At 38.2% G+C, this 144,179-nt stretch overlaps 8 protein-coding genes and 1 pseudogene across 18 annotated transcripts in view; 5 read left to right on the top strand and 4 right to left on the bottom strand.

Annotated features, from left to right (window-relative positions):
- The window catches only part of emc1 (ER membrane protein complex subunit 1), a 10,281-nt gene extending 9,913 nt beyond the window's left edge, over nucleotides 1-368 (bottom strand). The window contains exon 1 of the mRNA XM_079239403.1: nucleotides 253-368. Within this exon, the coding sequence (XP_079095529.1) occupies nucleotides 253-344 (92 nt within the window). The 5' untranslated portion in view covers nucleotides 345-368. The remainder of the gene's footprint in view (nucleotides 1-252) is intronic.
- A 1,662-nt stretch (nucleotides 369-2,030) lies between these two features.
- On the top strand, nucleotides 2,031-55,599 carry ubr4 (ubiquitin protein ligase E3 component n-recognin 4; the record flags this gene model as incomplete). 9 transcript variants are annotated; one of them, XM_079238690.1, is made up of 106 exons in its annotated part: nucleotides 2,031-2,155; nucleotides 5,037-5,134; nucleotides 5,260-5,363; nucleotides 5,559-5,688; nucleotides 7,487-7,632; nucleotides 7,830-7,929; nucleotides 8,379-8,520; nucleotides 8,791-8,915; nucleotides 9,354-9,478; nucleotides 9,735-9,794; nucleotides 9,971-10,161; nucleotides 10,499-10,598; nucleotides 11,241-11,378; nucleotides 11,651-11,768; nucleotides 12,408-12,449; nucleotides 16,839-17,026; nucleotides 17,169-17,325; nucleotides 17,471-17,556; nucleotides 17,672-17,841; nucleotides 18,066-18,345; nucleotides 18,778-18,910; nucleotides 19,049-19,128; nucleotides 19,276-19,404; nucleotides 19,979-20,161; nucleotides 20,437-20,559; nucleotides 20,654-20,883; nucleotides 21,352-21,470; nucleotides 21,573-21,670; nucleotides 21,927-22,084; nucleotides 22,194-22,400; nucleotides 22,601-22,702; nucleotides 22,782-22,882; nucleotides 23,688-24,075; nucleotides 24,286-24,349; nucleotides 24,478-24,669; nucleotides 25,233-25,303; nucleotides 27,290-27,437; nucleotides 28,309-28,542; nucleotides 28,673-28,843; nucleotides 28,943-29,125; nucleotides 29,433-29,591; nucleotides 29,743-29,895; nucleotides 30,093-30,320; nucleotides 30,556-30,713; nucleotides 30,814-30,988; nucleotides 31,110-31,311; nucleotides 31,655-31,818; nucleotides 32,123-32,339; nucleotides 32,550-32,766; nucleotides 33,416-33,448; nucleotides 33,694-33,757; nucleotides 33,886-34,020; nucleotides 34,302-34,476; nucleotides 34,677-34,808; nucleotides 34,985-35,106; nucleotides 35,226-35,337; nucleotides 35,497-35,627; nucleotides 36,024-36,201; nucleotides 37,321-37,425; nucleotides 37,847-37,984; nucleotides 38,369-38,537; nucleotides 38,741-38,945; nucleotides 39,018-39,131; nucleotides 39,405-39,614; nucleotides 39,700-39,849; nucleotides 39,948-40,175; nucleotides 40,312-40,390; nucleotides 40,501-40,743; nucleotides 40,928-41,096; nucleotides 41,200-41,344; nucleotides 41,597-41,682; nucleotides 41,770-41,857; nucleotides 42,136-42,329; nucleotides 42,520-42,759; nucleotides 42,856-42,994; nucleotides 43,117-43,242; nucleotides 43,455-43,583; nucleotides 43,667-44,016; nucleotides 44,243-44,333; nucleotides 44,427-44,511; nucleotides 44,865-44,992; nucleotides 45,886-46,015; nucleotides 46,114-46,274; nucleotides 46,349-46,458; nucleotides 46,994-47,135; nucleotides 47,356-47,437; nucleotides 47,643-47,816; nucleotides 47,973-48,094; nucleotides 48,194-48,391; nucleotides 48,510-48,590; nucleotides 48,722-48,809; nucleotides 48,952-49,079; nucleotides 49,253-49,360; nucleotides 49,482-49,598; nucleotides 49,724-49,914; nucleotides 50,063-50,236; nucleotides 50,328-50,427; nucleotides 50,591-50,809; nucleotides 50,922-51,035; nucleotides 51,569-51,711; nucleotides 51,827-51,952; nucleotides 52,303-52,497; nucleotides 52,594-52,818; nucleotides 53,063-53,153; nucleotides 53,328-53,490; nucleotides 53,715-55,599. In XM_079238690.1, the coding sequence occupies 106 exons, from the start codon at nucleotides 2,031-2,033 to the stop codon at nucleotides 53,777-53,779; spliced, it is 15,552 nt and encodes a 5,183-aa protein (XP_079094816.1). In that variant the 3' UTR covers nucleotides 53,780-55,599. The 9 variants fall into 9 exon arrangements, with proteins under 9 accessions (XP_079094816.1, XP_079094814.1, XP_079094811.1 ...); XM_079238688.1 differs by having other exon boundaries at nucleotides 37,829-37,984; XM_079238685.1 differs by having other exon boundaries at nucleotides 27,290-27,482.
- A 3,751-nt stretch (nucleotides 55,600-59,350) lies between these two features.
- On the top strand, nucleotides 59,351-60,057 carry LOC306755407 (transcription factor HES-5-like; annotated as a pseudogene). Its single transcript has 2 exons — nucleotides 59,351-59,509; nucleotides 59,617-60,057. The product of its transcript is annotated as a transcription factor HES-5-like (transcript).
- Nucleotides 60,058-64,215: 4,158 nt separating this feature from the next.
- Nucleotides 64,216-64,792, top strand: her12 (hairy-related 12; the record flags this gene model as incomplete). The annotated part of the gene is made up of 2 exons (XM_079238841.1): nucleotides 64,216-64,284; nucleotides 64,382-64,792. The coding sequence occupies 2 exons, from the start codon at nucleotides 64,216-64,218 to the stop codon at nucleotides 64,790-64,792; spliced, it is 480 nt and encodes a 159-aa protein (XP_079094967.1).
- A 6,586-nt stretch (nucleotides 64,793-71,378) lies between these two features.
- tas1r1 (taste receptor, type 1, member 1) lies at nucleotides 71,379-80,503 on the bottom strand (the record flags this gene model as incomplete). Its single annotated transcript, XM_079238464.1, has 7 exons — nucleotides 71,379-72,301; nucleotides 73,092-73,212; nucleotides 73,893-74,111; nucleotides 74,195-74,959; nucleotides 75,075-75,402; nucleotides 75,514-75,669; nucleotides 80,496-80,503. The coding sequence occupies 7 exons, from the start codon at nucleotides 80,501-80,503 to the stop codon at nucleotides 71,379-71,381; spliced, it is 2,520 nt and encodes an 839-aa protein (XP_079094590.1).
- On the top strand, nucleotides 80,058-88,455 carry rprd1b (regulation of nuclear pre-mRNA domain containing 1B). Of its 2 annotated transcripts, none has more exons than XM_079239424.1 (7): nucleotides 80,058-80,652; nucleotides 81,604-81,733; nucleotides 82,124-82,257; nucleotides 82,412-82,533; nucleotides 83,489-83,615; nucleotides 84,193-84,368; nucleotides 87,194-88,455. In XM_079239424.1, exons 1-7 carry the CDS (start codon nucleotides 80,502-80,504, stop codon nucleotides 87,341-87,343), a joined length of 990 nt encoding a protein of 329 aa, XP_079095550.1. In that variant the 5' UTR covers nucleotides 80,058-80,501; the 3' UTR covers nucleotides 87,344-88,455. The 2 variants fall into 2 exon arrangements, with proteins under 2 accessions (XP_079095550.1, XP_079095549.1); XM_079239423.1 differs by having other exon boundaries at nucleotides 82,121-82,257.
- A 3,688-nt stretch (nucleotides 88,456-92,143) lies between these two features.
- LOC306754773 (DELTA-stichotoxin-Hmg2b-like) lies at nucleotides 92,144-93,513 on the top strand (the record flags this gene model as incomplete). The annotated part of the gene is made up of 2 exons (XM_079238854.1): nucleotides 92,144-92,211; nucleotides 93,087-93,513. 2 exons carry the CDS (start codon nucleotides 92,144-92,146, stop codon nucleotides 93,511-93,513), a joined length of 495 nt encoding a protein of 164 aa, XP_079094980.1.
- A 2,529-nt stretch (nucleotides 93,514-96,042) lies between these two features.
- LOC306754739 (protein-glutamine gamma-glutamyltransferase 2-like) lies at nucleotides 96,043-110,792 on the bottom strand. The gene is made up of 15 exons (XM_079238813.1): nucleotides 110,604-110,792; nucleotides 110,023-110,208; nucleotides 109,553-109,786; nucleotides 109,251-109,369; nucleotides 109,036-109,164; nucleotides 101,191-101,359; nucleotides 100,616-100,748; nucleotides 100,345-100,448; nucleotides 99,836-99,924; nucleotides 99,423-99,576; nucleotides 99,095-99,183; nucleotides 98,309-98,492; nucleotides 97,906-98,066; nucleotides 97,088-97,224; nucleotides 96,043-96,798 (listed from the first exon to the last, which is right to left on the bottom strand). Exons 1-15 carry the CDS (start codon nucleotides 110,611-110,613, stop codon nucleotides 96,654-96,656), a joined length of 2,043 nt encoding a protein of 680 aa, XP_079094939.1. The 5' UTR covers nucleotides 110,614-110,792; the 3' UTR covers nucleotides 96,043-96,653.
- Nucleotides 110,793-111,691: 899 nt separating this feature from the next.
- On the bottom strand, nucleotides 111,692-140,897 carry LOC306755074 (pleckstrin homology domain-containing family G member 4B-like). Its single transcript, XM_079239321.1, has 25 exons — nucleotides 140,621-140,897; nucleotides 130,324-130,521; nucleotides 128,032-130,183; nucleotides 127,748-127,939; nucleotides 127,458-127,578; nucleotides 126,908-127,001; nucleotides 126,334-126,420; nucleotides 125,998-126,114; nucleotides 125,790-125,888; nucleotides 125,431-125,582; nucleotides 125,117-125,255; nucleotides 124,355-124,477; nucleotides 124,083-124,280; nucleotides 123,242-123,954; nucleotides 122,504-122,950; nucleotides 118,876-119,125; nucleotides 118,694-118,783; nucleotides 118,144-118,464; nucleotides 117,883-118,053; nucleotides 117,368-117,545; nucleotides 117,141-117,257; nucleotides 116,100-116,384; nucleotides 114,376-114,608; nucleotides 114,111-114,169; nucleotides 111,692-113,754 (listed from the first exon to the last, which is right to left on the bottom strand). Exons 1-24 carry the CDS (start codon nucleotides 140,621-140,623, stop codon nucleotides 114,131-114,133), a joined length of 6,519 nt encoding a protein of 2,172 aa, XP_079095447.1. The 5' UTR covers nucleotides 140,624-140,897; the 3' UTR covers nucleotides 111,692-113,754; nucleotides 114,111-114,130.
- Between the last annotated feature and the right edge of the window lie 3,282 nt (nucleotides 140,898-144,179).

Raw genomic sequence — 144,179 nt, 5'->3', positions numbered from 1 at the left:
TGAGTAAGTTTATGGGCCCAGATGTTTGACAGGTCGTTCACCAGGAATAGACATTAAACCTGTATCTGAAATAAGATATAAAAAATGTAATATATGTATTTAAATAATTTTTTCGATAATTTCCTTAAAAGCCAATTGTTAACAGACGGACTCGCAGCTATTTGCTGTGACAGGTGTTAGCATTAGCATTTCCACCTTATAAAATTAGAAAATTAATACATATATTTCAGTAGCTCACTACATTATTCTTACCAGTCAAATTTCCCTACTTGATCCTCAAACACGGCTTTGACGGTGCTAAATGAAATAATACATTTTAGCAACAACAAAATCAGATTTGCCATTGCAGCTGTAGCTCGTTCTTCAACAGGAGGCGGAAGGCGGAAGTTGACCGACTTCCGCCGAGTTCCATGAAAACGAAGTGCTGCCACCTACAGGTTGAAAAGGTACATAGCGTGAATACAAGAAAGTGTTCGTGCAAAAAGTAACAGTATGTTAGCCGTGATTGAAAAAACAAACAAACATATGCACAATTGCAATTCAATACGAAAGATTGCCAAGCTCTTAGATGAGCCGGAGAGGGCTTTTTGACACTGGTACTAATATTTCTTTGAGTAAATAGGCCCTATTGTTATTGTAGACATGGGATATGGGATGGTACTTTTGGTTCCTTAAATTTGAAGTTAAGTCATATTGTGAAATATTTTTGGATGCAAAGATAAAATGACAACAAAAAGATGTACAAGGAAAATGGCACATAAAATATGACACAACATATAAGCAAAATTATCATAAAAAGATATGAAATGTCCTGAAACAAACAAACAAAAGCCCCCTGTGGTTTTTTTTTTCCTTGTTGAAATGGAACTTACAGATGCAGAAATTTTACCCTGTTCAGGTATTCAGGTAATTTGACCTATAAAGGTTTATTTTGACAGCAGGAAAAGTTTAACATTATTTTCCGTTTTGACCTCAACAGTTAAAGAAAAACTTTTGTGGTACAGTCTTTCTATGTTAGGAAGTACATTGATTTCTTTTTCTAGTTTGTTTCAGTTCTGACTATGATTTCCATTGTGTGTGTTTATTTCAATTCAGAAAATCTTCTCTGGTTACTGGAATTAGAGGCAGGTGCATTAGTACATTTTCTTTAGGTCCTGTCTGGCACTCGAAAAAACCTGCCTCAGTGTTTAATGAGATTAAATATGATTATTTTTTGTCTGTAATCTGTTTCATGCGATGTCAGTGCCATGAGCTACAGGCTCAAAACTAGCTCATATGTCCCAGATTCATATGGTATAAGCAGGGGCGCTGCCAGGAATTTTGGGCCCTATGAAAGACAATAGCATAGACCCCACCACTGGATTGCAAATTTTAGATTTTTGTTTTTGCTTCAATTGGTTCAAGCAGACAAAAAAAAAACCTTCATGGGAATAATAAAGACCCAGGGCTGCGTTTAGCCCTTTATGTGGCAAGTGACAATTTTTGATCACTTTGTTTTCTTTCATATTCAGCATGAAACTTTTTTTTTGTTAATGTAACAACAGAATGGAAGTCTTGGTTCATACCATAAGGACAATTTTAGGTTAAAATTTTCTAATTTGAAGGTATTTCATTGAGTGCCCTACAAAAAGGGTTAAATCACAGTGCATACTAGGTTATTTTCAGATAAATGGTTTATCAGTTTACATTACTGCTATATTTTATCACAAACTTAAAAAAAAAAAAAAAGTATTTATGATTTTTAATGAAGGTTTAATGATTTTCTTATATAGTTTGTACATCTCTTTGGGCCCCTATCAAGTTGTGGGGCCCTTATTTTCTTCCTAAACCCCCCCCCCCATATGGCGCCACTGGGTATAGGCCACAACTATGCTATATTCTTCTTTCATTCAGTATAAAGGAAAGAAAGGTTGAAAATATATTATTTGCCCTGACAAGTTTGGTATCAGACTTTGAGCGCCCCCTGTGATTAACTTTCACATCTTCTTCCTCCAGTAGCTAGGTTTTTTTTTTCTCTATGGGATTTCAAGATGGCGTCTAGCGGAGGAGATGGGGAACACGAATGGACAGCGGCTGTGCGACCGCTTTTATCAGCTTCGTACACCGCTTTTGAAACGAAGGAGCTACCTCAGCTTATCGGCTCTATAATTAACAGGTAACTAGTTACTTGTCAGTAAATTACAGGCCTTTATTTGCTCAAAACTGTTGGTGTCCACCCCGGACATAGCTGGCTGGCTAACTTGTTACCATAGCTTCATTAGTGCAGTTCTACGGGAAACTAAACCCACTCGGCTAGCGTTAGCAGCTAACAGGCTACTTGTGCTAAACTTGTATTGGTATCCAGTTAGTTTGTGGCTGTAGCCAATATGCTAACGCCAGCCAACTTATTCAAAATCCCTTTATCGTTAGCTGCCTGGTATCTTAAAAACCCACTGAAGCTAAGAACTATTTATGTTCGTGGAGCCTATTTTTAAAGAGTTTTTTGCTGGACAAACATTAAACTATGTCATAGTTTTAAGTTTCGCAAATTTGCTTCATCATTAGCTAGCTAATGCAAACAGTAGCCTGCCAGCTAACCAAGGGCCTGCAGCCAGGCACAGAAACGCAATGCTGAAATGGTCCGAACCGAGTGATATTTCATTACGTCAGATGACTCAGCTGAACTAAAGTAAATTGGGCTTTTGTATTAAACTTATGAGATGTAATATTATCTAAGAGTGTCAGGTATCGATTTAAGCATTAACCGGCTGGGAAGGTTGCTAGTCCCTTTAGCTTAATCCGGTGTGTGGCTATGTTTGGGCTGAAAGTAGGCGGGGACCATATTTCTTGACAGGGGTTTCATCAGGTGATTTTGGGGTCGCTGTAAATAGGTTTTATGTAAAATATTAACTTAAAGATTTAGCTTTACAACCAGCTAAGCGGGGACCGATATTGATTGACAAATCAACATATACACTCAGCAGGTTGTTACTTGACACCCCAGTAGTGTTGTGACCTGCCTCGAGTCCTCGTTGACATCAGCTATGCTTATAGGTTTCATTTTCCAAAGAAACACGCTGCTAATAAGCAAAAGCAACAATACGATCTGAGCCGATAGTTTCCGAATCAAAATTTAATTTATCCTCTGTTCGCCTCATAGGAAGATTTTATGTCACTTTGTAAGTCTGTTTAGTCAAAATGTTTCAGATGTTTGCTTTTTTTCTTACTTGAGTAAAGCTTACCAGCCAGTTTATCTCAAGGCCACATGTGATAATGCAGAAACTTTAAATGAACTACATCAGAGTTTGAAGACAACAAATGTAGTAACAATCATAGTTCATTTGAATATTTTTGTATTGTGTTGCCCTCAACTACAAATATGGTATTGGAAATACCCTATAGATAGATACTTTATTAATTTCCAAACAGAAATTCAATATAGCTTATTTTAGCTTTATAAACCTTGATTTTTTTTTTTTTTATTTAACTTTTTGAGATCATCATTTTTTTAATTGGTCTATATTTTTTGTCAGTTGTTGACAACAAATATCTTTATCAAAAAATTTTTTTCATTTGGTGTCTTCGAATAAAAATTGAAGGGCTTTCTGCTAAGTTCTGTAAAAATGGATTGAATGTACATCAAAGTGTTTCAACAGAGTATTTTATATAGAACTATTTCTGGAACTTGTGCCTGCTATATTACTTAGTTATATTTTACTGGACTGGAATACTGACCAGGGCACTCTACTGCTGCTACAATTTTTCCATATTTTGATTATGATTTTAGACTGCATGGTTTAACTTGTTTGAGTGTAAAAGCAAAAATCTTTGTGTGCTTCTCAACAAGTTGTGTAATGGCTGGATGGAAGATCTGTTTGTTAACAACACAATTTGAACTATTTCATGCTGGTTTTTCAAGTGGAACAAGAGACCTGATTATACACGTGCTTTCTGCAGCATGTCTCAAAAAGAAAAGAAAATTTTAAAAAAACCCCAAAAAAACAAAGGTAACTAAATTCTTGAAAACAAAAGACAGCCTCAGAGTAAGTGGAAATCTTAAAACATTAAAACATGCTTTGTATAGTAAAGTACAGTAGACTTTGCAGTTCAACTCTGTTTCTTAATCCAGGTTCTTGGCACCCACTGCCCTGCATGTTTTAGATTTTTTTTTTCCTGGCATAACACACCTCGCCAAAAGTAATGACTTGTTTACAGCTGGTGCGTAAATGGTTAAGCATCTGGTGTTTTTTTTTTAAGTCCCTAAATCTTCTAAAATGGCTAGTTGAGTCAAATTGAATTTTGCTTTTTATATACAAAATTTAGTAAAATGTTTGGTGATACTATAATCAATAAATTTGGAAATAAGGATATGAATAAGAAAAAAGTCATTCATACAGTTTATATGTTAGTACATTAGATAAAAGCTGTGTAGAAGTGGAATGGTAGAAGAAAAATTTAATGACTTTGCTTATGAGTTCTTTATTAGCTAAAAGCATGTCTAATTTGGCATTAAACCTTTACCTTTCATAATTTTTTCAAAAGTGTAATCGCAGTTCAGAATGTCCAAACCATAACGATTGACATTATTTGTGCTTTCAGGGACATCAGTGTCCAAATAATGTTTCGGGTTCTGATAATGGGTTGTAAAATTTATTGAAATATTTTAAATCGGTCTTTATTACTTCCTCACACATTCCCTCTTCTTTTAAGTCTTAACACTCATTCAGTGACATGAGATTGTTTTTTTCCATCTTTTTTATTGGAGTAATCTTTTAGTTCACTTGCTTTATAATCAATACTTCATTTTTCATGTTTGGTTATATTGCTTTAAGATGTCACCAGAGGTAGTAAGGTTTTCTGAAAATGTTCCTTGATAAGTCTCACCAATCGCTGGGGTTGCATTTATGATGCTGTATAAATGTGTTTTGTTGTTTTTTGTTGCATTTTGTTGTGTACCAAGTTTCCTCTTCATTAACAAAATTTTAAAAAGCTGTTAAAATGTTGTTTAAAATATTATTTGTTGACATGCAGCTTGAAGTTCTGTGTTTTACTTGCAGTGAATCAGACATTCTTCACCACGACAAACAGTATGAGCCTTTCTACTCATCTTTCGTGGCTCTTTCTGCACATTACATCACCACAGTATGTGGACAAAGTATGTGTCTTTAATGTTTTGTATAAGAGCAGAAGCTATTACTGACATTCAGCAAAAATGTTTTAAATGGAAGGGGTTGTGTTTCTCCCTACCAGCTCTTTATTTTTTCGGTTCTGTTTTTCCAGTACCAAGAAATCAGTTGCTGTCCGTTGGGGCAGCATGCAAAGTATTGATCGAATTCTCATTGCTGCGCTTGGAGAACCCAGATGAGGCATGTGCAGTATCACAGGTGAGATAGATAAACGAATGACGGAAAAATTGTAGTAATGTGGGGTTAAACTCAATGTAATATCTTTTTCTTTACCTTTTTAGAAGAATTAAATCCACATTATCTTGCTTTTGTATTCATGTGTGTTTGTAAGCTTTTTCTTTTTTTTTTAAAATTTGTCACTAAAATAAGTGATACTGTTATTTATTTCTTCAGAAACACCTGATTCTTCTAATAAAAGGACTTTGCACTGGCTGCAGCAGACTGGATCGCACAGAGATCATTACTTTCACTGCTATGATGAAGTCTGCCAAGTTGCCTCAAACCATCAAGACCCTGTCAGATGGTGAGTGTCTTCAAATTAACAGGCTAAAATTAAATTCAACTGAGGTGATAGTATTATAAGACCTCAGGAAATCTACTGGATAGAATTTTGATGAATTTACAAGCTGACAAGTTGACTGCTGTTATGACTGTGGTGATGCTATTTATCTATACTTTGAAATTTGCAATGTAAGATTTTTTTTAACCTGATGTAACTAAGAAAGTTATTGGGAGGTTTCAAGATATGTGGAAAATTTGCAATATTTTTCTCAAATGTTTGACTTGCAATACACAGAAATTTTCTATATAGTTTACGCTCTGGTAAAATTAATAGTAGGGCTCTAACGATTACTCGGGTAACTCGAGTAACTTGAGTACAAAAATTGATCGAGGCAAATTATTTGCCTCAAGGCTCCGTTTAATTGATATCACACTGTGATATATTTTAATTTATGCATCATCGCAGCATTCTCAGACCACTGCGCTGTTCGTAGGGACCTCATCACTGTTTCAGTAAACAAATAAAATATTTAAACATTTATAAAATATATAAAAACAGATTCTGTCGCCTATGGTATGTCTGTACAGTATAACTGTTTCACCCAGACTGATGATGGACATTTCAAACAGCAGCGGCGAGCGGTTTGCTTTCTGTCTGAAGATTCTCGTTGCTTTGGTCTCTAATGGCAGAGAATGAAGAAGAGGGGAGGAAAAAACCGAAAAAGTCGCAAGTGTGGCATCATTTCACACTCTAAAGGGCAGAAAACGTAGTGCAGTGTGTGTGTGCTGTAAAGCAGGTCTCAATGTTGCTACACCTGAAATGCCCCCACACACCCTCACTTCACCGCTCCAGGCGGAGATTCAGCTTCGCGATTTAAATCCACAACAGCAGCACCTGCTAAATGCACAGTGTTATAACCTGTGATATTAGTCAGCAGTGACGAGGCATGGCAAGATGTAAGCTGCTAACGCACGTTAGCAGTCTTGTTACCCATCCCTCTTCTGTCTCTCCCGCACACACGCAGAGTCAAAGCGCATGTTTTAGGCAGTGTGTGACGGCAGGCGTAGCCACTGTTGCTGCAGCAAACTTTTATTCCGTATTAAACAGACACACTTTTAACCGGCATGTCGTCCACGAAGACATAGACTAGTTCTTAGATATTTTGGACATGTTTACAAGTCAGTCCTTCTTTCTACGTGAATTCTTCTTTTAAATCTTTTAAAAGGCAGGAATTTGGGATTAGTTGAGAATTTTTTCTCCACACACTGAGCGCTTGCATAAACACGTTGGCATGTTTTAAAATATGATACTTTTAAAACATTTTAAAAGTGTATTTTAAAACATTTTCCTCATGCATTAGGTAGTAAGAACACATGCAACAGCTTCACAAATATACATTTATAGATTTACTTTGGTTGAGTTTCTCATATTTGTTTTACAAATTATAATGAAAAAAAAAATCATTAGAGTATTCGATTCCTCAAAGAAATAATCGACAGAGTACCCGATTCCAAAAGTACACAATAGTGGCAGCTCTAATTAATAGCTACATTTTCATTGCTTTATCTGTGCATGCTGGGTAGTTGTAGAACAGACACAAACAGATGTCCTCTAACTAGAATTTGGCCCTCATTAACTGGAATACAGTCCTCGTCCCATATTTTTAAGTAAAAAAAAAAAAAGGGTTTATAGTCTGTCTTCTATTGCATTCATAAGCAGATGTTAATAATATTGATATTGGGCATGTTGCTATCACATTGACATGAATTTTTTTTATATTTTGTCCAGCCCTAATAGCATTCTTTTTCCTTTTTAATAGTGGAAGATCAGAAGGAGGTGCCCAGTATTGTGAACCCAGAGCTTCGTCAAAAAGAAGTACAAATGAACTTTTTTAATCAGCTGACTTCAGTTTTTAACCCTGATCTCACCACCATCTTGACCTCCCCATCAGCAGCACACATGCAGGCAAGTGCTGTACACCCTATGGGCTCAGTTTATTGTCAGAAAATAACAGCTGAAGTAAACCAACTTTTTCAAGTCAAATCCTTTTTTTTGCAGAAGATAAACATTTCAACCTGCAGTTTTGCTGGCTGAACTGAATGCAGCTGTTGTGTCACAGTTTTGTTAGGAAACATTCATAACTTTTAATATTTCCTTCGTAGGCTGAGAGTGATGGCGATGACCAAACTTCAGATCAAGCTGTTCAGGCTAAAATGAAAAATGCCTTTGTGTCTCAGAATGTGTCAAGCTTACAGGAACTCGGTAAGCATCCGTTTCCTCGTAGCAAGCGGCTGTTAAACACATTGGTTACTTAGTTGGAACTGTTTATGTTGTGGCAGCTTTTGGTGTTGAAACAGTGTTTTTAATCAACTATTTTATTTAGGCCTGAACTATGTTGAAAAATGTAGTTCTTTGGTATTAATCATTCTAATTTCTTCACTTTTTGTATTGTTAAGGATCTCGGCACAAATCATTTGCTTATATTGCAGCTGAGTACATAAAATGCAATAGCACTACTTTTTTTTTTTTAAATCACTTTTCTATGATATCTGTCACCTTTTTAAATTGGATTTCCGTAATGGAATTGTTGCACTGTTGAACCTTTTTCTTTTTTTATTTAAGAGCTTTATAATCTTTGGTCAGTTTTATGTTTGTCTTTATATTCCTTCTTAATCTGCAATACCATTTTCTCCATCATAATTTCATTCCAGGTGGGTCTGAGAAGTTGCTACGAGTGTGCCTCAACCTGCCCTACTTTCTACGTTACATTAACCGCTTCCAGGATGCTGTGTCCGCCAACTCTTTTTTCATCATGCCTGCAACAGTGGCTGATGCCACTGCTGTCCGCAACGGGTACTTTTCTTTAATATGTTAAATTTAGTTTATTACTTTTATTTGTTTTGATTATCACTGTAGCTTGCTTGTGTTTCTGAATGTTTTTTTTTTTTTTTTTTTTAATTTTTTTATTGGGTTTCAATAAACCAATTAATCATTCAACCAATGAAGATATAGAGTGTTTAAAGAAAAGAAAAAAGTTTCTGAATATTTTATTAGGGATCCATAAATAGACATTTACCCTTTTACCAAATACTTTAAAATTATGCTGTATATTTTGTTTTTTAGATTTCATTCACTGGTGATAGATGTGACAATGGCTCTTGACACACTTTCCCTGCCTGTATTGGAACCCCTGACACCAGGGAGACTACTGGATATGACTGTTCTGGCTTTGAGCTGTCTGTATGCTGGTAGGTCTTTAATTTCTCTTGGCAAGATTAAATCATTCATTCATTCATTCATTCATTCATTCATTCATTCATTATTCTAACCGCTTAGTCCGATTAAGGGTCGCAGGGAAGCTGGAGCCTATCCCAGCAGTCTTTGGGTGAAAGGCAGGGTACACCCTGGATAGCTCCCAAGTCCATCACAGAAAAAAATGAATTAGTCCTCCAATAATAATTAAGTGGTGTAAATCCATCAACTAAACAATTAAGAATTTAAGAGAGAATGACTCAATAGATTATAAAGCAGTGCAGCCACAGAACAGGAGTTGAAAATGTTTTACTGACATCTGGAATAAAAATATTTCTGTCATATATTTTTTTTAAAAAAAGACAGTTTAATTATTATTGGTTACATTATCTTGATATTGAATTGTTGAGTCTAAGTGTATGTTTGCATGTTAGGTGTGAGTGTCGCCACTTGCATGGCCATTCTTCAGGTAGGTAGTGGCTTGCAGCTTCGCTCTGCCTCCACTGGGACTAAAGAAGAAGACTATGAAAATGATGCTGCCACAATCGTCCAGAAATGTGTGAGTGCCTTCAGTACAATGTTTTGCATATATGTGCACATATCACTATGCACCCCTTCTAAACCCTCTGAAGTACCACATTTTTATCTATTTGTTTAATCAGAAGTATTAAATTAGGTTGAACCACACATTGCCTTTCAAAATGGCAATAATATCTCTAGATTTAGAGTTTTATGAAATTCTGATGACTTTCTATCATGTGTGCCCCATTAAGAGTACAACTAAATGACAAAAACAATATTCATGTCTCAAACAGCTGGAAATCTATGAAATGATTGGGCAAGCAATCAGTAACTCTCGCAGAGCTGGAGGAGAGGTGAGTACTTGAGCGCCAAATAGTCTATCCCATTTTTCTAGACTGCTGTAGTTCAGATAGGCTGTGAGTGCCTTTTGATTTTTAAAAGATACCAAGATGTGTGTGTTTTTTTTTTTTTTCTAAAAAAAAATGTTATTTATTCATTTATTTGTTTTTTATGGCTTTATGTATTTCAGCATTATCAGAACTTCCAGCTACTTGGAGCCTGGTGCCTCTTAAACAGCCTGTACCTGATTCTAAACCTGAGCCCAACTGCCCTGGCCGATAAAGGGAAAGAGAAGGATCCACTTGCTGCCTTGCGTGTTCGAGATATTGCCGCTCGAACCAAGGATGGTGCAGGATCGCCTAAACTCGGTCCCGGCAAAGGGTAAAAGTTTTTGCAGTGTTTGATGCATCACATGGTCCATTAATCATATATTACGTTTTTTTGTTTGATTTTAAATGTACAGTGTGGTTACTGCACTGAAAGCTAGGAAAGTCACCGATGAAGTGTCTCCTTTTTAAATTACAAGGAGGCTTCTGTTAAGTTAAATGGTCTAGATATACAGCAAACAAATTATTTCAAAAGACAAACTGCCTATTTATAACAGTATTTATTTCATTGTTTTTTTTAATGATGGTGACATCTGTTAAAAGTTTATTTACTTTATTTATTTATTTTTTTTTAACTTACTAATTTACTTTTTTATTTTTTGTGCTTAAAGACACCAAGGGTTTGGAGTCTTGTCAGTGATTCTGGCCAATCATGCCATCAAGCTTTTGACCTCGCTTTTCCAGGATCTGCAAGTAGAAGCTCTGCACCGAGTAAGTCAAGCAATGCACAAAAATGTTAAGTAGATCATATATCCATTTAGTTTGCGTAGGCTGGAGTTGTTTTATTTTGAGTCAGGCCCCCCCCCTTTGTGGTGATCAAAATGCCCCAAAAATTACATGAAAAGCTCAATAGTTTCTTTGTCCAGAAATAATGATTCTGTTGTACAAGAAAACGCATAAAATGTAACGTGACCAGTTTGATTGACAAACTACTTCCTCTTTGTATCAAAGGGAAACGAGTCTATCAGCAACTTTTGACAATTAACTAATGCTTATAATAGCATGATATGTAAATGTTGCTTCCATTGTTGAAGCTGTACTTGTGGCCACTATTTATAGTGGCATACATCACGTACCACCAAACATGTCTTTAGCTGGACCATCTATGGAAACATTGGTCATTACAACCTCCTCATGTTCAAGGAAACTTAAACTTCATCTTTTGTTCTGTGCACATGACTTGTAGTTTTTTCTGTATCGAGCTCTGTGTTTCACTGCTAAAAAAAACCCCAAAAAAACCAAACCACAGTTTTCATAAACCAGTGAGACATGTTTTAAAAATTCCTATCTTGATCAGTCACTTTTCAAGTGATGGGAAGTTGTTTATTCCAGTCCCTTTCTTTGTGTTTGCAGGGTTGGGCTAGTGATGGGCCACCAGCTGAACTCAACATCATGGCACAAAGCACTTCAATCCAGAGGGTTCAAAGACTCATAGACTCTGTGCCTCTTACCAATCTACTCTTCACTCTTCTCTCCACATCCTACAAAAAGGTGCATATATTCATATAAATTTAATTGGAAAAGTTGCAAGTTTATTATCATTGATCATTTCTCTGTGTAGTTTGACATGAGTTAAAAGTGGTATCAATTTGAAACATGGATTTGCAACAGGTTCATGTTATACAAATGATATATTTTGTCTGCAATATTTATATGTTTATTTATACATGAGTACCTACAATTATTTAAAGAAGGGTAGCACTTCATACTTGTATTTTAACTTTCTGAAGACCTTAAGTCTGTTCTTGTTTTGCTTCCATCAGGCTTGTGTTCTCCAGCGCCAGAGGAAGGGCTCAGTAAGCAGTGATGCCAGTGCTTCTACAGATTCAAACACCTACTATGAGGATGACTTCAGTAGTACAGAGGAGGACAGCAGCCAAGGTACTTTGTCTTTCTGGCTCCTTTGATCCCCATTCTAGAATATGTAACCACATAGACGCCCAAGTTTGCAAAAATGTAGGAACTGAATACCTCTAGAAGCAATTTGTATATTGTTTTTTATTTAAAATAGAAAAATAAAACAATTTGCAAAAACTATGAAGAGAAGAAGAAAGTCAGGACTTTCAAGGAGATGACTTTGATTGGAGAAAAAGCTGCTTGGTAATCAATACATTGGGCTAATTAAATTATGTAGATGTACAATTTCATTTATAAAATGCATTGCAGAAAAAAGTCTTCCTAAACTGTTATTTTTGGTGGATTACAGAGGGATGCTCTGGTCAGTAGATGCAGTGGACATGTCCCTATTACAGACATGAATGAACTGACCCAGCTTCATAATTCAGCTTCATATTACATACCTTGAATGTAGCTCCAGCTGTTAAACGTAGTGAACTTTTATTTATTTATTTTTTTAATACCTGATAGTATCAGGACAAAGATATAATTATCAGGATCTGTGGGTCAGATATTTATTAAGTGAGAAGGGTAATTGCACACAAACTCACACAGTGATGAATTCCTTTTTTTTGTCCCTTCATCACATAATGACAGTGTAGTTGACAGTGTTTACTATTTCAGCAGAGAGAAGACAGGAGAAGACAAGTGCAGCTTGTGTCTCAGGTCAGCAGTTTTCTGTCCTCAGGTCAAAGACTTTGTGTCCACATCACTGTCCTAGAGTCATTTTTGTTATTGTATGTCACACAGTTTAGGCTCTGAGCTCTTGTTATTATTTTTATTTAATAACATCCAAAATGATCAAGCCAGAGATGAACATCCCCCACAAATTAAAGCAACTATTTTATTATTTATATGAAATTTAAGTATGCGCTAAAGGTTCATCTTTGTCTCTTGGTGTTTCAAAGGATAATACCAGTGATATTGAACTGTGGGTGCTCATTATTTTTGATATTGAAACATTAGATTAAAGCTCATTGATACAATTGACAATCATACATCTGCTTGCTTTACAAGGTTTGCTCTGGAACTTTTTCTTATGAGCATATCATTCAGGTCTGATAGATTTTTAGTCCATGTTGTTTTTCGCCATTGTTTAATCAATAATATTAAACAAAGAGCCTTTGACAAACAGGCTGCTTAGTTAATGGGTCAGTTTAAAACACACTTTTTACTGAGGCGAGATGATGTACTAAGGCAATGTTTTCAATCTGGTCTAACACAACTTGAAACTATTGTCATACGGTTCAGGGTTTGATCTTACATCTTGTTTGGGGGGGAAATGATCTTAAAATGTTCTTATCACCCATCCCCATTTTCTGTACAGATCGTATAATCTATACTTGAAGTTGTTTAAGTTTTCTAATAATCATTAAAGTTGAAGCCTTTTCTATTGGCAGTTTGGTTGTATTATCATGTAGTAGCACCTTTAATGTTTCCTGGAAGGCCCTCTCAGATTTGCATTTAGACAAATATACATTTTTTAAAACACTAAAAAATAGAAAAAAAGGACAACGATTCAATGTGAAAAGACCCACATCAAAATATTGGTATCATTCTTAAAATGTAATAGCTTCAGGTTGTGCTTAAAAGGGCTTAAACACACAATGCTTTGTCTTGCTGTCACCTGGAAAGTTTTTATTTTTATTTAAATATTTTTGTATGTTGCATGCAGATGTGAATATCAAATTTGTGATATTCTTTTACAACCTAAAGGTTGTCTTGTTGCTTTATTTGAAATTTATGACTGCGGCCAGGTTATATCATCCACTGGAAAATTGTGAATGTTTTGTGTTGTGAGTCAGCTGAAGGACACAGATCAGGGAATAGTTTTTTCAGGCAAAAGCAGCTGGGATAGGCCAGAGCTTTTGTGTTAGACTTAAATGAATCGGATTTTAAATCCACACCATGTTAGCTTTTAACCTAAAAACTGTGCTTTTCTTACTCATTTGATGGCACAGTAATACATGTTATGTACATTTCTGAAGCCAAAGTTGCCCAACCATACTGAGAAACTGAAATGCTGAATTAGCTGTCAGTAGGGGGCAAGTCACTGACCCTTGGGATCCACTGAACACGGAAGTGCCATGGTGCGGCTGTGCCGCGGCTTCACAGCTGATCACGGCAACGCCAGTAAAAGGACTGGTTTTACCAGGTGCGCTGTGGTACGTTTCTGAAGTGTCCCAGAAGTGCCGCCGCTTTGAAACCTCACCAATCTGTAGCGGATCATTCAGGCCGGAAATCTGTAGCGGATCATTCAGGCCGGAAATCTGTAGCGGATCATTCAGGCCGGAAATCTGGAGCGAATCATTCAGGCCGGAAATCTGGAGCGAATCATTCAGGCCGGAAATCTGGAGCGAATCATTCAGGCCGGAAATCTGGAGCGAATCATTCAGGCCGGAAATCTGGAGCGAATCATTCAGGCCGGAAATCTGGAGCGGATCATTCAGGCATGAAATCTGGAGCGAATCATTCAGGCCGGAAATCTGGAGCGAATCATTCAGGCATGAAATCTGGAGCGAATCATTCAGGCCGGAAATCTGGAGCGGATCATTCAGGCCGGAAATCTGGAGCGAATCATTCAGGCCGGAAATCTGGAGCGAATCATTCAGGCCGGGAATCTGGAGCGGATCATTCAGGCATGAAATCAGTCATTGCAAATCAAAGGTGGATTTTGCCAGTAAAAGACCAATGTCCACTTTTAATGTATTTTACTCTGAAACATCAACATTTCTTCATTTTCACTGCACCAAGCCGTTAAAGTGCGAGACAGTTTTACTTAATAAATGACAGTGTGGAAAACGTGCATTTATCTTGGAGGAGGAACGCAGCGCCGTTTTGTAACCCGTTGCTTTGACAGCACACATTATCACTATAAAGAAATAAAGAGCAGCAGGTGGAATGCGGTCAAACTGTGCCTACTTTTGTATTTGCTGTTTTATTGTTCACTTTAAAGCAGTTTTATAAAGCATTTTAAGTGGGCCTACACCAGCTATGATGCACAATTACCCAATCCTCATGTGTACCGCGACATAGAGGTTACGCCCTAAAACTGCTGGTGAAATAGGGTGCTAGGCAGAAAGTTTGGTGCACCCGCTCTGCAATGCTTCCGCAACACTTCCGCGTTCAGTGGATCCCGGGGTGAGAAGATCTGCCAAAGTTCCATCATGCGTCTTTAACAGACTCCATCTCTACATGGCAAGCCAAACCAGAAACCAAAACTTATTGTGGTTTTGTGTTATATTATTTGTCCTAGTTGCTCTTTGTGGGAGGTGTGGTGTATATTTATATATTTGTAGGTTGATGTGGAAAACCTGAAAGCTGTTGTTTTTTTTGTTTTTTTTAAATTTAAGTCTTAACTACTGTTTCCCGAAGAAGAGGACTTTTGGCATACATTGTACATGTCTTGCCACTTTCCATTCTGCCCTAGATTGAACTATTAAATGCACATGTAAGACATCAGAGAACATGTAGATTAACTGGAAACACAGACATACCTGATAGGAACCTGAGTGTAACACTTGTCTGAATTGTTTTTGTCAAGCAGTGTTTATGTATAACAGGGGTGTCCAAAGTCTGACCTTGAGGGCCGTTGTCTTGTAGGTTTACCTTCTTAAACACATCTGACTCAAATTAAGTGGAACTAACAGCCTATGAAGTTCTGCACAATGGGTTATTGATTTGAATTGGATGTGTCAGACCAGGGAAACATTGAAAACTTGCAGGATTGTGGCCTTCAGGAAACAGAGCTGGACACTCCATATCTAGAAAGTAATGGCAATGTATGTTGCAGTGTGTCTTTGAAAGCTTCTCATTTTCATTTGCAACTACAAAAAGGTATTTCATTTTCATTTGCTTAACTACATATGTGTTTAAAATGTCATTGCATATTACTTAATGCGAATGGAGTAAGCATTCATTAAGCAGAGTAAGTCAGAAGAAAAAAAAAAAATCTAACTTTAAATGTATAAAGTGAATTTGGTGGTCTTACGCAAAATGAATTCCCCTAAATATGCCTACATCCCATAACCAAATGTCTATCATATATCCTGTAGTATATTTAGTTGCTGGTGTGTTGTAGGTGCATAAAAGTCCAGTTCCCTGACAAATTAATTATAGCATAACTGTGTCATGTCTACTATATTATAACAGCAGCAATGATACATTATCAGTTTGGTGAGACATACACTCGTGGACATGCTTTTCCATGAGATGAAATGCGAAAGTGTGTCCAAGTCTTACCTAGTATTGTAGAAATGCATTGGACAATAACAAGATGTATATGTGTCATCGCGTCTGAATCTGATATGAGCATTTCATTGTTGCCTGTATCACAAAAGCATGTATAAGAACGTGCACACTCAAAGGCAGCTATATATTTTATGTTGCATGCCAAACTTCTTACATTTTTTTTATCAAATTTATGAACAGATCAAGGATTGAACAATTCTTTTATTAATGTAAAAAAATTCCCAAATGATTAAGGCGGCCTAAAGAGTGTTTAGGTCAATATATTTGTTTTAATCTGATGTTACATAATTTATTACAGTATAATCTTGTGCACATAATGGTATAAGATTATTTTTTATAAAAGATATTGAATCTAATAATATGTACTGTCGGAGTATATTTTTACTTAACTGCCGTAACAGAAAAACATGACAGCCATATATTTTAGTTTTTACTATTTCACTGAACTTCTATGTATCTTAAAGAACAAGATGAATAGAATAGATAATAAATCTGCTTTGATGTTCATTTTGCATGTCATTTGGGAAAATCTTTTTTAAAGAAATATTCTGCCTTATTCTTGATTCCTCGGTCAAACACACAAAGTACATTTAATCACTTTTTACTGTAGTTCTTTGCTCTTGTCCACTGCCTGCACTGTGTTGTAGGTGTCATACAGCAGTGTGTAGCTTGTTGTGTTCTTTCTTTCTTTTTTTTTTTTTTTTGACAAACACTACAACTCCACCAATACTTAATAGTTTATGGAAGATTTCTTACTTTAACTGTTAACAAATCTGTGTTTAAATCATCCTACTCTCTTGACAGATGATGACAGTGAGCCCATCTTGGGACTGTGGTTTGAGGAGACCATTTCTCCAACTAAAGATAAAGTGGCTCCCCCACCACCTCCACCACCCCCACCCCTCGAGACCTCTCCCAGATTGAAGAGCCCCAGCAAACAGAATCCAAGTGAGAATGGCAACATTTTAGCGGGCCGTAAGGATCCAGAACTGGTAAATACTAATTTTAATGTTACGTCTGACTGCAAATTTACGCAACCATTGTCAGCAGTACTTGTATCTTTTTAAAAAACAACTTTTCCAACTTTTTTTTTTTAAACAATATTTTTCAATTTGTATCTATTTGTCCATTTAGTTCCTCGGCTTGGCCTCTAGTATTCTGAACTTCATCACCACATCTATGCTGAAATCCAGAAATAACTTCATCCGCAACTACTTGAGTGTCTCTCTAACAGAGCAACACATGGCTACGCTCGCCAGCATCATCAAAGATGTGGACAAAGATGTGAAAGGTATGCTAATCTCTTTAAAAAAAAAAAAAAAAAAAAAAAAAAAAAGATTAACATGATTCATTTATTTTGTTTTGCTGGTTTACAAACAATAATTATGGGGTTAATGTTTTTTTTGTTTTTTTTTTTTTTTTTCTTCTTCTTTTAGGTTCCTCAGATGAAGTGTTTTCTTTAGCTCTCTACCACTTCAACCACACACTAGTAACCTCAGATCTTCCATCCCCGGCCTTGCAGGTAAATAGAAGTTTTTTATGTTAGCTCGTTAGCTCTTGGATGAATAAATACCGACAGTGAATTTAAGAGTTGGCTCTTTAGTGTTAATCATTTTTGTATGCTTTGTCATTTGCAGAACACCCTTCTTCAGCAGTTAGGGGTTGCTCCCTTTTCAGAGGGTCCCTGGCCTTTGTACATTCACCCTCAATCATTGTCGGTCCTCTCCAGACTTCTCCTCATATGGCAGCACAAAGCTACAGTGCAGGGAGAACCAGATGTGCTTGAATGCATGAAAGTCTGGGAAAGGTATGATCATCACAATTGACTCATCAGGTTGTCTGACTCACTGATTTAACATCTTTATTGTCTCACTGACCCATGGTATCAGAACATTGGTCAGGTACTATTTTAAATGTTAAGCAAAATAATCTAGGACAATTTGAAAATGGCAAAAAACAAACAAAACTAAACAAACATTGAACACACAAAAGTGAACAGTTTGTCAAATCACACACTTGTCCTATTCTCAGATTTTTAGGAACCTTGAAGCAACACACCATGCAGGGCTCCATTCATGGAGAAGATGACCTTAATGTTGAACACCTCCAGCTGCTATTGCTCCTTTTCCACAATTTGTCCGAACGTGGTCGTCGATCAGTCCTCACCATGGTCACACAGGCCATTTCTGAAGTTGCACAGAGCAGAGACTCCCAGCTCAAGACTGTTCCTCTCAACTTGGCCCGCCTGTTGCTGGTGTTTGACTACCTGCTGCGCCACTACTCCAAGGCTCCATTATACCTTTTTGAACAGGTTAATGTTTAAATTATAACAGTTGTTTATTTGTTTATTTTGGTCTATTTATTTAGTAATTTTTTCCCTGTTAACTGAATTTCTATGGTGCAATCACATTGCTTCATGATTACAATTTCCTTCCTGGGATAAATGAACGATTTTTTTTATTTAATTTGAATAGATTTGATGACAGACGAAGTCAGAAGAACTTTGAAGATGCCATACTATATTTAACACAGTCTTACTTAGATTAAGTTTTATCAGTGAAGTGCGAATTTTTGTGAGATGTTTACTTGATTTTTGATTACCTGTGTGAAAGACAGCTACAGGAGAAGTAATGTCACTTATTGACATAAGTCATTATTTAAATGAATAATCAATCCATAAATGCATGTATTCGGGGATGTGATATTAATTAAACATCCCTACTCCTTAAAAAAATAATCATAGGTGCAGTACAATCTCCTTACCCCACCATCCACTGGGCCAGCTTCTATTCAGGAAGGTGGCAAACGGAGCAGTCTCCCTCTTTATTATGGATTTAAAGAGGTGGAGGAGAACTGGGCTAAGCACTGTTCAGCAGGTAAAGGAAACTAACCATTTTTTAGCATGTACACAACTTTGTTTTAATTTTAAATATGCAAGCTTATGATACGATGGAGCTGTTTTGTTTAGAGTAAATAAGAAATATTTGTTTAAAGTTGATTTTTGTCTTTATCAGATTCAAATGGTCAGCCCAAATTCTACTGCGTTCTGTCTCCTGAGGCATCAGAGGATGACATCAGCAGACTAGACAGCAAGGTTGGATCCTGTTTTGTTAATTTATTATTGTGTTGTGTGTATGTGTGTGTGTGTGTGTGGGGGGGGGGGGGGGTTGTTTTTTTTCTTTTTTTTCCTTTTTGTTGATACTGTCCCACTATTGTCAAATATTTTATTCGTCTTTCGCAGGTTTTTACAAAGCTATTCAATGGGGCTGTTAAATACGATGAGCTATATGCTTGGCTAGTATCACTATTGGCAGCTGGCTCTCAGTTTGACACAGCAAGAAGACAAGAGAACAAACCCATCACTCCTCTGGTAAGAATGCATAACACAAGGAGACCTTAAGTTGTGCTGAAAAACCCATGAATCAGGGGGTTTTGCATGTTTCCCTGTATTATATTAAGCATCCATCACTTTTATTTTATGATTGGCCAAGAGTAGAGTTGTGAAAGTAATGACATGCTCTCAGTGTTGACAGATCTACCTGCCACAGTTCCTATGTTCATGTTGGCGATAACAGCTATGATTTGTATCCTTGTCTGATAACATCACACTGTAAACTATGCCAGACTACTGCTTATTTCAATAAGTTCTGGATAGTTTTAGAAACAACCTAAATTTAAGGAAAAGTTTTGTTTTTTTTATTTTTTGTAAACAAGAAGAGATTGCATGATTACTCAGGCAGTCTTTGACTCCTGTAAAGCTTCTTAACACACAAGATAATTGCAAATACAGAAACAACTATCAATTCATCTGTATTCCTGCAGCTGTACTGCTTTATGGATAATTCTTAGGAAAATAAAAACAAACTTGAGGTTCGATACAGTATTTTTTTTTAAAAATTTTTTTTTTAACCATTTTTGTAAAAAATTTGTTCATGAAAATACAGGAGGCCTGCTCCCTTCAGTACTACTTTCTGGTACTATGGAGAATCCTGGGAGTTTTACCACCCTCCAAAGCCTTCATGGAGCAGTTGAAGACTGGTTGCAGTGACCCCAGTGAAAGTGACATCCTGCACACTCTGCGATGGTCCTCACGTCTGCGGGTCTCTACTTACGTGAACTGGATCAAGGTTTGTATTACGGAATCCATGGTTAACATGACAGGTGTTTGGGATATATTTCAGTGCAACAAATCATTTCACATTTTACTGTGATTTAACTATTTTATGTTATATGTCTTTTTAATGTAGCTGTAAAAAAATGTTAGAAATTTACTGGTCAAGAAAGTCACTGACATCTCAATTGCTATGTAACTTAACCCTGTTTTAATCCTTTCATTTTGTTTTTGTTTTTTTATATTACATGGTTTATTTGTATGTATGACTGTGAATGTCATCGTTGACAGGAACACTTGGGAAAGCAAGGAATGAAAGCAGACCAAGCAGCCTCTCTTGTTGAGATGACAGTTGCTAAGTGCAGCACAGTTAAATATGATGTTGAGCTAGCAGAAGAGTACATTGCCAGACAGGTAAATATTACAACATATTTGTCAGTGGTTTGAGTTGCTGTTTTTGCGGACTACATTGTTTTAATTCCACTGAACTACTTCTCTACTGTTTCAGATTTCCACCTTCTCAGGTGTAGACACAAATGTTGTCCTTCCACTTCATCAGTTGCCCTCTCTACAAGCCATCTATACCTTGGATGCAGTCATCTCTAAAGTACAGGTTTCCTTAGATGAGCATCTGTCCAAGGTTGCGATTGAGGCAGACACTCAAAAATCGTCTGATATCACAAAAAACCTGCTGCCTGCTACTCTACAGCTCACAGAGATTTATACTGCCTTCACAAGGTGAGAAAGAGGAATGGTAGTGGCCTTTTGTCATGTGGCTGGCTGAATACAAATTTAGAATGCACAATAGTGGATTCTTTCTTATTAGATTTCAACTTTAAATCATATACAAAATTACTTTTGTCATATATGTTTTGACCCAAGTTACATTGGAGTTAATTTTTTCATATCTTTAATTTATATAATTGCTGTTTTAATTCACTTTGTTGTGTGTTTTTATTTTAATCCTACTTTGAGTTTTCAGGTAAATCATTTTAATCAAAGACTTCTAAAATTAACATTTATTTTAAAAGGGAGAAAAAATGTAAGAAAAGGAGAGTTTTATTACTTTTATCATATTTTCTCTGTAGCTGTTGCATTTTGTGAAGAATGTGTAGAACGTGTACTGGATAGAATCATCCAGTTTTATCAGTGTTACTTTCATCATGTTCCCTGATTTTAACAAATAACCAAAATGGTCTTGACCAGATCTTACCTGCTCATGAACATCCCAGAAGAAGGGGAAAACAAGCTGACAGATGCCAAGCTCCAAGGTTATGCTGCAGTTATGTGCATTGGCTCCACCAGGTGCAAGGCTAACATGCTGGGTATGTTAAAGAATTCAAGAATATTGTTTTGTAACACAGTTGTTATGATTACTTAGACAGCTTTTCTGCTAATCACTGTTGTAATCTTTTAAATCTTCACAGGTCATAGTATAATGCAAAACTTGCCGTCCGTTGTACAGACGACATGTGAGACTTGGAACAGCGTCCACACCAATGAGTTCCCCAACATTGGCTCATGGGTATGGGACCTTTAATTAAGATACTAGCATTAAGATTGCTAGTATTTTCTTTCCAGATGGTTATTTTTTTCGTTTTTTTGCCAAAATAAATTCTGACCATTGTTGAAAATGTCTGTGGATAAAATTAACATTTTGAACATATGATATATTTACAAACATTCCAGTTAACACAATAAGTTTTCACACGTTAATTAACCAACTAATGTCATTGGTGCATTTTTTATGAGATAAGACTGAAACAATCATTCTTTTTCAGCGAAACGCATTTGCCAATGACACCATTCCCTCAGAGAGCTACATCAGTGCCATACAAGCAGCTCATCTTGGGACATTGAGTTGTCAGTCTTTGCCTCTGGCCTCTTCTCTGAAGCACATCCTTCTATCCTTGGTTCGCCTCACTGGTGACCTTATTGTGTAAGTGTTAGTTTATTTCTGCTTAAAATACAAACTTACCAACATCTAAGATGTTTGGTGTGGATACTTTTTCATAAAAAAAAACCCTTCCGACTATTTGTCTTTTCAGAACAGAGGAGTTGAATACCACACAGGTTGTAAGCACTCTGCTGCCCCTCCTCCTGGAAAGCAGCACAGAGAGTGTTGCAGAGATCAGCAGCACTTCATTGGAGCGCATCCTTGGCCCATCAGAGTCAGATGCCTTCCTAGCTCACATCTATGAGCGTTTGGTCACTGGGTGTTACAACATTATTGCCAATCACTCGGACCCCAACAGGTGAGATAGTATTTTATTAAACACAGGTGGAACTCAGAATAAAAATATTTTTACTGTGAGATTATTGTTGAATTTAGGAAAATGTTACTTTTTCAGTTTTTTTCCTTTTTTTTAAAAAAAATATATATATTTTGTGAACTAGATGGTGTGCTTCTTTTAGGTGGTACTGGTTATTTTTACATTGCTTTGTTACATTTTAGTGGTTTGGATGAGTCTGTCCTAGAGGAATGCCTGCAGTACCTTGAAAAACAGCTCGAGAGCACTCAAGTTCGAAAAGCAATGGAAGAATTCTTTTCTTTCAGGTAAGTACAGAAAAATAATATGTTTAGCATGATTTGAGATTTTGACCCCAATCTCACATATTTTATCATTTTTTTCCAGTGGTGAGCTTGTCCAGATTATGATGTCAACAGCCAATGAAAACCTGTCAGCGAAGTTCTGTAACAGGGTGCTGAAATTCTTCACCAAGCTTTTCCAGCTTAGTAAGTTGTAAAGTTGCACTACAGATGAAAAAAAAATCTGAATTAAAATGAGCGCCAGTCAACTATTTAAATTATAGCGCCCCATCTCCCAAAATATTGATATACACAACATTTAACACCATAAAAGGATAAAGACACACTGAGACATTCAGGTCAATAAAACAGCATATAAAAAATATCCAATCTATGATTAAACAGCAACATTGTTAATTATTATCCTTTTGTTATATTTTCTTTGAACCTCCTTTGTTGAGACTTTGACTGCTGTTAAGTTTCTGTTCCCTAAATGATCATTTAGAAACATTGGAATATTGGTGGGAATATTAACCAATATTATTATTTTGATAAAAGACACACAGAAGGAACTTCAGTTGCAGCTTCAATTCTTTCAAACCTTTTTCCAGTTTATTATACTAAAAGAAAAAATATAGTGGATGCTTCAAAATTTTATTTAGGTCAGTCTTGTTTGTGCAACACTGTTATAACACAGTCGTTAAATTACTGCTAAACAGCTCATCTGAAGCCTTTGTGTGGACATGGTTTGCAACTTGTCTATATGTATAAATGGCTGCTAAAATTCTGACTAGTGATAGCATATGTTGCTAATCAGATTGTCAAATGAAAATGTAATTGAGTACACTGTTTTCTCGCCAATTAGTGGAAACTACTACATATCTGCAATGTGTAATACTTGGAAGTGTAAAATCTTGATCCCTAAAATTTGTTATTTATATATTCATTAGACAATTTAGCAAGTTGCCTGTCATGTGATTTTTTTTTTCTCTTCTCCCCCCCCCCCCCCAAGCGGAAAAAAGTCCAAACCCAAGCCTGTTATGTCTGTGTGGGTCTCTGGCCCGGCTGGCATGTGTGGAGCCCTCCCGCCTGCAGTCGTGGCTGACACGTATGACCGCCACCCCACCAAAGGACTCAGAGCAACTGGACATAGTGCAAGAAAACCGACAGCTTTTGCAGCTCCTCACTACTTACATCGTGCGTGACAATAGTCAAGTGGGCGAAGGAGTGTGCACTGTCCTTCTCAGCACTCTTATTCCCATGGCAACAGAAATGCTGGCAAGTGGTGATGGAACAGGTTTTCCTGAGCTTATGATAATCATGGCCACACTTGCCAGTGCAGGACAGGGGGCTGGCCACCTGCAGCTTCACAGGGCAGCTATTGATTGGCTGACCAGATGGTAAGAGACCACTTTATTAGACACTAAATTCCACGCTTCATTTCAGTATTTATCATTAAATTTTCGTTGTAGAACTGCATGCTTTGTTGTGTATTCAGGCCGTTATTCCTCTATGAAAAATATGGCTGATACTTTTAAGGATCAATATCATTACTGTTATCAAAGATTTGTATTTCTGAATTTTTATTAAAATCTTCTCATTTTCTCCAGTAAAAAGTATCTAACACAGAAAAATGTGGTGGAGAAAGTGAGCACCAACTTGTCTCATGGAAAGGTAGGATTTTTCTGTTATGTAAATATCCGACAGTGCTAGTTTACTGAAAGAAGCTACATTTATTTCACCCAAGTGTAACTTTATTGATATACCTTTTTTTTTTTTTTTCTTTAAAAAAAAAACTTTAGCATGCCAGTATGCTGGAATGCTCTTGCCACATCATATCCTATCTTGCTGATGTGATGAATGCTTTGAGGCAAAGCAGCGGTCAGGGTACCTCTGCATTGGTCATGGAGGGAGATGAGAAGGCAATGGAAGTTGATTCAGACTGGGTTGAAGAACTTGCAGTAGAGGAGGATGATTCGCAGGCAGAGGACTCTGTAAGACACCATCCTTAATTCCTTTGTTGCTACCTTATGCAAATTTACAATATATTGAACTTCTCATTTTACATTGTCTGGTGTATTTGTATAAAGTTTTTTTGTGTCAAGAAAACCAATCTTGTCTTGCAGCTAAACCAATGGACTAATATCTAGCAATAAATACAGAGCCATAGTTGTGTTGGGGTTTATAGGATGTCTTATCTCCTTGTTCAGATCATGCTACTTTTTAATCATTCAAAAAAGCTCAATATAACATATGTCTTGTAATAATTTTTATCTTGAACATGGGAAAACATTTTTTGAGATAACAGGAATTCAGCTTGAGACTTCTCAACTTGGTTGTAACAGTGGTAAAAAAATTTTTTTTAAAAAGTTGGCGCTTTAACAAAAAAAGATAATAATGGCATTGTGAGTTATTTTATGTTTAGTGATGTACTGCATTTGTTTTCAGTTCTTAATATGTCAAAAATTGAGCTCCCTTCTTTTTTTTTTTCCCCCTTCATCAGTGTCTACACTGACATGTTCATATTCACTTGTTAACTCATGTTGCTGTGTGACAGGATGAAGACTCACTTTGCAACAAACTCTGCACCTTCACCATTACCCAGAAGGAGTTCATGAACCAGCACTGGTAAAGATTAGTTTATTTCTGGTGGCTCCGGTTTTCATCGTGATTGGCATCAGTTTTTTTTTTTCTTTTTTTTTTTTTCTTTTATTGGGATTTATTCAACCACGCAAACAAACCAGGGTACATTTCAAATCTGAAAACTGAGTTTCACCACACAAAAAGTTGCCAAGTAATAAGAGGAACAGAAGACATTCTTGGGCTACAAAAAATCCTCATGCCTTAAGTTCTGCTACCTTGCAGGGTTATTTCATAGTAATGCAGCAGCAGATCGTTTGTGAGCTTCACTCCAATATGCCTAAAGGCATTTATACAGATGTACTTTAATATTAAATACTTCCAAACTTCAACACTCCAGGGCTTTTTTTTTTTTTTTTAAGCGCTAAAAATTTTTTTTCAGCCTTGGGTATTTTCTTTGCATTGAAATTTGAGATGTAAGGTATAGTGGGTAAATAAGTTTCAAGTGTGAAAAATCTCTGCTGGAATCTGAGCAGCTTGAAGACCTTTACACAACTCCATGGTTGTTTCCATGAGCTTGCATTGCAACATAAGCAAAGTGCAAATTTATTAGCAGTATTTTTTTTTTTTTTTTAAATCATTGACATGTTTCTGTACTTTTTAAGTTCTGAACTTGCTCCACCCTAGTAGTTTGTTTGCTGTGTGTCTCCATAGCTTGTGACAGCAGTTTGATTATAAAATATAAAGAGCAACAGCTATGTCTGTGGTCCAACTTGAAATCAATTTTTTTTTTTTTTTTTTTTTTTACTTTAGTTTTTCATTTTTTACAGTGAACATACTTACATTATACATTATAATCATGCCCCACTTGGCATTACATACGAGAGTAACAAAATGAAACATAAATATCAGGGGTATGAAAAATCTGATACTGTTTTTTGTCTTGCTTTAATAACAAAAATAATTTTCATATACAGTAAAAAAAAAAAAACTAAAAAAAAAACATTTTTTTTTAAAAAAGAGAAGAAAAAAAATAAAACCTTATCAGTAGCACCTACCAACTTAATTCACATAGTTGATGTTCTGGTCTCATCAAGTAAAGCTTAAAAAAGGCATCTACACCTTCTGATAGTAGTTTTCTTTATGTTACCTGCCAAAACTAATCTGTTCCATCCTGGAGACCGATACCATTTCATTCAGCCATCTCTTAAAACATGGGGGTGATGGAGACTTCCAGTTCAATGGTATCAGTTTTTTAGCGGTCACCATGCCTATTTGAAGAGCCTGCTTATCATAAGGAGGGATAGTTAACTTTTCAGAAGAGCCAAATAAAGCCAATTTGCAGTCCATTTGAATATTTATTTTGTATTGCTTAGAGAAACACATAAATATGTCATACCAAAAACAATTGAGTACAATGCCAAAACAAGCGTGAGAGAGAGAGTTCAGCTATGCCACATCTATCACATGCAGAGAACACAGACTCAAAAATTCTGCTGAGCTTAGTTTCAGAATAATGTAGTCTGTGCATAACTTCCAATTGAATTAATTGACGTCTGGAGTTAACAGAGCACCTATATATACCGGACAGGCTTTCTTCCCACAATTCCTCTTATATTGGAACACCCAGTTCCTCTGCCCATGCGTCCCTAAGGTGATTGGTACTCGATGACTTCTCGAAAACGGCAACAAAGTGGGAAATCAAATGTTTAGACTTTAAAGTAAGTCATAGAAATTATGGCTCTCAGGCCGTATTGGAAAAATGTTCTACAAATTATGCTGGAAATCAAAGTGATATGTTTGTGGCAGAAAGTCATATATAAGATCCAGAGAATCATTAACCAGACATGTTTAGTGCTGCAAACATGACTATATTTTGTTAAAAAATATTCTACATCAATAGGAGGGCCATTTTTGGGGTCAAATATCTTTCCTGAAACTCCTGGTTTCCACTGTGGAAATTGAGGACAATATAAATATTTTATCATTGCCCTGGTTTACTATATAGTCTTATCTTTTCCCTGTCATTTTTAGGTACCACTGTCACACCTGTAAAATGGTGGATGGGGTAGGTGTGTGCACTGTGTGCGCCAAGGTCTGTCACAAAGACCATGAGATCTCCTATGCCAAATATGGCTCTTTCTTCTGTGACTGCGGTGCCAAAGAGGATGGCAGCTGCCAGGTGAGACCGAATACTTCAGGTCATCATGGGAAGAGAACAACAGCGGTAACTTTGGCTTGCAAGTCATTCCCCCATTGACCTCCATCCAGTCATTTCATTTGATCAGGATTATAGCTAGTCTATGCATATGGCCAGAATATGAGAGAAAATGTATTATAAGTGCCTGCTTTAGTTTTTTTTATGTATTGAATAAGGCCAGTTTCTCTAGTTAATGTTGGATCTTAATGTGCATGTGAATTACAACCCATCAACTACATTTTTTCTGTTTTGATAAGTACCATAAACCTTCAGCCTTCTTTCTTTGTGCTTGTGACTGCATTTATTTTTTCCTGTCATTTAAGATGACTGTAAGGAGTGATGAGTTTTGTGCACTTGTGTCATGCATTATTTACACTTTTTCAATTGTATACATCATAAAGCTAGGTTTACTGTCCAATAAGAGCATAACTGTATTAATCTTATTGGCTTGAATCAAATTAATGTAATTAACAAAGTTTAATTTCCCAGCTATAATAATTTCTAACAATTTAAAAAAAAATTTTGGCTTTTGAGACTATTTAGAAGGAATATTTCTACATAAAAATCAACTGTGATTATGCTTTTACGATATACTCTGCTGTGTGTAGAAGCTAGCAAAGGAAAAGTAAGCTATTAAACTAAGAATAACTTAGTCTTAACTGAGAATAAAGTTAGTTGATGTTAACTTAAGTTGTGTTCAGTTCCACAATGAGATACACATACACTACCATTCTGAAGTTTGGACACCTTTAACCATTTATTACATATTTATAAGTATGTTAAGTTTTTTTGCTTGTACTGTACATGATAGTTTTAGATTCCACTAATTGACTGCATGCCACATCTTCCACAGGCCCTGGTGAAACGCAGCCCCAGCAGCGGCATGGGCTCCACTCTCAAAGAATCTTCAGCATTTCAAAGTGAACTGCGGATGCCTGAAAGTGCAATTCGCCATCAGAATGCTTCACCCTCTGACAAGGGCAAGGTCACCATCTGTGATGGCAAATCTGGTGATGAAGACAGGCCTAAGAAAAGCAGCGTGTGCAAGAGCATTGAGGGCTGCCAGGAGGAGTTGATAACACAAGTGGTGAGAGAGAAAACATCTTTTCTGAAATAATTACTCTGCATGTCTCTTGCTCAGACTTTTTAAGCTTATTTATTTGCCGTCACTGCTTGTTACATTTAATGAACTGTGATTTTGGCTCTTTCCATGGCAGATGGGGTCCTGCACTGCTGCTGTCATACTTGAAATGCTCATGTTTCTTATGGAAGCTATCCAGACCAACTTCCAGCAGGCATCTGCAGTTGGAAGCAGCAGCCGTGCTCAGCAAGCTCTCAATGAACTGCATACTCAGGATAAAAATGTGGAAATGACAGACCAGCTAATGGTAATAATATCATAAATGAGTTGGTGTGAAGAGGAAGTTCATTGGTAATTTATAGAGGCCTAAATGGAATCTGCATTAAATTAAGTCGTGTTTTGTCAGGTGCCGACCCTTGGGTCTCAGGAAGGAGCTTTTGAGAATGTGAGGATGAACTACAGTGGAGACCAGGGACAAACCATACGCCAGCTTATCAGTGCACATGTCCTGCGCCGTGTTGCTATGTGTGTCCTGTCGTCACCCCATGGCCGCCGTCAGCATCTTGCAGTTAGTCATGAAAAGGGGAAGGTAAATATGAATCTGTAAACACTGGTTTGACACAGCCAGCTTAGGAGAGTTGTTTTTGAACAAGAATTGATATATATGCAGGGTTTATTAATGAGCTAAAAATGACATGGAGCATTACAACAAGCACTGCTGTATGAAAAATAGTTACGTCTGTTTGTGTAAGTTTAATTTTCATATTTATTTAGATCTTCCAAAGTAAAAGTTTATTTGTCTTGTATCATTTTAATAGTTGCGCAAAGTTTAATTTATCAAGTTGCTTGTAGGATCTATGCTGTTGGTAAATACACTTTTTTCTCTTACCTGACAGATAACAGTCCTGCAACTGTCCACTCTACTAAAACAAGCTGATTCAAGCAAGAGGAAACTAACACTGACCCGTCTGGCTTCTGCCCCAGTTCCTTTCACTGTCCTCAGTCTCACAGGAAACCCGTGCAACGAAGATTACCTGGCTGTGTGTGGCCTTAAGGTCAGAGAACAAGACTCTTTTACCCTAAGATTGATTTTCTTTCTTATGCATGGAGTAAGAAAACCTTTAGGAGAGTAATGCATTTTTGTGCATCTGCCTTTAAAAAAAAAAAAAAACTTAAATCAAATTTATATACATTTTTCTCTCCCAGGACTGTCATGTGCTAACTTTCAGCAGCACAGGCTCTGTGTCAGACCATTTGGTTTTACACCCACAACTGGCTACAGGCAACTTCATCATCAAAGCAATCTGGTTACCAGGTTCTCAGACTGAACTTGCCATCATCACTGCTGACTTTGTCAAGGTAAATAGTAATATAATGGCTAGACTTTACTACATTGAGTAAATTAGGAGTATTGACATGTTATTTTTAAAATTATTTAAAGCCTTTGTTAACTTCAGAAGAAAGTTAAAGGTCTTTTGCATGTAACTATCTTTTAAAATGTGTTTTATATTTTGGAGATGAAGTAATACTCTTCTTTTTGTCTTTCTTTCCAACAGGTCTATGACTTGTCAGTGGATGCTCTGAGTCCCATGTACTACTTTCTGCTACCAAGCTCCAAGATCCGGGATGCTACGTTCCTGTTCAATGAAGAGGGAAAAAACATCATTGTAATCATGTCCTCAGCAGGGTACATGTACACTCAGATCATGGATGAGTCGAGTAGCGCCCAACACGGCCCCTTCTACGTCACAAATGTATTGGAAATAACGCATGAGGATTTGAAGGTAACTTCAGTTTATATTTAAATACCAAATACATTTACCTTCAAAATATGACTTGGCTGTTGTGCCAGATGTCATCTCATTTGATGGAAAAGTGAGATTTTTTTTAAAAATTTTTTTTTTTTTACTGCTACCTTTTTCACAATTCATTTCATTTAATGTTTTCTTTAAAATACATGATTATTCAAAAAATTATCAACATCATGAAGACGAGGGTGTTCTTTCTTTTTAATCACAGGACAATAATGGACAGGTGGCTGGTGGTGGTGTATCTGTTTATTACTCCCACGTCCTTCAGATGCTTTTCTTCAGCTACAGCCAAGGAAAGTCTTTTGCCGCCACAGTGAGCCGCAGCACAACTGATGTGCAGAGGCTCTTTCCCATCAACATCAAAGGGTAACGCACCCTTCACATCATATGTGGTTTCTGAATTTCCCTGCAACAGAGATGCATCTGGAAATAATAACAAACACACCTTTTCTCTTGTTGTATTTAGCTCTAATGGTGGCAGCAGCAAAATGTCGCCTGCTCTGTGTCAGTGGTCAGAGGTCATGAACCATCCAGGTCTGGTGTGTTGTGTCCAACAAACAACAGGCATACCGCTGGTAATCATGGTCAAACCCGACACCTTGCTCATCCAGGAGATTAAAACGCTGCCAGCTAAAGCTAAGGTAGGGTTGAAATCCTTTAACTCTTTCATTAATGAACGTAAGAAATTAATTAAAGAACAGTGTTGAAAATAGGATTTAATTGCACAACAATTTTAAATCAATTAATTTATCTTTTCCCCAGATTCAAGATATGGTAGCTATCCGACACACTGCTAGCAACGAGCAGCAGCGCACCACCATGATTCTTCTCTGTGAGGATGGAAGCCTACGAATCTACATGGCAAATGTAGACAACACCTCTTATTGGCTCCAGCCCTCGCTGCAGCCCAGCTGTGGCATCAGTATCATGAAGCCTGTCCGCAAGCGCAAAGCTGCCGCTGCAAGTAAGCTTAAGAACAGACAATGATAGTTTTTAATCTGTTTGCTATTACTTGCACAACAGTAAATTATTTGCACAGGACAAAAACAAGGCAAAAAGCCCCCTCTACAAAAAAAAAAAAAAGATGAACAGAAAATTACAATTTTCCTCTGATTTACCTCTGGGAGTAATAAAGTGTTACATTTAAAGTGATATGTATGAACGGAAAAGCATTTATAAAAAAAATGCAAGCGACTTTGTGCGAATTATTTTTTATTTTTTTTAGCATCGTACCTTATGCTGATTGAAAAAAAAAAAAAAAAAAAAGTTCTCATGTCTGTGTTATGATTTTTTTTTTTTACTTTAAGCCACTCGGACTTCCAGTCAGGTGACATTCCCTGTGGACTTCTTTGAGCACAACCAGCAACTAACAGAGGTGGAGTTTGGGGGAAATGACTTGCTACAGGTCTACAATGGTCAGCAGATCAAACACAGGCTCAACTCCACAGGGATGTATGTGGCCAACACCAAGGTAGAGACGTATTCACTTTGTCAGTGTCAGGACAAATGCTCAACATTGCTACGCTTTCCCATAAATGTAATGAGTTGATGCTGCATCAGTTTACAACCTAAATCCTAATAAGTTCAATCTATAAATGTGCATCTAAACAATAAAATTACCTTTTTTTTTTCTTTTTTTTAAAAAAACATTTGGGACAAAAAATGTCATTTTTGAGTTGCATATAGTTGTGCAAACAGATAAAAATGCAGAACTCATAACCAAATTTTGCCATTCTTCTTATTTTCCTTTTTTTTTTTTTTTTTTTTTGCTTTAGCCTGGTGGGTTCACTGTGGAAGTGGTGAATAACAACAGTTCAATGGTGATGACAGGCATGCGGGTGCAGGTGGGCACCCAAGCCATTGAGAGAGCTCCTTCCTATGTGGAGGTCTTTGGCCGCACCATGCAGATCAACTTGACAAGAGCTCGCTGGTTTGATTTCCCCTTCACCAGGGAGGAGGCCTTGCAGGCTGACAAGAAGCTCTCCATATTCAGTAAAAGTGCCCTACTTATTTTTCTCCACCTTGAAGACTTTTCCTAATGAAACTCGTGCATTTTATGTAGTTTCCAAATACCTTTTAAGTTTGAGTTTTATATCTATGTGAGCTAATTTATGGTGTTTCTACAAAATGATCAGATTAAATTAGTTTAATTTTACCTAAATGCATCCTCTGATGTTATTGTTGTACTCTGTTGTTTTAAAGTTGGTGCATCAGTCGATCCAGCTGGAGTCACAATGCTTGATTCAATCAAAATCTACGGCAAAACAAAGGAGCAGTTTGGCTGGCCTGAGGATCCACCAGAGGACTTTTCCTCTGCATCAGTCAACAATGTCTGCAGTCCCAGCCTCAACCAGAGCAACGGCACTTCTGATGGAGACATTGCCACCCCAACAACAACAAGTGGCAGTGTACTAGAGAGGTATGGATTTCACCATTTATGAGTTTCGTGTAGTTTTGTGTGAGTTTTGTGTCTCAGCACATCTTATGTCCTGAGACAGCTGAGACATTAACTTTCTAATCTCGTTTCTCACTTTCAAATTACCTTTTTGACAATGGGGATTTAAATGCCATTCAGACGGTTGCAACCATCCTTTCAGTGCTTACATGACACTAATAAGTTAGCTTGTATTACAGTTTTATCTGGTTTTATCATTACAGGATTTTTGTCTTTCGTGTAATGAGTTGACTTGACTTAACAATTTATTTGCTGGATTAGTCAAACATATACTTGTAGGTTTAACTTTTTGTTCCTTTTTTTTCTGTAATAGCCCATTTTCCAACAAATGATAAAAACAAATCACATTGCACATACAGTTGCATCTTTTCCTATTTCTTGCCCTAACTCATTACCCACTTTTAGTGTATTCTCCGGAGTTATGTAGCAGGAGGTGTCTAGTTTAGAGAGGCAGTTGGTTCTCTTTAAAGTTGGTGCATGGCTCTTGTGATCATCTTTTCTTGCATGCCTCTCTTTTGTTCAACTGAATCATTTAATTTTCACTTGTTTCTTTCTGTGATCCTCACACTTATTTTTGTTCTTTTTCTTTTGCTCCCAAAAATACAATAAAAAGTTGTGAAACTGAGTCCTTGTCAACATTGGACCGGTTAGTAACTGCCCTTTCTCTGCTTGTTTGTATAGTTTTGTGCATGTGTGCCACTTTGTGTGTCCATGCCTTAGATTCTGAACATGTCATTCACATTTATTCTTGCATTCAGTATTGTGTTGCATATAGATTAGCACAGACTGCAACAAAGTGAGAATGCTTTTTGGCTTCTATTTTTGGGTTAAGACTTGTTTTCTCGCAGGATCTTTGGGAGAAGCAGAATTAATTCTCTCTCCCCATTTCAGGTTGGTGGTCAGCTCCCTTGAAGCTTTGGAAAGTTGCTTTGCTGTAGGTTCTTCTGGTGAAAAGGTAAACCCACAGAGATTCACTGTTTTTGTTGCCCTTGACGAAGTGGTTAAGACTAAAACACTTAGTCTGTGTAATTATTTCTGTGTTCTACTGTCAAGCATTGTTAAATCATATTTTAAACTCTACAGGAGAAAAACAAGCCTGCTGCACTAGAGTTGGCCACTCTACTCCTGTCCATGCCAACTCCTACAGGTGTGCAGCAGCAGACAAAGGGACTTCTTGCTAGCCTGCACACCAGTCGCACTGCCTACCACAACCACAAGGTAAAATGAAAGCCCATTTGTGATATTAGACCAAATGCGATAGCGTCTTGTTCTGAGGAGCCCAGCTTTTGCATTCTTTGTCAAATTTTTCTTATCAGTTAAATTTACAGCATAAAGATTAAAAAAAAAAAAAAAAAATCCAACATCAGTTCTTGCTATTCTTTATTGCAAAAAATTTCCTTGGATTTGAAGTGTTCTGGGTTTGTAGGTGTGAAATATTTGGTTCTGATTGTATGACTCCTTGAGAACTAATGCAACTTTTATTTCCCTGCTCTCATCAGGACCAGTCCTTGCTGAGTAATGCGGTGCAGTGTCTGAATAATTGCAGTCGTGAGGGGAGGGAGCTTGACCCTGACGTCTTCCAGAGGCTTGTGATCACTGCCCGTTCCATTGCAATCATGAGGCCCAACAACTTGGTTCACTATACAGAAAACAAATTATTGCACAATGACACTGGTAAGAGGCCATTCTGTTGGTGACAGATGTTTGCCACAACTGAGGAATTGCAGTTTGTCATGTATGATCACACAAGTAGATAAATTTCATTTCACGAGTGATTAAGGACAACAGCTGCTCTGTTTATTAAAATGACTTTTTTATGGCAACAAAGTAGCATAAAAATTCTACACATGCAAACTTTTTGCTCCTAAATTTAGAAATGGCAGAGGATGGGCAAAAACGTTTGGATGGAGAAAGCTGTAATTTCATTGCACAACTGATGAATAACTTCTGGAAGCTTCATGCCTTGAAACCCAAGAATGCATTTCTTGCTCCTGCTTGTCTGCCTGGTAAGTGTAAATATTTGGATTTAAATGCACATTTATTTACAACATTTACATGAATTTACATGCACACTCTCCTCCAAATGTTTTGCAAAAGTGAGACCATGAGCAAAATGACCAACTATGGCTTTAAAACTAATACTTTTTGGATATCAATGTGCACTTCTTTTACTGTATCAAAGGTCTAACACATGTGGAAGCAACAGTTAATGCCTTGGTGGACATCATACACGCATACTGCACATGTGAACTGGATTACATCAATGTAGCTTCCAAAATATACATGCAAATGTTGCTGTGCCCTGTAAGTAAAATTATTTTATCTAGCCACACAGGATTTTGGTTATTTTTCAGTTTACTGTACTCAGTGTCCGTATAGAGTTGTGGAGTAATCTTTTTGTATTTGAAAAAAAAAAAAATCAGGATACAGCTGTGAGCTTTGCATGCAAGCAGGCTCTGATCAGAGTGCTACGACCAAGAAACAAACGACGTCATGTGACACTTCCATCTCCCCCACGCTCCAACACACCTATAGGTAAGTTTTTTTTTCCAAGTATTACACAAAGTACTGTGGTTTAGATGTTATGTTGCTAAGTGTGCATGTAAAGTTTAGGCCAAATTGTTGTATTGAGTGTCCTAATATTTAAATTAGTTTTCAGTCTTCAAAAGGTTTGTGGTTAATTTCCCTTATCAGGAGACAAGGATGATGATGATGACGATGATGCAGATGACAAAATGCAATCATCTGTGATAACTGGAGGCGAAGAGTCTCGGCAGGAGAGCCAAGAGCAGAATGAAGTGGACCATAGCGACTTTGAAATGGTGGTGAGGCAAAAAATAAACTAAAGCAAATGCAAGTCTAATCAGTTTTAAATGTTGTGTTTGAACTGTTCGGACTAAGAGAATAAACTGTGTTGAAAAAGTCCATTTGCCACTCTCTTGTAAATACATTACCAATCAAATGGTTGTTTATCTGTTGGTAATGCCTGTATTATGATTAAATACGTTTTGCATTTTCACTATGTACAGAAGTGAAAATTATAGTGTACAGATGAGTCCTGATGTACATTCCGGTCTTTTTATATTGGAATAATTTTATTCTCCAGTGTTGAAGACAATCAATACTGGAGAAACTAGAGATGAGCTTATTCCTGAACCCATATAAAGCTAGGAAGAAGAATGTTGAAGTAATTGGAATAACAATCTTAACATTTTTCCCAGTCTGAATCCATGGTCCTGGAGACGTCAGAGAATGTCAACAATGGAAATCCATCTCCTTTAGAGGCTTTGTTGGCTGGAGCCGAAGGTTTCCCCCCTATGCTTGACATCCCTCCTGATGCCGATGATGAAACCATGGTAGAGCTGGCCATTGCTCTCAGTCTTCAGCAAGATCAACAAGGTAAGTAGTAGTAAATAAAAAAATGAGGAAAACATGGAGTGGTGAATGAAATGTCCTCGTCTGACTTAACTATGATGTTAAAGATATTAGGGACGTAAAAAGTCTATTTTTTTTCTTTTTTTTTGTGGCGCCTTCACACCAGGATAATCCAGGGACTGTTTTGGGGAGGGAGTTCAGAAACTTTGGCCACTTTTTTATTTTATTTTATTTATTTATTTTTTGCTTTCACAATGCTCCCACAAACCAAACTGCCTGAACCAGGTCAAGCAGTTATGACAGCTTTCTAATGATGAAGATGTATTCCCAGAAATGACTACTGAACAATAAAGAAAAAAAATCTGTCTTAGGTTTGTCCAGGGCCAAAAAATAGCTCATTCACTGTAGTGACTCCGCACACAAGCAGCAGAGGGACAATAAAATGTAGGGAGTCATGAGGTACTCATTCACAGCACTTATTTCAGTGTCTCACTTTGGGATACACCTCCTCATGCCACACTGATATTTCATGATGCTGCATCATAGCGCAGGCTACTTAAAAGATAGGGTGATGTGTCACAATCGCCAGCCAGCCTGGCTTGGCATGATGAGATAAGTGCGTCTGAGGAATGTGTAGAGGGGACGTTTTCCATACAAAAATAGCTTTTACCAGAATCTGTTTACCATGTGCAGCCAGTGAGGCATCGGGTCATCCAACCTGTAGTTAGTATGCTGGAAGATACTTCCCAGTTTTGATCTGCTGGATGGTCTGACGCTTTCCCGCTGTCAGGGTGTTGGATTAGATTGAATTTGTAAGCGGACCAAGCTCTCTGGTTTTCAAGCGGACTAGAGTTTGCTATTTTGTTCCCCACCAGTCTAAAAAAACCAGTTCTCTTTGCTCCAAGTGGAGCAGAATATTTGTGGAAGCAGACCAGGATTTGTTTAAAATGGATGAAAGAGCGCCAGTGTGAATGGACACTTACACAAACTACAAACAGATTCAGACATTGGTAATGTAAAACTCAAAACAATGACATACTTAGTATATACCACATACAAGGGATTGTCTTTAAGTATATTTTTTCTTCACAGAATAACCATTCTTCTCTTTAGCTGTAATTTATATTTCTTGGATCTTTTTAGGCAGCAGCAGCAGTGCTCTTGGTCTTCAGAGCCTTGGCCTGTCAGGTCAAGCCCCAAGCTCCTCTTCGCTTGATGCTGGCACCCTCTCAGACACAACAGCATCAGGTAATAAGACAATCTCCAACACAAAATGAAATAATTGTTTTTATATATAGGGTACATAAGTACACAATTGAAAGTAATTTGGAACTTTTTTGATTGGAGAAAAAATATGGCATGCATCCATTTGATGTCCAGTCATGACATATAATTTCATCAAGAGTATATCTTGTTGTTTTCAATTATGTATATTTTTTAAAAAGTACTTTTTCATTGTTTTAGTTTATCACAAGTATGCATCAATGTAACATATTTATGATTTTATGTCACACTGTTCGAAAAAGAAAACCAATCATAGCAGGTTAAAACATTTTGATTTTGAGTGTTGTTTTTTTGCATTGTCAGTGAACAAGTATAAACTAAGATCATGTATCCTGGCCAGATGACCGTGGTGTATTTACTGTTACAGCTATTGCTATGATTTCAGCCCCGGCATCAGATGATGAGGGCAGCACAGCTGCTACTGATGGCTCGACATTGCGGACCTCCCCAGCTGAGCATGGAGGCAGTGTGGGCTCAGAGAGTGGGGGTTCTGCTATCGACTCTGTAGCAGGGGAGCACAGTGGTGGGTTATTTCAATAAAAGAGGCCAGTCTATGTTAGAAAACAACAAATATGCATGTTTGATAGATTGTATGACTATTTCAAAGTTATAGTTCAGAATTGGTATAGTCAGCACATGTAAGACCTGAAGCTGTCCCTCTTTTCGTGGATCTCTTTTTTTAATTTCTAATAATATTTCACAAAGTTTCCAATCCTTTCATTCCTTTTCCCATAAAACAGTTAAAGGTCAGGGTATCACATAATCCATTATGCTATACGTTAAAGTCCTTTGGGGCACACATTTTGAAGAAAGACAACCACTACTTCCTTAATGATATATTTCATTTTCTGGTGTGTTTCCAGCTGGCATGGTTATATATTGTTTCTTTTTGCATGCTTGCATTCAGTGTCAGGACGAAGCAGTGCATATGGGGACACAACAGTTGAAGGCCACCCCGCTGGTCCAGGAAGTGTGAGTTCCAGTACTGGAGCCATTAGTACCACAACAGCACAGCAGGAAGGTGAAGGCTCAGAAGGAGAAGGAGAGACAGAGGGAGACATCCACACAAGCAACAGGTTAGACTCTTGAATGTATTAATAAATTATGAACATTATAATGAATATTTAAAAAACACATTCAATTTACCAATTTAAAAAGAAAAAAAAAACTAGCTTTTTGTGGTGAGTTGCAATGAGACACATTTCTCAATTAACTAAATATTGTCTGTTTAGTTGTGGCTATTAAACTCTAAACTGTACTATTTTCTGTTTCTTATTAGGTTGCACATGGTCCGTCTTATGCTCCTGGAGCGTTTGCTGCAGCATCTTTCTCAGCTTCATAATGTTGGTGGAGTTCAAGCCATCCCTTACATGCAAGTTGTCCTTATGCTGACATCTGACCTCGATGGTGAGGATGAAAAGGATAAGGGGGCCTTGGATGACCTGCTGTCACAACTCATTGCCGAGCTTGGTCTGCACAAGAAGGTAGGCACTGTCTTTATGATGGTTTGGACTCCAATGTCTTCATTATACTCAATCAATATCTTGGCTCTGCAGGATGTGTCCAAAAAGAATGAGCGAAGCTCCATAAACGAAGTTCACTTGGTCATCATGAGGCTGCTAAGTGTCTTTATGTCTCGTACAAAGTCTGGTTCAAAATCTTCTTCTGAGGTAAAGTCAATTAATTATTATCAAAAGAGAGTCATAATAATCATGAACCTGGTTGTGTATTCCAGTATAAACCAGTGAAAGCTCAGTATCAATATAAAAATACCTGGATCAAGGTTGAGTTAACTCAAGAATTTTTTTATAAATGGAGGAAAAAGAAAGACTGCTTGCCACTGTATAGAAATTGAGCATCATGCATGCATGGTTAAATAAGAGCAATAAAACACAGTTTAATGGATTTTTATAGCTATTTCTTTCCCTCTTTTTATCTTTTAGTCATCATCTCTGATATCCAATGCCACTGCAACTGCTTTGCTCAGCCAGGGTGCCATTGACTATTGCCTCCACGTTCTAAAGTCACTCTTGGAGTTTTGGAAGAGTCAACAGGGTGAAGAGGAACCCGTGACAACCAGCCAGCTTCTCCGCACTCACACAGCTTCCTCTCCCCCTGACATGAGCCCTTTCTTCCTGCGTCAATATGTCAAGGTAACAAGAGGGGACATAATATATATTGGGAAAAAAAATTTTTTCAAGAAAATTTGATAACTAACTATATTCCTTCTGCAATCAGGGACATGCTGCAGATGTCTTTGAGGCCTACTCCCAGTTGTTGACTGAAATGGTCCTCCGGTTGCCATATCAGATAAAGAAGATTGCTGAGACAAACCCACGTATCCCACCTCCTGTGTTTGACCATTCCTGGTTTTACTATTTATCTGAAGTAAGTTACTTGATATATTTGCCAATTCATTAATTTTCCCTGTTTATTGCCTATTTCATGCCATTCACAAAATCCTCTCACACCTTGTGTCTTTTCAGTATCTGATGATCCAACAGACACCATTTGTTAGGAGACAAGTCAGAAAGTTGTTACTGTTTATCTGCGGCTCAAAGGAAAAATACCGCCAGCTGCGAGATCTACACACTCTTGACTCGCATGTCCGCAGCATCAAGAAGCTACTGGAAGAACAGGGCATCTTCCTCAGAGCTGGTGTGGTCACCGCCACATCAGGTTCAGCGCTGCAATATGATACACTCATAAGTCTGGTGAGTATTGTTTTAAAGAGAAAATAAGTAGGTAAAATTGATTTGTCAGGTTTTTTCGGTTGTCTCCACAGCTACACTTAATTAGCTGGCTGATTTTTGTTTTGCACTAAAGAGGAAATTACTTTTCTTTTTGCAGATGGAACATCTAAAGGCATGTGCTGAAATTGCAACACAGAGGACAATCAACTGGCAGAAATTCTGCATGAAAGATGACTGTAAGTTGTTCGAAAGCACTTCCTATAAGTGGAAACAAACTTTTTTGGCCAGTGTTGTTCATATTGACTGTATATCCTTATGTTTATCCTTTTCACTCTTTGTTGTCCAGCCGTGTTGTACTTCTTGCTTCAAGTCAGCTTCCTAGTTGATGAGGGTGTTTCTCCAGTTCTGCTTCAACTCCTCTCCTGTGCCCTGTGTGGCAGCAAGGTGCTGGCCAGCTCCTCCTCTACTGCTTCTTCATTCTCTGGAGGAGGCTCTGGTAGTGCTGGACAGGCAGGTGCTCCTCAGTCCTCTCAGAGTAAATCCTCCAGTAAAAAGAGCAAAAAAGAAGACAAAGAAAAAGACAAAGAGGGTGAGAAAATGTAACACATGTTCTGACACAATCTAATAATTCTTCTATTAATAATATGACTGTATATGGCTGTGATTTAACCTTCAGCTTGATCATAACCCTAAAAGGGTTATTTTTTGGAATAGCAGAGAAAGATAGATACTTTTTTTCCTGACTGGATTATATCTCTGTGAATTGATCACAGGTGATGGTGTCAGCAGCCAAGAGGACCAGCTTTGCATGGCTCTGGTCAGTCAGCTCAACAAGTTTGCAGACAAGGAGACACTCATCCAGTTCTTGCGCTGTTTCCTGCTAGAGTCAAACTCATCTGCAGTGCGCTGGCAAGCACACTGCCTGGCGCTTCATATTTACAGGTACTGTTAAAATACTGACACAGTAACAGTGTTTTAATCCCCAATATTCAGGTAATTGAGATGTCAGAGCCGGTGCTGTTGGCTAATGTGAGTCATTTTCCAGGAACTCCAGCAAATCTCAGCAGGAGCTGCTGCTTGAGCTCACTTGGGCCATTTGGCCAGAACTCCCTGCATATGGCCGCAAAGCTGCTCAGTTTGTTGATTTACTTGGATACTTCTCACTCAAAACCCCTCAAACAGAGAAAAAGGTTTGATTTATTTTTAATCCTTCAATGGCTGCATTTTTTTTCCTATTTCTACTGTATTTATTTATTCAAATATGACATGACAGGTGATTGATCAAATGATAGTTGAGTCATTAAAAGAGAAAGGCATTTGAAAAGTTTTTTTTTTTAATCAGTAAAATGTGAAATGAAATGTACGCATTGTATGAAGCATTTTCATCACAGAGCAAAGAACTCAAAACGATAATATACAATTCTTTTGTGTTCCTACTGCAGCTGAAGGAATATTCACAGAAAGCTGTGGAAATCCTGAGGGCACAGAATCATATTCTGACAAATCACCCCAACTCCAACATCTACAAGTATAATTCCAAAAACATTCTTTCTCGCAAGAAATATACTGTTAGATACAATGAAACAATAAGATAAACTGTGGCTTTGTCTTGCAGCACTCTCTCCGGTTTAGTGGAGTTTGATGGATTTTATCTTGAGAGTGACCCCTGCTTAGTCTGCAACAATCCAGAAGTTCCTTTCTCAGTAAGTGCAGCACAACCTCAAAGAGTTCAAATAAAGACTCTTAAAAGGAAATAATTCTAGTGTCTTCAGACTTATGCATATGTTAAAGCTCTCTGCTTTGCTTAGTTAGTATTTGAACAACCAGATGCTCAAGTTGCAAAAGCCTTCGCCTCCTTATCTGCACTAATAAAATCAGACATGAGTGAATTATGATTTGTGTAGAGCAAAGAGCAAAATACAATAAAAATGCTATAAAAATGTTGGTTTTTTTTGAGAATTTTGTTTGTTTTTTCCTACAGAATATTAAGCTATCATCTATCAAAGTGGACACCCGTTACACCACCACACAACAAGTTGTCAAGCTGATTGGCAGCCACACCATCAGCAAGGTCACAGTGAAAATTGGCGACCTCAAACGCACTAAGATGGTCCGCACCATTAATCTCTACTACAACAACAGGACTGTGCAAGCCATTGTGGAGCTTAAGAATAAGTATGTTTCAGCAGAAAACTGTTGATCTTTGTTTTGTACCTGTTATTTATTTATTTATTTTTTAAAATAATTTTGTTTTAAGCAGTGCGACTTGTTTTAGTTACCAAGTTTGATAGGTGGCCACTTTCTTGCTTCTTCACATACACTTTCACGTATTAAGTTAAATCTCTTATGTTGGACCTTTTTTCAGGCCTGCTCGTTGGCACAAAGCCAAAAAAGTACAGCTGACTCCAGGGCAAACGGAGGTGAAGATCGACCTTCCTTTACCTATCGTCGCATCCAACCTGATGATCGAGTTTTCAGATTTCTATGAGAACTACCAGGCATCCACTGAGACCCTGCAGTGTCCACGCTGCAGTGCTTCTGTCCCTGCTAACCCTGGCGTGTGTGGCAACTGTGGTGAGAATGTGTATCAGTGCCACAAGTGCAGGTAAGCAGTTGTTTCCCTATGCTAGTTATATCTTAAAAAGATACTTAGGAATATGAGAGATGCTTATTATTATTATTATTTTTACTCATCTTTCAGGTCCATCAACTATGATGAAAAAGACCCCTTCCTTTGCAACGCCTGTGGTTTCTGCAAATATGCCCGATTTGACTTCATGCTGTATGCCAGGCCATGTTGTGCAGTGGATCCTATTGAGAATGAAGAAGACAGGAAAAAGGTAAGATACTCTTGTAGGACTAACCGAGTAAACTCAACCATATTGTCACTTTTTGCAGAAAAAGTATATACATTACTTTTGAAGTCTGCCTGTTATAGTCTTGAATGTATTAATTCTTTCAGGCTGTGACCAACATCAACACCTTGCTGGACAAAGCTGACCGGGTTTATCACCAGCTAATGGGCCACAGGCCCCAGTTGGAGAGCCTGTTGTCTAAAGTTAATGAGGCAGCACCAGAGAAACCCCAGGTTAGTCACAGGGGGAGCTGAAACATTGCTTTTAAAATCTGAATGATGAAATGCACAAATAATGTCAAGCATGTTTGCCTTTAATTAAAATGTAAATGCACTATGCACAATTTCGGCTGATATGTAGACATTATACTGGAGGGATTTCAAAGAGTAGTTGTTTTTTTTCTAACCGTAGTATTGTTTCATGGTATTCTCTTTGTTTCTTTCAGGATGACCCTGGAGCAGGTGCAGGACTTGGTGCATCCTCTGCTAATGTGAACAGATATATTCAGCAGCTGGCTCAAGAGTACAGTGGAGACTGCAAGACATCATTTGATGAGCTTTCAAAGATTATACAGGTCAAACAGAATGAAATGTCTTTTGTGGCAGAAAAAAAAGAAAATACACTTACATAATAGTATCTGTATTCTTTTGTTTATAGAAAGTGCTTGCATCCCGCAAAGAGCTCTTGGAGTATGATCTACAGCAGAGAGAGGCTGCCACCAAGTCATCCCGGAGCAGTAGTACCCACCAGCCCACATTCACTGCCAGTCAGTACCGTGCCCTGTCTGTGCTGGGCTGTGGCCACACCTCCTCAACTAAGTGTTACGGCTGTGCCTCAGCTGTCACAGGTCACTGTATTACACTGCTCCGTGCTTTGGCCACTAACCCAGCCCTTCGACAGATCCTGGTCCTTCAGGGTCTCATTCGTGAGCTGTTTGAATATAACCTGCGGCGGGGTACAGCAGCCATGAGAGAGGAGGTGCGCCAACTGGTCTGTCTCCTCACCAGGTATGTTCCACCTTCCCATGCCCTCTACTACTCTCTGAATTAAATAGTGACTTATAGTTCTTCAGACATTCAGTTGACTACATTGTGGTACTTGAAAACCCATGACAATATTTGCAAAAAAAGTGAATCTATACTTTTTATGTATTTATCCTTTGTGCGTATGCAGTGTTTGAGACAGTTCTAAATTATCTTGTTCTCTGTTGTCTTTTATATTTTCCTCATTTAGAGATCACCCTGAAGCCACTCAGCAGATGAATGACCTAATCATTGCCAAGGTGTCTGCTGCCCTCAAAGGTCACTGGGCTAATCCAGACTTGGTAAGTTTTTCTAATGTAATACTGCAACATTAATTGTATTTTAAAGATCAAAGCTCAGTTTTTCTCTTAATGTACTTCTTGTTGTTTTATCAGGTTAGTAATTTGCAGTATGAAATGCTACTGCTGACTGACTCCATTTCCAAAGAGGGAGGATGTTGGGAGCTAAGGTTGCGTTGTGGTAAGCTTAATTTGTCATCATCAAATTGTAAAAAAATGTCTTAATTAACTTCATCTGGAGCTGTGACTTAAAAGAAGAGCACATTATGTCTATGACTGATTGTTTCAGATTTCATGTTTTTACACCTAATTAGGGAAGGGGCGTGTTACATCCGGTACATCAGCCCTGCTTTAGTTTACATCTGTGTAATACTCAGAAAAAGTAATTATCCTGCAACACCCTAACATTAATATTTTGTAAATTTAAAAAGAGAAAGAGAGGAAATTACAGTTGTTTCTTATTGTGCTTATTAGGTTGTTGACTGATTTGCACGTCTTAACACCTTTTTAAAATTTTTCCTCCTTCTTTGGTAGCTCTCAGTTTGTTCCTCATGTCTGTGAATATAAAGACACCTGTAGTGGTGGAGAACATCACTCTCATGTGCCTGAGAATCCTGCAAAAGCTGATAAAACCCCCTGCACCAACTAGCAAGAAGAACAAGGTACATAACTGAGTGTAATTCAGATTTCTTCATTGTTGGCATCTACTTTGTGCAGTTCACATATAAAACTGTGAATGAATGAAAACAATAAACATTTAGGTCCAGCCAGCCATTTTAGACTACGCATATAAATGTCATAGCACAATTTAAAAGCTGGGATATTTAAGATTCATCCCTTTAAAGCATTTTTCGCTCCACACCATAATTTCTTTTGGTGCCTGGAGTCTTTTTTTTCAAGGTTCCATGTTATACAAAATTAACTTTCTAATGGTTTTTCTCAGCCATGTGTGTCCACATAGCCTGTGTATGAGGTCAAAAATGACAATTATGTCACATCTCTTGCGTTTTGCTCCACTTTTTATTGAATATGTATTCAGATAGGTCAGTCTGACGTTCTTTTTGTGACTTCAAGAAGAGAAATAACCACTCCCCCTAGTAGTGGATATTGCTATTGGCCTGACCCTGAGTAGCTGCACCAGTCCTCAAAGATCACTCAAATCCACATCCTCTTCACAAGAGCGGCGTGTACAGGACTCATGAACATCTAGTTTCAGATACAGAAACAGCCCGTTCTCAGTAGAACCCACTAGAAGCAGTTTTAGAAAAAAAGGACCATGGCTGAATTTAGGTTAAAACACTTTGAAAACAATGTTGTTGGATCTCTGACACCCACGTAAAGTTGTTGAAAAAAAGTTTTTTGTGGGACCTTAAAAATGTAAAGAACTTGTCTTTAAAGCTGTGGCTAATTCTATGAAAGAAAAAAATGGCCTTTGAAACTGCAACTATGGCATTTAGTGCTTTCCTGAGATGCATAAACCCAGCAAATTAGCCTGTGTAATGCAAGTCAACTTTTCTTTACTTAGCTTTGTATGTGTGTTTGCTCATGTTTCAAGGATGCTGCTATTGAGTCCCTGACCACAGTAAGGCCCTACAGCAATGAAATTCATGCCCAGGCTCAGCTCTGGCTAAAGAAGGATCCCAAAGCATCATATGATGCCTGGAAAAAGTGCCTCCCAGCAAGATGTAAGTACTTTGTCTGAGAAAATATTTCGTATTTACAAGATAGTTTGTTGTCTTGTTGAACACCGGAAGTAATCACTTTTCTGTGAATCCAACGACAGGTCAAGAAACTGTGTCAAAGCCTCAGGGAAAGACCGAGTTGCGAAAACAGTATTTGCTTGAAAAATATGTTTGGAAGTGGAAGCAGTTCATGAGGACCAGGAAGGGTGAAGGCCTATTCCCCCGCCTGCTGAAACTGAGCCATAACAACTGGTTGCGGCAGGTAATCAAACGTTTTAGTCACAATGGGGAACTTTTGGTGTACTTAAAACTGAGAAACTGATTTTTGTGTTGCAGGTTCTGTTCACACCTGCCACACAGGCTGCAAGACAGGCAGCTTGCACTATTGTGGAGGCCCTTACCACAATCCCTAGCCGCAAGCAACAGGTCTTGGACCTGCTTACCAGGTATGAGGCTTTAAAGATAAACATGCAACTTTGGCAATTATCATAGACTGTATTATAGATGTACTATACATAAATCAGATTTATGTTGTTTTTTACATTACAGAAAAAATATTCAGTAAACCTAGGCTAAAGCAACCATATTGAATAATATAATGTATAAGTTCAGAATCAGGTATTTTTCTCTTGTGCCCTTATTTTTAATTGTAACATAAATTATTATTTGCCACTATAACAGTAACTTGCTGTAAATAGGGATTTAAAAATCTGTCTTATCAGTGACACAAATGCTGTCAGTGTGGCTTAAAGATGGAAGGAAAGGCTGATTTTCACTAGTTGTTTATTTATTGGCAAAATATTCTGCTCTTATCAAGAGGAAAGCAGTTAAACTTACTGTGTGTGTGTGTGTGTGTGTGTGTGTGTGTGTGTGTGTGTGTGTGTGTGTGTGTGTGTGTGTGTGTGTGTGTGTGTGTGTGTCTGTGTGTGTCTGTGTGTGTCTGTGTGTCTGTGTCTGTGTGTGTGTGTGTCTGTGTGTCAGTTACCTCGATGAGCTGAGTGTAGCTGGAGAGTGTGCTGTGGAGTACTTGGGTCTGTACCAGAAGCTGATCAAGCCAACACACTGGAAGGTTTACCTGGCTGCCCGTGGCGTTCTGCCCTACATTGGAAACCTGATCACCAAGGTAATGCTTAAGTAGAGTTGTTGCATTTTAGCAGAATTTCAGTTTTTTAATCTAAATAAAAGTTTAATTGGCTTGGGTACAATTAAGATAAATCTAAGCCTTGACTTTAAAAAGACAGTTTTCTCTGACCTATGTCTGTTCTTTGTGTATGAGTTGATCTAATATAATAGAAATAGTCTCCGTGCATGTAATTGATCTGTGATATTTTTTTTCTGTTTAGGAAATAGCCAATCTTTTGGCGCTGGAAGAGGCTACTCTCAGCACAGACTTGCAGCAGGGCTACGCCCTCAAGAGCTTGACTGGTACATTTGCTTCCATTTTGTTCATGTAAACATTAAATCCTCCAAGCTTGTGAAGAGTGGGTTGAAAATGAGACTTCAGATCACCAGAACAAATCTAACAATTTGTAAAAAATGAGTGCCAGAGCAGGCATTCAGGTGATAATTTTGTGAACGTTATTGTCATGCCTTTCCTGAATATTAAACTATTGTTTTTGGGTGCATTTAGGATTGCTGTCCTCTTTTGTGGAGGTGGAGTCGATTAAGCGTCATTTCAAAAGTAGGTTGGTCGGCACGGTGCTGAATGGTTACCTGTGTCTGAGGAAATTGGTGGTTCAGCGTACGAAGCTCATCGATGAAACTCAAGACATGCTGCTTGAGATGCTGGAAGACATGACAACAGGTCAGCATTGTCTCCGTCTCAACTAACAGACTGTCTTTGCTGTTGGGATGATCCTTCATGTATTATAAGCACATCTTTAATTTTACCCAGAGACTTGAGTAAAATGTGAATCATAAATCTACTTGTGCTTTTAACTGGATCTTGTTATGTTTGTAGGTACTGAGTCTGAAACCAAAGCCTTCATGGCTGTGTGCATTGAGACTGCAAAGAGGTACAGCCTGGATGACTACAGGACTCCTGTGTTCATTTTTGAGAGACTTTGCAGCATAATCTACCCTGTAAGTTTCTTTAACCCTGGTCAGAGCAGCAACAATTGTTTATATTAAAAACCCCACTACAACAACATTATTATTAATTATTTTTTTTCCTCTCTGTAGGAGGAGAATGAGGTGACAGAGTTCTTTGTCACCCTTGAAAAAGATCCTCAGCAGGAAGACTTTTTGCAGGGTCGCATGCCTGGAAACCCCTACAGCAGCAACGAGCCTGGAATTGGCCCTTTAATGAGGGACATCAAGAACAAGATCTGTCAGGACTGTGACCTGGTGGCACTTCTGGAGGATGACAGTGGCATGGAGGTAAAATTGTGTGTCTTGTTTTTGATTTCCTCTTATCAAATGTCTGTTGCTTATGAGGCTGTTATTTTTTTTTGGCATATTTCAAGAAACAAATCAGATAATCCTCTATTTCCCTCAGCTTCTGGTAAACAACAAAATCATCAGTTTGGATCTGTCAGTGGCAGAAGTGTACAAGAAAGTGTGGTGCCCAACAAATGAGGTAAGTCTCATCCATCTGTCAGTAAATAAATTACACTTTGTCATGGTTTTATTCAGGTTAACATGAAAGTATTTAACTAATGGAAAACGGAAGGTATCAGTCACTGAGTTTATTTGCCTTTTTTCATGAAGGGTGAGCCCATGAGGATCATCTATCGAATGAGAGGTCTACTTGGCGATGCCACTGAGGAATTCATAGAGTCACTTGACTCAACCACAGGTTTGATTTCCTGATCATTTTCTTTTTCATTTGTAGTCAAGTAAACCAAGTCCACAGTTTCCTAAATGGATTTTGATCCATTGGTGCATTTTTTGGCATTAGAATGTATTTTTAAAAAATTGTACTATGTTTTTTATTTCAGATGAGGAGGAAGATGAGGAGGAAGTGTACAAAATGGCTGGAGTCATGGCGCAGTGTGGAGGACTGGAGTGCATGCTCAACCGGCTGTCAGGAATCAAAGACTTCAAACAAGGAAGACATCTGCTGACTGTAAGCCACATGTGTTTACTTTTATATATCTCACCTAAACAAATCTGAAATATTTTTCACCCTAAAGAAAACTTTATTCAAAGAAATATGTTATGATCTTCATCTACAACGAAACTTGTTAGTAAATGCTGTTATGCAGAATATGCTAAAGATTGTGTTTCTGTCTCACTCAGGTTTTGTTGAAGTTGTTCAGCTATTGTGTAAAAGTGAAGATCAATCGGCAGCAGCTTGTCAAACCAGAGATGAACACGCTCAACGTCATGCTGGGAACTCTAAATCTGGTGAGTTTTACAGTGAATATAATGAGATGATGGTGAACAGTTCATTAGAACTTGGATGCAAGCTTTTCAGAAATGATTATCAGCAAGAATCTGGGTTTGAAGGATTTTTCTGTCTGGTCAGGCTTTAGTGGCTGAACAAGAGAGTAAAGACAGCGGTGGAGCCTCAATCGCAGAGCAAGTTCTGAGCATAATGGAGATCATTCTGGATGAAGCCAATGCTGAGATTTCAGAGGACAAGGCAAGAACAAAAAGCAGATTCCGGCCTGTAATTTTAAAAAAAAAAAAGTGTATCCAGACTTTGGACTCTATATTTAAAATTGCTTGATTTTATTTTAATGGAGATGTTTTTTTTTCTTTTTGCAGGGAAACCTGCTGCTCACAGGAGACAAAGATCAGCTTGTCATGTTGTTAGATCAGATCAATACTCCTTTTGTGCGCTCAAACCCCAGTGTGCTGCAGGGTTTGCTGCGAATCATTCCATACCTGTCTTTTGGGGAACTGGAGAAGATGAAGATTTTGGTTGAACGCTTCAAACCATGCTGCAGCTTTGACAAGTGAGCATCACTTCGCATTAAACAAATATATAAATCCCTTGACTGTTTTTAGAGATTATAAGCAGAATTAAGCTTGTTTGACACATTTCTTCACTGTCAAGTATTGATTTTAAGTTAGTAAAACTGACTTTTGCATTTGTTCTCAAAGGTACGACGAGGAGCACAGTGCGGATGACAAAGTCTTTTTGGATTGCTTCTGTAAAATTGCTGCTGGAATAAAGAATAACAGCAATGGTCATCAGCTAAAAGATCTCATTCTCCAGAAAGGAATCACACAGAGTGCATTGGACTACATGAAGAAACATATCCCAAATGCCAAAAAGTAGGTCTCCCTTGGCCTTTAATTCCCCCCAAAATATCCCTAGTATATTAGATGCTAAACTTATTGAACAATTTTCCGGGTTTTCCAACAGTCTGGATGCTGATGTCTGGAAGAAGTTCCTCTCTAGACCAGCTCTACCCTTCATTCTCAGACTTCTCCGTGGTTTGGCTACTCAGCATCCACCCACGCAGGTAAAAAATATTCTGAATCTTCAGTGGAAAGTTTTAATGGCCAATACGACGACTTCTATAGTTCTCCTCTCTATATGAGTCGTTAAAACATGACTTAAATACACTTGATCCAGCATCAGCAACACATCATGATTGGATGTCTTTCTCTCTTTTTTTTCCCCAGGTGCTGATAGGCACAGATTCAATAACCAACTTGCACAAGCTGGAGCAGGTATCCAGTGACGAAGGCATCGGAACTTTGGCAGAAAACCTCCTGGAGGCGTTGAGGGAGCACAGTGACGTCAACTTGAAGATTGAAGCCGCCCGCAGAGAGACCAGAGCAGAGAAGAAACGTATGGCAATGGCCATGAGACAGAAAGCCCTGGGAACCCTGGGCATGACGGTACTATTTTTATTTTATGAACTATTAATTTATTTGTCCAGTTGTTTTCAGACTGTTGCAGTGTTAGTCAGTAGATTTTTGTTTAATGATAAATAATGCGTTTGCTTTTCAGACTAATGAGAAGGGACAGGTCGTTACAAAGACTTCGCTTTTGAAACAAATGGAGGAGCTGATAGAAGAGCCTGGTTTGACTTGTTGTATCTGCAGAGAGGGTTACAAGTTTCAGGTACATCAACATCTTTAAGATCATATTTGCACTGATTTTAAAAGTTCTTATAAAAAGATAAAATGAAAGAAAAAAAAAAAAAAGATTCACACAGATTCATTCAAATCTTATGCAGTTCCCAAAAAATAGGTCTGACCTTTCAAATCATGTAGTTACAGGTCAGGGCATCAGTGAGCTGGGCTTTTTCTAGCACCCAAAATGCTTTGCAAATGGGTGTTGATTACTGTCTTCTTTCATTGTGGAACCTTGCATTTAAATGAGATACTAGTTTTTTACAGCACCTTTTAGTTGCATCGTTGCAGGTTTTGTAGTATACAAAAATATACATACTGTTTTTGTCTAAATCTTCAACTTGTGAACAACACTATCACCTGCTAAAGATGCTTATTGTAAAAAAAGAAAAATTAATTGTATATGGGCTACTTATTTGAAATACTATGTACAAATAACTTGACATCTAATGTTATGTTGAAACGTGTTTTAAATTGACATCTCCCTTTTTTTTTTTTTTTTTCCTCCTTCTTTTCTCCCAGCCAACCAAAGTCCTGGGTATTTACACTTTTACAAAGCGTGTGGCTTTGGAAGATTTTGAAAACAAGCCTCGTAAGCTGCAGGGCTACAGCACTGTGTCGCACTTTAACATAGTCCACTATGACTGCCATCTGGCAGCTGTCAGGTAGCTAAAAGCACCACCCTCTTTTCTCACGCTGATGATTAGACTGCCATTGGCCTCTGTTCTTATAGCCCGTTTCATTTTTCTAACATGTCTGGTATCTTTGCCCTTAAATCAGGCTGGCTCGTGGGAGAGAGGAGTGGGATAGTGCAGCTCTCCAGAATGCAAACACAAAGTGCAATGGACTGCTTCCTGTGTGGGGGCCGCATGTACCAGAATCAGCCTTTGCTACATGCCTAGCAAGGTAAAAACATACATCAGCACATTTACACACAACTGCAACTCCACTTCAATTATATAGGCTCTTTAAAATCAACACAGTTGACCAAGTTTACATCAAAATAAATGGAATGAAAACAGTTTTTTTAAAGAAAGGATAAGAAAACATGTTGACCAATAAACAAAACCTCCATTAAACTAAGTATATAAAGGAAGAGAACCATAAAAACAATTGAACTAGTTTTAAAAGTCACAGAAACAAAATGTTTTATGCCATGATTTAAAAAGAAGTGGACAGGCCTTCCTAATATGAAAACAAACATTTTCTCTGTGCAACACAAATGATTCCTGACTGGATATCCTTCTGCCACACAGGCACAACACATATCTTCAGGAGTGCACAGGCCAGCGGGAGCCCACGTACCAACTCAACATCCATGACACCAAACTGCTCTTCCTCCGTTTTGCAACTGAGCAGTCGTTCAGCGTGGACACAGGAGGTGGAGGCCGAGAAAGCAACATTCACCTAATTCCTTACATCATCCACACTGTGCTCTACGTCCTCAACACGTATGTTTTTTTTTTTATGTGGATAAATATTCCTGCCTTTGTGTTTTATGTTTCCAACTCTCACTCAATTTTATTTAACAAATCCTCTCAACGTAGAACAAGGGCTACGTCCCGCGAGGAAAAGAACCTGCAAAGTTTCCAGGAGCAGCCATGTGAGAAATGGGTGGAAAACTCTTATGAGGTTGAAGGACCACACTATTTCACCATCCTGACAATGCACATCCTACCGCCCGAACGATGGAGGAGTTGTCGTTTAAACTTCCTTCGAAGACTCCTGGTCACTGCACACGCTCGCAAGATCTCTGCAGTCTCCACAAACAAGTAAGACACTTTACCCTCTACTGAAAGGTTTGTTGTTCTTTTTGCGGCTGATTAAGGGTTAATGCACCTTTAATTAGTAGTATTCGGTGTCGAAGAATTTAGCTTTGGAGCATTTTATTCCAGCGTTTGCTCATCGGACATTGGCTTAGTAAAGTTCGGTATAGTGTACAAATGGTTTCTATTAACCAAACATTTTTAACTTTAAACAAGTGCCTGTTTTTTAATCCTCTTGTTCTGTTATCAGACTTGCAGATAAAACACCAAAGGAATATGCAGTCTACCGCTCACCTCTTCTCTTCTGGGGCCTGGTGGATCTTGTCTATGACATGTTCAGGGTAAATATTTCTGGTGCCAAATTAAGCTACATCTTGTCCTAAATCATTGATTTAGATTTGTGGGGGTTTTTTGGACTGTGTTGTTACCTACAGGTGAAAGTCAAACATGATTCAGAATAATGTTACTGCAGCTGCAGTCATTTGACCACAATGCTCTTTGTTTTACATCTATAGAAAGTACCCACCAGCAACACAGAGGGGGGCTGGTCCTTCTCACTGGCAGAATATGTTCGTCACAACGACATGCCCATCTACGAGGCCTCTGAGCGTGTGCTCCGGGCTTTCCAGGATGAACTCATGCCTGCTGAGTCTTTGTCAGAGTTCTTTGATGTTGTAGGTCAGTATCCACACACTCAGTGTACTTAAACTGCCCAAAAGATGCTAAAAATTAAAAACATGTTTTGTTTTCACTAAAAACAATAATTGGCTTTTAAAAACGGGGAAAATGTAGAAATGTCTATCCGGTAGAACCATGTTTCTCTTGCAGCTCTGCCTTTTCATTTAAAATTCCTGTTATTTCGCTTTTACCTAAATTGCACCTTTCTTTGCTGTTGTGTCCAGGTCTCCTCTCCGAAATTCCAGACCCAAACCTCTTCCTGCAGGATTTGTTGAACTCTTTGCCCTAATCAACCTCAAATGTTTTGACACACAACAAGCCTGCAAATAATGTTGGGAATCTACCAGCTGAAAAAAAAAAAAAGAGAGAAAAAAATCCTCGGTTTACACACAGACACACACCGAGACACACCAATACTATACACCATGCTTCTTACTCGACTCCCATCCCCCCATATAACATCTCAAAGTTAACTAAGTATAAACTATATGTAGTTTAAAAGAAAAAGAAGAAAAAGAAACTTCCACTTTTGGCAACTTCTCTGTAACACTGACACAGTGCTGTTAAAGATCAAGGAGGATTTAAAATGCTTTGGTTTAGAGTTTAAAGAAGACATGGCCCAGGTTTGTCCGCTTGACAGAAGATCAGATTACAGGACTCAACTTGACCATTGGAAACATTTGATGTATGTTCTGGTTTGCAGCTGTTACCACCATCAAAACTAAAATTTTACACTGTATTTTTCTGTCTTGACGGGCTGAGAATTAAGCTGCTCAAGTAAAACGCGTATAATCTGGTTGATGGAAATGACTTAGGAATTCTGTTTTGGGGTCATAGTTTTGGCTTTAAACGCCTAACTACAGGCTGCAACGTTAAGGTAACTAAAATGTTTTTGGGATTTCACCCACCACATATTAAGTGTGGCATTTGATTTTATCTTGTTTTTCTTTTTGTTTATCTGTTTGCTTTTGATCAGTTTTTCTTTTTTTTTTTTTTTTTATGGACGAAGGTTTCATTGTCACATTTGCAAACTCCTGTCCTTTATCTTGGGAATGTTGCTATTTGGTCTACATGTGGGTACTAACTGGAATTAGAGTGACAGAGGGGGGGTGATATGTTTAAGGTTTTTCTTATCAGCCTCAGGATCAGAACGGGGGAAAGAACAATGGACGAGTTTTATTTTCATCCATGAAGCTATGCCTTTGAAGTAAAGTTTGAACTTGTGAAAAGAATCCATCTGTTGCAATGAAATATCCGACTTGTCTAAGTTAATAAAACAGACTTGCATTATATCCCCACAACAAGTTTTTCTTTGACTAATGATTTTGTCCAGTTTGTGTCCATCCCAGCACTCCTTTCATTACTCCTGCCTCTCTGCTCTCCGCAATTTACAATTTTCTTCAAAACTGCAGAGGATACATTTGTGTCAATCCCAGAGCAGATTTATGGAGAGCAAGGTATCACAGTTTCACTTGGTAACTAATTTGGCTTACAGTTGACCAAAACTCTCATTGTACTTGGAGTTGAATGCATGGTGTGACGTTCCCCCAGTTGTTAATTTGCCTTTTCCCACTGCTACAATGTTTAATTGTTGCTGGATGTCTGCTTTTTGAATTTAGCCTATGATTAATAAATCTGTGATAATTTAAAATCTGGTTCAAAGTAACCTTTTGTTCCCACTGCTGTTTGCATTTTTAAGAAACAAATGTGTTGCCTTTTCCATTTTAAGACATTACTGTGCATTTTAATGCTGTTGAAACATGCTGTGAGGAGGACAGATTACAATTATTTTCAAGGATTTTGTTTGAGGTAATTCTATTAAATGAAGTGATGCATAACTGCCACTAGGGGGCAGCATACACTATACATTACAACAAGTGCCCAAGTCCGGTCCTCAAGATCTACCAACCTTCAACTGTAAGATGCAACCCTTCTCTAATACCTGAATCAAATATGGCTCTTTATCAGGTCTCTGTAAAGCTGGATGGCATTTATTTAAAGGAATTCATTCATGTAAGAGAAGGTTTGTGAGGAATTTGCAGGATAGTAGATCTGGAGGACCAGACCTGGGTGTACCCCTGCATTGAAATACGGGACATGAACGCTGCAGCTTCGTCTTAAATAATTAAATTTAAAAAAATTGTGGAAGTTAATGTTTACTTTGCATTTAGGAAGTTGCTTGTACAATCCATTATTTATGGTAAAGAAACGTATTTACAACACTGATGAAGTCATTACTGTTTATTTCAAATTGCACAAGAAAGTCCATATTGCACCTTTTCACTTATGGCTTTCAGCAAAATATTTGACACATGATTACAAAGAATTTACAAAAACTAATGCCTGAACATAAACTTTTTATACAAAAAGTCTGACTTTCACCACCTTCAATAGCAATGTCTTTTTTAATCATTTGGGATGTAGGGTATAGAACAGACAAAAGCTCATTTGAGGATAGACTTTAGATTATTCATATTATATATATATATATATATATATATATATATATATTTGCTTTAGAACATGGACTGTGATATATACTACCCACATGAAACGTGTCTGTACTGTTATTACTGGCAGCACAGTGGTGTCACATCCCCAGTAGGTGAGGGGAACAGCCTCATGGCCTCTTATGAGGTTTTGGTGTAGCCATTATGGAAAATGAAGGCCTTTACCATAAAGGCGACCATCTCGTCCCACACGTCTGAACTGGTTATTCCTGTGCTGAGTTGGCTTTCCAGTGTTGAACGGAGCTCTGTCTGTGCACTTCTTCCAAAATTCAAGCATCCAAAATGCTCATCTTACACATGCTAAAGGTAAAAACATAAAAAGAAGACACATTTAAATCCGGCCATGAAGTCATTTCTGCTGTGAAGAACATAGCTATAATGAAGGCAGATGGTCCCAATCCCCCCCCCCCCCCGAATAAACTAATCGTTCTGAACCAGTGAAAAGTTAGTCATTTTGTCTTAAAAAATCTACCTTGAAGTCACAGCAAATCTTTAGATCACTACTTGTAAATGTTTAAGTACATACTCTGCAGCAACAACCATACAAGAACAGGGTAGACTAGACTGAATGACAACCCCAAGACAGCATAACAAGTACCATAAGTTAAAAACAGGTTCCACAAAACGACTTGAAATAAGTCAAGAATTATATGATTTTTCATTTTCAACTCACATTGTGTGTTGATTCCTCATGAGTCAGGCAGCATCCACAGGCAGAGGTATTTGGGGTTATGGTTTTCTTTGGCTTATATACTTCTGCCATCTTTCCCATCGATTTGATGTGATGATGGTTCTCACAGCATTCGGCCAATCAGAAAGCAGTCTGATGACAATAGCATGTGAATGAATCTGTTGAATTCATAGGCTACAATGGCCCCAGTCCAAACAAACAAGTGGGAGGGTCCATTTGACAACCTCTTGTCACTCAACTAATACTCAGCAATAAGGGAGATATCCTCGTCAATGTATCAATAGGTGATGATATGTGGTGGGAAGACCAAAGAAAAACAGACGTCCAACAAGTGTCTCCATTTAGTAACAGGGTTGGAGATGTTAAGTGACTCAAAGAAGCCTGTGCTTTCAGGTATTGGCTATTCAGGTAATGGCTAAAACGTCAGTAAAGTGCTGAATCAACAAAAAAAACTTTCTTTTTTTTTTTTTGCTTTTGTGTGTAGTGTTGGTATTTTGTGACCCTCTGAAAGGTTGATTCTTTTTCTTCCTGATACTAACTTCGTGTTCAGTTTTCATCAAGTAATGCTGCTGTTTAGCTCACAAGCACAGGATTCTTAGTTTCATCCACAAATTCTAAAACTATAAAACTTGCCAGAAAGTTTGAGCCTTCACACACCTACAAAACACTCTTTTATCCTTATTTTACTTTTTGTCTCTATTTCAGCCTCTCCGATTCTCACGGTGAGCTTCTCCCATGTTTGATTGTGTGCTTTTGTTGGCCAATATATCCAGATGGTGAGCCTGGAAGCCCTGTTGACAACCCTGTCTTCCTGGGTGTGTGTGCGTGTGTTGTAAGGGGGGGGTTGGTCACTCAGTCTTTGTTCGATGGAGCACACTTCCTTTGTGCAGCCTGCCTTGGAGTCATTAACACTGAAGTGTGGGAAGCCTGGGACCACAGCGGCTCCCACGTTCCACACAGGCAGGAAGGGAGCGTGTGACTGAGACGTGGCCAGCGGCAGGCAGAGCAGCCAGCTGCGTGTGTGTGTGTAGGGTGGGGAAATGAATGAGTGTGGTTGTCTGTTTGAGTTAGATTGCCTGATGTGCTGACATGCACCCAGAATGTGAAACTTAAAACTGAAGCATGAGCTTCATATTATCTAAATTGTATTCACTACTCATCAAAAACTGTTTTTAAAAACTGGGCAGTCCTTGCCTTCCACTTTAGAGTATACAGGAAGGAACACACTGATCTGGCGTCCTTCACCAAGCAACAGATTAATAAGATGAAGTCTGTGAACATCAAGTTTTGTCATAATTCTAACACTTTGCAACATATTCTTCTTAAATTCAAAACTGACTTATTTTTCCAAGAGTGCTTATTCTTAGACAGATTATTTTTTACCTAGTATTGATAAATATTCTCTATTAAAAGTGGACGAGAGTGTCTGCAGTCAGGATCCTCAGTCCTGATCTTTGAAAACCGCTGTCCTGCAGGTTTTAGAGGTTTTCCTGCTGCAGTACACCTGATCATTAGGTGAGCCTGAGTTCATATTAAGAACTGCTTCATAAGTGACATTTTTGGAAAAAAAGAAAAGAAACAAAAAAAAAAAACCCAACAGATTTTTAGTTGTGCATGTCCCCACCATACTATTTCCCAGATTCTCCCCATAGTCAAACTTTTATATCGTGATTAAACCAACAGAGAGTTTACCCTGTAACCCAGTTGTGACTCGATGAAACAAACGTGTCCCTACTGGCTTCCCTCTCAATCCTGGAGTGAAGCCCGTGTCATATGTATGTCTTCAAAACACCCAAACAAGTTAATATTGTTTGAAAATGAGAATTTCTTTGACAGAAGTCATTTCTAATATTTCTATAATAATTCTCCATGAAAATTATATTAGAGCCAAATAATTTGGGAGAAAAAAGTAGAATTTTATATATATATATATATATATATATATATATATATATATATATATATATATATATATATATATATATATATATATATATAATAACTAAAGAAACAAAGTAATTTTTAAATTGCACATAACCTGCTTTTTCTGAGATGTGTGTATACAAATTGGTCATTTTTGGCTTTAGAAACATGTAAAAAGTAAGAAGTAAAGTAAGACCAATGTTTTATTAAGCTCTCATGCTGTATCCACAACAGTATTATTTAGTAAATTTAATTTTTTTATTGCAAAACTTTCAAAGAAACCCATTTCTTTTAATCTGGAAGCTGTATCAACTGTTGCTGCTTTGCTTCAAACAGGTGGAAGTGGCTGCATGTTGGTCTTTTCTAGCGGTTGGCCCTCTGTAACACCCACGTGTGCCTAGTGGTGGAGGCACTTTGTCTTCAATTACGTGGCAGTGGAGATGACATGAGACAGCGGCATGCTTTCCTCTGGGGTCACCACTTTCCCATATCAGCACAAGCGCCGGGTCAGTCCACTCCCCCCATCGCTCCCGCCTTCACTACCAACTCCACCCCAGGCTCTTTCTCTTGCTGTCTATTCCTCCACCTGCTCCCCAGAGGCACACTCATTGTCCACACGGCTATAAACACTTCATTGAGCATGTGGCAGCCCTGCGTTCTACAAAGCCCTTCCCAGCACTTTCATTGGCCCAGGGACTGTGAGAAACTTCAACACGCCTAAGACTCACACATTCATATGGAGATTTGGGGGTATAAATACAGGGCAAAAGCAGAGGAGATGACAGTTCAGACTTAACTGGCTCTTCAGACTGAGCAGAGACGCTCTGAGTCTACAGCAATGGCACCTACTGTTTTTGGACAACCAAGCAAGGATCATCTTACCCCTGCTCATAAGGTAAATATCCTCCTTTTTTCCACATTGCTCTATTGACCTGTGTTGACAGAAAATTCAATTAAACAACATTCAAGTGGACCTAACTCTGTTTCTTCTGTTTTCTGCAGCTAAGAAAGCCAATGGTGGAGAAATTGCGCAGAGACCGAATTAACACCAGCATTGAGCAGCTGAAGTCTCTTCTGGGCCCTGAGTTTCTTAAGCAGCAGCCTGACTCCAAGCAAGAGAAGGCAGACATCCTGGAGATGGCTGTGTCGTATCTGAGAAGCTGGCAGCAGCAGAAGCAGCAGCAGACCAGACTCCTCTCTGGCATCATGACTGCAAGCGATGGTTACTCCCACTGCGTCCAGGAGGCTGTCAGCTTCCTGACTCACTGTGAGGTCCAGACACAGGCCCATCAGTTGCTTCTCAGCCACTTCCAGGGCCTGCAGACATCCAACAGGGCCAGCCTCAGTCCTTGCAGCGTCTCTCCTCCTGCCTCCCCTCTCCGTCAAGTCAACTGCAGTAAAGGTGTGAGCCCCGCCAGCAGTGATCTCTGGAGACCCTGGTAGGATGGAGGAAGCGTCGCCTTCACACAGAGAGAGAACTACGTCTGTGAACGTCATGGACAAAAAGTTGAGGACTCACTGGAGTCCGTCTCATTTTGCTTTGGCAGAAGATTGAATATTGAGTGTTACTTTGTGTAACAAAATTGGCACAATGTGCCTGTATTCCTGAGGAAGGACTGAAACGCATCAGGTTTAGCTGATTGTTATAAGAACACCATGTGTATAGAATTTACACACTTTATGTTACAGTGTTTGCACAGTGACTGTGTTTATTACTCCTTTGGGGAAAACTAATTCCAACTTTTTCTTGTTTTTATTGTTTGTTTTGCAAATATCAGTTTATTGTATTAACCACATTGGTTAAAAACTACAAAAGTATTTGGACACTTGATTGATGTGATTACTGTCTATCTCTGATACTGAGTATCACAGACTAAAATGTTTTATCATTCATTGATAAGTTAAAACAAGCCATTAAAGGATCCAATGGATCTATTGCTACTGTACCATCTATTTGTTATTGTAAATCCTGTAAGGATTATTTTTTAACAATTTATGATGCCGATTTGTATCCAGCATTTAGGAATGTGATGACATTCAGCTGTATTTTGTCTATTTCATAGATGTTTTCTTTAACATTCCAGTAAAAACCTGGAATTTATACCTTTTATAAAGGCATTCCATTTAACTTCAAGTATCTTCTCGAAGAATCTGTTGTGTTGCTTCCTTGAGAAGTTTATTTTTGAAAATGTGCAAAAAATAATAAACTGAAAACTTCACATGAAGTTTTGCAAACAAAAAGTGTTTTTAATTTTCCCTTTTTTTCAGGTAGTTGATCTAATGTATTATTAACTAGCTGAATTATTGTGAATGAAAAATGAACTTCAGAATAACAAAATCTACACTCAAACAGTCAGATTTGTCAACTGAGAGCACAGTTTTAAATAAATTCTTATTTATTAAATTCTCTTTATTCTTTTAAATTTAAGTTTATAAATTCTAGTAAAGAAAGTCAGGCGGACCAACTTCAAAACAATACAGCTTTGTCTCATGTAGAAGTCTGTTTTGGTCATGATTAATACTTATCTAGTATAAATAGTTTGTATGAAATGGTTTTAATTAAGTCCACATAACCAAGAAATGGAGACTATTACATTGAAATGTAACAAAGACCAAAGATATAGTTTTAACAAAGGCCGACTTGCATCATTTAAAAATATTATAGATGAACTTCAGAAGATTGACTGCCATTCCTTTGATACATATAAAAAAAAAACAACTTCATTTTAAAACTCTAATAAATGACTGTCAGTATTTAAATGTTCAATATTGATGTGAAGGGATGCTGTTTAGTGATAATAACTTTCTACTGTTTATAAACTCTTTATAAAGCATCATTTTAATATACTTCATATTTAGAAAGCAACTCTGCAGGTCAGATTAAAACATTTCAAGAATGAATTTTTTTTATCCTTCAAAGTGACTACTGAGATGTATGTTTATCAATATCTATCTATCTATCTATCTTGATATATATATATATATATATATATATATATATATATATATATATATATATATATATATATATATATATATATATAAGCGTGAGTGTGTCCTTATGAATAGATAGATTTTTTTTCTTGATCCACTTTTTCAAACAGTTATTAACATCTCATCATGAACGACCTCGTTGGTGAAAAAGTGTAAAAAGTGGGAAACTATGCACGCAGATGCTCCGGCAGGTCATGTGTCCCATTTTCTTCTGTTGCTGTGGTCGTGGAATGACGTCTAGTGCTTGAATTATGTCTCAAGAGCTCCCAAAGTCTTTCCCAACAATTTGTGTGCAGAAATTGTGGAGAATGTGGCATCCATGGGACTTTCTCAGGGTCTAGTTTGCCAGGCCAGATGGTCTGGCTGAAGCTGTCCCCCTCCCCTTCAACAGGAGATCAAACACCATAGCTAATGTGATGTGTAACAAGACACACTTCTTTTGTCCTCTTCTCGGGACCAGTGAATAGGCGCAGAGTGTGGGAAACGGGAGATACCACACTCACAGAGAGATGGCTGACGGGAAGCAGCTCTGCACTGCCTCAGGTCTGAGCGATGGCCGAGACTTTATGGCAGGAATTCAGAGCTTTTAGGCGGCTGGTGGGAGGGGAACTCGTCTTCCCACACACTTGTAGACAAAGACCCCCAGCAGCAATGTAGTGCACGCTAACTTTTAGGGGAGGCACAAATTCACACAAACATGCCAGGACATATAGCACAGTCAAGTTAAGACAAGTTTGGATGTGACTGGACAGAATTTTAAGTGATTCTCACTTCAAATACTTCAGTGAATGCAGAAAAGCACCAAGTGTTGCACTGACATTTACAATTATTCCTAAACTTATCTGATTGCAGCATTGTGTTTTATTATTATCCAGTCAACATCTCACCAGTTTATCATACACATATTATAAATTTATAATCTAATGGTCTAATCCTCTTTATGAGCATTTCTTATGTATGTGCACTGACATTTTAAGAAAAAGTAGGTAAATGCTGCAGTTTTATGGGTGACTCTCCATTTATCTCAGCTTGTTTACCCTTGATATTTCTGTTGTAGCAAACCTTGTTAATATTTTAATTCTTCTTTCACCACTGTAAATTGGAGGCAAACAACTTGTCAACACAGACCAAAGCCACACAGGATGCTCTGTGCCAAGCAGTGAAGCCAGTCGACTTGATTTTTCCCAGATGGACCAGGACACAGAGTTTCTTTTTGTCATGAAACAGAAGATCAATTAACATTCCCAATGGAGGATGGAGGAGTGGCACGACTTTTGTAGCTCATTTACCCTGGTGTTGGGGGCTGGTGGGAAATCATAGAGACGGGACTACTCACATGGTGCGTCCACGAGGCCAGCTTCACATCTGGGGCCATGAAACCAGTCACGGGGGTCTTGGGGGCCCACTGACAGCCAACTCTCCAAGCTATTCCCTTGACACTGATTTGACACCGATCATTTGCAGAAGGGTCTGCAGACCCTCAGGGGATGTCAGGCTGATGTTTATGATTAAAGGATGTCTACCATTTTTTGTCTTTTAAATAACAGAACTTGGTGACTAAATAAAAAACCCAATTTGATTTGGTTAAGCACAAAATACAGAACAAAGGCTTGAGTTAAGGTTTTCTTTGCAGCTTCTGCAATGTTTTTAATATTTCATGGAAAGAATAGTTTTGTGCATGAAATGTCCGATACAAATAAACTCACCTTGCCTCTTTTTATTCAGGCTTTGTCAGAAAAAAATCACATCACAACAGTTAAAAAGTACTCCAGCTTTGATTTTTCTTGATGACAGAAATAATATTCATTATCCTGTGATTACGTATTTATTATTTTTCATTAATTACACTTCCAGTTCATGCTGTTTTAAAACTTAAGTCACTTGTCAGCTCCCACATAAGCATGATCACACAGCTGCACTGGTAAGTTGTAGTTGTTTCAGTATTTATAACCCATATTCTGGAAAATTTAGAGTTTCTTGGGGGGTACAAGAAGAGAACAGCCGTGCAAATTTTGAAAAATTAATAGGTTGAAAAATAAACGTCGCCCGTCACCTGCAGCCACCTAACCTCTTTCAGATGTCACTTTGGTCAACTTCCTTTCTTCCTTCAAGAGTCATGTATTCTGGAGATAGTAACATTGTTTGATGTCTCAAAGTGCTTCTCCAGGAAGAAAAGCTTCCTTTGAAGAGACAATAATCTCATTTTATATTATTTTATTGCAGCAAAGCCATTGCTCCTAGGCTGTGGTTGTCTCTTTAAGATGATGCTTATTTTTCTTTATCACTTCCCCTTATGCTACACCTGGGAAATCAAATTCTGACTGTGAAACTGTGATAAATTCTCAGATGGCTGCTTGATAAGGTCTTAATTACCTTTTGCTTATCTTTGGAAACATACCAGGCACACATACATTCTCTCTGAGTCATTGACATGTTCCCCCATTGTTGTGGTGGGAGTCCCAATGGTCAGAGTGTGGGAACCCCAGCCCTGCCTGTGCCACATGGCTTTGTTATGCTAATCAGGTGGTATAAAATGAGCATCAACTCCTCCAGAGACATTAGAACTGGCAGTGCTGTTCAGAGGAGGCATTGCACTTCTGCACAGACATGGGCCCCTGTTCAAACAGCTACTCCTCCTTGCACCACATGAGGATGTCTGAAAAAGACAACATTAAAGTGAGTAGTTGGCTGTATTTTCATTGCTGTTCTTATCAGTTTGTGCAGTACACAATTTTAATTGAATTAAAATCTTTCTGTTTGTCCACTTTCTCAGTTGAGAAAACCTATTGTGGAGAAAATGCGCAGGGATCGCATCAACAGCTGCATCGAGCAGCTCAAAGTTATCCTGGAGAAGGAGTTTCACAAGCAGGAGCCAAACTCCAAGCTGGAGAAAGCTGATATTCTGGAGATGACAGTCAGCTTTCTGAGGCAGCAGCTACAGGCAGGTCTTTGTCACAGCGACTACAACCAGACCTACTCTCTCGGCTGGAGGGACTCCATGCACTTCACGTCTCCAGGCTCCAACACGGAGACCTCTGCTGCTCCTCTGCATGCCTTTCAGCAGCAGGACCAGTGTCTCCATCAAGCCCAAAGAGCCCGCAGCTCCTCCCCAGTCTCCCCCGCCCGGAGGTCTGTGACACCACAGGATAGCGGCAGCAGAAGCTCAGTTTGGAGGCCTTGGTAGAGACTCTGAGGTTTGAGGGTAGACGGTCTCTCCCTCACTGTGTAGGAAATGTATTTCCAGCCTGCTCATTCAGTGTGGGTTTCCTCATTGTCTCATCACATTGGTGGACAAGTAAAAGCAATGGGCTCTCCCTTGTTGAAGATTGCCCTGCTTTGGTAATATTTTTTCTTTGTGTTGAAAGTGTGATCTTAATTTTGAGTTATGATAGTTTTTCAAATCATGTAATTGTTTACTCCAGTGGAGTTTACCTTTGGAGTGCTTGATGTAACAACAGATTATCTGTCATACTGTTTTTTACTGAAAGCCGCTGTTGAGAATATTTCTCCCATTTTTTGTTTTTCTTTTTCAATCTATGCCAAATTTCATGTGAGCAATTCTCCTTTGTGTTTGTGTGTGTAAGCAAAATAGTGCATATTTTCACACTGAATGGCTAGAAGCTGATATCAGTGTTTCCTTTATGTTTTGGCTCCTAAAACTGATTCCTAATTGGTTTGTATGACAATTGATGAAATATACAATCATAAAAAAACAAAGATTGCAAATTTTTATTTTTTAGTGTGCTTTTATATGTCCAATCCATACATTAGCATGTCTTCTTGCAAATAAGTCTGTCATGTTTTGAAATGATAATAAAAACTTTGCCAAAAGGAATTCAGAAATTATTTACTCAAGAATTTTGTTTAAAAATAGCTTTGATATGATTTGCTTCCTCTAAACCAGGCGCGTCCAAACCTTTTGCCTCCGAGGTCCAAACTGATAATGAGCCAGTGAGCCACAGGCCAAACATGGCAGCTTTAAGCATGAAACACAAGTAAAAATGTTAATTTAATTACTGTTCAGTAGCAAAGACATAAAATGTTGCACAAAAAAATATAGCAAAAGAACAGTAAAGTCATTGTCAGAGGAGCAAGAAACAATAATTACAGCAATTAAACTGCAACCAAGTGCAAAATGTCAACAACAACAAATTGTGCATGTTGAGCAAGGCAAATTGTTGATACAAATAAAGTTGATCTGAGGACATTACCAGCCTCTCAGTGTTAGGTTGCACCTGCACACTGACAAGGTGAGTATGTCATTGAGGTGTGAGTCAGTCAGGGTACCTCTGAGTCTGGACTTATTGAGGTTCATGACACTGAAGGTCTGCTCACACATGTAAGTGCTGCCAAACAGTGAAAGCATCTCCTGTGCATGTTTGTTAACATGTGGGAACCTTTACAATGAGACATATGTGTATAAATGGAAAAGAATCTACTTTTTAGCTCAGTGTCACACTGAAACTCAATCAGTTTTCATATGAATGTTGTCTGGGACAGAGTCAGGTTCACATGGAAGGCTTGAGAGACTAGTTCCATATCTACAGCACTTTTTCTAAAGTACATAAAATGTGCATCAAACTCTCTGTTTATGTTGCTGCTAAGTGCAACATAGTCAGCCAGCCTCTCCCGCACTGCGTTTACCTTTCAGACTGGGGAAGTGATCCACGTTTCCTGGGGGGAAAATAAAAACAGTGTAAGTTTTGCCCACATACCAGCACAAGCAGGTGACAAATTTTGTGCACTTTATGCACGAGTATGTGACCTTCTCCTCCTCCCAAATAGGTCAATGATCAGTGTTGTCCTGATGTACAAGTGCTGATGTTAATACAAAAGCTTGTCCAGAAGGATCCCAAGGCGTTCCCAGGTCAGCCGAGAAATGTAATCTCTCCAGTGTGTCCTTGGTCTTCCTTGGGGTCTCCCGAGTAATGGACGAGCATGAAAATCTCACAAGAGTGGAGCTGAGAAGGCATCATGACCTGAGACACCTCATCTGGTTCCCCTCAATGCAGAGGAGTAGCGGTTCTACTCTAGGTCTCTCCCAGATGACCGAACTTTCACCCTATCTGTAAGGGGGAGCCCATCCACCGTGCAGAGAAAATTCATTTTGATGGCTTGTATGTCTAGTTCTTTCTGTCACACCCACAGCTCATGACCTATGGTAATGGCAGGATTGTAGACCGACCAGTAAATCAAAAGCTTTGCCTTTTGGCTCAGGTTCTTTCTTCACCACGGCAAACCAATGCATGGCTCGCAACACTGCAGATGCCGCACTGATAAACCTGTTACATGATCATGTTACATCCTGCCCTCATTTGTGAACAACACCCCAAGATGCTGCAACTCCTCCACTTTTGGCAGACCCTCACTCCCAACCTGGGAACAGTATCAAAACATCATGTTGCTATACCATTTCCATAATGGTTCAGTGTTGCCTGAAGGCAACACATGAAATTTAGCATGATGGTACATTGCTGCTTGGCAACAACTGCATTTCAACAAATTTCCATTATTAAATTAGTAAAAAGAGTTGTTTGAAACAATCAAAACTTAAAGTTTACTTACTTAGAAGTGCAAAGATGATTTTTTTACCCAGACAGAGAAGTGCCAGGAAATAATGTTTTAAAAGTTTGTTTTAGCAGCAACAAATCAGAACTCTTGCTCTAAAAATGCTACCAAAAGGGGTTTCCAAATGAATTCGTGTAGGTCATGTGAGAAATTAAAGCATTGTTTTGGTTCCTTAAGCCTTTTCCTCTTTTTTTTTTTTTTTAGATTATTGCATCATTTAGAGGGATGCAATACTATGGAGATGTGACAGGGTTAAAGGGGTTAAGAGGTTTTACAAGCTACTTTATAGCAAGGAAATTAAGAGGTTATACATGTGTCACCTACATGTGCACTTACTAAGCACATGTAGTTAACACAGCCCAACCACTAACATCCTAGCTAACAATACACTGACCGTACTTGCTAAAAATCAGTGACGCTCCTTTGAGTCCTCAGGTCCAAATGACTTCACAGGAACACCAACACTATCTTGCAAAAGCAACTATGCAAATGAAAACCATGTGTCAGTAAAGACTATTAAATTGCAGTTTAAATGAAGAATTTTTACATAGTATTTTTTTTGTTAGGGTGTTTTGAGGTTAACATGTGCACTTACCAAGCACTTGTAGCTAACACAACATTACCTCTCAACCCACGATGCCCAGCTCCGGTCCTTGAGGGCCACAATCCTGCTGGTTTTACAAGCATCCTTGCTCTAACACACCAAAGAATTTGTTAATGTGCAGAACTTCATTGGCTGTTTGATCCATTTAATGGAAGCCAGGTATTTTGAAACAGGGATGCATCAAAAACCTGCAGGAGAGCAGCCCTGAAGGAACGACTTTGGTCACCCCTGCTCAAAACTTCCGAGCTAAATTTATACTTACCAGTACAAAATCAGTAGTCCTCCTTTAAATTCTAAGGTGTGAATAAAGTGTCAAGACTGGAAACTATAATTAAAAACGATTTTATATTTGTAAAGTATAGATCTTATTGCAAATGTTCCATATAGATAATGAATTCAGATTTTTAGTATACTAGTACTCTAAAAATTATCACTGCAACCTCTGTATTGTATATGGAGTGATATTGCTGCAGCTGCCCCATTAGAGAGGCTGCAAAATTGAATATTTTTAAAATGGTCACTTAAAATAAAATACATACATGAAAACATTTGAATTCAATCATTCCATGAAACCAGAGAAGAAGAAAAAAACAGCAAAGGGAAATAAAGTAAAGTAAAAATTTTCCCTTTTTAAATGTACATTTAGTAACGAGGAGGAATATGTTAAATAAACTGATAATTCTTGGCTACATTAACATTAACTCAGATTTATATAGAACATAAAACCTTGCTTCTTTTCCCCAAACAGGAGGGAATCTTGTCAATTTAGACTTTATGTTTTAGTTCTTGTGATAATGTTTTAAATGGCATCTATACAGTATTAGTACATCTTCATAAAATATGTGTCACAATTCAAGTTGTTTACATCATCTACCATTTGATAAACCATTAAATCAGGGGTGTCCAGTTCCGGTCCTGGAAGACCAATCCTACAGTTTTTAAATGTTTCCCAGCTCCAATAGACCTGATGCTTGTTGTAAAGTTTGGCCCAAGCATGTGGTTTCATTAATCAGTTGTGCTGTAGCAAAAACCACTAAAAATCTGCAGGCTAGCAGAGCTTGAAGATCAACTTTAGACATCTCCTGCATTAAATGATTTATATGAACAGCATTTATTGATAACATAATCCATCACAAAACACAAATAACACACAAACAACTAATTCTGATTATTCTTTTGTCATGTTATTTATTTATCAAAAGCAAATACAGAAAATTTTTACTCACAGTCTGACATTAATGTCACTAAGCAATGAACAACAACAAAAGAAAAAAATAAATAATCAAGCATGATGCAAGATAAACTTTTACTTGTAGAACATCTTATTTTTCAGTTAGTTTTCTTTATTATTAGAAAGACCTCAGTGTGAGATATATACAAGGGTGTCGTGTGCTACACATGAGCACTAAAATCTGTGAACTGGATTTTAAAAGGTTAGAATTTCTATTACAAATCAACTCATCAATAGGATGAAACACTAAAAATACTCAATGAAACACTAAATGAGCATTTTGGAAAAACATTTCCTACATAATGAGGGACGAAACGTCTCCCCTCAGATGTCAGAGTGTTTGTGAATCTACCAAGGTCTCCAAACTGAGCCTCTATTGCCGCTGTTCTGTGGTGCCATGGGCCTGCAGAGATACTGGGGTGGAAATGCTGTGGGCTCTTTGGGCTTGATGGAGACACTGGTCCTGATGCTGGAAGGCATGCAGAGGAGCAGCAGAGGTCTCCGTCTTGGAGCCTGGAGATGTGAAGTCCATGGACCCCTGCATGCAGCTACTGCCTCAGAAAGCTGACTGTCATCTCCAGAATATCAGCTTTCTCCAGCTTGGAGTTTGGCTCCTGCTTGTGAAACTCCTTCTCCAGGATAACTTTGAGCTGCTCGATGCAGATGTTGATGCGACCCCTGTACATTTTCTCCATGATAGATTTCCTTAACTAAGAAGGAGGAGACCAACAGGTATAATCCCAATTATGTGAACATCTGTGTATTACAGGTTGAAAAAGATCTAAAGGAAGCATCTATGGTACCTACTTTGATGTTGTCTTTCTCACACATCCCAGTGTACTGAACAGAAGATTGGTTGGAGCTGAATGGAGCCATTTGTGTGTGCTGCTTCTACAGGATTTTAAAAATAATGTTTGTGGAAGAGCTGCTCTTCATTTTATGTTGCACTATTAGCATAACAAAGCCATGTGGCTCAAGTGGGGCTGGGGCTTGCGTCATTAGGAGAGTCATCAATAACTATAACATGAAGCAATCACAAGCTGGCCAGTAGAGATAAAACCATTCCTATAAAATATGTCAAACTAAGAATGATGTGCGATCCAGCGCTTATCAGGAACTGTTGCTTATCTCACTACCCAGTCCCTCTGGGGAATGTAGAGTGTGGCTCCTGTGTGCATCCAGGGAATTATTAAAAAGGACTTAATGTATTGATTATATGCAGAAAAAAGATATTGAAACCTAGAATGTTGTTGTAGATTTAATTCCTGTGGAGTCCAGCCAATTTATTGAACCAGGTTAGATAGATTGTTGCTCATTTGTCCTGATCAAATTCATTGCAATATGTCTCAAAATCTCTTTTTGTCAGTGGGATGGTGTTTTATTCCAATCGGACAAAACCAATAATCCCGTCACGACATTTGTTAATAGAAAAAAGAAACATGTCAGTCTGCTGGTGTTTTTTTTTTTTTTTTTTTTTTTTTTAAATTATGTGTTGAACTTTAAAAAAAACAAAGCAAAGAAATGAGATCACAAGTAAACCCAAAAAAGGTGATAAAGAGAAAAACCAACTCCTGCTTACATAAATATCTACTCCTGGAATATCTTGGGTCTCAAATGTTTTTTGAGGGATTCTTTTCATACTGTTGTTTAAAAAGTGAAAAAAAAAAATTCACTGCAGCTCTAAAGTATCTCATGATAGGATTCTTCGATTTTTTTCTAGTCAAATGTGGAATAAGTCTCCTGAAAGCCAGAGAGCCTTGCTCTGCTCTTTCTTTGTGGTGACAATAAAACTCCTGCTTGTTCAGCCATGGCACACTTCGATTGTTGACCGAAGGTATCAGGCTGTGAGTGGACAGAGAGACTGTGGGAAAACCAAGCTCGGACTCTACTCACACATCTACTGGTCAATAGCGCTGACCTCCTCGTTACAAAAAGCCCTTTCATGTCTCCATTCAAACAACAGCCAACAGTGGCAGAGATTGTGTGTGTGTGTGTGTGTGTGTGTGTGTGTGTGTGTGTGTGTGTGTGTGTGTGTGTGTGTGTGTGTGTGTGTGTGTGCGTAGCTGCAAATGCAACAGCATACAAGACAGCCTGATTGTGTATTTATTTAATATGCAATGAGACCTTACCTCATGCCACAGTTATGCTTTATATTTCTGCCATGTGCTTTAACTTTTGACTGAGACACAAGAAATATCTTGTCACTTGGTTGTAACATTCACAAATGGCACGGACTCCTCTAGTGACATCACCAATCTAATAAAACGTTACTGGTACACAAACAAGAATGATTTAGAAATCCAATACATATAAAGCTGAGCATAAGCTGTAACTTTAACTCATATAAACAAACCGTTCCACAACTTATTACTTGTTCATTGTGTACATTTGAATGCAGTTCTGGAAATGCGCAGTGGTGTTCATTTGTGGCCTCAAGACAATGATATACATTTTCGGAAGGAAGTATCCTCCAATAAAGGCCAGAACACTGAAGAGTGTGGCAAACACCTGCGCAGCCATGGTGATTGTTTCTCTGTTTATCAGGTAAAGGGTGAAGAAGCTCATCCAGGAGATCATGTACACCATGAGGCTGAAGGTGACACACTTGGCTTCATTATAGTTGGCAGGCAAATCTTTACCCATGTAGCTGAATAAGAAGCAGAGGAAGCTGAGCAATGATACATATGCAAGCTCAATGCCTGAGCCAACCGAAAGGGTTTTGCTGCACTCTAACACTATTTTGTCTGAGTAGAATTCAAGATCTTTGGACGGCTGCGGAGTGTCGAGGGATATGCGGAGCACAGAAATGAACAGGATGGTGACAGACACAAAAAAGATGGTGATCTCTGGCCCACTTTTTTTGACCCATTTGTCATAGACCGGTGGTAACTTGGAGGCAAATTTAAAGATGCAGACGACCTGAAGGGAGCGCACAGTGATGCAGGCCAGGCACACAGTGAAGCTGACACTGAAAAGGGGTTGCTTGAGGATGCAAGCCAGAGGAGAGGGATAACCAAAATGGCACAAAGTGCTCAAGGCAGCTAAAGTCAACGCCGCCAGCATCAGAAGGCAGGTGCGGCCTCCGGCAGACTTGGCCACGGGTGTATTCAAGTTGAGCAGCAGGATTATTGCAGTGCTGGAAGTCAAGAGTAGGCAGCAGGCCAAAAAGAAGAGCAGAGCAATGGAGAGGGGGTTGTCCCAGGCCAGCAGCAGGACGGTCCTGTTCAGACACTGCTCACTTTTTGGGGGAGCCCACTGCTCTGCTGGGCATGACTGGCACTCTGTCGGTTCTAAGAAAGAAGAACAAAGATAACAGGTCGCACAAAATAACAGATTTGATACAAAGTAGCACGGATTTCAAATTTCAACAAGTATCATAGTCAAGTGTTCAAATAATTTTTCAGGTTGTTTGGCTTCAGCATCATATGTAGGTCGGATAAAATCATCTGCTAAATGACTGAAATAGAATAGAATAGAATAGAATAGAATAGAATGTAGCATTACAACATGAGAAAAATTACACCACCTGCTGGTCAGCTGTATACACAACAAGTTATAACGTGGCTGTGTTATTAATGTTCTTTACACTGTTCACAAAGACTAATAGTCTTTCCTATCAAGTGGAGCCTTGAAATTACATCTGTGGAAAGAAAAAGTAGCCTAATTAAGAAGAAAATGCCATCTACAAAAGTTTTTTTTTTTTTTTAAGAAGAAGCAATAAACTGCATTTTTTTTTCCATTTAACCAAACACCTTTATACAACTTCCTGAGCTGATCATTTACTCCAAAACACTAAGACAAATAACTTAACTAACATTTAAGACAATTGAAAATAAACACTTAATAAAAATGTAGAGTTTAACTGAAGAGATGTTTTACTATATAGCTTAACTCACATATATTATCAGAAAACACCTAAAGATATTCACTCTTGTTAAATTTTGCTCTCTGCACCAAAGAGAAAAGCTGGAAAGGATTTTAAATAAGGGTTTCCATCTGTCATCCTTTTCCCTATACCTTTAAAAATTTTAAGAATTTTCTGATTCTTTAATTTTTTTTATTCTCTGTGTGTTTAATTACCGCTTTTATTGAGGAAGGTGGCAGAAGGACAGGCCAGGCAGTCGAAGCAGCACACATGCTGTCCTGTCAGCAGCATTTTGTAACCTTTCAGGCATGGAGGAGAGCAGACAGACAATGGAACCTCCAACAGGGTTTAAAAACAATGAGGAGAAATAGAAGTGAATGGTTAATACTAAAAATTTAATAATACTAATGCTGAATAAGTAAATGTGAATAAAGTCAGATAAAATAGAACACAACACATAGATAGTGCTATAGCCACTGCTCGACTTTTAGGTCTAATTAGGTAAACAGTTTGACCCCATAAAGCTAAATGTATCATACATGACAAATACAATTTCAGAGACACTGTCATCACTTTATGGAAGAACTTTGCTCAATTGCCATATGATACTGGTCTCCTGCCCCCTGGTGGATACCAAAGTGCAGACATCAACACTGCCATAATTTCAGCTTATCAGATGTTAATAAATAGTAATACACAGTACTGCAGTAATCATTATTTGAATTTTTCTCACAACAAACTATAATTCAGTCAAAGGCTGTGAAATTCAGTCATAACTTAAAGCTTAAAAAACTCTGGAAACACTCAAGTGCAACCTTTTTCTGTGTTTTTCTTTCTTTCTCATTGTCCACTGACTGTAGATAAAGTGATTATTTTGAAACAGTAATGATTTTGGTATTTTGTTCAAGGCTTTCTCTTAAGAAAAAAAAATCTTTATATAGTATTTATAGTTTTATATAGCAGTATTTTTATAGTTTTTATTCAAACTATAGGAGAGGAGAAATTGCTTCTCTTACTGATTGTGAATCTATTTTGTTGTGCCACTCAATCAGATCAGCATCCACTGTGAGTGTAATGGGGTCTGGCATGAAAGAGCCCACCACCTTGAGAGACCACTTTGTTCCCCTCCAAATCCAGGAAACAATATCATATCCTGTTGGTGGGTCTCCATTCATATCAAAGTACACAGAGGAGTTGTCCAAAGAAAAGTGCACCTGTTTGAGAAACGGCAGCAGCTGAAGTAGAGAAGAAGAGAGAAATATTAGTGACGACACACATAGACATCATTTGGTAAAAACATGAGTTTACATCCTCTCACCTCTTGAGGATTTACATTTCTTTTTTGGCAATCTCCAGCATCACAACCAAGTGCGTCATGCAGAGCATGAGCCATGGCATACACTGCCTTATACACATTGAAAGAGGAGGTGATGTCATATTTATCCATTGTGTGATTATTTCTGGCAAGGGTGTACAAGTCTGTACTCTGTAGACAGTCATTTCCACTGCTTAAAGTATCATTCAAGTCTTCTTTGATGTGCTGCATTGAAGCTTCAACAACTTTTTCCTGGAATACCTCAAAACCAGAGATAAATGCATCTTTGACAGACACTCCTATCACAGTGCCAATGGTCTGGATCCCAGGAATTCCTGATATTAAAGTAGATGGTGACCAGTCCTCAGTCCCAATCCACACCTTGTTTGTTATATTACTCTCCAGAACAAAAGGGAGAAAGCCGTGGAATTTTGTCTTGCTGGAGAACACCACAATGGTGTTCACTTTAGTTTTCAGTATGTTGTCCACTATGTTTCTCATGGTCTGGACTGTGTCGTCACTGGCCGTGGGGATGATTCCTTGATAGGGGATGCAGATGCCATGTTGTGGTGCTTGCTCTGACAGGCTCTGCATGCCCTGTAGTCCGTAATCATTGTCACTGCCTAAAAGAGCAATCCAGGTCCAATTAAATCGAACCAGGAGCTGGATCATAGCTGCTACCTGGTTTTTGTCACTTGGGATTGTGCGGAAGAAAGCTGGGTAGAGAATCTTGTTGCTGAGCATTTCATTTGATGCTTCATATGAGATCTACAATAAGTAATGAAGATGTGAGGAATGAGTTTATGTTTCATTTATTGATTCAAACTATTAGAAAGTTTAATATTTTAAGGACATGATGGAAACATCACAGTGAACGTCTTACCTGTGGTACGAGATAAGCACCAAATAAAGCAGCGGGCGTGAAACTCTTGCTGCTGCTGTCTGGCCCAATCACACCAACTGCATTTTCGGCTTTGCTGGAGTTTAGGTGTGTGAGTCCCATATCTGCAGGTATATCAGGGTTCTGGTATTGCTGCTGCAGCAGGTCCATTGTAGCCAAGACACTGGCTGGGATTGAGCAAATGTCGTACATCTGGTAGCCAAGCTTCACACCGGGTAAGAGCTGTTGCTGACCAGTGCCGTTGTTGATTTCTTCCACAGCAAATCTCATGGCTTGCATTAAGTGAAATGCATGTTTGTTGGGTCTACCTCTGAAAAGGGTAATGTTTAAAACATAATGGGTTAAAACAAGGACACTTGGTTTGGTTTTAAGCCAGACTGAGACCTGATATTTGAACTGAAAGTTAAACAAATAAACTTACTGATCACATGGAACTAAAGCAGGCAAACCATCGCTTGATCCATCTGTGTAGTGGAGAGGAAAGAGTCCAGCAAGGGAATAGTCACCCTGTAATTGCATCCCCTGTCCCTGAGAGATATAGTCTAGTTCCCCAGCAGTTAACTGGACCATCAGCCAACTTAGGGACAGAAACACAGGCAGCATATTTCAAGTTCAGCTCTCACACACCTGCTGGTAAAGCTCAGTGATTGTTCTCTAGCTGAACAATCAGACGCTGTTTTTAAGGGTGTGGACTCACAGAGGGAGGGTTTAAGCGTCTTTTCTGAGAATGCTGATTCAGAGAAGTATCTTTGCATATTATTTGTCTGTGTGACTATGATATTTCTTCCCATTAAAATGAATTACACACATTTCATAGACCGTTGAAAAACAATAAATTGCTTGCCAAATCTACTGATCCTAAAATGAGTATGAAAACAGTTTGTGGCTATTTTTGTTACTTTAAAATTCAATTTTGGAACGAGTATTTTGTTGTTTCAGGGTTATTAGGATAACAAAGTGAAAGTTCAAACAATGGTTTACTCTTTTACCTTAATAGAGTACACCTTAATACCATAATGCCAATTTAACACTGCCTTTCTTTCCAGGTCTTTAAAATTTTTTAAAACTCATTTATCATCATTGTACCAGTGCTCGGGCACAAGGCAGCTATGTCAAGAAAGGCAACATGTACATAGAACCCCAAAACAAACAAATAGTACTCTGAATTGACCAGAAGATAGTGGAACATTTTTTTTACTCTTTAGCTAAAGGTGGTTTGTTCATTAAAGGGTTGGAGAGCAGTACAATAAAGAGCATCTCCAGGTAATGATGAAGTATGGTAGGGATTTTGTTTGGAGACCATTCTTTTTGGAAAGTTTGGAGCTTTTTTTCGGGACTTATGGTGTCCTTATAGCTGAAAAATGCTAAATAAGCAGACCTATACAAACAGCTGATCTTAACACCATCAAAGGTGTCTGGGATTTCATGATGAGACAGAAAGATTTGGACCAGCTTACCTTAGTTCTCTGAGATGTTTGGAGCAACTTATCAGCTGAATTTCTTCAAAAACGGCATGCAAACACATCAATGCTGTTTCAAGATAAAGGATGCTGACTTTTTTTTCCTGTTAGTGTACTGTACATTTTATTAATGGGTAAAAATGGATTATTCTAATTTATATTTGAGAAAGCCTTCACAAGACAGATAAACAAAACAGACATAGATCTGAGTCTTTTACAGAACCTTCAGCACTAAAATCCAATACTCAATTTAAAAAGAAACTATAAATGTATCATCAAGCCACACACTCGTTCAAAATTTAACACATGTTCCAAAGTGATGGACATATTTCTATTTCTATTATGTTGTTCTGTATACACTTGTGCTTATCTGAGTGATAATAAAGCCTGCTTGAAGTATATATATAAATATACAATGGCACACTGGAAACAAGTAAGGCCAAAAAACATTAGTTACTGAAGCATGTAATCATTCATTATTGGATGCTGCAGCATGATCATTATCTTGGCAAGTCACATTTTTGGTTTTCTTTTTTTAACTTTCTGGTTGTCCTGATGACATGTGCCACAGCGTAAGAATGAAATATCATGTATATTGCAGGTAAATGTGTATGTGATCACACTCTTAATGTGAGTTTTTTCTCTCTGACGGAGCGATGTATTATGTATTATTTTCCCCGTAATGTTACACTGTGTGCAATTCTCATATGAATTATTTCCATGACAATTCCTTGTGACATACTTCAGGTGCAGGCTATATTCTCAAACAAATTATCTGTAATGGAAAGGGCCTGCAAAGGTGAGGCTGAATTTCCATTTTGGTTGATATTTGAGCCTAAGTTGACAAGACACTCCGGTTGTGCAGGCATTAAATTTGCCTGATGATCTTAAACCCCTTTTTTTGACTGGAATAGTGTGCATTTTGTCAACCACAGTATCATGCAGGCAAATACACATGAAAATGAGTTTGTCTGTTCAAAGGTTTGGTAAAAAAAATTTGCATAGTTTTCTACAAGTATTTGGTAAAAGATAGATAAGGAAACTAGCTGATTTTCTTAACATTTTCTTTGTCTTGAACAATTTCCTTAAGGATTTTAATACCACGTAACTAAAAAGAAAAACGAAAAGGAAAAAAAAAAAAAAAAAAGAATACAGCATCAGAAAGGGGATTTAATTGGCTTTGAACATGTCATGGTGGTTGGTGCCAAATAGGCTGGTCAGAAATTACAGACTAGGAATTTCAGCCATAATGGTCTACCTATATTTACAAAATGTTTCAAGAAAGAAAAATCACATCCAGTGAGCACCAAAATGCCCTCAAAGTTCAGAAAATAACAGACAAAGTAGTTATAGAGGATATAAAGGCAACGGTAACTGAAATAACCATTCTTGTCATTGCTATGGATGTGCATTTGACAAGTCTTATTTAGAGTTGCCTTCAAGTCAATATGGAGAAAAATCTCTAAGGAAAGTTTCCAAAGCCGTTTTGAATCTATACCAAGAAAAATTAGGCAGTTCTGAAGGCAAATGAGATGATAAGTCATGCTTCTAATATTTCAAGAATATAATTAAATGCATTTTAACTATTAAAAGAGAAAGTAATTATTATTATAACCTCTTAAAAATAGATATAACCTGCTTTTAAGATTAATTTCAGCAAATATATCTCAGGGTCTATGTGTAACTGAAGACTGCAGGATGTGATCGACTATCGGCTTGTGTATGATTTCTGAAGAACACTATTAGAGAAATAAGCTCAACAGAGCATCAAATGCACGTGAAATTCTTGCAAAACACTTAACAAACATAAAACTCATTAAAAAAACAAACAAACAGAAAAAAAAACAAAACAAAGAAAAGAAAACTGCCCTGTGGTGTACACAATTTAATGTTTAAAAATATTTTTGGGAGTCATTAAGAGGAAATACAAAATTCAGATTGTTTTTGTTAATCTTTTTAGATTATACACTGAGAAAAACAACAGCATACACTACAGCAACAATAACAGGGACAACAGGAGAAAAAATGGTAATAAAACAATATAGAATACATAAACTAGATTTATAGGGGTGAAAAATAAATAAATGGAGCCTACCAAATTTCTATTTTTAAAAGTACTACACAGTAATTTAATAAGTATTTGTTTCCATGGCAGACCTCAAGTCCTCTCATTGTTAATCTGCTTAACAAGCAAGTATTTCTTAATTCACCTGTCATATTTGAGGCATAACCTCTAAACTCCAAATCAGTAGTTTCACTTCTTCTCTTTTCTCACATAATTCATCTAAATGCTCCAGTATCTTTCATGTTTTTCACCCATATGTAGAAGAGGAAACATATTTTTTTCATTACAAATTGTTTATCAACTATGTAAAACCATTCATCCAATGTGGAAATCTGTTGACACAACCATTGATGGGTTATTGATTTTGTATTGGCCACGGCAGAATTTATAATAAATCTTTTTTTCTGTCAGGTTTTCAGGAATTTCCAGAGTGTTGACAATATGTTTCATAGGCTAGTCTGTGTTGATATGGCTGTGCTGCAGTGCACATGAGAAGGGTCACTGGTATGTGTGTAAGCTAAGCTCTGTTATTACTAAGCAATTTTTAAAGGTTTTGATGGAAACATGCTGCCATCTGGAATTATTTTTCTTTTTTTTTCCCAAGTAAAGAAATACTCAAAAAGATTGGTGTATGCCATTCTGCATGTAGCATATTATAAGAGTATGTCTCCCCTTATTTGGGGGAAATTCCAGGTTTAGTTCCTCCCATTGATTTTAAGCCATTCTTATTTCAAATTTGTAGGTAGGGTATGTATCCATATGGCCCCCCTTTTTTTTTTATTCTGGTGCACTAATGATGAAAACTTGAGCAAAATGGTAAAAATGGGATTGGGTTGCAGTGATGAAAAACACATGGTGATGCTAAAAGGACAAAAACAAAGTGTATATATGTCTTATGTTGTCTGTATTTTCCCAATTAACTATTTAAAGTTTGGATGTAATGGCATTATATTTTATTGTACATTTTGATACAGGCTCATTAACAAGTTTTGTGTCATACTCTATATTTTATTGAACTCTAGAAATGCATTATGTATTTGCACCTGTATTTTTGTATTTTATTTTATTTTTTGCCCTTTTGTACCTTGTCTTTTTAAGGGCCTTCAAAGGACAGCTCAGTATCTGATCTTATGGGCTTTGGGGCTTCAGCATGAATACATGTTAAACTCAAACCAAACTGGAGTCAACTTGGAGTGAAAAAAACTCACTATGTAGATCTGTTCAAAATAAAAGTTTTTGCACATTATAACATAATGTGCATTTATTGTGTATAATAACATAATGTGCATTTATTAAACAAGCCTTACGGTGTAGGTAAGGGTTGGTTTTTACGGATTTACTTGCATATTGGTTCACCTTCATGATTACAAGTTTATTCCTGCATAAAGAGGACGAGACCTGGTGCTGCTTGCGTCACTTCTGTGCGACGCACATGTCGAGCTGAAAGTGCTAGCTGCCATTTTTTTCTGGAGATTTCTTTTATGAGTTTAGATGAACATAGCAAAGTCTTACTGTTGCCATCAACCCATTGCATTTGCTTTCGTACGCTAGCATGTGAGCCATGTTTCACACGGATATTTGTAAAGTTGGGTTTATTTTAAATTCAGTGTAAGTGTAGAGGAGCTCAGCTTAGCTAGCTCGGCTAGCTAACGTTAGCTACTGTAGTAAACAAACTGCGGAGGAGCAGCTGCCACACACCGCGGGTTTGTTCAGCGGATCCTGCTAATAAATCTGTTAGTTTAGAGGTAACATAACGTTAGACGGGAAGGAATTTATGTAATATAATTAGGTTAAGCGACAACTTCAGTATTGATGACGGTCCGAGTTTCTCTAATATAGCCCAGTTGCTTTAGAGCGGGTCTGGAAGAAGACACTCACGTCGGCATGTCGTCCTTCTCCGAGTCGGCCCTTGAGAAGAAGCTGTCGGAGCTGAGCAGCTCGCAGCAAAGCGTCCAGACTCTGTCTCTCTGGATCATCCATCACCGCAAACACTCGGCCCTCATCGTCAAAGTGTGGCACCGAGAGCTGAAGAAAGGTAAGACATAACTGCTGCTGAGCATGAAGGTTTTTATACGCTGCTGTAAGGTCATTGTAATTAAACAGATTACATTTAGTGAAAAGTTATAGTTTGCATTTATTCATCACACACACTGTTGAAAGGTGTCATGTCACCTGCCTCTCATTTGAAAGTATAAAACCACTTTACTTATTAAGTTCCTCGAAGTCTACCCATACAACACCAGGAAAACACATGACAAATCACTCCACAATCGTGGCATGTTTCAGGTAGAACCATCAATGTTGTCCATGTACCTATATTCAATTTACAAGCATGTTAGAATTGCATTTTAAAGTGAAAATGAAAGGATTAATACAGTATATATTTAAGTTATCAGCTAGCTCCTCTTGATAGCAGTACCTGCTATATGTGAGACAAAGCATGCCATTCTTCTCATTATGTCAATATATACTGTATCATGGACTTGCATGGCTTTTTCCTTACATTTCTTTCAGTTTGAGCTTTGTAAATGAAATTATATTTAGACTTAGTTGTTGTTTTTTAATATAGTCTACATGACAAAAAAAAATCTATATGAAGAGCAGGTGAAGTAATTCACTTTAAACTACCAGTAGTTGTATACTTTCCTCATTTCTGTTGCAAAACTGCATGGTTCCAATGCACAAGTGCATCTAATTCGTGTTTGGAATATAATAGCTGACCGTTCAGAGAAAATAGTATCTACACATTTTTCTTTAGAGAAGCTGTTAACTGTCTAACAAAAAAAAAAATCTGCTGCTGTGTTGTGATTATTGTATCAAACCCCACATACACTGAAATATATGACCAAGAAAGTTTGGCAAGATAATGCAAAATTAAACTTTACCGATATGGATTTACAGATTAATAATGCACTGTGACCATGACCTGTACCAGTTAATATTAAAAATTTCTTCTTTTGATGTATTTTTTACATGTGTTTTTCAGCTAAAAGCCACAGGAAGTTGACTTTCCTCTATCTGGCTAATGATGTAATCCAGAACAGCAAGAAGAAAGGACCAGAGTTCACAAAAGACTTTGAGTCTGTACTTGTGGATGCCTGCTCCCATGTTGCCAGGTATTTTTTTAAATCTTATCACCATTTCTTCTCATGTAGCTTCAAAGTTTGATCTGTTCAATGAACAGTGGGGTAGAGGAAATAACAATATCTGAGATGCATCAAGATAGAAATGCTAATTCATTTCAATCAGTTGATAAATGTAAAAAAAAAAAAAAAAAAAAAAAAAAAAAAAATATATATATATATATATATATATATATATATATATATATATATATATATATTATTAAATATCTAACCAGTATATTCCTTTTTAAAACAAGCACAAGGAAGCACTTTTATTTACATGAAGTTCAAATATTTTGGAGACATGAAATTGAAAAACATATGAGAAACTCCAAGCTCTTTATTAGATATTTATTCTAATTGTCTTTTGCTTGTTAGCAGTGATGCTGATGAAAACTGTAAAAAACACATGGAGAGACTGCTGAACATCTGGAAGGAGAGAAGCCTCTACAGAGCTGACTTCATTCAGCAACTCAGACTGGCCATAGAAGACTCTAACAGCCCCAGACCCTCAGGTAAGATGACTGTTGCACGGTTGTATCGTTTCACATTTCCATAATGTATGAAAAGTTTAAAGATGGGTGATAATATTTTATGTATATATATATATATATATATATATATATATATATTTTTTTTTTTGTCTTCTGTCTTGAAACCTGGATGTAGAAGAAAAGAAGGCTGTAAAACGAACCTATCAGAAGATCCAGGAGGAAGAAGAAGATGATGATGATGATGACTACAGAAGCCACACCTCCCCTCGCAGCACAGATGCCTCTGCAACTCAGTTGGTATGAAAAAGGCACTGCCCATTTAAACAGATTCTCAACATACAGTATTTCTATCCAAGCAGAAAAAAATTAAAGTCCTTCTAATCATAGTTGGACAGCCTGCTTCCCCCGCCCTCTACTCTGGTTGGGATTTTTTTAAAAAAGTATCCATTTGCTTATTTATTTTTAATGTCTTGTACATTTTTGAATTTGTGCTTGTGAAGACCAAGTAGTTTTTTTTTTTCTTATTCTATAACTACCTGCTTAAAAGTCATTTGTATGCTATGTGTAACACTGGGAATAGAAAGGCCACCAGACTTCTCCTTGCAGTATTGCATATCTGCTTAGAAACCGCCTCTTCTTAGTTTAGGATGTTTTATTATAATCCTCCACCATCAATCAATCAATCAATCAATCAGTCAAGCTGAAGTGTTTTCAGTCTTTAAAATGCAAAACATTTAGAAACAGCAAAGAATAAAAACAGAAATAACTATTTAGAAAGCCACATTAAAGCCACCACATTGTACCCATTTCAGCTATAAAGACTTACGAAATCACTTCGCAATCAATCCAGATGAACATGGGAAGCCAGTGCAGACATTTTAATACTGATGTAATGTGGACTCTCTGTCTGGTCTCGGTGACCACAGGAACCACCGAGTTTTGTAATAGCTGTAGTGGATTTTTATATGTTTTTTAGGAAGACCAGAGAGAACAGCATTACAAAACCCAAATCTACAGGGATCAGTGCCTCTGCATTGACTTGGGAGAGGAGCTGCCTCTTTCAGGAAAAAAACACCACAATAATATTTGTGTTAGGGAATCAGTCTTCTGCATCCTTTTAAGCACTGTTTAAACTTGTTTGTTTTCACCTGAAGGTGAAGTTTGGCTATAAGTTAATTAAATAATGCTTAGTGTAATATGTATCCCACCTGCCCCATGTCGTTCTTTCCTTCTTACCCTTTCACTTTTCTAGACAGAGGAGTTGGTGAAAGCTCTGCAGGACTTGGAGAACGCAGCATCAGGTGATGCAGCTGTTCGTCAGAAGATTGCGTCACTGCCGCAGGAAGTCCAGGATGTATCTCTGTTAGAGAAGATAACTGGTAAGACCTGACCGCTGTGTAGCTTTTACTGCATATTTAAAGCAGTTGTCACAACAAAAAGGTTAAGATGATTCTTATGATTGTAAAACAACATCAAATAAAAGCACTTTAAACTACATATTTTAGAAAAGATTAACTCTGACATTAGTATAAACATTTGTTTTTAATTAAATGGTTCCCAATGAATTTATAGAAACATGGACAAATATCAAAAAAGTCACATCATTTTTAGATCATTAAAGTACTCTGTTGATCATGATCTGTTCATACTGAACATTAAAGAATTAAATGCTCTAAAGTAGGAGTGGCCAGCTCTAAACCTTGAGAGCTGCAGTCCTGCAAGTGTTAGGAGTTTCCCTGCTGCAACACACCTGACTCATATAAGTGGGTTATTCAGACTTTTTGCAGTGTGTGATATCAAGCTCTGCAAAGTCTGCTATTTAAGTCTGATGTGTGTCTGGTGTGTTGTAGTGAGGAAACTACCAAAACATTGTAGGCCTTCCATCCCTGCTCTAAAGCAATAAATGTTGAAACATGTAAATGGCTGGATATAAAACAACAACTTTTATCAATTCAGATAAGGACGCAGCAGACAAACTGTCAAAAACAGTAGACGAAGCCTGTTTGCTACTGGCAGAGTACAATGGACGGCTTGCGGCGGAGCTGGAGGACCGCAGGCAGCTGGCTCGTATGCTGACTGAATACATAGGCAGCCAGAGAGAGGCGCTCATGGAGAGAGAGAAGAAGCTGGAGGTAAGGCAGCATCTCTGCAGAGGCCTGTACTACGAAGCAAGTTAGCATACTCTGGGTATATGTCCATTACCTGGGTTGACTTACTGAGACAATCAGCATCTGGAAAAGTGGTACTACAAAGCTGGTTATCAGCTCAGTCATTTAACCATGGTTTTCCCATCAAGATTAGTGCACACTCACATATAAGTTGTGGAGCTTGCAGACTCTGACTCACGAACACTGAAAACCATCTCAGAGCAGGTACTTCTCCACGGAGGAGCAGACATTCAGAAACATGAAGGCTAAAAGCAGCATTGTTGCTGTAGCAACTGCAAGGAAAGAATACTGTCAGAACATAGCTGACTCTGTTAATGTGTAAATTCAACAGATTATATACTAAAAATAGTTTATCGGATGATATAAAGGGACACTATTCTGACAACTTTGTTGTTACGCCAAGACATTTCCTCTTTTAGATTTAATTTTAGGTTCAGCCGTCGCCTCCTCGGCACTCAAGTGCATTTTGTGTTGTAAAAATGTTATAATTCCTAGCGGTGACAGCACAAGTAGCTAGTTGTACGTTCCATAAATCCCCGTAGACTCCCATGTTAAAAAGGACAACTTTACAGTAGGGCTGGGCGATTAATCGTATTTTAATCTCCATTAAGATCTGGGTTTTCAACGATCATAAAAATAAAAGGGTGCGATTATTTTTCTCTTTGCAGTTTCCTCTCCTGCTGTCTTCAGTTGCTAATCGAGCGTCTCTGACATTGCAGCACTGTGCTTTAAACTCCTCCCACAGCCGCTTTGGTTTCATTCAGACACTGTTGCCAACTTGGCGAGTTTTTTTTTTTTTTTTTTTTTTATAAAAGCGACTAGCGAAAAATCTTGCGACATTTACTGGACTTATTAAAAACTTTTCTGGGTTTTTTTTTTGACTGACTTGAAGGCACATATTGTTCTGCAGTTACTGTAACGAATGAGCAGCGGGAGTCTCTCCCGTCCTAAAGCACTCCCAGGTGGCCAGTCTCAGTCGGCTCCGGCTGCAGGTCAGTGTGGAATAACTGCAGTAGGTTGTGGAAGTTCACCTAAACATAGTTTATACCATTCTCAGTGACAACTGGCTGCATTATTTTTGTATAAACGCACACGTTGTTCGGCGAGTTAAATCACTATAATTTACCTCCGTTACGGTAGCAACGCGTTAATTAACTGGTTCACATCAGCTGTCTTTTAACAGGTGAATCAGAGAAATGCGCTGTAGCTTGACAGCAGTTGTTTGGCAAAAAAGCTACTTCCAGGCCAACATGAAATAGTTTGTATAATTTAGTATATTTAGCAAATGTTGTAAAATAGAAATACAACTTTGTTTTAAAATGTTGTGGGACCATGGCATAAGCGGATTAAACAACTTGAAAGCGTGTGTTAGACTGTTAAAATGCCCGACACTGAGTCGAGAACACCACGACGCGCAGCATTGTTTTAATCCTTACTTATATTTATCTATTCAGTTTACATCAGTATTTGCATTTTGTCATGACAAAGCTTCATGTTATTTGTTGGTTTTCTAAAACTTGTGTAATCCTAAAGAGATTGTTTTAAAAGTCACGGTTTAATTTTAAATAAATTCATGTTGTGAAAGATAAAAGGATAATCGTGTTAAATAATTGAGATCTTAATTTCAGTCAAAAAAATTGTAATTATAATTTTTGCCGTAATTGAGCAACCCTACTTCACAGCAGAAATAAACATGTTTACAGCCTGGTTCAAAAATCCATTTTCCGTTTAATAGGTCAGGTTTACCTTCATGACAACTGTGGGGGGAGTGAATTTTTTCTAACTCAACCGTTTAAAAGTAATTTAATCTAAAAATTTGGCATATTTAGGGGCATGTCATTTTTTGATTGACAGGTACCCGATCTCCTGCTTCAAGTCAGAAGAACGTAGAACAACTGTGGTTTTTAGCCGGTTAGCAACATGACTTAGCTTTAGCCCACTTACCTCTGTTAGCTGGTTAGCTCCTGTTATATCCGGGTTAGCTCAGTAGACTCTTAGCTACAGGCAGCTCGGAGTTCGCACAATGTCAATCATCCACCATGACGCTCACAGCGCCCCTCTCAGCTCCACCTTTTTGCCCATATTTATATTTTCTGGGCGAGATAACACGCATGCCCCTGCCAAGATGGCGATGGTAGAAACTGCCCACTGAGCTTCAATTCAGCTTTTCAGAAACCTATGGTTGATGTCAGTGAGGCTCCATCAATCTTTTTATATACAGTCTATGAGCCAAACAAACTTGGTGAAAGTTACCAAAAAGATACTTCAAGACTTTTTCTTTATCCACTGGATGCGTCTGTCCCTAATAACTTGTGCTCTTCCAAACACCCCTCTCAAGATCTGCCGTCATGAGAATGGGCAGGGATCTGATTGGTCAGGAGGTGGCGCCTTTGTTCCAGAACATAACCTGCTCTGGGGCAGGTTAGCTGTTAAGCATAAATTACCAAGGTGATATACTCTGGTAAGAAGTGAACCAGCGTCGTAGTATTTAAAACCCATAGTTAACCCTGAAGCTACCTCATGAAGAGAAAATCCTGCTTTCTAGTACAAGCTTCAGGTCTGTTTGCTTTGGAGATAATATATAATGGAGGACCTTGTCATTAAAACTAGCCCCTGTCGAGCATTTTATGTAAGAGACAAGTAGTTTGATAGTCGTCAAACATTGAAAATGATAAACTGAACCCAAAGTTTCGACGTTTTGTTTATCTTTGAAATATTACAGGTATTATTGACCTGTCCTCACTTCTGTGAATTTGATATTTAATTCTTACATTTTTTTGTTTCTGCAGGAGTATAAGCAGAAACTGGCGAGGGTGACTCAGGTGAGAAAAGAGCTTAAGTCCCACATCCAGAGTCTTCCTGATCTGTCCCTCCTGCCTAATGTGACTGGAGGTCTGGCTCCCCTTCCCTCGGCCGGAGACCTCTTCTCCACTGACTAAGAGCTTTCAGTCAAGACACCCTACCACTTCGCCTCTCCCTAGCCGAACTCATAAAATACTCCTCAGAGACCACATGTAGTCAGACCTCTCGCGGAAGAGTAGCCAGCCCACCTGCTAACTCTGGCCTGCAGGGCAAGAAGAAGGGAGAGACATGAAGAGGAAGCTTTGGCTAAAACCAGAGCTTGTTGCAGCGAACTGAGATTCCTGCTGTCTGGATTGATCTCGTCGGATTCTACTCCACCAGCTTGGAAGTTTGTTTCCTGATTGTTTTTATGTTGTTTTAAATGCGGGAAATGACGTGTCCCCTTTTGTGGGATATATTTTTTCATTCAGTGAGCAAAGGTGGTTTGTTTGCTTAATTCGCATAAGACATGGCGACACTGTGAGGAGCGTGTTACCTTTTTGCCATTTCAGTTGGTGACTTTTTATTGACGCATAGTCAAATAGATGGCTTTGATGTGTGTTCATTTAGCAAAAGTATCAGATTTGGTTCATAGTATGTTGTGTTTTACTTTTTTTGACACCCGTTACACAACACATTCATTCAACACTTGATATAGCAGGTAAGAGAATCATGCAGACAGATCTTTTGAGATCAAGGCAGTTTGGTGTTTTTTTATTACCATGTTTCTCTTTTTTTTTTTTTTTTTTTTTTTTTTAAATTTGCAGCTCAAACAAAGATTTCATGCTTTAATTTGGACAGATATTTGAAGTATGAGAATAAACTTCATGAAGTTGTTTTGATTGTTGAAAACCAACCCATTTTTGGACATTTGATCCTGTGTGTACTATAAATGTACTTGTATGAAAAAACCCCCAACTTATTTTCTAAAAAGCATAATTGTAAGAAAAAGTAAAATTGATGTTTTAGCCTGTGTAGGGATGAGCAATATGGTAAAGGCCAAATTCAATAAATCAATTCTGACAATTGTTAAACAGTTGCTACCAGACACATTTATATAAAAAAACAAATTACAACCAGTACATGTTATTTGCATTCTCAGGTAATAAAAATGCACAATGATTCCCCTAGGAACTTAATTGATTTGTAATTAAGTATTGCTCAGTCTTACTTGCGTAGAAGTCCAGTGATTAAAGATGAAACAGATTCACCTCTGCATTTCCTTTTCATTTATTTGTGTTTTGACTTAAATACTTTTAAAAATAGATTTCAGAGCATTTTCCCCATCGACCTTTATAGTTTGGGAGGAAATAGTCGCCTGTGAATGCTATCACAACATTTGCGACTTCTTTAAAGGAAATCTGACTTTCAGTTCTCTGTAATCTATACAAAAAGAAAAATGCATTTAAGGGGCAACGTTGATACTGTATCAGAGAACTTGCGCAGACATGCTTATTCAGTAAAAGCACATAAAAGCTCTAGTTGTAGGTGGGAAGAGAGATGTCATTGAAGAGGGGCTATACTAGCTGCTAATGACCTGTAGAGGTGAGAAATGCTGCTACAAACCCTGTTTAGTCAACTCCAGTGTCTTCTTGGTGTTTGGATGCACAAAATATTTCCAACAGAAGGTAAAAAAAAATACACACTTTTGTTATTGTGATTTTAGTAATGTCTGATATTAAATAAACTTTGAGTGTTGTACATCAGGGTTGGTTCCAGAAACCCTTTAACCCTCATAAGTTTAATTGTTATAATTTAAAAGTTTCTTAGCCACGTGCTGTGTGGTATGTTTCTCTCTGTTGAGTATTACTGTACTGCCAGGACACTACTAGTACAGGTAGTAGTTTTTCTGTATTGATGGTGATTTAGTGGATGATGATAAACTGGAATAATTTGAGAAAATGCTATATATTTTACGAAGAAATCCATGAGAGGGTGCATATTGTTGTAGAATATACTACGGAGCTCACAATGTCAATGAACTTTACATTTTAATTATAAACCATTTAAAAACTGTAAGAGCATTACCTGCATGCAATATTAGACTCAACTTAATGATTTTCTTTGCCATCAAGTGCATTCCGGTAAGACCAACTTTTTCAAAAGAAGTAATTTGATAGTGTGAATTCATATATTACATAAAATGCATATTAGTGAGGAGAATGAAGTAATACATGTAAAATCCAGATAGACCTCAGTTCACTTTGTTTTTTCAATTTATTTAATGGTCCATTCAAACTGCTGAAAACTAGATGAAGTACAAGAATATAAATGTATATGGCATTAAACATATTTGAGTCTGCCACTGGGTCAAAACAAATGTGAAATTGAAATGAACATTTGCAAATTGGGCAATCCTTTAAAATTCATTGTAGTTTCATAGTTTATAGCAGAACTCCTGCCAAAAACCACCAAGTGGTCAGACTGTCAATGAGCCGTGCTCCGTGCATCCTATGGTAAGCAGGAATGACCAGATCTGTGGTTGTAAGGTGTTTGGTAGCAGTAACCCTCAAGTCAGCTGGCAGATATGAAGATGGGTGATGCTGTCAAGCTGAAGAAGCAATCCTACAGCACCTTTTTGGCCTGTTAGCTGATAGGTACCAGCAGGCCAAGCAGAACATGGTAGCAGCAGCTGCTGCGGTAAAAACTTGCCCATGGAAGCAGCTTGGTGATGGACTTCTAGACAGCTTTGGTCTCTCATATAGTAGCTAAGGAGGGGAAAGAGGTGCACTGTTGGTACTATGTCCAGTATGGGGGATGGGGTGCTTTTATGTCAACTTGGAACATTGTGTGTCAGAGGGGAATATATTTTGAAGATCTCCATTCCACAATGCGCCTTCCAACAAAGAAACAAAGTCTTGGGACTCAGAGATGGACTCTCCTATCTGGGGCTGAGGTTACCAAGGCAACCCCCTACCTCCCAGAGTTTCCCAGGGCTCTGGGTGTTGTAGGACTGTCTTGGTTGACATGCCACAATAGTATCATCCTAAGAAGAGTGGCAGGAGGAGGTTGCTTGTACTTCTCAGCCTCCCTGGTAAGGTCTTCTGGGGATTCCCAAGAGGGGGATCCTTCACGTAGTCAGACTTAGATTTAGGAGGTGCAGTGTGGTTTTAGTCCTGGATGTGGCCCACTAGACCAGTTCTACACTCAGCAGGGTTCTAGGATGCACATAGGAGTATGTCCATGAGTTCACATGTGCTTTGTGGACTTGGAGACGGCAAGGACTGTCTGATAAGGACTGTTGGATCTCTCCAAGGATTGTGTCAGATTTTCATCATGGCTGCACTTTGTCACTGATTCCATTAATAACCTTTAAGGGTAGAATTGCCAGAATTTCTTGGTGCAACCAGGATGTTGACGGGGTCCAGTTTGGTGTATTCGGGATAGGGTCTTTGCTTGATATAGTTTGCTGGGTTGTGATCATCAACTCAAATCATGTAAAAAAAAAAAAAAACCCAAACAGACAGACACAGACAAAGTCCATGTAGTAATTTACATTGTAAACTCAGCATGTACTGGAATGATTTTGCTTTATGATTCATATTTTCCTCTTTTATGCCGAAACTTGTTTACTTGTGCATCCAAGTTAGCTTCCATTCCTGTCTCCAATTTTCCCATCTGTGTTTAATCGGTTGTTTACTGAACACCTTGGTTATGTTAGCTGATTAGCAACCCTTGTATTGTATGTTGTTTTTTCTTACTTAAACAAGATTTCTTGGCACTTTTTGTGTTTTTGTTTCTGTTTTGAGTTTTGTTCAAATGCTTTGCAATGTTTTTGTTTAAATGGAGCTCTGAACTGGTTTTGCCACATTTCCATTCTTCATATTAATTGTCTCCTTTCCTGTTATCTATCTCAGTCTGTAAAGAAAAAAAAAACGTTTGAACAGCAGTCTATCCTGTGTTTTGCACTTTGTTTCTGTGACTATAATCTAGACAGAAATATCTGGATGATTCCCACTGAGCAAGCCACCCATGACAGTGTGGAAATAACTTAGACTGTTCTGACACTTCAGCTGGTAGATTTTTCTGATGAAGTAAGCTCCTGATTTCACAAAAAATGCTAAATGACATTGATAAACCCTTTTAATTGAAATATTAACTGCACAACAACCATTTCTGATATTTCTTAAGTTTTGCAAAGCATTTGTGAATGTGCTTCTATTAATTTCTTATGAAGAAAATTAATGCCTTGACTTTTTTCTTTTCTTTTTTTTTTTTTTTTTTACATTCCACTGTCTTCTAACCCGCTCAACGCTGTCTTAAAATTCTTAAATTTGGAAAAGTTTAAACAGAACAAAGGTTTAAACAAAAGCATCTCATGATTTGATCAGCCTGATTCAATCTTGTGCGAGTGATGATATGGTGAATGTAAGATAAGAATGGTCACCTGGTACCTAAAGGTCCTGATTAGCCGAGTCAATAAAGCCGGGTGTGTGAGGAGCTCGTCTGCTGTTTGAGTTCTGGAGCAACAATTTGTCAGCTCAAACTACTAGTTTGATTTATTTAGAGCAGAAGAAAGAAAGGTAAGTACACTACTTATAAAATGTGCAAGTTTTACTAGTTGGGAGTTGAGTTTGCTGAATGTTAAGTATATCTCATCTTCACAAACTCATTTCATATTGAGTTCACTGCAGTTTTTAGTTCTACTTCTTTATTTTTATTAGGTTTAAATTGTGAGATTGTGTAAAAACATGTAGAACCTATAGAATATAAAATTCCTTCCTTTTTTATAAGTCAGCTGGCAGACCGCTACCACAGCTAGAAGAGTAAATTCTGCCAAATATCAGTGGTTTAAAACTGTGTTGTTGTTAATCACGTACAAACTTGTTTGTTGACTGATTTGTTTGTATAATCCACAGCTGTCCTCTTGTCTTACCCCCACTCCCTCTACCATCACAATGCCTCATCGCCACTGTGCCATTGAGCTTAGCAACAACTCTAACTGCTACACTCTGGCCAACCCAAGGTGATGTTCTGCTTTAATATGCACCTTCTGTCTGAGAGAATTGAAAATGAGCTTGATTGAACTTTGACTGAAGAAATACTTTTGGGATTTTCTGAATGCAACATCTATGATAAACAAAAGCACAAAGTAGTTAATGGAGTATTAACAGTTTTGTATATCAGGGTTTAACCTCAAATGGTATTTGCTCTCATTCTGTTTTAAAACATTGTAAGTTTCACTTTATCTCCTGGGTGCCTGCCTGTACTGTAGAGACCAAGCATGCAATTGATTCAAACTTCCACAGAAAGACTACTGTGGTTTTGAGGCTTCGCAGTATCTGCAGAACAACTGAAGCTTTCCAGGCATCTAGCTAAAATTCAGTCAGGCTCCAGAGCAGTGCTATTGCTACTTGGTTACAATTAAGCCATCTAAAAGTGAAATAACTGCAATACTGCAGAAATGCAAACCACGAGCAAGTATTTGCTCTTAATGTAAATGTTTCCACATTCAATTGTAATAAAATACAGTTAGATAACTATAAACATCATGGATAATAATAATTTATGACAATAATGCTGATAAACATTTCTATGAAATTAGTCTAAATAATACAGTACACACACATCCTAAGAACATTTACCTTCTCCAAGCTACATTATTCTGGGGTACAACAGAAGACCATAAACTCCCACATATCAGATGTCTGCTGATACAAAGGAGGAAAAAAATAGGGATTATGAAGTTAAGTTAAAGTTAATGCAGGTCCACATAATTTTTTTCTTTGTAAAAACAGTCCATTTCTACAAAAAAAAAAAAAAAAAACATGAAATTTTTAAAAAAAAGCATTTACCAGAAATTTCATTTCATTCAGACATCGCTTGCATCTACTTTTTCAGGATGTTTACAGAGAGCGGTTACTGTGAAGTCCCTTTGCCACCCATGGTTGGTCCTTGCTCTGTCGTCAAAGCGCTGTTCAACAAGACCACTGGCACTGCTACTGGGGCTGTGGGAGTCTTCACCTACGATCTTTTCAATGCTGACCTGAATGACTACAACCACATCATAGCTGTCATGTTCTCTGTGCCCTACGATCGAATCCTCTTCTCCAACTGGTGTGGTGTTGGAATTTTTAACAAAGGACAAAACTGTGATTACAGTCTTTATGATTTAATGTATAGTGGAAATGAAAATCATTTTGTAAGAGCTAAGGCTGATGGCTCCAGTATTTCACACGAGGGGGACTTTGTTATTGTTAGTGCCTCAATGTCAGATGCTGGTGAAGCAGTGCTGAGAGTGGACATTAGTGATACTGGCATATATTAATCAAAAGACTTACTTGCTTTACATGTTATGTAAGCTGACCGACAGGATCAGTAGCAGTAGATTTGGAGAAATATGTGACTGGAAAAATTGGAAGTGGAGCTCAGCCATTTCAAGAGAATGTAATTGCTTAATACAAACTGCCATAGGTGTGATTTTACAAATGTCATATTGAAAATAAAAGCTTGTATTAAATGAGAGAAATCCTGTCTATGTGTGAACTATGTATTAATTTTCCTGTATTTGGTGGCATTGGCTTGTCTCTGCAGAGCTCAGAGTTCTAGATAAATTTTGATTACATTAGAAAGAAATCTCAGAAATAGAATAAAAAACCAGTGATTTAGAATTTGGGGGTCATATAGAATCTAGATCATTGTCTGAATTGTTTTTTTTGTAAAGGATTCTTTACTATGATAAGCTAAAGCTCATTTTTCCATTAGTGCTTTTAAGTTAAAAAATGCTCACAATCATTGGCCAAAAAACCTCAACAAATTACAATGTCTTGGTCTGACATCTGAACATTCCTAGTTTAAAGTTTTCATTGTTTTGTGGTCATAAGGAAGCTGAAGCCTAATTGGCAATTAGCAGGCCAGAACCCTGAACAGGTCACCAGTCCATCTCCAGCACAGAGAGACGAACAACCATTCACGCTCACACTCATTTGAATTTGGAGTGACCAATAATCATGCATTTTTTAAGGGGAGGCCCACTTTCAAACCCCTTCCCAGATAAAGCTTGAACAAGTGAGCTGAATGAGTGCGAGGCTGCATTGCTAACCACCATGCAGCCCTTTATCTAGTGTGCTCTCTCAAAATGACCCTTTTCACTTCTTAGATTACAGAAAAGTTCTCTTAAATTTAACATTATGTATGAACAAAAATGCTATTCTCATTCAAATCTGTATTGTTTTTATGGCTTTATAGGCATATGTAATGTGTCTAACAGTCCAGGTGGTGGCGATATACACAATGTATTTTTCAGTTTGCAGTCTCATGTACACCCACCAGAAACAGAACACTCTGCTTTTTATCATTGTATTGTTGCATTAGAAACAAGTGTGACTATGACTCTATGTTTAATTTTGTTAACATACTTAAATTCAGTAATAAATCTTTGCAGGTCCAAACCATAGACTGTATATAAAGAGACGCTTGCACAGACTTAGGGTGATCTCCTAGCCCAAGCCTTGGAGACACACTAAGCTCAGGCTTGGTGGAGATTTTAAAGAGTGGCAGAGCACACTGGACCCAGGTGTGCTCTGCCACTGATTACGACAGCACTTGCAAAGGTTTGGGATAAAGTTAAAGTAGTGGTGGGGCATCACAATATATATGTGTATGTGTGTTTGTGTGTGTGATTGTGTTTGTGTAATATGACTTTGCATTTATGTTTTTCAGTATAGAAGAGGAAGATTTGGAGGGACCTGGAGGAGGAGAATGGGGTCTTTGGGGTGCTGGGTATAAAAGGCAGCAGGCCCTTTATACATGCTAAGATTAGTTAAAAAGAGATCTAGACAGTGCCCTATCCCAATTAGTAGGCAACACGTTCGCCAGGGATCCACCATCATAACTGACCAATGTAGGGTGTGCATGAACAAACTGACCAACCACAGATTTATACATTTTTCTGTAAACCAGTCATTCCTTTGTTATCCTAAACACAGGAGCACACACACAAAACATTGAGCGGGCCTGGTCAACATATACGTCACAGGTAAGAGAATTCGAAAAACCAAACAGAAGAGATGCTGAAGAAACATCTGTCCTACATTGAATGGACACACTGGCTGGCAAATGAGCACAAGGATGGCACACTTGGACGTTTGCAACACGATATCCACATGTGCCATGAATATATGTAAGAAAGAAATGTTGATGTGAGAACAGCTGCTTTATTTTTACAAATCTTTGTTTTGATATATTTTCTTTTTTTTTTTAAGTATTCAAAATGTAAGATCAATTGCTGTCTTTATTCAATTGCAACAAATACAAAGAAACATTCTTAGACTTAGAATTGATTGAGAAATGATCTTGAACTAATAAAGAGTATAACATTATTATGTCATTTACTGTCAGAAGGAAGCACCATTTTGGGTGTAGAAAATGTGTATAATTTGTTAACTTGATGAGATATCGTATTAGTGTTGCTTATATACCTCTTAGGTACTGATTAGTTAATGGTAAAGTAATGATTAACTACTCATTTTGAGCTCTTACTTTACTTCAGGGCTTCGGTACTGATTGGTTAAAGGTAAAGTAATGATGAACTACTCATTATAAATCCTCTTTTGACTTGAGTTTTTCCTGATCAGGAGAAAAAAATATTTTAAAAGGAACTGGTACAGATTTTGGTTCTGTTATTCACTTGGTACATCTGAACCTGGGACCAGAAAAAAGGTAAGGTACTCATCAAATATGAACACATGAAGAATTGAATGATTAATTTTGGTTTACAAAGTTTATTTGAACATAATGAAATCCAAAAACAAGAAAAAAACAGAAATGAAAGAAGATAAAAATGTTCAAAAGGAGTGGGTAGAAGCATAAGCCCACCCCAATGAATCAGTTGTCTCTGATTATGTTTTATAGTACAGTCATGACTAACTAATATCATTATCAGTAATATCTACTCAATCAGATGTGACGGGAATACAAAGCTTAGGTAATCATTAATGACTCATTAGTCCCTGATCGGGTTTTTGCCCTTTTATGATTAACTGATCATTATGTAATCATCCACTAATCAATAGCTAATCAATTTGATGTAACGGGAATACGAAACTTTGTTAATCATTATTGAATCATTAGTCCCTTATTCGCCCCTTATTCGTTCCTCAGTAGTTCCTGAGTAACAAAGCAAATTTTGTGACCCGTATTGTAAAGTGTTACCCTGAAATCTTTATTAGCGTCTCTTTTTCAGTTGTTTTCTTGCTGCTTGCTCTGTGGGCACTGCACACAACTGTCTTTTCAAAATAAAGTTACACAAAGGTTAGTTTGATAGTCTAGTATGATCAAGTGGATGAAAATTATTTGATTAATAAAACAAACAGAACATGAGGTCGTTGTGTAGGGGCTTGGATTACCTTACATTGTTTAATATGTCACTATAAAAATCTGTTGGTATTGTTTTACTCTGTGCAGGTTTTATTTCACATCAACGTTGATAAAGCTCTTGATGTTCTTCAGTTTGTCACTGTCAAAATTAACCAGGAGTGCACCAGAACCGGCAATGGTGGGCTTGAACTGAATGCAAGCCTTGGCTTCTTGTTTGGGGCCCACAGTTCCAATTCTGCAAGAATCAGGCAGAGTTTAACCAAAACAAATATACTCACCCCCTCATCTTTTCTTATCATCTGTGCTTGGCTTGTATTATATTTATATGTGTAACTTGTTTTATTCTTTAAAACACTTTGTATTGCTTTTTGCCATGAAAAGCGCTTTACAGATAAAAATTTGGTTAGATCTTGAGCTAAATTATTATTATTACAACCCAGATACAACTTTGCAAACCGAGCAGGGACATGAATGATGAAACAAAGCAGAAATAGCATGAATTCATTAAAAGGACCATTTCTTACTTTGATGTTATGGGTTTGCCATCTGTGAGGCCAGCAGCTTCCAAGGTGAAGCTGCATTCCTGCAGCGGTTCAGGTAAAGGATTCAACATGGTCAACTCTGTGGTTACAGGCTGGTTCACTGTGGTTTCACCCACCAGCTGCAGAGAGGAAATCAGCTTGCGTCAAGGAGGAAACAATATTACAGCTGCTCAAAATCCAGACCTCTGCATTTAAATAACTTGCCATATAAGAAATTAAGAAGATAGTTTAACTTTATTCATTGAATATGACAGAGTATGAATAATCTAGAACAGTTCTTATGGTTTAATATTTCTTTGAGTAGTTGTGTTGGCAGTGTGAATCAAGGCTCCAGCGTTGGTACCAACATTGTAGGTAATGAGACATTAATACAAGATATGTTACATTAAAACAAAAAGAGAAAAACAAACAAAACAACTGCATAAAGCATTACTTTTAGAGCTTTTTGTTCTAGAAATAATGCATTTTTGCCACTGCGAAGGGTAAAATGTGTTAATCTCTCTTGATCTAAAACTGGATTTGCAAAAACAGAATTCACTGAACCTGAAACGTTTTATGCTTTTCTGTTCATAAAATGAAAAGAGGAGTCCAGTCTAGTTTAGAAGAAACAAATGCTAAAAATATTTTCCCACTGAACTATTCAACTTGGCAGGAGACATATTTTCAACCTAAGATAAAATACTGGACAGAATAAAACAAAAGTTTATCAGAACTCTGACTTACCTGCACTGACTCTCACTCAAACAATAAATTTTTTCCTGAATGAAGAAGATGTGTTTGTTAACTTTTTCCCTTAATACCTTGATATGGATATCTGGCTCATCAAGCACAATTGTCTTCTCAACTTTATGGTAATCAGTGGTCTGCTTGTCAATAGTGATGGCTGTCAGTTGGATCAGCCTGTCAGAGGTGATCGTTGTTCCATATCTCTCATACTCAAGTTTGAGTGGAAGACGCTTTTCTGGAACAAATACAGTCAACACACACACACACACACACACACACACACACACACACACACACACACACACACACACACACACACACACACACACACACACACACACACACACACACACACACACTGTAAATGACTTCAGTTTCAATCAAATACTTGATGAAAGCAATATGTGCGCATTTTAAGTCTAAGCATTTTGACTAATGAGGGCAGAATTTAAAATTCACACTATAGTCTAAGCCAACCTTCTCCAGAGGGCACCTCCACCTTTTCGGACAAAAAACCACACGTGTCTCCAAGTTTTCCATTGTACATGACTGCTTTGGCAAGGAAGAGAAAAGTGCAAGTTCTCGTCTCCATGTGGTTGTTGGTGATGAGAGCATACACCTCAAAGTCTGAGCCTACAATCATGTTGTCAGCCAGCTTGATCTGAAATGAGAATAACAATGTGATTATCTATTGTTCAATTCACCAAACACCCCTAATAAACAAACGTGCAAAAAAAAAAAAAAAAAAAAAAAGAAGAAAGAAACTATTTTATTTTGGGACAATTTCTCATTAAAACAATGGGAAAATACTCCCAGACTTTGCACCAGTAGTGTATTGAATTTGTTTGGACTGACAAAAAGAAGTAAAAATGAAAGCTGATGCAGCAAATTAATTATTAATTAATTAATGTATATATGTACATATATATATATATATATATATATATATATATATATATATATATATATATATATATATATATATATATATATATATATATATATATATATATATAAACAATAGATGTGTTCTTGCCATTAAATTATAAATATATTGTTATTTTACTTGAAATGGTAAATTATATAAATCAGATATATTAGTAATTTTTCTTTAGGAATAAAACATGTGGTCATAAGAAGTTCAAATCCTTGCATTCAACTTTTAATTTCACACAGTGTCTCAGCTTTTTTGGAACGGGTGTTTTCTTTCTTTTTTTTTCCTTCTTTTTTTGTCCAATTGAGCCATTCACTGTAACCTAATACCTTCAGGTGAAGTCCAGGCTTTTCTCCTCGCTGCTGTAGCTTGTTGTGGTGCTGGGCCTTTTCATAAACCCGCCTCTCATCTTTTGAGCCTGAAAATCATCCATAGATTTTATAGATGTCCTTTACTTTTGTGACACTAATATATTTTCAATGTCTGCCAACTGTTTAGGAAAACAGGTCATTTCAAAGATATAATTCATCAATGTTAAGAAAAAAACTACTGAAAATCACAAATATGATTCCAAATACTGAATATCCAGCTTCCATTGTTGATTAAGCTTGTAATTTGTGGTTCCAAGTGAAGTATGTATATGTGACACTGCAGTACCTTCTGGATACTTGTACTGGTGTGTGATGTCATGTCTATCATTGGAGCCAACAGCTTTGGTGCTGATAAACTGTCCAACAGACTTAGTGGATCCACTGAACTGGACAAACTTGCCATTAGACAGGCGTACCAAGTCCACAACGTCAGCATTAACCTAAATCCAAGATAACATCAAATAATTCACGATTGTAACAAATAATATGGTGAATTTTTCCACATTGATTGAGCACATCACAAAATAATATTTTTATAGATAAGTTTAAACACAGATATCAAATATTTGTCTGTAAATAAAACTAAACTGTGAATCAAGCAAAGCCATGAGAGTGAATAGATTTAGCAAAGCTAAATGTGTAAATGAATGTGCTTTGTGTTTTCATTGTGTTGCAGCAGATAAAGCAGCCCAAACTCACCTCGGCGAAAATAAAAGGAGCATCGTATTTCTGGGTGAGCTCTCCCTCTCTGATGGCCTTCAGTGGGGCAGGTCCACAACAGAAAACACCTAACATTATCACATATCAAGAAATGTTTGCTGTCAGTATGCTTACACAAAGTGATGTTTACTCTAAATAATGCACCTACTGCTAAATACGATAGAAAACTAGATATAAGCATTTAGTAACAACATATCTGTGACATGTATTGACACTGCAGAGAAGACAAATTATTAGTGTCAGAGCCAGTGGTAAAAATAAAACAGAAAAATATCATTCCTGAGTCAAGGACAACAGTCTGAATATATCCGTGTGAACACACTAAACATAACTGTCACCAGTCTGAAGTATGGCATATCTTCACATGCTGCGGCCAAGTACTCTGATTGTTCATGATACTCAAAAACAAATATGTCTGTTTTGAATTATTTCTATTGAAGAGATTTTTTTCATGTCCTTTTCTATTATGTCTTTGTTTTATTTATTACCATCACTTTTCTCTTGTGGTGTTGGATCACTTGTTTGCCACCCATCAAACTCGTTTCCCAAGTCTGGACGAGTCATCCAGCTATCCACCCAAACATGGAAATTCCTGAGAGAAAAGATTGTGGTCAAAAGACCACATCTTTACCATTTTATTTCATCAAGTAGGTTTGATGGTGGGTGATGTAAAATAGGATGCACTTACAGAAAGTTGTATTAACATAGTATAACATTGTATGTCTGACAACTTGGTACAAACTGCAATTGTATACTCACCATATTGAATCAAACCCATCAAGCCTTTCACCATTTTCATCATATAGGTTTTCTATCATCAAGTTGGCATTGGTGTCATGAGCTGATCCAAAGTTAGTAACCACTCGACATGGGATGCCCAGACCACGGGACACTGAAAGAGGAGGAGTCACTTTACATCACAGCAACACATTTAAGCTCAGTACATGCCTCAGATAAAGTCTGTCATCAAAGATACGACAAAGACGTTATCTAAAATGTTACACAGAGCAGACAGAAATGAAGTCATAATATAAAACTGTAAATTGAGGCTTGATTAGGGCTGCAATAGTTGGATGATACAGTGCAGCAGTTATTGAGGATTACTGTAAAAATGTTTTATAGTTGCACTGTCTCTGTGTGTATAGAGATTGTAAAGAGAATAAAATAACCAGCTTTTGATAACTCTGCGGAGAATTACGTTTTAAAATGTGTTATGTAATAAAAAAGAAAAAAACAAAACAAAGAAAAAAGGATTGAATATATAAAGTTTTAACAAACTGCAAAGATAACTCAAAGGTCCACAGACAGTGAAACAAAATGCACTGTGCTCCAACCTGTGCATGCAACAGCAGCAAAGACCCAACACTGGCCGTAACGGACCGGACCACTTTTTGCCCACTGCCGTAAAATGTCCCCGCTGCCAATCCACAGTCCAGGATGAGTTCCCCCTGTGAAATCTCCCCACTCCCCTACCAGCACACCCCGGTCATCATTACTGTTAATCTGCAGGCAAGAGGTGAGAAAAGGAAAAAAAAACCATAAAAGAACAGGCAAACAAACACAAGTGAAGAGCTGTGAGCATCACTAAAATATGAAAACATGCCAATTGTAAGTACGTCTGTATGTTCTGCTGTGTGTTGTACAGTCTGTACATGTCGTATGAACTTATCAGTCTGTCTACAATCATATCCTGATATATTGTAAAATGACTTTGACATGGCACAATAGGAAATTGTCTTCTCTATCTTTTAGCTATTTTGAGAAGCAGCATTAATAAAATGTTGATGTTTGTTCTTCTTTTTAAAATTTTTTTTTTTTTTTTATTGTCTTGTCCAGCATTTAGGCAAGCAGAATGATGGTCTGGATGCTGTGTTCTGCTGAGCAAATTTTCTTTGCCAAGATAAGCTTTATAGATATAATGATCCCCTTGACTTTCTGAATTTTTATTTTATTTCTATGTTTATTTTGTATTGTTGTTTGAATTGTAGAGTTTGTACTGCTGGACCAGAGAGGACAGACAAAAGACAGAAAGAGAAAGGAGAAAAAACACCTAATAAGAAAAGGGAAAGAGATAAAGGGAGAGAAAAGGGAGAGAAAAAAACAACAACTAAAAAATAACCCAAAAACAAAACGAAAGAAAACAACCTACAGAACACACATACAGGCACACACATACATATACACACACATACACACGCATACATACACATACATATACACACACGTATACACACATAATATATATATATACACATATATATACATATGTACACATACATACATATACACATACATACATATACACACACACCTCTATGCACACACATACACACACATACATACGTACAAACATATACGCACTTGCCAGTATTAACACATATACATACACATACAAGCCAACTTTAGATCATAGTAACTAAACTATGAATCTAAAAAGTTAAATATAAATGAGAAACAAACAGAAATGAGAAAACTAGCTGCTGTTAGTGAATAAACCTGCAGACAACTCGGTGACTGTGTCACATGCAGAACATGCAGAGTGGAACGTGTTCCGGAAAAGGTGATCATGCCAGTGTGACCCTTCCCACATAAAGGCAAGAGGCACGCCAGGAGTACCCCCGAGACCAGGGCCATCGGCAGCCATCCCCAGGCGCAGACCCCAACCGCCCCACCCCGGAGCCAGCCATGCACCGACCCAGGAGGCGGCAGAGGGGGGGTCCCAGCCAGAGTCCCCCGCAGTCAGGGGGAACAGGCCCCAGCAGGCCCGGACCAGCGAGGACCGGCCCCGCCGGGCACCGGCCACCCAGGGCAGACAGAGCGCGGGCCCCACGGCCCCAAGAGCCCAGAAGCAACCCCCCACCCCCGCAGGCAGAGGGCCCAGCCCACACCGACGGAGGGCCGGGATCCCCAGACCGCCACCGAGCGGCAGCCAGGCCGCACCCCAGTGCACCAGCAGCGCTCCCCGAGCACCAAGACCCTCCACGCACACAAACACACACACACACACATACGCACACACATGTGCACACGCACACACGCACACACATGTGCACACACACACACACACACACACACACACACACACACACACACACACACACACATGCACCCACCCACCTACCCCCACCCACACCCACACGCATCCACACTTCCTCCTTAAACACACCCTATACACCCATTCTCTTACACACGCTCAAACTCACACTCTCCTACCCCCGTTCTTTATACACACACACACCCTCACACACACATCCCTGCTCCCTCTATAATCACCCATTCTTCCATACACGCATACCCCACTCTACACACACACATACCTCCCTACACCCCTCTATCCACATTCACAGTCCTCATTGTACACCCACCCTATCACTTCCCTGTACCACCAACATAACCCCACATACACACCCCCACCCATCTGCATACACCCCCCATTCCTCCTATCCCAGCGGCCATCCACTTTCCTAAATTCTTTCACCCTGATCCCCCCACCCCCCCTCTACCCTAACATTCATTCACCACTTCATCCATTGGCTCATGCACGCCCTCACCTTTCTTTCCCAACGTGTCCCCTGTGAGATACCCCCGGGGGAGCAGGGGATAGGAGGGCCCCGATCAGGGCCCCACAACTACCCCCCACCCCCGTCAACGCCCCCCCACCACCCCACACATGCAGCCGATCCAGCACCACCCAGGGCCAGCAGCAGTCCCACCCCCGCCAGGCCAGCCCAGACCCAGGCCCCCTGAACAGCACCACTCCCCCGCCCAAACTCCTCTGGCACAGCCCCAGAAATAGGGGCGTGGCAGGACCCCATTGTCACCCCCTCCCTCCCAGCTTATGAATGATTGTGAAGTGTGTGTTGTTTGCAATTAAAATTGGGAAGAAGTAACCACATCATGTTGGGAGCGGGACCACCAAAGCAGCCCCGCCCACCGCACACTGCATGGCCCGCCCCCCAAAATATGTCCATGTGTTGTCAGTGTGTGTTTTTTGTGTTATGTTGACTAAGTGTAATTAAAACTGGGAGGTGAACCGATGCTGGGTGCAGCGATCGAAACCACCTTGATGGCCTCTCTCACCATCCAGATCAACGTGTCCACCTCCCAACGCCCTGCCTGTGTGTGGTGGAAGAAGGGAAGGAGGGGGGTAAAGAAGAGGAGGGGCGGGAGAAGGAGAGACAGACCAAGGGCCCACCGCCCCCACACCCCTAGGAGACGCCCCCACCCAGAGACACACACATCTACACACAGACACACCTACAGACCCACACATACATCTATACACATACACACCCATTCTAACAGATACACGGCCAAAAGATTAGTCCACCTCCAAAACCCTACATCCCACTCACCCCCCTGCCCACCACAAAACACCCCTTCTCATTCTACCTACCCTAGAACAAACCGCCACAACTCCCCACTTCTCTCACTGAAGTCCTACCCCCTTCATAATCATGACCCTTCACCCCCCTATACACCTACATACACATGCACCCCCCCACTCCCCCCTACACACGGACCACTACCCCCCATACACATGCACCTCAATACTCCTCTATATACACACCCCTATCTCCCATGCATTTAACACCAGATTATCCACACACAAGCCCTTACCCCCTCCCACACACACACACACACACACACACACACACACACACACACACACACCACCCACTCCCTCATTCACAACCCCAACCCCCCACACAATCATGTACTATCACACGCCCCAAAACCTCCACCCCCACACCTACATGCCCTAACACACTCCCCCTTACACACAACCCTACCCCCCACAAACTCATGCTCCACTACACTCCCCATAAACCCCCCACATATAAACCACCACACACCTCCTACACCCCACAGACTCATGTACTATCACAGTCCCCTAAACCTCCACCCCAACACCCCTCACACATTCCCGCATACACACACCCCTCACCCCCTATACCTTCATGTACCGCTACAATCCTCTATACACACCCCGCATATACACCACCGCACTCCCTCATACGTACACCCCCACACATACATGCCTCAACACACTCCCACATACACGCACCCCTACCCCCCATACATTCATGTACCACTACACTCCTCCATACACACCCCATATATACACAGGCACCCCCCCATCCTCAACTATCTTGGGCCCGGGTCCCTCTGCCGGGCACCAGGGCACGGACCCGCCCCCACTGCAGCGGCAGGTCCAGGTCAGCCCAACCCCCCCACGGCAGGGCCGACCCCCCATCCCCGAGAAGCAGGGGACAGCCCCCGGGCACCGGAGCCCAGGACCTGCACCCCGCCCACCCCACAGCGGCACGGCCACCCGTCACGGAGCCAATACCCGCCGATCCAGCCCCCGCCAGCGACCTCGCCCCACCACCAAAAGGCAACTCCAACCATTGATCAACCCAAGGCCTCCCGCCAGGTCTGGAAACCTAGCCCCCCCAGTAATGAAGCAGCCAAGATCCCCGTCCAGGGGTCCACCCCAGACCCATAGCCACCTGAGCCACCCAGCCAGTCCCCAGCCCCGAGCGGGATGAGGTCACACTCTCCCCCCTACACTAAGTGATGGAGTTGATCACAGGAGACCAGAGAGAGTGAAATTCAACTGACTGATCCTTTGAGGAGGCAGACATCATTTCCATGCTGATGTAATCTAATAACAGATTTCTAAACTGCTGGATACACAGATTCTGTTTGCTTTTCCAGTTCACAAGGATAGTTTTCTTTGCAATGCACAGACTGCTGAGGATTGGTTTTGCTAAATTAAACCCTATGTTATTTTCACCTAAGTGACTCAATAGGCACAATTTGGGGTTTGCAGGGATATTACATTTAAACCAGTCTGACAGATCTTTACATACTTGGAGCCAGAATCTCTGGACAGGTGGACAAGACCATAAGGCATGGTAGTAGCTGTCAATCATGTTGTCAGTACAGTGTGAACAGATATGTGAGTGTAACAGACCCATCTTGAACATCCTGTGTCCTGTATAATGAGTTCTGTGTAGAATTTTGAATTGTATTAATTGCATGCTTGAATTCTTAGTCATTTTGAATGTGTTTGAGCAGATTTGTGACCATTCATTTTGATTGAAGTTGCTGGATAAGTCTGCTTCCCATTTAGAAGTTGGGAGAGAGATGGAATCTTCTAGCTTCAATAGTAATCTGTATATTTTGGATAGTAGCTTCGGGGCCTTAAGATTTAGGAATTCTGCAACCCTTATAGGTAACTGTAAGTTTAGTTGATCAGTGGTGTATTTCTTACTTATAATAGATTTAAGTTGGTGGTATTCTAAGAATTTGGTGCTGCTGAATTCATACCGTGAAGAAATTGCATCAAATGGCAGAAAGTTTCCATTTTCTACTATATGTTCTAACTGCTTTACTCCTTTATTCTTCCACCGAGGGATGTTTATCATCTTTTTGTTTTGCAGGAAGTCAGGATTGTTCCAGATGGGTGTGAGCTTACATGGAATAAGCGCAGACTTGGTTACTTTCAGGAATTCCCACCAAGCCATTAAACTGGAGCTGATGTTAATGCTTTTAAAACACTTATATGACTTGACAGTTGAGCTGATGAATGGTAAATCAGAGATGACTAAATCCTCACACAATGCTTGCTCAACATCCAGCCATGGCTCATCCAAAGAACTTGGATTAAGCCACTTGGAGATGCATTGCAGCCTATTACATAAGAAATATTGATTAAAATTTGGCAGGTCCAACCCACCTCTGTCTTTGGTCTGTTGTAAAGTTTTTAGACTAATGCGGGATGGCTTGTTTTTCCAGAGAAATCTGGATATGTGGGAGTCTAGTGATTTAAACCAAGTGGAGGATGGTCTGATGGGAACCATTGAGAAAAGGTAATTAACTTTTGGTAAAACCATCATTTTAACAGTGGAAACCCTCCCCATAAGTGATATGGGCAAGCGGTTCCACCTTGAGAGGTCATCCTCCACTGTTTTTATTAGCTGATCATGATTTAACTTTATTAGTTTGGTTAGTCTGGGAGATATTATTATACCTAAATAACTAATATTTCCTGACTGTATAGTGGTGTTAGATATGTTTTTAAAGTCACAGTTAATGGGCATTGCTGTAGTCTTTAACCAGTTAATAGAATAGTCTGATATTGAAGAGAATGTATTAATTAGTGTGATTGTTTGAGAAAGTGTTGTTTGTGAGTTGTTAAGGAAAAGTAAAATGTCATCTGCGTAAAGACTAATTTTATGTTCAATATTTTTAGCTTGAATTCCTTTGATTTCTGGGTTTTGTCTTATGGCAGCTGCCAGAGGTTCAATAAAAATGGCAAAGAGTGATGGAGAAAGTGGGCAGCCCTGTCTGGTGCCTCTCTGTAAGCAGAAGTTTGGAGAAGTTTTGTCATTGGTCTTCACACTTGCATTTGGGTTATTGTATAATATTTTTATCCAGTCAATAAATGATGACCCAAACCCAAATTCTTTTAAAGTTGCAAATAAAAGTTTGCAGTTTACACGGTCAAATGCTTTTTCTGCATCTAAAGATATAACTGTGGACTTCAGATTGTGTAGAGTTGAATAATCTATTATGTTAATTAATCTGCGCATATTAGTGTAGGAATGTCTACCTTTTATAAAGCCTGTTTGATCAGGGTGAATAATGGAAGGGGTTATTTTCTCTATCCTTCTGGCTAGAGCTTTGCTGATTATTTTGAGATCTACGTTTATTAATGAAATTGGACGATAACTGGATGGGAGTGTAGGGTCCTTTCCTGGTTTTAATAGGACTGAAATTCGCCAAGTTCATATTGGAGGGTATTTTTTGCTTTTCCTTTATTTCTAATACCATGCTGTAAAAGGTTGGAGCCAGTGTGGTCCAGAATTCTTTGTAGAATTCAGCTGGATAACCATCTGGACCTGGTGCTTTATTATTTGGCATACGGTGGAGAGCTTCATGGAGCTCATGAACTGAAATAGGTGAATCTAGAGCCATTTTATTTTCCTGATTTATTTTAGGAAGATTGATGCTGCTAAGAAATTGGTTAATATTCTCATCTGTTGGATTAATTTGTGATGAATATAATGCTTTGTAAAATTCTTTGAAAGTATTGTTTATCATGTCAGGATCATGGCTGATATTTCCTTCTGAATCTTTTATAGAGGAAATTGTTGTTTTCTCCTTATTTGCCTTTAGTTGGTTAGCCAGGAACTTTCCAGATTTGTTACCATGTTCAAAATTGTCCAATCGAAGTCTTTGCACCATGAATTGTGTTCTTTTATCTATTATTTCATTAAGTTCTAATTTGGCTTTTCTAATATCATTCAGTGTGTGTTCTTTTGAGGAGACATGGTAAGCTTCCTCTAGTGATTTAATTCTGAGTTCTAATTCTGATGTTCTCAAAGTTTCCTTCTTTTTCTTATGGGAAGAGAAGGATATTATATGTTTGTTCTTCTGATAAAATGTTCTTTGCTACCTGCTGGAAATTAGCAGGTCTGCTTTTGTCTCTGCCACAAAGGTTGTCTCTGGGGAGAAGAACAACTCTCCATCTTGTAGAATGATAAAACATTCGGAATATAAAAAAGCAGTCCAAATTGTTGCACTATGGTGATCTTAGACTGACATTGACTTTCCATCTTTGCTTGGAAGCCATCCCTCGCTTCTCTGTCTTTTATAACTTTGATTTAGGGCTGATTTCATTACTTTGCTTTTATGTTAAAATGATCATTTATTTCCAGGCTGTATAATGTATTGAACTGCATTCCATCTATCAACTAGCGCTCCTCAGACAGGCACCCTTTGTTTGTTTCTACTTCACTTGTTGATAATAAAGACGGCCAAAGCTCTTGGTTGTGGAGCAACCTGCCTGAGGGTCTGTGGCATGCTACTTCAGAATCGTCTTTATTTCACTAAAGGAAATGTATTCCTCCTGGAATTCTTTATTCATTGGAATCACAAAGCGTTGTTATATTCATCTTATTCTTTTATTGTATTCTTACTATTCAAAGATGTACCACTAAATGGACAGTTTGTATAAAAATGCAGGTTCATGTTTTCTTTTTTTTTTATGTCTCTTTTATTACCCCGTTATATCTCCGGCCATCTGACAGCTAGGACAAACTTCTAAACAGGATGAAATAAGCATAGAAATAAATTTATGAATTATAATAGTGTAAAAGTAGACCCACCATGGCACTTAGCACCCTGGTCACATAGATGGGATTTCTTCTGGCAGAGATGTCTTTATCAGCATCAGATACAAATTTGGGATTGTCATCGAGGATTTTCAGAGAGATATCTAAAATTCCTGGTTCAAACTGCAGAAAAACAGAGGGGTAGTGATCAGATCTAGTACTGATAAAATAAATAAATAAATAATAATAACAATAATAATCTAGCGTACCTGTCCAAAGTTCCAAGGTGATCCTTTGATCCTTTTTTGTGTTCCTCTGTAGATCTGCCCATGTTGTGCTAGAACATATTCTTGCCTCTTTAACTCACTCCGCATATAAACAGCATCCTCTGTTAGTACAGACAAAGCACCAGAACACGTTACACTATTACCATAGTATATGCAGCCTATAGGAAAACTGTTAAAGTTGTGGAGGGAGAGTATCAAATTCAAAGGAATGGAAAAGTGTGAATTAAATATTAAATTAAAAATAACTGATTGTATTTCCATTGGTAATAGATTTATCAACTTACTGGGGCACCAAGCATTGAAAAGCAGGATGAACTGTCCTAAACTTGTCTTCTGACCCAACTGGTCTAAAGTCAGAGAATAGACTCCAATGGGAGCATTGGGGGAAGAACTGATGGATACAGTTACTGTGCTTCCAGAGGAATCATTAGTAGCAGATGCACTCCACTCAGTGTCCACTGTGGAGTCTTGTAGATTGAAACAAACCTTTGTATCTGATTCTTTTCTGGGTAGTGGACCTAGAGAAACAGATGTACATACATAGTAAAGCTAAATTCAGACATGAGATTCATAACCCTTTTTCAGTGCTAAAATAATCTACACCAGCACTCTCTGCATGTACAACTCTGGTCAAAAGTTATGGTACAATTTACCAATTTCTCATTAAATCAAATGAAAAAGTGTTACCAAACTTTTGACCAATAATATATAGACTATATTAATAGACAATCAACAAATAAAAAGGAAAAAGTACCAGTTTCTACAATGAATTTGAAGCTTGTTTCGCCCACTTTGAACTCTTTGCTGCCAGGTGCCAGATGTAAGATAACACTGAAAGGCTGCCCCCTCCTGACAACCAAACGTTCCTCTCCATACAACTCTGTGTGATGGCTGCTGCCGTTGCTCCTAATATTCAGATCACAACGCTCAATTCCCCAGACTGTGTGGAAGAGAAAAGAAAGACAACTCGGTCAAGTCCCAGCCGCAGAATCCAGGCAACAATTTCAGCTAAAACAATAAAAATCTGACAGATTAACAAAAACGACTTCATCAGAACTGAACCACCTGCTCACAGTTTCCTCATACTTGATTCATTACAAGAAATCATCAGCATGACATTCCTCCATGCAGGTTCAGAGATATTCAGTGTTCTAGATCTGAAATATCAAATGTCATTCATCATTCCTGCTCATCACATTTCACTCATGGCTCAATCTGATACTCATTCAAAATAACTTGTGTGTGATAACCCTGAGAGATGCTGCATTTTCAGTTATACAAATAAACAACAGTAGCTGTAAATGAGACAGAATTTTTTTTTTCCCTCTTACTTACCTTGACTCATATCTGCACTGAAGTTGGTGTCCCTTGCTTTCTCTGTGTGAAGTAAAACTTCTGCGGCGGTTGTACTCACTCTGTCTTAGTGACCCAGAGTGTTACAACTACTGAGGGGTATTTGTAGCATGTGAAACCTGATCCAGACGCCCCCTCTGTCTAGTTCTCACATCAGTAATTCTGTTCATAGCCAGAGTGCAGACGGACTTACAACACTCCTTCCTTTTAATTAATCGATGTGCAAAGTACTGAAATGAAAAGAAAAAAAAGAAAGAAAACCAGCTTGCGCCCTCAGAAACACTCCTAAAGAAAGATTCGGGAAAATTGCTATCCTCCCCCCAAGATAAAAATCCTTTAATATAGACTGAAGGGAAGAAGAAAACCAACCTGTAGTCGGGTTAAATTAAAACTATAAAATTCCTTGTGGAAATCAGTGACAACATGCTGACACTGAAAAGGAGATGAACCACAAGACTCATAATCAGAGCACAGCTCATATACATCAGTATTAGTAAGCTGGCAGTAAAAGTATCCTTTGTACATGTTATAACAACTTTACTTCTGAACAATAAACATTCAGTTACAAGCAACATTTATACATCTGAATTATATTATTTTCAGGGAATGTCTTGCTTTAAGTGCATTTAGTACATACAACACGATTTGCCATTTATAAACATGATGAAGAAATGCCAGCTGGGCTCATGCTCACTTTAAATGGACTGGGGTAGAGTAGAAAATGTTTGTGGTCAAATTAATCAAAATTTGTAATGACTTTTGGAAACCATGGACTGTGTCCCACCGAGTGGAGAGAGACCATCCAGCTGTCAGCTCACAGTCCAAAAGCTTGCATCTCTAATGAAATGGGATTTTAGTAGGACTTCTGGGCAGCTCCCAGATCCATTAATATTGAAAATTACGTAGAGGTTGTAGAACAACATATTTATAGCCTGAAGGCATAACTGCCAAAGTTACAAAAAAGGATGCCCTTTTTTTTTTTTTTTTTGCAGTCTTTTACCATATCCCAACTACTTTGTCAATGAGTTGTAATGTAAAAAAAAAAAAAAAAACAAGACGGCAGACAAAAATGTTTATAAATTCTTTATGTTATAAATTAAGATAAAAACAAAATCATGAGTTTGACTTGATACAAAAAACATCTAGAATTTTCATATATTTGATATTTCATATTTTTTCATTTTGATATTTAGAGTTTGACTTTAGGTTATTGGAGGAAGGTTCAGGTACAGTGAGGACAGTCAGGATGCTTTTTTTGCTCATTGGTCATACAACAGTGATGGCTAAGCAGATGAACTGAAAAAATAAAAAATCCTAAACAAAACAAAACAAAACAAAACAAAACAAAACAAAACAAAACAAAACAAAACAGAAGAATCATTAAAACAACGTATTTATACAATAAGAACCAATGAGGAAATATCTGAAAAGATTTAATACAATCTTTCATTCTTTCATTTTCATTTTTTTAGCATTTTCTTTGCTAGCTACTTTTAAATGTAGATATTTCCCCGTTTCTAGGTTGTTCTTGTATCTCAAAGTTGCTGAAATAAAATGCTGACATGTTTTGGTTTCACCAGAAACAGTGTTGTGTCATCCGTTGTGTAAGAGTGTGTGTGCGAGTAGGATGTAGGTGAAAAACTCAGCTTAAATAGGAAAGTACATGATATATATGTATATGTGTCTATCTATATGTTTACCAATCTTATTTGTTAATTATTTAGTTAAGCCACTGAATTTCCATATATAATGTTTTATATTTTACACATTTCTCTTTTTTTATGCCAGTTTAATTATTCTATAAGGATCTGGACAAACTGATGGACTCTTTTGCAATACGTGCCAGAAGCTGTGACCCCGAGGATTTGCTGTGTTTGTGTAAGCAGGAAGTGGCTCCTCAAATGTCTAGTGCCACATCCTCATACTACTGCAATCAATCCCCTTGACTTCAGTGAAAAAAACCCCACAAACAAGCAATTAAAATGACCACACAGAAGCCACATGCAATAAACAATTGATATAATAAAATATTGATAACAAATGACAAAGGTCAGAAGCAAGAAAACAAAGAAAAAGGATGGAAATCAGAAAAATACAACTTTTCCTATCAAAAACATTGGGGTCATAAAACAGAGCACATGTAAGTAAGCACTGTAGCCTCATTTTGCACATAAAATATCACAAGGCTTACTAAATGAAATATTTTACATACTTAACCTTAAAAAAAAACATTCAATCAATCTGGAAAATACTTGAAAGTCATTTTTATAAAGGTGAAATTAGTACCTTCATCAGTATTAGTGGACCCTAAATGATAGTGAGTGGTTTTCACCTGCAATCCTGTGTGTCATCATATACTGTGTTCATTAGCTTGCTGTATTTTGTGTTGTTTATTTGGAGATAATTATGTGCACAGCCTACTGATCCCAGTCAATAAGGATCATTTCTCTGCATGAAATGCAGAACAAGAGAAAGTCAAACACGCAGTGGTGTGTCCTTTCATTAGGGGAACAACTGCAATGTCGTAACTCTATAGATAAATATAAAAAGTTAAAAACTTAAAAAAAACAAAGCACATAGCAGAAACACTTTTATAATATGCATAATATTCTGTGTAATAATCACAACATCCTCAATAATTTTACCTTTCCTTTTAAATAGCATCCAAATGTTTCACCTTTTATGGGCACCGTCTTGAAGTTTTGAGTCTTTGAGTCTATCCTGGGCTCTTGGCCAGTGGATGATTCTTTTCCTGATGTTTTGGCCTTGTGAAGAAAACAATGTAGCTCTTCTGACAGGAGAATGTTAACAAGCAGCTGCTTGTGCTGTCCAACAGAGGCTGATTCTCGATATAGATGCTGGTTCTGGTGACTTTTTATGTCAGTAATAAATACATCTTCTGTTGTTTGATCCCTGCAAATCAAAAACTGTACAAGCTGTATAGAAAAAGGTCCCATGGTGCAAATCTTAAAGTTCAGCCAGTAAACACAAGATCCTTCAGTGAATCATTTAAAATGAAAAAGAGGTCCTCATAGAAAATAACGAAGTACATGAAGCCTAAAAAAAGTGGTTTTCATTTAGGAATTCTCTCCATTCTGCAAAGCGACTGTGGCAGGACACAGCGGCCAGTTATCTGCAACAACATTTAAATCACAAATGACTGGGGGGCTCATTCCTAATGATAACAGGGAATTTATTTAATGCCTGTATAATATGGGTCTTTGTATTGTGACTTGAACAATTTTAAAAACATGTTTTGAACAATATCACACATGCACAAACACACACACACACACACACACACACACACACATATATATATGTATATATATGTATATATATATATATATATATATATATATATATATATATATATATATATATATATATATATATATATATATATATATATTGTAACATTATACTAGAAATGTAATAAAATGTATTAATATTGACATATTCAGTTTTTTGCTGAGTTTTATACTTTACCTTCTGCTGTAGATCCAGTCTTAAACCTCTGTGGATTTTCCAATTATAATTTCTTTTCCCTGCAACGCAAAGAAGCAACATTTATATGACAACTCACAGGAAACAGTAAACCAAGGCTATAATTTAAAGTCATATGTCCTCATCTGATTCACAGGAATCTACACTATATGGAATCTATTAAACGTTTTAGCCTTTGCAGAAGTTTCAAATCTGCTAGCATTAGAAATAAAGAACATTATGCTGTTTTATTACACCTTTACAGCACCTGAGCTGAAGCCAGTTGTGGAGGTTTGGTGGGGACACCTGGCTTCTTTTTGGTAACATCAGGTGAGCCATTTCTCCTCAGGCTGGGGGTCCGACAAAGTGAGGGTTGATGCTGTGAACTCTGGGATAAAACTGAGGAGTCATCCATTATCTCTCCACTGATGGCAGAAAGGCAGCTGCGCTCTGAGCTGCTGAACACATTCGTGCTTTCCCCAGATGACTCGGTGCTGTCCACTAAAATACAAGCGTATCAGTTTTGGTATCAGTTAAACCTTTTATAGGTTGAAATTACATTTATGGAATCCATAGACAAAACAGTCCTAAACTACATCCTCCCATTCAAATGCAGCTGTTGTATGAGCTGATTTTGTAAATCCTAGTCATTACTGTACCACCTTATTGAAAGGTCATTATTATAATCTTATTATTTGATACTTTATCGAATGCTTATTATTATGCCCTTGTTATTTTGCTACCCTATTGAATGCTTATTTTTATTGCTTGCTTATAATGTTGATGTGGCCTTATAGTACGTCAAACCAGCTGGAAGTTGGTTTACTGTTGAAATAAGTTTCAATTTCGTAATATTTAACAGAGTATCTGCAGGATGGCACAAGATGTGTTGCAACCTAGAAAGACGGAAAGTAGCCTCTAAAAGAAAGAAGATAAAAGGGAGGAAATGAAGTAACACCTACGTGTATTGCTTCATAAGAGGGTACATAGAAAGGGCAAACTATGGGCGTTTATCCAGAAAGCATCTGCGTGCGTTGTCGAGATGCGAATCACTCATGTTGTAATATTCACAGTAAACTAAAACTGAACTATTTGTCATGAAATGTTTGAGCAAATCAGAGGTCAAAAATATGTTAAATTACCTAATAAGAACTTGTTCCGTACTGTATGCTTAAAGTTCAGTATAAAATTAAGTTTATTTTCTTGTCTCAAGCCCGGTGCGATGAGCAGAGCCTATGAGAAAAGTTAAAAAGCCTAATTAAGGCTTTGTTTCCTTCTGTTCTTTCTCTATTTAACTAAAACTATTTATTTTCTTTTATTGGCATGAATTAATTGAAATATCTGGAAAAGACAGACTCCAGCAGGCTGTCCTGGTGGCTGTCTTAAGATTTTCACATTAATTGTAAAAGATTTCTCTTTATTTTTTCAGGCTTATTTTATTTGTTTTATTTATTCTTTACTTTGCTTTAATATACAACATTTTGCATAAATATCAAGATGTAATCCAGTAATATTTTCCTGTTTAATTTTTTTAATATACATGTTTTATTTTTCTAGCTTTTATGTAAGAAGTTGATTTTTTGCTAAACTGAGATGTAAATGATGCCGGTGAAATACTGTTGTTGTAATCATCAGTGGTCATACTGTAATCAAAATCTACAATGTCAAAAAAAGGGGTCAGTAAGATCTTGTCAGTATAACTCTCATTTCTGAAAAAATATTATCCTTATCTGTCATTGTTGATAAAAACTATAAGGGTCTAAAACATACGGCCTATTTAACTGGGGAATAGTGAGGACTGCCCCTTCCCCTATTTATTTTGGTCGAAGCAAATAAAAGGAAACGTTTTTAAGCCCAAAGTAAAGTCCGGACAGTGTTTACACAGCTCTACTGTTGGATGATTCAGATTCTCTTTCATTGTATTAAGAAAGGTAAAAATTCAACAACTGGCAAAAATAAAAATATTTATCAAAAATACAAATGCACACTCACTCAGAGGATGAAGGGATTTCCACTGTTCAAAGTGATTATGAGGATGATGCTGATGAAGATGATCACTGTTGAGCTCATTGTTAGTCACAGCATCAGGTGAAGAACAGACGGCCTGGTTGATGTCCATGCCCTGTGACAGGTTTCCAGGATAACCAGCTGGAGGCAGTGAGCCACGGCCGGATGAAGATGATGACTGGCTGAGGGTCGTGGAGGCGGTGCTGCCGGAGCCAATGGAGTGCGGTCTGGGATATTCTAAACCCCTGTGTGAACAACACGCCACAGGGACTGACAACACACATAGATAGATGTCATCAATGAAAATGTAACGGGCTGAATTAGTGAGAAATGAGGACTGTTGGATTGTCTTTGTGAGGTAGAACTGCTTAATGTTAAAAATGTCAATGGACAAAAAACTTTATTACTTAATGGGTGTAGGAAATTCTACTAATTCATAGCAGTCAATTCTGTATTTAGTGAGAGCAGTCTCTCGGAGCACAATGGTGCACGACCAGCCATGCCGCATTACAATCACCGAAGCTGCACTGTTATATTACATATATGATGTTAATCTCTTGTCATTTACTAGAAAAAAATCATGACATGATAAAAAATTAAGGGTTTAAATTTACTAATTATTTAGCAGAGATAGTGGTGCATTGATTAAAAGATAAGTACTTTGGAGACTTGATATCTCACACACAACATTTAATTAAGTGGTAGTAGTATTAATGTGAAGTTTCACCCATTCAGATGCAACATCTGCACACATTTACCTTTCAACATTTTCAAAAGACATGAAAAATTTCCTTTCTTTTTTTCTACATACTGCTAAACATAAAGGCAAAGTCAATATTTTACACCAAAAACCACTCAAATGATAATTTATCGAATAAAATTCTTATTTTTTACATGACAAAATAAACAATTTTAGAGTGAAGTTTTCTGTTATCCCTTCAGCCCTCAGGTCATGGATGATTTTTTTCTTTTTTAATAAGGCCCAACATTGAGATAAATTAAAATGCCCCGTGTGCTGATCTTTACTTTTCCCAGGCAGGACACAGCTGACGGCTCGATCACAAATGGCCGAATCACTGTGCTGAATATCCATGAAAGGCTTGCGACCAATCCCCATGAACACCCTCTCCTGCAAGCGCAGTTCTGGAAAATATCAGTAATTTGTTTAGAAATCTGCAAGGATGTAAAGAACTGTGCAGGTAATAGACTTAATAAAGAACATGTACACTATATGTTTTTGCTGTAGTGACAACCTCTACTGTGAGCGGCCTGATCCCACAGTAATCTTTCCAGGTCCGTCGTCCAGGCTTTCTTTACTTCCATGTTGGCAGCTTTTAGAGTGTAGGTGTCTTCACTTTTCCTCCTGCGAAACCAGATCTCAAAACACTGAGCACTCACACCAGAGTTGTGGGTCATTCCAATATCATTTGTCTGGAAAACACAACAAAAGGCACAACAACTTTTTGAAAAGCCTGATATCAATGTAAAAAATCGGTGATCCATTTAATTAATCAGAACCTAACTGTTTTTTTATGTTCTTGACTTAAGGTTGCAGTGTATAACCACACAAAACTGTTCTGAGGCAAATTGTTGAAGCAAAATCTCAGTCTTAAATAAAACCAAAAACAAAAAGTAACCTAACTTCTGGTCTTTCCATCTCAGGAATACCAGAGCATGCGCTAAAGTCTAAACAGAATGTGCTCTATTTGGTTGAAAAGACGGAGACTCCTGGGACTCCAGGGGCTCTTTGATGATAATAGAGGCAGACCTTAAATGACTGCTTGTAGACATAAACATCATTTCCAATATCTGTTCTCCTGGGCTTGCTGAAGAGAATCAGATCTTCAAAAAGGAAGATGCGGCGGACACATTTCTTCTTCCTAAAAAAAACGATGAATTCGTCCTGGCGAATCAGCTGCCCCTGCTCTTTTAAATTAACCTGAAAGAGACAAAGACAGAAATAAAAGGTTGTTAACAACCTAACTGCTGTAATTGAAGTAATAGTGACATTCACTGTTTATTATATTACGTCACAATCCTGGATGGCGTCCATCGTGAGCAAATCATTGCCGTGACGCATCTGAAATCGGACCAGTTCAGCAGCTGCCTGGATCTCAGCCCTTTCTCTCTCACCATTTGTCAAATCAGGCATATACGCAGCCATTCCACACAAATTTTGTGTGCACACACTGGATGCTGTCATTGTATCCTGAATCACATCTTTTGCCCTGCATGATCTGGTCAAAGACAACATGTCCTGAAGCAGAAGGCTGTATTTGCTGATCCTCTGGATGGGCCTCAGCAGGTAGGAGGACAGGTCCATCATGTCCCCAAGCTCCTGCTGCTTTCTCTGTAAAGCACAACAAAGTTTAACTTTGTAATTCTGAACTTGCACAAATTGTTCATGTCAAACAGAAAATTTACATGCAAAATCTGCAAACCTGTGTATTTTAATTTAAAAGGGTTATCTGTTTTTTTTTAAAAATTATTATTATTAATAATATAGTACACATTTGTGTGCTTATTTAAGATTCAAGCCAACATTCAGACTATAGACTGCAGTGGAGATATAAACTGACCTTGAAAATGTCATGGCGACGGTGCAGGATCAGAGCATCTGACTGAGGTTTGTTTTTGCTGTACAAAGCATACAGACCAAAACTTTCACTCTGTAAGAAGACAGATAAGAGCATCGATGTCTTTGGAAAAATTCTGGAAAACGCAGTGAACAAAAAGGTACAGGTGTGATGTCAATATTTACATGTCTGAGAAAACAGCGAGCCACCATGGCAGGATCCCTCTCACAGGCCTCTAGCTCTGGAAGGAAATAGTGGCTGTGAAAGTCATAAAGCTTCTCCAGGTTACCGAAGATGACCCCTCGCTTTCCCCTGAGGTCCTGGGGGATGTCTATCCTGTCCATCAGGGGCAGGTAATGAGTCAGGATATAGCCAAGTGAGCGCACATACTCCCTCTCTGTTAACACCAGCTCCTCCATGACACGCTGCAGCCTCCTGGCCACAAAAAGAGCAGCAAACCACTGATTTTAGCAAAGTAATATTTGGAATAAATCTGAATAAAAAATAATTTTTACTTTATTCTTGAAGCCATGTAGGCATATATAAATAAATATTGATTTATTTGCTGTACAAACAACATTTCAACAAATTTATACATATTTTTAGTGTGTTCACTTAACAGCTTTAGTGTGTTGAGAAAATAGACTTGTTACATAATATATAATAGCTATCTGGTACAATTCAAAGCCAGCAACAGATAAAAATAACCTCTTGGAAGAGAAAAGATGAGATCTATTACATAAAACCCTTCTTTTTATCACGTTACTTGCTTTTCTTCAGTCGTTTGGAAAATCAGAATATTAATTTTTTCTCAGCTTTAAAAGAGGGAGGTTCGCACATGCTGAACAAAAGATTTTAGCTGCTTAGCAGTCTGTAGTGTGGGTTTTACCTTTCAGCTTGACTATGGGACCAGGCCCTATAGGACCAGGTGGGTTTTTGAAAAGCAATACATTTTCATGAGAAATAAATATTAAATAAAATTACAAATTGTTTTATCATTTCAAATGTCACAATTATTTATTTATCATCCTAACCGCTCAATCCAATGTAGGGTCACGTGGAAGCTGGATCCTATCCCAGCAGTCTTCAGGCAAAAGGCAGGGTACACCCTGGACAGCTCAGCAGTCCATTGCAGGGTCAACACAGAGAGAAACAACCACTCACACTAACTCCTATGGGCAATTTAGATTTGCAAATTAACCTAACATGTATGTCTTTGGAAGATGGGAGGAGGTCAGAGTACCCAGAGAGAACATGCAAACTCTACACAGAAAGGCCACTGACCAAACCTCACCCCAGCAGAGGATTGAACCAGTGATCTTCCTGCTATGAGGCCACAGAGTTTACCACTAATCCACCGTGCAGACCATGTCACAATTAATTCATACAAATTCCAGATTTTAAATTGAAATATTTAAAAGGAATTGCAAATTGAAATATAAATAAATTTGTCATTGAATATTGAAATTTGTAAATGTATTTTAAATGCTATTTTGAAAAGAAGAAATATCACAATTCCTACATTTGGTTAGAAATACCATCTCATTTCTTACTTTCTTTGACATCATCAAATCAGAACTGACACAACTGAGATGGAAGTGCTGCTGTCTAACCAAGGAGAGAGCTGGTTAAGGAGCAGCTGGGACTGGTTTAACTTGGCTTTCAGAACCCCAAAGTGACACGCAAAAACTAAGTGGTGAGGAAAAACCAATAAGGAAATGCAACTGCAAAAAGGTTTTAAAAATGCAGGGGGAAAAGAAAATAGATTTGGAAAAGAGAATTACCTTTTATTAATATGAAAAAGAAAAGTATTTAACCAATGATGAATCTTGTTATTTATTCCACATTTTAGAAATAGCATTTGAAACATTTACTCATTACTGTTAGTAAATTAATATTTCAATATGTTATTCTCTTTTAATATTTCCATTTAAAATGTGGAATTACAAAACACTTTGCAGCTGGATTTCCCTTTTGTATGAATTAAGTGTTTAATTTGAAATTATATTTAACAATCTATATTTTTAAATCAATAATGAATTACTCATCATCTTCAAAATGCTGTATTGCTGTTTCAAAGACCCTCCTGGTCTTCCACACTGAACTGCAGTGAAGCACATGCTTAATGTCTTTGATGCCACATGATGTCTGGCATTGTTCAGCTGTAGCAACCTCTTGGGAAAAGAAGTCACCTAAAAGTAGTATAAATCTATCCAGTAATTGCAATATACTGTATATTAATGGTATTTCACACTTACACAAATGGTTCATGCACAGACAATGATTTTTCTTATCTATGGCATCCGGAGCCAGATGTAAATTCTTTTCCTAAAAGACTCGAAGACTGAAATGTCGACTCATTCACTAATACACTTGCTGACTATCTTTCTGCTTATCTGGCTCATGACCAGAGAACCTGGCAGTGTTTCCGTGCAGTGCTGATATATGGCTCCCTCTTTAAAGAACACAGCTTCAGATTACATTTCTGACTGCAGCACTGGAGAATGTTAAAGCTCGCTACATACTCCATGAGAAGCACAAACCTTTTTCTCGTTCTTGCTGCCCCGAGAAGTAATGGAACGGACAGTTGTTGCTTCTACATTTTTGTTGATGTATGCTAAATAACTGTTTTAATGAAACCGCTGATTAAGGTGGTGAGAAGGTAAGAAAATTTATTTACAACCGTGTGCTTAAACCTACCCCACAGTGGTGAGGACAAAGTTTCCCATTTAAATATGAAGTAACCAGGTTTATTATGCATAAAAACATAGACAACACTGCCTTCAGTGAGTCCATGCAGTCTTCCTGAGAACTACACAACCATGTGACTCCAGTGTTACTGTGATTGACCTTTATGCACCTTATGAGTTCTCCTTAAAATTTTTTTAAGGAACTGTTCTCGATTTAGAACAAGTAGTGAGCCACAACACATTGTTTGAACTGGTGAAATCCTTTTGTCACACCCAGTCCTGACATCCTCAGCAGTCACCAGCTGGTGATGTAGAATCTTCCAGGTGTTTCTGGTATATGCTATAAACTATTCTGTCTTTGCTTCTCTCCCACCTTTTATTGTGTATTATTGGCATCAATTTTTCAAGTTTGATCTAATCTAATGATATTTGGCTGGTTAGTGAGAGCGCTGAAATCATTTCTTTTGCACTCAGCTTTTCCAGGAGTTTTGATTTGGATTTTATTTCTGAACTCTTCCAAACTGTAATGAACAGGAACAAACTAATGGTCTTTGAAAAAAGTTTGGACTTTTTGAGTGTCATTCTTTTTCTGCACTAAAAGAGAGCATTTTGTACCGTTAGATACTTTGTAAGACACACATATCAGCCATTATATTAAAATTTCTTTATCATTTCAGAAAATGAGACAGATATATTTTTTTTCATTTTAACGTCCGTGTGCCTGTTGTGATATGGGGGAAACAAGCCAAACATGGATCTTGGGAAGGATGATGGGAACAGGCTTACCTACAATATGCCCCAGCTTTCAAGTACATTTCAGTATATTTCATTAAGATTATTTTAGTCATAGATAGCTCAGTCTCACCTACACCTGTGGAGAAAGTGCCTGTTCTCTAATCCACCTATGATGCAAAAATTATAAAAAGGAAAGAAAAAGATAGAGACAATACCTGAAGCTCTTCATTGTCAGCTTAGAGACAGAAAAGAGTCCATGAAATATGACAGATTAAAACTCAGAGGAATTGTAAAATTAGCACCAATAACTTTCTTGCAAAGCAAATATCTTATGATTCTTGAAATGAATAAGGAAAGCCAACCCTTCACCCTCATTTGCTAAACTTACAGAACATTGCTGGAGCTCTCCTGTGGACTGGCCAAACACAACTCTCCCTCGTATCTTGTGTTGGGCAGGCTGGAGTGCTTGCAACATACAGTCCTATTTCCTCCTGCAGCTCCTTGGCCACTCATATAGGAGTCGTCTGAGCAGAAGCTCCCATGACGGGAGATCTGAAATTTCTGAGCTTCCTGGAGGATTCGACATGAAGGCTGACCATGGTGGGAACAAGATGATGGTGGTCGAGCCTGCTGTTCCGGAGGAGTGGATGAGCCAGCTGTGGCAGCTCTTGTGGCGCACAAGTCCTGGCTCACCGACCTTCCTCCGAGACCCCGTCCCCATGAAAACCACTGGCAGCCAACAGTATGGGACTGAGACAGAGCAGCAGCATCTCTCTCGCTTCTGGCTCTGCTTGCCTGTCGCCTCTTCACCTCTCTTTCTGTTTTCTTTGCTGATCTATTTTTAGAAATAAACAAACACACAAGTGCTTCATTAGGATTACAGCACAATATGTTCCTGCAGCTTTCCTCCTCAACCAATCTGACCACAGGTGAATCAGACAGATGAGTTTGTTGGGTACCAATTCAAAAATTCTGTCCAAGTCAGAGAGTTTTATTGAAAATACTTGTGGAGGTTGATAAGATATAAAATAATGCACAAACCAGACACTACACATCAACAGCTAGAAATGAAATGACTAAGATTTAAATGAGCAGGATGAATAGATTAACAAAGAAGCTGCATTACCTGTGATGTAATGGTAGAGTGACTTTTGACTCCTGGCTAGTTCCAGCATCACTGTTATCCTCAGATTTGATGATGATGTTACAGCAGGCTACAGTTGTTGAATTTGGATTGTTACCACCAAGAACTGGCCTCTTCTTCTCTAAATCCACCACCCCTGACACAATACCCTCCCACTGAGGATGCCGGGGTCCTGGGGTTGACTGTACCACCAAATTCTGTCCAGATGTAGAAGCGATTTGAACATTGGTGCTCACCACATCAACAAAATGTCCTTCACTCCAAATGATGGCATCTGCTTGTTGGTGGTAAACCTCATCCAGATCCTGCATCCTCTCCTGAAGCTGCTGCCGGGCTTCCTGACATTTCAGCCAGGCAACATTCCAGACTCGCATCCCTCGAGTGCCTCTAAGAGCACTAGCCTGGGCCTTTACCTCCTGGAATTTCTCTGGGCTGAAGTGGAGAAACCTTTCCTGGAAAGCCTGAAGAATGAAGTTCTGAGTAGAAGAGGTGGGGATCAGGCCTGAGCATTGTGCTGCATGAATATCAGTGTGACAGGGAGATGTAACATTCAGATTGGAGTCTTGGTTTAGATGTTGAACTGGATGACTACTAGTTTGATTGTCTTGTGAGTCTTTGCCGTGGTCTTGCTCCGTGTAGATCCTGGATTGTCTCTGGTTCAGGTAATCTGTGCATTCACTGGCCAGTGTTGTAGCCTATTTATGAAGGACATTTGGATTAAAAAGTGAATGTTATTGATAAAACAAAAGTGCTGCAAGTTAAGTCAAGTGCCACTCAAATGGAAGCAAGATTGACAAATGGGAATTTCTAATACACATTTTACCTGCTCACAAAAATCACACACGTTGACCATAATTTGCAACTCTCGGCCACATGCCTCTGCCCTGCTAAGGAAATCCTCCAGGCCCGATTTAAAGGTGCAGACAAAAGCCCTGAAAGTCTCTGTCTCTGGGTAGGAGAGCCCACTCTGCTGGAGCCGCTCTGCCTCTGACACTAATGACATGGCATGATGTCTGCGGTCCTGCATGAAGGAAGGCAGAGATTCAAACAGCTTGAAAAGCACACACACAAATACAGATAGAACTCAGGACTCACATTAGCTTCAATCAGGAAACCAGTGAAGCTATTTAGGATCTGCTCCATTCTGTCTCCTGAGTCCTCAACTGATTCAGCCTCCAGCAGGTGGCGCTCTCCTTCTGCAGTAAACCACTGCTGGATCTGTACGGTGGGAAGAAAAAGTACTGAATTCAGTTATATACAAAGTTAGATCTAATATGACTCTATTAGATTCTTCTACAGACATGACACTTTATTGGTAAAAATAAATTGCCTGACAATATAACAACCAGTCTTCCTTGTTTTCCTTCATTTTGCCATTCGTTTTCCTTGTGATGTATTGTCTAATACATCACAAGGACCACTATTGTGGTATTCTGCATACTTAAATTAAACAAATAATTTTTACCTTAATCTCTAAAAGAAACATTACTATAAGAGTTTTATTTGAAGAAAAAGTAGCTTAAACAATCCGACACTACAGAGAAAATACAGGAATTTTCTATCAGTGCCTTACTAAGACATGTGATACTGGGGCATAAATGCAATGACATATTGATACTATAAATGCATCTTCACATAAATGAAATGCATCAGTTCCCTTATTTGAGTTATAAATGAGCAAAAAGACAAAACAACAACAAAAGAATTCATATTCATCATCCTGAAATTCTACAGCTCATTTTCCTTAAACAAGGTCAGATTTTTATAATAAAAGTAAATGGCATAAGATCATGAACATTATAAGAAAGAAATACAAATTCTGATAATTGCATTGTTGCATAATTATGAATAACGAACCTGAGTAAAGTGTCCCTCCATTTCTCTGAGTTGCAGCAGGTACTCCAGGTGTTCCAGGGACATGTTGGTCCTTTGCACAAGCACATGCGCCTGCTCCTCCACATGGTTGTACAGGCTGGTCACTGAATCAACTGCATCCCTGTATGGACAGAAAAATTCAAAAGATGGTTTCTCTAGTGCTATTTACCTGATGAAAGAGAAGTTACATGGATAAAGACTCGTGCTTACTCCAATACAATAAAATACTTTTTTTTCAAAAATGCACATAAATGTGCATGAATGCAGAATGTTGGAGGAGGATGTTTGGTGTTTACCTAAGGTCTTCACAGTGAGGATATTTCAAGTCACTCTCCTTTCTTAGCCTTGCCAAGATAGCTCCACCTTCCCTCTGCAGACTGACCAATCGGATATCTTCCAAGACATCCCTCATCAGAGTCCTCTGGTCGGTCATGCACATCTGCACAGTCTACCAGACAAAAACTATTTTAATCTGATACAGTAACGGCTGTGATTTTCCTGTTGTCTACTACATGCTTTCACTGATTCTTTTCACAGTAAAGGAATTATTGGACTATATTATCAGCGACAACATAATTATTTACATTGAGATAAACTCAGCCCTTTAGTTCTAAACAGTGAAATAAGAAGTCAGCTAAGGGAAATGCTGTACTACCTGTACAGTGTCTGTCAGCTGGGGTTCCTCTAATTTACTGATGGCTCTCAGAAGCAGGCTGGATGCCTCATGGAGATCATTAACAAATGGGAAAAGTTTCTAGGAAAAAAAAATGTGGATGTGTGTAAAGTGTAAGTAATCAAGAAGAAGCTTGTGCATCATTTTTACACTTTAAGAAACAGGTAATGTATCAAGTTTAGTATCCAACCTTGTGCAGCTCTATCCAGTTGCAGTGGCTAAGACACGCCGTGCCATCCAGACGGAAGCTCAGGTGGTTCAGCTCAACCAGTTTGAGCAATCCTTTCATTGAAGTAACGACATCAGTCTGCCTCCCGACAATATATCCAATTAAAAGTAAGATACCTCATGTCAATACTAAGTACATGAACCATTAACCATATAAAACTAATTAAATATGGTTTATTGCCTTCTTGGCCTCAAAACACAGTTTCGAGCAACTAGTGAGCCTTAGAGATTGTTCCGAATAATCCCTGTTTATATAAAAACACAACTAGGTGCTTTTGGATGCAAAGACAAAGTTTACCTGAATACCAGGACATTTTTCAGGACGAAAGCTGTTCTCTTTGTCCACCAGCAGAACCAGACTGTTCACTGCACTGAGACACCATTCCTGAAACAGATTAATACTACATAAACCCCACTGAGATTCATACATACAGATTCATACTTAGTTTGTTGTGATCAATTCATTAATCACAACAAATATATATATATCTTTATATGTTATACAAAGACGTGACATTTTTGCTGATTAGGTAAATAGTGACATCAACGATAGAAAACTGCATAACACTTGAAAATGTACTCCAAACTATTATGGCACTGTAATAATAAGAAGTATTTACATTTCATTATATAGTTTTGCTAAAAATACACTGAAGGAAAAGTTGTTAGAGTACATGTAACTATTTTATAAACCAAAGCACAGAGAGATACACTGTTTATTATAATTTAGAACTGGTGGATAATTAAGGACCATATGCTCGTTAATTCAGAACTTAAACTCTGATAAGCAGCGTTCAACCTACTGAGATGGAAAAAAAAAACCCAGTTAACTCAGGTCTGCTGTAGTTTGTCAAAATAGTGTGTTTGCTTACCTGCAGAGCCATCAAAGCTTTATAGAACTGTGGCTGAGGATTTGTCCTCCTTGCATCAAAAATGAGCGTCAACCCAGCTTCTCTGATCTCCCTTCTGAATGCAGATACAAACAATGTGGGATTACTTTTGGAGTACAGGCATCTACACATTACATTCAGAATGCAATATATCCACTCGTGTAATTATTCAAATGATCTTACAAGGAACATAGTGCATATAACTGCAAACTGAGATAGACAACAAAGCTTCCTCGCCTAATTTTGATGGTGCCCTACAAAAGATTTGCTACTTAATTTACCAATATTAGACATTGCTCCAGCACTATGAGACATGCAGAGCAGTGATAGAAATGTTATCTCCTACACAAAGCTTGTTAATCAGAGACCATTACAACTATATTCATTTGCTAATTTATAACTGACAACTCCTGCTTTCAATCACTGGATACAGAGATGTAAAGTAGCACATGAAAGTTCTGACAATACAACAGAGAAGATGGAAAGATATGTCTCCTTGTCCGTGTGACCAACGCATTTACTCCTTCCTTGCCTGGTGATGGAGTGGTAGTACAGCAGCATCTGGAAGAGCTCCTGACTTGTAACAGCTGTGCGCCATCCTTGGTGGTCTCCATAGAGCTCAATTATAGCTCTGCCCATTTTGTCTCTGCAGCCTGGATGAGCAAATGAAACATATCATGAAACATCTGATATTACGCTATGAAGATTATGAAGATTCATATTAACCCAAAGACACACCACCGAATGTCAGATAGAGAAATAACACAGGTGCTTTTCTTTAGTGTATTGTAATTGATTTTGCATCACTGAATCTAAAATTACCTGTTAGAGATGCAACTCCTAGATAAAGAGGATGAGCTCTGGGGTCTGGGGATCCCAAGGGTAAGTAGTCAGGTCTAGGACGAGCAGTGGCACGCTGGGGAATCCTCTGCGTCTCTGGCACGGAGGGTGAATCTGTCTTTGACAGGCTCTCTGTCTGATGACCATTACCACTTATAGCAGGCTGCTCTTCAACTGTATAAAAATGTAATGTTTTGTGAGAGTGAAGATGATGAAAACTGATAATAAACTCTGACAATAAACTCAAAGCCAGCATAAGTGTGTACCTGTAACCTTCTTCCTGTTGATCTTGGGCGAAACCAGTCGGAAGGCTGTGCTATTTTTACATTTAACCACATGTAGCTGGGGGATCTCAGCACAAGAGTTGCTGTTTTCTTTTCTCCTGATATTTTTTCCTTCAACAATAACCAATTCACACTTTTCTGAGGTATTCACCACTGCTGTGGAAAGGGATGAACATCTTCTATCTGATATGTCTTTTCTGTTTTGAAGTGCTGTTGGACTTGAAACATTTGGACACATCCCTGCAGAACTGGCTTGGTTTTCTGACCTTTTGGGAGTCATGAAGGTCGTGAGTGCACCAGAAATCTGACTTGAACTAAATGATAATGCTTGGTCATGTATAAGACCATTTGTGCTTGACAGAGCATTAGTAGTGTTTGTGCTTCCTGGAAGTACTTCACTCATTTTGTGTACACTGCCATAAGATGTGGCAGATTGTGTATGCTTAGAAGATATTGTAGTCCTCTCACATGTCTGCTTTGGTTGCCCATCGGATTGCAAATGATTAACTCCCCTGTAATCCAAATGGGGAGAAAGATCTGAATCTCTTGGTTTCCCTTGTTGAACTGCATTTGTTTCTCCAGACTCCTTACAAATATCCTCAGAGACAGAAGGAGGACACTGGTTTTGTATTTTAGGATTGCTTCTTATTGCTTGAACGTCACACCATGGATCTCCTCTTTCAGTTTCACCCCTCTGAGAAAAGTCACCGTTCTCCTCCACCACAGCTGACATGTTCTCTTTGTCTTTTTCTGCTTTGAAGGTGAGAGGATTTTGGATAGCAGCCTGGTAAGAGTCTCTGTATCGACATCTCAGTTCTTGAGTTCTGGAGGCCATTCCACCCTGGCGTCTTTTCATACATGGGGTGCAGGGCTTCTCTGCAAAGCGGACAGTACGGACACACTGAGCAGATTCAAGGGGGTCCGAATAAGAGTGATGTGTTTGGAAATGTTGGTGATTGGATCGAGTTCCTGTCTCTGCAGACATGTTGGGATTTATAGATAAAGGAGCCACATATTTAGAATGACTCGGTAATTTTGTTGGTAACTGCATATGTGCTTTTGACTGTGTGCAAAGTGGTGCCCGTGAGGCTGCTTGACTTTGTCTATGCGGATATCTTTGCATTTGTGCTTCAGTTTGTGCATCTGGTTGCATTCGTGCATTTAACTGTTCGCTAGGGATGGACTGATCTTTACTAAAAAGCATGCTGGCCTCTACTATATCAATGTATTCCCCTTCAGCAATAGTTTGGGGTGCTGGCCCACTTCTGCTCATATCTTGTCTGTTTTCACAAACTATTCCACCTGTATTTTCAGCTTCAGTTATTTTACCATTCGCAGGAGTGCTAATATCTGAAACAGCGCCTGTTTGGATTGGAGTTTTTGTCTTTGTCCCTGAAAAGCGGCTATCCCATGTATTGGGGGACACCCAGCCTACTGGCTTAGTCTCTGCTTCAGTCTCTTTAATTTTGACTTGTCGGGATGAAGAAGCAGTACTTGTATCCACCAGACAAAGTGACACAGCAATGCCGTGCTTTGCTTGACAAATTCTAGTTTCCACAGAGAAGGCAGACGGCTGCGATGTTAAATTAGAATTCTGAATGCTTTGAGAACACTGTTTTCCTTTAGAAGAAGAAGAAGATGATGAAAAAGGGAACGTTTTATCAGATGAACAATCTAGAGGTGTAGGAAGAGGAAGAGGAGGTGATAATGGAGGACATGGTGGAGGAGCAGAGGCCATACTACTCCCAGCACTTTGTGGCACGTCCACAAAATCAGGCACGGCCACCCGTTCCCATGGTAGCCTCACCAAGCCTTGCTCAGTGGCAAGCAGACATTGCCTGAGAGCCGTCCCAAGACGACCATGGTTGATCTCATCTAGCCAGTCACAGCTGAATATACAAGGATAGGATGTTTCTGGGATTGGGGTCTCCTCCACTTCCACAGTAAACCCCTCCTCCTCCAGTAAGCTGCAGACCACAATGCGAGCCGACTGGTCACAGAAAGGTGCTACTTGGAGATAAAAGTCACCAGGCTGAAGTAGCAGGGCATCGATGGGAGCAAGGTGGACAACAACTTGGTCATGTAAACACAAAGGCCAGCCCTCACAGTGGAAAAGACCATCTGAGTACTGAGCCTGGAGGGAATGAAATCATGGACAACATGTAGTTTCAATAGAAATGAGTGTTTTTTAAGTGATCAATTAAATATTCTCTATTTTTAAACATCTCTCACACAAGCTCACACACAACAGTCATGTAAAACACAATCACTTACACAAGCAGCCTGCTGCACAGTGTCTAAGATGTGCTTGGCTGGAACCAGAAAGTCCAGGAAACACCGCAGGGCATCTCCCTGGTAATGACTGTCAATGATTTGGAAGAGCTGGCTGAGCAGAGTGGGGGCGGTTGCACTGAAGGGCGGGTACAGCACAGAGAGAAGGTTCTGGATTGAACCTTCTACAGAATTAAGGTTCTACAAACAAAAGAGACAAAGCAAGAGAAAAAGAAAAGCTTGGTTCATAATGATAATTATGAATAGTTAGAATTCATACAAATACTTCATAATGAAACTCAAATTTACAGATCCTGCACAAAAATTATCTAAAACATAAACTGCACATTAATGACCCGAAGCACATTTTGAATTATGTCATTTGTAATTTTTCACAAAATATATACTGCTGTGTGTGGTGTCACATATTCATGTTCAGCTGCTGTAAAGGGATGACACAGACAAGGCCCTGCAGCAGTCCACATTTCATATTCAAAAATGTTGATAATGAACCAATTTATGATGGCAGTAAAATTACTGGCAATTATCAGAAGACCGATTTTATGAGTATACACAGACAGACAGTAGATCTGGGTTTAAAAAATCGATTTAATTTTAATTAACTCAAAATCCATTTATAAAACTTAGAAATTGATTTTTTTTTTTAAATCGATTTTTCCTTTTCCAGTGACAGCAGTGACCCTACTCTTGGATGATGTACAAATACCAGATGAGATCTTAGCAAATGCAATTGAAAGGTTTCATGTGTTGTTTCTGTCCAAAATCAGCTTCTCTCACTGAGATAATAAAACATTTTTATATTGTCATTCACTAACGTATTACATTTATCTGTAAATTCTTTTGTAGCTTGTTACCTCTCACATTAGCAGCTAACGGTGAAACCATGGTCTCAAACCATTTCCAACACATATTGAATGTTTTGAAAATAAAGGAAGTATGTCACCATGCATTTACCCACCACTCCCACTACAAGGTCAAGTCAATGATGGGTGCCAATGCTTTAAGCCTAAAGGCACACATGTTACAAATCCTCTGTGTTACAGCAGCCAATGCTCTAAGTATTAGGGCACACATTTCACTATTCATCTACACTTTTTCCCACAATCTTAATCTTCCAAATCCTTTTCAAATTTTGATGCATAAACCACCAACATCTTCTCCTTCAGCCCAGAATATTGCATCTCATTTGGGAACAGTAGGCTTTGTCTTTTCCTGTCAAAAAGTCTTATGGAGTTAAATCTGGCCCAAAAAAATTATGGAAATTTCTTAAATGTGTCTCGCACCCAGAGTCCTTATAAACATACATACAAATATACATACATGCATATGTATTATATATATATATATATATATGTGTGTGTGTGTGTATGTATGAATAAATGGATATAAAATTGTATGTCAACTTATATGCTTAAAATCTACAAACTACTTTTGCTGCCTCAAGCATGCTGCTGTGCATTCTCATTGTAAAAAGAAGAACTTGGATCCTGATGTTCTTTCAAACTTCAGGCCAAGGTCTAAATTGCCTTTTTTCTCTTTCTCTTTCTTTATCTTCAGTTACAAGATCACCTTAACCTGCATGGCATTCAGGAAAAGTTTCAGTCTTGTTTCAAGTCTTCTCAGGGTCTGTAATGATTTGCTTTTAACAGTTGATTCTGGAGCTTCTGTTGTTTTAATTCTTCTCAATGTAATTGCTGCTTTCAACACAGTAGATCATAATGTTTTGTTATCACGTCTGCAGCAGTCTGTAGGTCTAAATGGTACAGTACTCAGATAGTTCGAGTCCTATTTAAGTAACAGGAGTTTTTCAATAAAATAAAGTTTTGATTGATTGAAACTACTATAGACAGACAGACAGACAGACAGACAGACAGACAGATAGATAGATAGATAGATAGATAGATAGATAGATAGATAGATGGATAGATGGATAGATAGATAGATAGATAGATAGATAGATAGATAGATAGATAGATAGATGGATGGATGGATGGATGGATGGATGGATGGATGGATGGATGGATGGATGGATAGATAGATAGATAGATAGATAGATAGATAGATAGATAGATAGATAGATAGATAGAGATCATTTTCTCCTCAACTCCATTCATTATGTGTGTTTTAAACCTATTATAAAAACTACACAGAAGACTATAGAAAGACAAAAGGACTTTACTGTGTTGGGCAGACATTTACTTGCTTTCTCATCTGTAAGCTCTGACTTAATGTCTGAGAGTGAGTCAGCTGATACAGAAAGTCTCTGTAGTTGTAGCAACATCAATGAGCAGGATAGTTGTCTGTGTAACATTAGAATTGTGCACATACCCAGATGCAGTGATCAGAATAACAGCTGGCATTTAATCAACCAGCCACAGGTCTTAGTGCTTCATAATGGATGTCTGACAGTGTCTATATCAAAATAAACACATCAGCACACCACCTCTCTCTTTTTTGCTCTCTCTCACAAACACTCTGGACATACTATGGGTGTCAATACATGTTCACGCCTCTCTCACAGTCATTACAGCTGGCTCTGTTCTTGTACTACTCAGTAACATACAGCTTATATGTTGTGACATGGCTGCCCTCATAATACATCTGAGCAGGCACTAGTTGTATTAACACCCATAAAAAATTCTTTAGAAATGTTTTAGTTCCACTTATACTTCTGTTTCTGTCACAAACATTGGTGTGTAACTAATCTAGCAACTATGACTTAACCCCCACAAAAGTTAGATCAAAACATGTGTCTCAGTCTTACATGTTCATGTCATTTACAAAAACAATTAAAGGGATTCAGCCGAAATGAGCTGAAAATCTAGACGACTTTGAAGCCTTATAACTTGTCATACTTTTACATACAAACTTCATTCAAAGTTTAAATGAATCACAAAAGATAAACTTTTTATTGACAAGAACCTTGGGAGATCTATTATGGTTCTGACACAATTATGAGTTAAGTTTTGGAATATATGTCAACCAGCTGAAAATCAGACCAAAATTTGTGTTTTTAAAATTCTTCCAACAAGGTGAAAATGGAAAAGAATTTGCACCAGTGAGAAGCAGCTGGAGCACTTTTCTTGCTTCAGTGTTATGCCAAAAGCGTGATGTCCATCACGGGAACACACAGAGCTTAAAATATAGGACAGTCATTGCAATAATTTGTTGTATTACAGCTTAAAATAGATCCAATATTCTTTGTAGGTTTTATTGATGTAAAAATGTTATCTGAGATCTGAACTGGTAAGAGATCTGAACTTTAATAATATATTAATAATATTTAGACTGAATGAAACGTCCTTCATCGGGACATTTAAAAAGTTAAACTTTTTATTGTGAATATCTGTTGTGAATTACACTGCATAAATTCAGAAAATAGTAGTGACAGCCAGCCCTGTTAAACAGAAAACATTTATTGTTATCCACTGCTAACTGTACTGCGGAAGAAATATACCGATGTCTCATCGTAAAATGGTAAATTATGTATTTCTTGTCCTCAAAACTCACAATATGCTGAGAGAAAAGCTACACAAACACAAACATACCTTGCTCATCTTAACAAGCAGAGGCAGCTAACCTGACAACTAATATCAGAGTAAACATGGCGTGATGGCTGGTCCCTAGGCTAGCTAAACTTCTGGCTTACGGTTTCACATTCCCTTTGACCTGAACTCATGGCCTCCATACCCACTTTTAGGCCTTGCTTTATTTAGCCCGGCAAAGGCCACAGCAGCAGACTTCAGATGCTTGATGTATGCATGCATGACCAAGGCTCTGCAAGGAAAATTATAGCTTTAGGAAAAGTAATGTGTGAATGTCAATGCATAGCGTGAAAATTGCTGTTTTTTTCCTCCCCAGGTATGTTTTCACTGTAATTGACAGTGTAAGGTTTCATACAGAAGCAGCCATCTGCTGCTTATTAAATCAAACAATGAAGCAGATGGATTTTGTTTTTATTAGTCAGAATAGTCATTATTTTCAGTCACTATGGAAACCAGCTAGCTGGAATGCTGCAATGCTAACAAAAAGATCTGAGCACTTTATGGATTGTATAGTCTTATTTACTAGAAAACAATTAAGCCACTATTACAAATAATTACTAGAAAAAAGTAAGGAAACAGCCAAAAATCTGTATTATCTTGTAAAGATTATGTTATATTATAACATAAGTAATAAATTAATAAAGGACAGCTCATTTGTCCCAAGTAAGAACAGAAAGAAAGACAGACACAGAAATAAAGACAGAGAAACAGACATGTTTTGTCAGGATGTGAATAATGTTCCCTTAAACCATCACTGCCTCTCTGCTTCCCCTGCTCTGTTACCATTTCCTCTGTGGCTCTAAAGCCTGCTAGTCCACGAGAAGCAAGACCTTTTTTCTTTGTTCTTATGGCCACAAGAAGAAAATGATCATTTTATTTTTGTGGACGTAGTTGAAGACAGTTCTCGACACATTGGGTAGGCAGATTAAATTGACCCATAACCCCTGCTCTAAATAAAGCCTTAACACTTGTTAAAAACGGTACGCTACACATCCTTCAATGTTTATTGTTTCTTATTTCAGACTGCTCAATTTTTCTCTCAACTCAACAACCCTGTCTGGCATCTCATTCCCTTACATTATCATCCATAAACCTTTGTCTCGGCTTACAGCCCCCACAGCTCCGGAAACAGCACTATGACTCAGAGCTTTTTGGTCAGTTCTGCCACACCTCATTGGGGCAAAAAACAGCAATGGTCATCATAATAACATGAAGGAGAAGGAAAGCAATTATGGAAACAGCGATGTTGACTTGCAGGATGAGGATGGTTGGAGGGAGCTCAGTAAATGTAGATCATACATTTTAAATTAAATGTTTTCCTGACGACAATGAACACCTGTTTCAGCAGTTCTTAAATAACATCAGTGAAAGGAGTAGTTGTGGAAGAGCTGTATTTGGACTTATGGTTCTTGGCAAAAAGGAGCTGAAAAACATGGAACTTTAAATGTCTGTAATCTTAACAAGAGAACTGAAAAGAGATATTGATTCAGGTCACCTTGGAGCAGTTATACATACAGAGGAAAAAATTCTTTGTAAAATTAAATCAAACTTTGACTGTTTCCACACTATTACTGATTTAATACAAATAGCTAATCAGCCAATCACATGACAGTAACAATGGGCAGGCTTGTTGGAAATTGATAAAAAGGCAACAATTACTCTAATAGTAAGCACTGGTTAGAACCAAGCTATGCAGAATACCTATGTGTGTATGTGTGTATGTGTGTGTGTGTGTGTGTGTGTGTGTGTGTGTGTGTGTGTGTGTGTGTGTGTGTGTGTGTGTGTACACTGGTCAACATACAGTTGCAGCACATTCACAAGGCTCTATATAAACACCTAGATCTTTCTCACTCAACCACTGAAATAAAAGACGATGCTCACATAACTGTGGATAAGATGTCTCGGTGCTGCAGCTGAGGACAGTTTGGATATCTCTGACCAGTATCATTATGACACAGAAATAGTCTTTAAACATTCTTGAAATATGCTCCTGCCTGGGTGAGAAAGAAAAAATTCAACAATTAAAGTAAAATGAAAGGATAAAGTGTGACTTATAGTAACATGATTTCTTTTAGGCAATTTTAACTCAACTAGTCTTTTTCAGCAGATAAAATCTGGTGGGGAGTGACAGGAAATATCGGAAAAGGAGATGACATCCCTGGCCGGAAATAAACAGAGATTCTGCAGTTATGTGGTACTCTTTTAGGGACCCTCAACAAGGGCAAGAGGAGAACTTCTAAATATCCAAGAAAATAAAGAATTTACCAGATCAGAATGAAACATCCAGATTCTATGAAATTTTTAACAAAAAATAATAATTAGTAAAGACAAAAATAGAAAAAAAAAAGCCCAAATATGAAAGAATTTAGTTGAAACCAAAAAAGTCCTCATGAGTTCCAAATTTAAAAGCATATGTGTTTTTCTACCCTCCCTATAGCACCGCTTATTTTTTGTGAGTCTAAGATGTATTCTTACGAATATTCACCCCCTGTAATACACATAAACAGAATGCCTGAGAAATATGTGACACAGTAAGCGTAACTGCACCGATTTGGCCGAACTTTAACATCTCAACCTCAAAATAAGCATCAAAAGTATCAATTTCCTGTGTTTATGTCTGCTGCTTTTCATCAGAGTTAATGCACAAAGATTCTCTGCTGGATTACGCAAACTGTTCAAAAGGGGTTTCCTGCTGCTGCATAAAGAGGGGATGTGGATGTATGCCAGTTACACAAGAGGGAGCTCTGTCCTCTGCTGATTTCACATCAAATGTGCACTTTTCAGGAACGTTTTTTTGCTTTACTTCAAAAAGGTTATTCACACAGACAAAGGGGGTTTTAGGGGACTAGCATGCCTGAAGATGATTGTGTGTGTTCCCAATCAAATAAAAAATAAAACTGGCCTAAATCAGTACACTTTTTTAGATGTTCATTTCCAAATGTTTTAAAAGGGAAGATGAAGCGCAGGTGGAGAACTTACCAATGGGTGTAGTCATGGCAAATGTGTTATTTTTTCTCTTCCATTAAGAGAATAATACTGTGGAGATGACGCAACCATCAACTCCAGGAGTTGCTTAAAAAGACGCTTAAAGGTAAGAAATACTAATCATTAGCTATAACACATGAGTTGTAGTTTGTGAATGTGCAACTTGCTGCAGAATGCAACTGCTACACAGTTACAGCTAATAAAAGTGAGAAAGGCTGTTAGTGTGAAACTAAAGCTTTTTGTTTCACATCATAGTTCACAGGACATTACAATATTTTAATATCTCTCTGCTCTCTTGAGAACACATTTGGGCAACATCAAGCAGAACGCTAAGAGTAAGTTTTACAGTCTCCTTGTTTTTGTGAACAAGCTGTAAAAACGAGGGAACTTATAAAAGTGACTTTTAGCAATGCTGAACATTTTGAGGCTGGATGAAGAGTCACAGACAAACTTAAGATTTCCAGGATACATTTGGTAATTAATTGAATCTATAAAGTAAAACTAACCTCTGTACTCTTTATAACAGATAAAAAAGGCTTTGAGCAAAACCAATTAAAATGGAAACAGGCTGAATACTTTGTTTGCATATATTATGTCTTATGTTTATAGATTTAGATGTATTTCAGCACTGTAGCTACCTAAGCTTCAAAACAAATATAAGAAAACTAAACGAAACTATTTTTCCACATATAAGCTGTGCTCCTGTGGAACAGAATATTTATATTTATTTCATTATGCTCTTTTTTTTATTGTGTAAAACCTCAAAAACAAAATAATTTTAACGCAACATCTTAAGAATGCACTCTTCTCTCTCCAGTCTGCTCCTCGGTGGAGAGATAACCGAAAACAAACACATATCTGAATGACAACAGCTGTTGAAAACATGTGAGCTAACACTTATGGAGTCACATCTGAATGAAATTCAGTTGCAGTGACAAAGCACAGAACAACAACCAGACCATAGCAGAGTTTCACACAACCCATGACACAGGACATGAAATACTTTCCTCATAAAAACATTAATCATTAATCTATTTTTTGTTTTTTACCCCCTCACTTTTAGCAGAAAATGCTAAAATGTAAAATTACAAACAAGTTTAGGTCTGCTCCCACCTTTTTTTGTATTGCTTTACTATGTTGCCTTTAACCATTTTTTATCACAACACAGACCTGAGATGAAAACGCATTGCATGTCTTGCATTCTTTTTATAAATAATTTACTATTCTGAGCTATTTACAGCTTTCACCAGAAAGGAGATTACTCAGAGGTAAAGTACCAAATTCCATCTTGTTTTTCAGAATAGCACTATTTTTTCTGACTAAATGGATTTAGTAGATAAAACGCTCTACCGTTCAGCCTAAAAGCTGCACTTCTGGGAAAAAAAGGTACAAAAAATGTCAAAGAAAAAAAGTTTCCTTATTGCTTCATATATTTCTTTTCTTGAGTTGTTCTTCCTCCAGGTGACACCTGAGCCCAACCACAAACCAAACCAGACTGAGGTCAATTATAAACACTTTGTACATAACCACAGAGGCACCAGGGTGGCCAGACAGTATATTTAAAAGCTATACACAGATCAGAAAATCAGAGCTTGTTGGAGGCAAATACCAATCATGATGGCTTTGATCAGCTGAGCAGTTTGAAAGTGGCTGTAAAGTGTCAGTCATGATACAGCAAGGCCTGTCTTTAAGTCATCAAAAACACGTCAGGGGTTAATGAATGAGCTGAGCCTTTGAGCTCATCCTTAAAATCATCATGTGCAGTGTGATGTGTCTGCGCATGAGATGTGTTATTATATGAAAGACTGGCTTAGCTTTCACTGACATGCTCATCTCAACTGTAATTAGCCCACAGCTGTGCTTAATGTAACCAACACCAGCAGATTTCATGACAAACAACCAGAAACAAGCACTTAGCTACCGGACAAACAGGTGAAAACACTGTTAATGAGAGCTAACATTAAATCATGCAACCCTGAATCCTGACATAATTTTTTTACACATACAAATATAACTTTACCAATTAGGACTATTTGATGTTTGTGTATATTTTTTTTATAATATCCAGCATGGCAAACATGGAAAACGATTAACATGCTGGATTTTGGAACTAAACAGGAAAGTGATGAGTGTTCTGCCAATGGAGTAAACATGGACATTTAGCATTTGTCCATACCCATCAGAGTTAAAGTCAGGTGCCATTCAGGTATACAAGGATTGTATTCTTGTATCATCACATATGTTTCAGTGTCCACGAAATACAGCTGCCACCTGAGCCAAAGCAACACATCAGAGTAAGGAAGCTGATGGTTTATAGTTTTGCAAGCAGAGTTGTTGACCTTACTGTTGTGTGTTTTCCATTGAATCATCGGGATGGGACAAGATGTCTTTTTACAGAGAGAAAAAAAGATGCTGTGTGTAACCTGGTCAACACAGGAACAAATACCAAAATATTGAGGTCACTCTGAAAACAGGAACAGTCATAGTTTAATGGACTCTAGTTCTGACGAAATGGCAAATATGCAGGGAGGAGGGCGGAAAATTTGTACACTCACAAAGAGCCTTGCCAACTCAAACCTACGGGAGAGCTGGGCGGGTAATTTTAAAATCTACTAAAACATCCCAAACCAGTCTGTGCCAAACAAAATTGACTTTATGTACAAATGGGGCACACCCTCTCTGTAACGCACATAGGTGTAATGACACATAGAAAATACATTCATTCAGGATTTTCTTCATCTGAAAAAAAAAAAGGTGGAAATATTTTCTTGGTTAAATTTAAACTCAACTTCCAGGCAACACTGATATCTACCATCACCTCCCTGATGCTAAACGATGCCTTCTGCCAGGACTCATATGACTCACATCTTACATGCCACTAACAGGAAAGGAGTGGATACAGTACAGTGGCTGGTTTGTGAAACCTGCTCGAAAGCTCGGAAACCTGAGATCTTCACCTTGAATCGAAATGCTCTGACAGAGCAGCAGCCAGTATAAGCTATGGGAGAAATGCTACATGTTGTATCCAGTCAGAGCACATGGGTGTTATAACATAAAGGGCCACTTGTCAGGACATAATAAATAAATGACTCTGTGGGACTATTTTAAAAAAGAAGACAGGGGTGTAACTGTCATGTCCTCTGCACGTTATGAGGTAAAACAATATGTATGAATATTTCAGGTATGTTAACCAGAGTCAGGTGTATTTTACAAGACATGTAGGATGGGAAGAATGACTTTTATGATATTTACAGTTCATTTAAAATCAGTTAACCTAAGATACAGAAAATGAAAAAAGTAGACACTTGACATGTTTTAGAATCTGAGCCAGCTAATGTTCAGTATTTTAGTTGCCTGCTGAAAACCACAACATCTTCAAGTGCTGATCTGTCCTGTGACAAAGGAAAATATAACAGGAATTTATATATTATAGCATAAATTCCTGAAAGGTGAAACTACTGAATAATCAGCTCCTTATAAACATGCACAAACCTTCTACAAATTAAGCAACAAGTGAAAATACCAAGTTAGAGGAATGGCTTGAAGCAAAGCTCAGATAAAGATACATCACTATTCATCCTCTGATGTTGTTAAGAACAGTGCATATTATAGTTTAAGTATGAGCTTATTTTGACAGATTTTCTAAAAACCACTGGATATTAAAGAGAACATAACCTGTGTTCACTCTGGGGAAGCATTGAAAGCAAGTTAACACATCTCACAGACAAAATGACAGATTGTCACTTTACCATCTTCTCTTCTGTTTGCCGTCTTTCCAATTCATCACAACAACTTCATTTTCTGAAATAATCCAAAAGGAGTGACAATCACCCACTGAGCTGCTGCTCCTGCTCTGTGGCCGCTGAACCAAAATGAAATCCATTCTGTTCAGCCACTCGTTCACAGCTGAGTCACGGAGGACTGATGAGCATTCGTCCTCAGCCAGTCCACAAAGAGTCTGTGTCCCTCTCTCTCTCTGTGGTTTACTGAGCACTCTGCTTTCTGTTTTTCTGTCTCTGTTTGTTGTTTCCCTCTCAGAGCACCTCAAGTACTGGGTGCTATGTTTGTCTATGAAAGGTCGTGAAACCAAGCATGAGGAGAGCTGAGAGAGGGAGGGAGGTAGATCCTTGCACTCAGTCCAAGTAGGTACATACAGTATGGGTGGTAACTACTTCCAAATGGACAAGTGCTTCAGATCTCTTCCTGCTCTAACAAAATGTTAATTTTGTAAATAGTCAATATTAATAGATACTTTTTGTTGAAATATTAAGAAGTATTTCTTTCTACTGTTTCTGTGACTCCCTCAGCCTAAGAATGTTAACCTTCTACAAGGTTTAATAAAAAAATTAAAAAAAAAAAAAAAATCAGAAAAATATACTCAATTTAGACATGCATCCAGACTGACACCAAAATAAATCATTTGTACATTTTGTTACACGCCACCTCTGGTGACCACAAATCCAACCGGAAGGTTTTTAATCATCCTGTTAACAATACATAGCAACCCCCTCAGTAGAGGTAAAAATAACCTGGAAGAGAAAAGCTCCTGTGTATTCACATTGTCTCTGTTTCTCATGACAGGTACCTCAGTACTGGTATATATAAAGTATCTAAGTATCCGTTCGTGAGCAGTAACTAGCATGTGTAATGTATGTTTTTGAATTGCTGAACAAATATTATGTATAAAACCATTATGATTTGTGTTTTCATGGCTTTGCTTTTAATATTACTGTATATAAGCACACATACACACACCCACACACAGACAAAGTGTTGTACAGAGTCTCAATGTCGCCGTCATAATTCACTTAAAATACCATCAAGAAACTTGATCCTTGATCAGATCAAGCCACTGCTAACTGGATTCATTTCATATCAATTGTGAGTTGTAGAACTCACCTTGTGTGCACAAGACATTTTGCCAAATGATAAAGTACAGATTTGAGAAGCTGGCATCTTCAAAGGTAAAGCACTAAATTACAACTTGTTGCTTTATCTTTAGCTTAAAAGTAGGGCTGAGATAAAAACATGTAGCCCTTATCATTAGACCGCAGCTTCAAGAAATGTAAAGAGATATCGGACAAAAAAAGAAGTAAAGACAAGAAGCATTGTTACTAAATACTCAACTGTTAAATAAAAAAATTAAACAATGCAAGTTTAATGGATGTAATGTATTTGCATATGTTAACAAAGTGACAGATAAACTGGCTGATCGTGTTACTGATAATGTTTTCTTTTGATAATTCACAATGTCATTATGGTTATGGAGATTACATTAGAATACATTTTATTCAAATAAATCTTATAACATGATGATCCTGTCAGTCACTTTTTATTCAACATTTACATTTCCACAACAATAAAAGCATTTTTGTAAGTTTCTAATGTGAAACTGCAATAAATAAGGAAATCGTGAAAGTGCGGATTTGGGGGGGTTACAGAATTTCAGAAGGTTAATCCCATGAACAAAACTACAACTACCGATGCACTTAAAGACTCAGCAAAAGCACCACAGCATTGCCCTTTGTGTCACAAAATCATGTTTGAGGCACTCCCTCTGGGCAAAGGATTGAGATATATAATAAGAGAAGTTGAAACACCAGATGAAGGGAGGTGAAGACATGAGGGAGGAAGAGAATATGTTTAAATGGAAGAGGGGGTGTTGCTGGGCGAAACATCATACAGACGACAGCTGTTTAGAAACAGCAGCAAGAATATCTCTTCTGTATGTTTGACCTGATCATGTAAAGAGTGACAGAGAGGATGAAAGACTGATATTGAGTTCTCACTACAACACAGACTATGGCAGACAGAATCCGTGGAACACATTCCTCCAGAGCACTACTCGCCTTGTACTCGCCTCGTCGCAACCTGGCTGACAGCATTTCGTATAAAGTAGGGGCATACCAGTCGCATTTTCATTCCTTTAGGATATACTGTATTGGCTGATTATTTGGAAGCAAGTCCGTTGATAGAACATATTGTCTTTGTGGTTATTTTATCTGACTTCACTGAAGTTATACTTAATATTTATACATATTAGCACCCATGATGGACTGGTGACCTGTCCAGGGTGCACCCTGTCTTTTGCCCGATGATTGCTGGGATGGGTTCCAGTTTCCTGCGACCCTGAAATGGACTAAACACTTAAGAAAATGGATGGATAGATTGACATGTTTGTACTTCTGTACTATTAATTTAATTTATATTTTCAATTTTGGCCATTTAAAAAAAAAAACCCCAAAAAGAAACAGAAATTATCAAAACATTTGTTATGCTTTGTGAGTCTTACAAAACTTGATATATCTCTAAAACCTTAAAACAACTTAAGACAAATTTAAGAGTGCATGCAAGGGCTATTAGTTAACTCTTACCCAATGTGTCAAATATATTTAATTTAACCAAATCATAAATGCAGGTAAAGTGATACACCTTCATCTTTCACATGCTTGCGGTTTTTAAACTTTTAGAAATTAAGTTTCAGAATGGTTGTGTCTTAAATAAAACTATATAAATACATTTTTTATACATGCATGTGCATTATTGATAAGCTTACGACTTGCGTGTTGCACCAACTACTGTACATAAAGAAAGGAAATATTAGCAGTGTCTTACCCTACAAGAGAACAGCTTGCTCATCACAAACTGCAAGAATCTGGCTCAACTTCAGCAGAGAACAAGCCTGAGGAAAATCATGTGTGTTGTAGTTTTTTTTTATTTCTGTTGTCTTACAGTGAAGCAATAATTGTTATGTCCTGTCCCTTGTTCTCTTCCCTCTCAGTGGTCTTCCTACAGGCTCTGTTAATGCAGTGAATCTACTGGGTACCGAGGCAAATGGGAAAAAGTCACAGAGGGACACAGAAAGACAGAGAGAGGGAGGATGGGAGTGAAAAACAGGAGGGAGGGGGGATGAGGAGCAAAAAGAAATATGCGTGTGTGACAGCATGTCTGTGGTATTATGCTTGAGCAGAGAGAGTGTGCCCTAGCCAGAGGAGAGAAGCTGTTGATTCAACTGGTCGCAGTCAAGGCCTTGTTGTCCTTGTCCTTATCACTCTGTCGCTCTCTCTCTCAAAATCCTTTTCTTACTCAGCCCATTGCACATGCACATTATAAACAGGACATTTTGCCTAATCCTAAATCCCCCCCTCCAACCAGCACTTCTTCTTTGTCAGATTGTCGTAGTGAATTATAATCTGAAGAGAACCAGCTTGCCTGATTAAAAATAAACATTTACAGAAGCAGTGTGCATGATTCAGTCATATCTGAGATGGTGTTGCAGATTGCAAGCAGCTGAACACCCCTGTGTTG

The sequence above is a fragment of the Telmatherina bonti genome, assembly GCF_933228915.1.
Source record: "Telmatherina bonti genome assembly, chromosome: 4".
Classification (NCBI taxonomy): Eukaryota; Metazoa; Chordata; class Actinopteri; order Atheriniformes; family Telmatherinidae; genus Telmatherina; species Telmatherina bonti.
This window is presented reverse-complemented; position numbering and strand designations above follow the sequence as displayed.

Coding starts and splice junctions, on each gene's coding strand:
- rprd1b (XM_079239423.1), top strand. CDS start 80,502: ATGTCGTCCTTCTCCGAGTCGGCCCTTGAGAAGAAGCTGTCGGAGCTG. Junction 83,616..84,192: donor TCTGTTAGAGAAGATAACTG/GTAAGACCTGAC, acceptor TTATCAATTCAG/ATAAGGACGCAGCAGACAAA. Junction 84,369..87,193: donor AGAGAGAGAAGAAGCTGGAG/GTAAGGCAGCAT, acceptor TTGTTTCTGCAG/GAGTATAAGCAGAAACTGGC.
- LOC306754739 (XM_079238813.1), bottom strand. Junction 98,493..99,094: donor AGCCTGGACTTCACCTGAAG/GTATTAGGTTAC, acceptor TTCTCATTTCAG/ATCAAGCTGGCTGACAACAT. Junction 98,067..98,308: donor GGAGGTGCCCTCTGGAGAAG/GTTGGCTTAGAC, acceptor TATTTGTTCCAG/AAAAGCGTCTTCCACTCAAA.
- LOC306755074 (XM_079239321.1), bottom strand. Junction 125,583..125,789: donor AGCTGACAGACACTGTACAG/GTAGTACAGCAT, acceptor TTTGTCTGGTAG/ACTGTGCAGATGTGCATGAC. Junction 124,478..125,116: donor TGGAGGGACACTTTACTCAG/GTTCGTTATTCA, acceptor CCCACCGTACAG/ATCCAGCAGTGGTTTACTGC.